At 35.4% G+C, this 137022-nt stretch overlaps 8 protein-coding genes across 8 annotated transcripts; 2 read left to right on the top strand and 6 right to left on the bottom strand.

Moving 5' to 3' along the window:
• Positions 1–8149: 8149 nt before the first annotated feature.
• LOC133327990 (longitudinals lacking protein, isoforms H/M/V) lies at positions 8150–9697 on the bottom strand. The gene is made up of 2 exons (XM_061536539.1): positions 9247–9697; positions 8150–9192 (listed from the first exon to the last, which is right to left on the bottom strand). Exons 1-2 carry the CDS (start codon positions 9680–9682, stop codon positions 8150–8152), a joined length of 1479 nt encoding a protein of 492 aa, XP_061392523.1. The 5' UTR covers positions 9683–9697.
• Positions 9698–20602: 10905 nt separating this feature from the next.
• LOC133327982 (beta-1,3-galactosyltransferase 5) lies at positions 20603–24808 on the top strand. Its single transcript, XM_061536531.1, has 2 exons — positions 20603–20916; positions 23898–24808. The coding sequence occupies exons 1-2, from the start codon at positions 20607–20609 to the stop codon at positions 24806–24808; spliced, it is 1221 nt and encodes a 406-aa protein (XP_061392515.1). The 5' UTR covers positions 20603–20606.
• A 4091-nt stretch (positions 24809–28899) lies between these two features.
• On the bottom strand, positions 28900–58219 carry LOC133327991 (glucose-6-phosphate 1-dehydrogenase). Its single transcript, XM_061536540.1, has 4 exons — positions 58174–58219; positions 44250–44527; positions 40428–40645; positions 28900–29998 (listed from the first exon to the last, which is right to left on the bottom strand). Exons 1-4 carry the CDS (start codon positions 58205–58207, stop codon positions 28900–28902), a joined length of 1629 nt encoding a protein of 542 aa, XP_061392524.1. The 5' UTR covers positions 58208–58219.
• A 6780-nt stretch (positions 58220–64999) lies between these two features.
• Positions 65000–70691, bottom strand: LOC133327979 (RNA polymerase II subunit A C-terminal domain phosphatase SSU72). Its single transcript, XM_061536526.1, has 3 exons — positions 70460–70691; positions 70123–70381; positions 65000–65143 (listed from the first exon to the last, which is right to left on the bottom strand). The coding sequence occupies exons 1-3, from the start codon at positions 70684–70686 to the stop codon at positions 65042–65044; spliced, it is 588 nt and encodes a 195-aa protein (XP_061392510.1). The 5' UTR covers positions 70687–70691; the 3' UTR covers positions 65000–65041.
• Positions 70692–73979: 3288 nt separating this feature from the next.
• Positions 73980–81457, top strand: LOC133327992 (zinc finger matrin-type protein CG9776). Its single transcript, XM_061536541.1, has 11 exons — positions 73980–74085; positions 74232–74882; positions 75477–75773; positions 76203–76390; positions 77186–77634; positions 78226–78400; positions 78462–78629; positions 78689–78870; positions 79068–80692; positions 80774–81013; positions 81128–81457. The coding sequence occupies exons 1-11, from the start codon at positions 73980–73982 to the stop codon at positions 81451–81453; spliced, it is 4407 nt and encodes a 1468-aa protein (XP_061392525.1). The 3' UTR covers positions 81454–81457.
• A 7012-nt stretch (positions 81458–88469) lies between these two features.
• Positions 88470–94505, bottom strand: LOC133327993 (protein suppressor of sable). The gene is made up of 5 exons (XM_061536542.1): positions 94005–94505; positions 92679–93928; positions 92306–92535; positions 90447–90550; positions 88470–90341 (listed from the first exon to the last, which is right to left on the bottom strand). The coding sequence occupies exons 1-5, from the start codon at positions 94503–94505 to the stop codon at positions 88470–88472; spliced, it is 3957 nt and encodes a 1318-aa protein (XP_061392526.1).
• Positions 94506–108392: 13887 nt separating this feature from the next.
• Positions 108393–112500, bottom strand: LOC133327977 (putative ATP-dependent RNA helicase DHX57). Its single transcript, XM_061536523.1, has 5 exons — positions 112430–112500; positions 110093–112366; positions 109279–110035; positions 109022–109220; positions 108393–108960 (listed from the first exon to the last, which is right to left on the bottom strand). The coding sequence occupies exons 1-5, from the start codon at positions 112498–112500 to the stop codon at positions 108395–108397; spliced, it is 3867 nt and encodes a 1288-aa protein (XP_061392507.1). The 3' UTR covers positions 108393–108394.
• Positions 112501–119017: 6517 nt separating this feature from the next.
• LOC133327994 (open rectifier potassium channel protein 1) lies at positions 119018–126248 on the bottom strand (the record flags this gene model as incomplete). Its single annotated transcript, XM_061536543.1, has 5 exons — positions 119018–121186; positions 122732–122879; positions 125458–125561; positions 125631–125882; positions 125947–126248. Coding segments are annotated over 5 exons (2975 nt in total), but the record flags the coding sequence as incomplete, so codon positions are not given.
• Between the last annotated feature and the right edge of the window lie 10774 nt (positions 126249–137022).

The following is a 137022-nucleotide window of genomic DNA, read 5'->3' on the forward strand; positions in this document are numbered from 1 at the left end:
TATTTGAAAATAAAAATTATTTAGAAAACCTACATTTCTGACAAAAAAATATTAAGGCATTTATTTGAGGAAAAATTTATTTAAAAAATCTACGCCCAATGGCATTTGAAGAAAAATATTTAACAAATGGTATTTAAAAAAATTAACACCTAGATTCTTTTAGGTTCTGGAACGAACTTATTTTGTTTAAAAATGTTTTTTTTAACACCGGGTTATGGCATTGATGTCCTCCTGCGAAAATCCATGAATATGCCTTCGAGCCCTCCAAATGTTCCTTTAAAAATTCATAATTATGTATTTGTTCGATTTTTAAAATATGTTGTTTAAAAATGTGTTTTTTAAGACCGGGTTATGGCTTTGATGTCCTTCTGTGAAAATCCATGAATATGCCTTCGAGACACCCCTCGAAGTGTTCCTTTAAAAATTCATAATTATGTATTCGATTGTTTTTTTTTTTTTGGAAATTTAGGTTAATTAGTCCTTGATTTATTATTCCTTGAAACTTAATGTCTCAAAAAATGTACACTTTTGGCCCTGACAGCAGACTTCCAACATAAATGATCCTTTAAATATATTGTTTTGTTAATTACATCCTTTTTTTCAAAACACAAGTTCCAAGTAAAAAGACAACATTTGCATTTTATTTTTACTTCCACATTTTTATTCTTTTTAATTTATTTACATAGATTTTTTTTTAAAGAATTATTATTTTTTATATAGAATTTTGGAGTATGTTTTTTGTTGTTGTTGCTTTTTTGTATAATTATGTATATATATAATTTTTTTTTAATTTTTTCCTTTAGGGCTATTTTCTTTTTATCATGTTTCTGTTGCGACGAGGTATGTGAATTTTTAATGCTTTATATATTGTTGTTGTTCTTTATGTAACATTGAAGGTTTGTTGTTTGTTTCTAGAGATACTGTAAGGCTGTGGATTTGTTGTTGATATATATATATTTTTTAAATTAAATATTAAAAAAAAACTAAAAGCTAAATAACATTTAAAAAGTAAACTTAAATAATAAATGGCAATATAAAGTCTTTTCGTTGGAGGAAGAAAAAAAGAGGAAGTGGTTATAAAATAATAAAAACTAAAAGCTACTCAAGTATTTTGTTTTTTTCTGAAATACAATTGTTTTTTTAGATTTGTGTTGCACAAATTGTACCGTGGTAAACAAATAATTATAATTTTAAAACATATAAATGCATCATTAAAAAATAAATATGTTTTTAATAATATCATTGAATTGTATTTTTTTTTTTTTCAAATCAGTCCATTTTATTTTTTGTTTTCTGTTATAAACTAAAATATTAATAATAGTAATAAAATCCTTGTATATCAAACAAAATTTGTTTAATCTGTCTGTCTTAACAATAGAATTATTTGCTTGGTTGTTTTTTTTAATAATATATGTAGAATTTGTTATTTTTTATACACATTGTTATGTTTATAAAGTTGTTTTTAACGATTTATTTGCAAAATATATGTTTTTTTGTTAATGGCTGTATATATATATGTATATGATTTTTTTCAATGACTGTTGTTTTATCTGAGACTTAATACTTTTATTCACTTTTACTTTACACGCTAAAATATAAAAACTTAGATATTTTGTTTTTTATGAACATAATTTATGAAGCTGTTTTTTAATATGTGTATATATAACTTATTATGCACTTTACATACCATTATGTATATACATATAATATAAGTTTAGTTTATTTATTTTTTTTTTGCAGAGGAAACCTATTAAAACTGAAGCTATAGAGAAATGAAATATATTAATGCAATGAAATAGTGTCGTCACAACCGAGAGACTAGTTGGCAGAGAACAGAAAACCTCAGAAATGGGAAGCATGTACAAGAGCTGGGAAGAAAGTTTCTGGCAAAATGAGAAAAGCGTAATATGGGTGCTTCACTATTCAGACAGCTTAAATAGTGAATTCGTAAGATCTAATACAAGAATCATGGCTGTAGATGGTCTGAGAAACCTCAAAAACTCATCTGTCCTGAGATTTCACCACTATCTCACTCCTTCCACTAAGGAAAAAATATCATACTCACTGTAGAGATGATAACAGAGTGACTACAGGATTAGATCCCTCACATCCAATTGGGACATCAATTGCCGTGTGGATAATTGCAGTTTACGTGAGAATGAGGGGGAAGAGTGATACGCAGCAAAAGGCATCGACTGTTTTGTAAATATTATTGATATATTCTTTTTTTCAAACGTTCCAATGCCTCACTTTTCCACCCCTGCCGACCGAGGGACGGCCTTCCCTTTCGTAGGGATCGCGTACACACCATAATCCGCTATATGATGGAATATGGGAAGGGATAGAAAACCAGCTACAGAAATATACTTCAACAGCCAATTTGTAAGATGTAAAAAGTTGTTTTGTAATGTAGGGATCAGAGAATTCTTTAGCCCATCGTTTTATAAATCCTATGACACCGTGGACTTTGTTTACCATAGAATTTACATGATTATTAAAATTTAATTTTGGATCGATTAAAATACCAAGATCATCAAGTGAATCTACAGTGGATAAAACAGTGCTATAAATATTGTATTGCCTTATTAAGTAGAAGATCTGGAAAAACACTTATGCTTACATTTGTTTAGGTTTAAATCCATCCAGATTAATTTGCACCATTGAAAAAGGTTATTTAAATCATTATGAAGAAAATCAGCTTGTTTCATAGAGTTATGGGTGATAAACAACTTGACATCGTCTGCATACATTAGCAACTTGGAATGGATTATTGCATTTGGCAAATCATTTATAAATAGAAGAAAGAGGAGTGGGCCTAAATGACTTCCACGGGGAACACCGGAAGGAACATCAATGGATTCGGAGAGACAATCATCGAACAAAACTACCTGTGATCTATTTCGCAAATAAGATGATATCCATTTAACTAAATTTATACTGAACCCATGTTGATTTAATTTATATATTAAAAGTTCATGGTTAACTCTGTCAAAAGCTTTACTGAAGTGAGTATAAATTGTATCGGTTTGATTACGCTGAATAAAACCGTTGAGTAAAATTGTATAAGATTTGGTAATGGTTGAGAGGTCACTACGAAAACCATGTTGATATGGACTTAAGATTGGCTGAACTTTATGAGAAATTACATCAGTAATCAAATTTTCGAATAAATTTGGAAATGGAATTCCTCTATAATTCGAGACACTAGTTAAGCTACCAGATTTGTGTAAAGGAACTATATAGGATTTCTTCCAGAAGGTAGAAAAATGACTATATTTCAGGGAATAATTAAACAACAGCGTTAAAGGGATAGCCAATGTATCTGAACAGAGCTTTAGAATTATGCTAGGAATGCCATCCGGATCTGGACTTTTAATTGATCTAAAATTACGTAGAGTTTTAGAAACATATTGAATTTGTAAAAAATTCATAGATATTTGATCTATCGTCGATAATTTATAACATATAGTTGTGTCTTTATTTGGACAGGGTGAATATGAATATGTTGTTTTCCTCAAATGTCTGATTATTGAATTTCAAAATGGTGGACGTCGACATAGCTTTTCTTTTTATATTAACAAAGTCATAAAAATATTTAGGATTGGATTTGAAATTATGTTAAATCTTTTGTTTAAATAAAGATTGTAAAGTTTTCGGGACTCTGTCGTATATTTAGACCTTGCAACAGCATATTTAGCATAATACATAGAGGTGCCTGATTTTTTAAGTTTTTTTTATAATTTATAATACTTGAAAGCCCAGATGTGACCCATGGATATCTTTCCGAGTTTCTAACTCTAACAGTGGGAACACATACTAGAATAAATTTTTTTAGGATATCATAAAATTAATATACTGATAATTCTAGATCACTGTGACTCTCACTAATAAATAATGAGTTCCAATTTACGGTGGAGATAAGTGCGTTTAGCTTTCGGAAGTCCATTTTATTATAATTAGGAATAGATTTAAATGACATTGAAGAATTTTTGGTAGCTAAATTATTATGCATCATGGATATGCACAGTGTATGATGGTAGTTATCTTCGGGAGTACATATTTTTATAATTATTTCCAAATATTGTGTATAATTCACAAATGCTAGATCTAGAATTCGATCATAACAATTTGATATGCTATTTATTTGATAAAGATTTATGTCGCTAAATCGATTTACAATTTCAAAAGTATATAGGTTTACATTTGCATCAGATGTCAAGGGTGTTAGAGCATCAGAATCTGGCAATGAAAGCCATTTTATGGACGGCAGATTAAAATCGCCGAGAACTACAACTCTGCCAGAGTCATTCATTTGTTAGTGATTGAATTTATTGCTAATACATGCTGATTATATATATCAAGTTGCGATGAGGGAGGAATGTATGAGCAAGTCACAAATAATTTAATATTTTCTATTTCTCCGCAAAAAATGCCATAATAATCTCTTTTCCAGTTACTTATTTTTGGTGCATAGGGCTACCACAAAGCACCGCCATAATACTCGGTTAGCTGCCGTTGTTTTTGCTTCTTTTAAGGTTATTTTCACTTAGTTCATGAGTTATTGTCAGGTGCCAGGTGTTTCTTGGACGACTTCGATTTCTTGATTCTGGGGATTGCATTTAAGCGCTATTCTGGTTATGCTATGGGCGTTTTTTTTATAAGGTGTGGCCAAATCTGTCATGGTTAAGCTATATTATCTAATCCCTTCCTTTATTGCATTGTGATATCTTCTTTAAGGAACATCCTCCCCATTCTCGATATGAAAGTTAGGCAATTTTCAAACGGTGTTAGCAAATGAACGTACATTATATTGAAGGCGTGTAACTTTGTATTTGAAGATTTAAAGAAGAAGGAAATAAATAAAAAAAATGTTGAAAAAATGAAAAAAAGTGTGGCAATCAATTAATTGAAAAAATGAAAAAAGTCCTTGTTTCCGATGGCGGGCAATATTGCCAATCACGGGTATTATATTCGAATCTCAAAATTCCAACACAATTAGAATTAATACATATCTAGCTCTGGTTTGAACTAGAATTATTGACTTCACTCGAGAAATAGCAAAATGACGGACTTAGGAAAATTATTTCATTTTTTATTTCCGATCAAAAAACCAAGACGATTCAATTTATCCCAGTTCAAACGATAGCTATGTAGGACCCGAATAACGTGTTAAAATTTCTAACCCATTGAATTAATAGTTTTTGAGTTATCGTGCCAACCCATCGTAAACACTTTGGTTCGAGAAACACACGTTGAATGTTTGAGTAGCCATCTTCTACCATCTACCAATAAATCAGCCATATCTTCAAGAGTTGTTGAGATTTTCACTAGAAATTTGAAAGAGATATTCTTGAGACGTTATAGGTTCAAAGAAAATAAAAATAAAGAAACTCCTAAATGGACTATACCGATGTATAATCTGATACAATATAGAATAGATCTGACCGATGTATGGGGTTTAGGTTTTTTTTTCTTTTTTTAATAGAAGAAAATTTTAATTGCGTTGAATGTTTATAAAATTTTAAATATCACGCTGTGTGTTTCGAATTTTGACGATATTGATTTTTTTTAAAAATATATAACATTTGCATAAATTCTAAATGATGGTTGGTTAAAATTTTTTTATGCAGACTGACATTGGAAATCCTTTAAGCCGTATTATAAAAAAATCTTTGAACACAAAAACACTAAACAAAATTATGAACTGGAACCCGAGAGAGATCAAAATTTAAAAAAAGTATTAAAAAGAATTGTTAAAATTTTTAAATTTTAAAAATAGAATTTTTCTTATTGTTAAAAATAATAATAATAACATACATTTACATAATTTCTTTTCTCTTATAATAAAATAAAAAAAATACCAAATGCGATTACAAAAATCACATGCAAAATTAAATATAAAATGTCTACGATTCCAAGAAATCAATATTTATATTGATTATGCATGAGATTTTTTATAGTTGCCGGTTTTTTTGTTAATACTAATCATAGTTTGCTGACTTCTTTGACTAAATACATACTTTTACAAAATGTTTATGTTAAGCTGCACAATTTTTGTGTTTTCGTTTTTTTTTCTTCTTATAAAGAATGATAAATTAAAAACTTACAAAAACTAAGAGCTTGTATACATACTAATCTTAAGAATAACAAATATATATATAAAATAGTAATAATAGAGTTTTTTAAAGCAGCATAGCTTAAAAAAGGATTTTACTTTTAAAATAAAAAATATACAAAATGTAGCCAATTTATTATTGTAGATAAATTATTATATTTTTTATATTTGTTTTTGAGGGACTTATGTTTAAATAATATATAAAAATTAAGTATGTGTTTTATATGGCAATTAGGTTTGTTGTTGTTGTACAACATGAACATGATTATAATGAACATTTTTTATAAATGGCCTCGGCAATTAAAAGTTCCATTATATTTGGAAAGTGACGAATTGTATTTGTAGAACGAATGGATATTCAATAAATATTCCAAAAACTTAATTTCCAGACAAAATAGATCTTTGAATACTGAATGAATTGAATTTCTCATCATTTAACTTTCTGAGAGAGATGAGAAATAAGGTCTACCGGTATTGAAGAATTAATAATAATTTTTAATTGTAATCGAACGAATAAATAAATATTTTTATTGGAATCAAAATATTTTAAGTTTGTATCCCGATTTGGTTGGTATTTCGTGATTAAAAAGTTGACAGTAAGAGAAGACTGAGGCATGAATTCGCCTGCCGGTTAACCTTATGAATAAACCTTGGTTCAGAGTATTTTATTATTAAAATCAATACAAATTTGATCTTTATATTTGATTTCAAATTGTCATAGATTTACAAATGATAAACTTCAATTATTATCAAAAAATTTTAAATACATTTTATATTATTGAGTATTAGAATTTCCAAAGGAATTTATTAGAATTTCTTTTTAACAACAGACATTGTTTATTTTACAACAATTTCATTTGTTTCTTTTGTTGTTTTTACAATAACAAAGGAAAATTTAACAATATCGAATGTTGTTAAAAGTTACAGAATAGACCTACAGTAATTAAATACATTTTTAAATCCTGTTCACCATAACCATGTTCAATTTTTTTTTTTTTTTTTGTGATCTCCATCATATTTGTTTTTGAAAACAAAAGAAAAAATATTTGAATACACATAGACATTTGTAAATATTTAGTCATATATATTTCTACACTCGTCTACTATATGAGGAAGATGATCACTATCTATTATTTATAATTCTATAATACTTTTGCTTTCTTACAAACTTATTTTGTATTGAAAAAATAAATGTTTAGCCTTGAAAGAAGTTTTGTTTTTGTTTTGCTTCAAACTCTCCAACCCAATTTGATGCTGGCTCAAAAAAGGAGAGAGCTGAAAAGCATATGTGCTGCCTCATAATAGGTTCAGAATGATTACAGGAAGAAATATATTTGATATAGAAACGGCCATAGAAACAGAAAGAAGATTTGAATCGGGATTTTTAATGGACAGTTTAGAGATCGAAAGTCTACACGTACCTATTTGTAGTAAAAATAATGTATTTTAAATTTCAACAAGTACTCGAGAGAAAGCAATAAAAATCAGGAAAAAATGAAATAACAATAATTTGTATTTAGGGGACCACATGCATCCTCGGTTTCAAATTTCAACGATTTTCAAACTGCTGGCAAAATAAGCATACATAGAAAAAAATGGTCCGTTAGGCCATCAATTTTTATAGGATTTTTTTAGATATTTTTTTCTATAGAAAAAATGGTGCTGAAATCATGTCTCTATTTTGAACACCATTTTTTCATATTCTTTTGTTTTCTATATAACCGTTCTATAATTTCTTCTTAAAGAAAAATTATTTCAAAACTGTAGTGATTGCTTTCAGATGTTTTGCCTATAATTTATAAGATGATGTATATATGTATGTATGCATTATTGTTGTTATTTTTGCTTTTGTTATTTTTTAGAGTATTGTTTTTTGTTTTAGTTTTAGAAACTCACAACTTTTTTTCTCGGTTTTCTTTCGGAATTTATAATTGTAAACGAACGAACAACTGTTACAGCTGTTTGCTTGGCTTTACATGAGTTTTTGTTTTGTTTTGTTTTTTTTTTTTTTCTTCTTTATCTCCATTATTCCTTTCAAACCAAACGTGGTGCCTCGCTTTTCATTTTATAGCCCATCAAATGGTAGGCGGCTTCTTCGGAAAATTGTGCTGAATTTGGACTTTCACTTGCTCGTTGTTGTTTCATTTGGGCCGCCAGCGCCTGTGACATTTGTGCTGCCGACATTGCCAGGGCAGCCGGATTATTGGCTATGACACCACCAATGCCACTGCCCAATAGATTACCACCAGCTGCCGCAGCAGCAGCTAAACTCATCATATTTGCAGCAGCAGCACCAGCTCCAGTACCGGTACTACCACTTCCAGCACTTGATGCACCGCGACCACGTTTACGCTTTGGCAGTATACCCTTACGTGCCATATAGAAACGTATTGTCGATACGGGTATATTAAACATATTGCTAACCGTTTGAAATGTCTGGCCTTTCGAAACACATTTGGCTGCCTGTTCCAGGGATTCTTCGGATCTGCGTATGCGTCGCAATGAACTATTCTGATCCATTGAATTGTGCATCATGGAATTGTTCGCCGTGGAATCGTGTTCGCTATCAGCAACGGCGCCACCACCAAAACTATCATCTTCATCGTGTGCCACATAGTTGTGGTCCTCCTCAATGGTTGAGTCCATGTGATGTGATGTTGACATATTTTGTGACATTGCCTCGGATGGTGTTGACGAGGTGGTGGTTGTTTGCTGTTGTTGTTGTTGCATTATATTTTGTTGTAGTACATTACTGGCGGCTATATTATTGGCATTTTGACTGTTCTCGTATTGTTCATAGGCATTCGAGGTGGATTCATCACCTGAATCCTGTTGCTGCTGCTGATGTTGTGCTGTGAAATTTGAAACAGCTGCGGGATTAGCCATTAACGAATTTAGTGAGACTGGTGTTAGAACAGGTCGTGTTGTGTTGGTTGGTGGCCCTGACATAGGCTCCTTCTTAATAACTACATTTTGCGGGTGCGATTGTATTGTACTGGTAGCTGTGGCCGTGGTGGTTGTTGTTGAATTTGTTGCCGTATCCTCATCATTGCTATCGGCCCCTTGTAGGCTTCCACCTCCACCCAATGCCGTCAATTGTTGTGACGACACATTCGTGTTGTGATTATTACTTGTAGCCTGCTGTTGTTGTTGCTGTGATTTACCCGTTAAAGCTTTTAATTGATTTAAATTTAATGCCGCATCGGAACCATACAGACCACGTATGCGCAACTGTTCGGCACAACGTAACAATTGTGGTAGGCCGGCCTGTGTCACATTCACCTCACCTTTATACATAAAGTCGACCAAAGCTTGTATCTCCCATAGCTTTATTTCTGATGGTAAAATAATGACGGGATGTTTACAGGGATTTTCGGCCAATATACTTTCGAAATATGACGAACATGCCGCCAAGACCAAACGATGACAGTGTACCTGATGTCCCTCGCAGGCCAGTGTAACATCGACAAAACGCTGACCAGCTAATAGCTGGGGAAATGCAGCTCCTATACTACCCAAATGACTGTTCCAGCGTACACAAAATTCTTGTCGATGCGATGGTGACATTTTGTCGCTTTTTGTCATATAGCAATAGCAGCAATTGTGATAAATTTATTGAGAGATATATGTTTTTAATGTGGCGAGTGTGGCAAGATGATGATAATAGTTGGTGAATATTTGCACAACTTTGATGTGTAGTTGTTGTTGTTTTTTTTTTCTTTAATTAGATACTATCCAGACTAGATAAGGAAGATTTTCTTCGCCATAGACGACTGTTTTGTATTTGCTGGCTGCTCTGTAATGCGGGAAGATTTCGTGATTTTCAAATCGTTGTTAAATATTTTACAGAGTTATAGTTTTTTCTGAAAAGAGAAGAAAAAAAATAAGTGAAAAATTTTATAAATAAGTTTGATTAATAAAAAAGGCAATGATACGATCTAGCCAGCATGTTTCCTTCGTTCAACGGATTTTCTAAAGTTCTTGAAAGGAATCCCAAACTTGTTCCCAACATAAGACACCTAATGGCTCCTACGGCTTGTCTGCCGGTGAAGAATTAAGAATTCCTCACATTGTATTTTCCCGATTCCAAATTCTCTCTTTTCAGTATAGGCAGTAAAGCTGTATGATACCCTACTTTCAGTTGCCTGTATTTCAGACTCAAAAAGTAACTTGCATATTTTGTGGTTATTTTGAATTTTCTTCTCAATTCTTCCAAAAACTTGCTTGCTTCAATCCATATAGACTCTTTTAAAGCTTACAAACAACTCTTCCTGTGGCGTCATCAAAGCCATCTGGTTGGTTCATAAAAATAATTTCTTCCAGACAGTGGATAACTAATATTGCTTTGAATTTGTCTGTACTTCCATCAGGGTTAGTTTTTATCTTATAAACACACTTTAATGGGAGTACCTCATTTCCCCTGGGAAGTTATTTTAAATCCATGTTGTTTTCTCTGAAGGAATTCATTTCTGAGTTGATTGCCTTTATTTAAAGATATTTTTCCGTAATTTCGATAGCATCAATACAACTTGTAGGCGTTTGAACTTGACACATAAAATCTTGAGCAGCCATAACAGTCATCATACTTTGAGTTATGTTGCGCTGATCGATCTCTTAAAAGGTTTCTAATTGTAATTTCAGTTGTATTTTCTATCGAATCAAATCCACAAAAATCGCTCTCATTGCATACATTTCCTTCCGAACATTCTTTAAATATGTCATCATACCAATTTGATTCACAACGAATATCTTGAACATTTCTTCGTGTACTTGGCTGAATATATTTTTGTAACACTTCTTCTTTAGATCTTTTGATATCTTTTAAATGGCAATTTTATTTCTTCAACTCTAAATAAGGTATGCATGAAGTCTTCAAATGACTCTTTATTCATATCTTGATTTTGATCATCACAACTTGTAAGTTCTTCACTAAATATCACATCTCTTGAAAAAAATTACACTGTGATTTTCTTGGATATAAATTCTATAACGCACTTCAGTATAATATCCAATTAAATATCCCTCGATTAACTTTAAATCGATTTTTTTCCTTTTTTGACTTGGAACGTGGACATAGCCACTTACTTTCAATTATTCTCAAATAAGTAATTCTTGGTTTTCTTCCAAACAAATGTTCATGGGGACTTTTTGCCATCAACTGGTGTCCTGCGAACTTTGTCCAAATAGCTTCAGGAAATCGAACATTCTTATCTGATTACCTAAAAGTATCTTGATTTTGATCATCACATCTTGTAAGTTCTTCACTAAATATCACATCTCTTGACAAAATTACACTGTGATTTCCGTTGATATAAATTCTATAACGCTCTTCGGTATCATATCCAATTAAATATCCCTTGATTACCTTTAAATTCTAACTTGGAACATGGACATAACCACTCACTTCCAATTATTCTCAAATGAGTAATTCTTGAGTTTCTTCCAAATCAATTTTCATGTGGACTTTTGCCTTCAACTAGTGTCTTGCGAATATGATTCAGAACTCTGACCAAATAGCTTCAGGAAATCGATTATTCTTAATTGATGACTTAAAAGTACGGGTCACATCAATGACAGTTCTATTTTCCCTCTCACTTGCATCATTCTGTTGCGGAGTGTAGGGAGCAGTTAGACTCTGTGTAAGTCCAAATTAGAATTTGCCCTACTTCATAATAATCGAATTCGGCACCATTATCGCTAAAAAAAAAAATATTGAATTTCCTATCAAAATTTTTGTCAGTTACTTTTTAGGCCAATAATAAGCACTTGTACAAAGTTTCGTTCAACTACATCCAACCCCAGTTCGATTTTTGACCGCTGTTAATATGCATTCGCGACATAGTGCGCATGGATTTAATGTCCTTTTAATATAGAATAATATGTCCATTCTTGGATAATATAATTTTTTCAATCAACACTTCCCCACTTAAAATAGATATCAATATTTCATAGATGCATTTTCAAAAGTAAGGGGGTATCCATCGGAACTTCGATGGAATATATTGTCAGAAAATATGGATTTCCGCAAGAAAAAAATATATAGTTGTAGAAAAAAATACTTATGGTAAACATTAAAAAAAAAACAAAATCTTCAATTCAGCTGACCTGAATAAGTATTCTTAAGGGAAATCTTTAATTTAGAGCAGCTAAATTAATTTTTCAATCGAAAAGCCAGGCTGAATTGAAGATTTTCTATAGAAAACCTAATTCAGCCAGGCTGAATTGAAGATTTTCAATAAAGAAACCTAATTCAGCCAGACTGAATTGAAGATTTTCAATAGAAAACCTAATTCAGCCAGGCTGAATTGAAGATTGAGTCATAGTAATTACAATTAAAAATTATTCAAATCTGAAGTGTAAATCAATTCCCAATTTTACATATGATTCCTTCAATCTTCCAAATTTCTCAAAACAACAAAGCCTGAGCTTTTGAATTAAATTCAATACACATGCGAATAAATTCCATTCTGAAAAAATTAATAAAAAAAAACAACAAAAAGAAAGGATATACACAATTATTTCATACCGGTTTTGGTTTTTTGTTCAAGAAGACGTTTCCTTTCAATGGTACTATTTGTCAGAAACTTCTTTTAGCCAAGCCAAGAAGTTTCAGTGACCTTGCAGCAGTATAATCGGTGCAATTAACGCAAAACTGATTTTCCTTCTTCTCCTGCTGCTGCTAAACTTCACCAAAAATCTATAAATAATATTTGGTACTACTCCTCTTTCTCTCTTTTCAAACTCCTTGTTCTTCTTCTTCGACGGGAGATAAATAAAATGTTGTTACTCCGCGTCCGTCTTATATTTTAAACAAATGACGCCAGGAAGACACAAAGACAACTACTAAAAGATAATTTTAAAAAATTTACAGATGTACCACAATACACCACAGAGGCCAACAATAACAACAACAACATCAGCAGCAGCAACAAACAAAACAAAAAAACATAACAAAAAGACAAGAACAACAACAACAAAATACACACAACTCACGGACGGAGGAACAGGCAAGCAGCAGGCCAATAACATTGCACTGCAAAAATAGCTTAAAGAACAACATTTTGAACACTGTACTTAATATAAATTTATAATAAAAAACAATAGCAGCAACAACAACAACAGCAGCATTGAACAGCACAAGGAGGAGAAGCGCAGGAATATACAAAACAAAAAAACAACACAACTCACACTCTCACATTTAATCCACACAAAAACCCTCACGCACACATACTCACAGCGTTAAATAAACTAAAAACATTATAACAAAATCACGAAAAAAAATACAAGAATCCTCCTCAGGAAAACAACAAAAATACATTAAGAATAATAGTAGCGCTCAATAAACATTGCAGGAAACAACGACGGCGGCAGCAGCAGCAGCCCTCGTTGTCGTCGCTGTTGCAGAGCCGAGCAATAATAAAGCACATTGGCACAAAAAGAGAGCAAATGCCGCATAATGCCATTGTGCCAGGAAATGAGAATATGGGGAGTGAGAGAATACAGAAATAAACAGCATGAGATACAACACAGTGATGCCAATGTTCCGTAAGCAAAAAAAAAACGCGCATTTTATTATCAAAGAAATGACCACAAACAAATTTGATCAGTTAAGTTCGATTTTTTTCGGATTTAATATTATATATTGTGTGTTAAGAGTATATTAATATAAGAGAATATATCTTGCTTTTGAAAAGGAAATGAAAGATTTGTTATCGGTCTTAGGTCAGGTCACTTGTTTACATTTATATACCTCTTAACAAGTACGCGGATGCAAAAAATTCAGGGATCTATAAAAAATGACAGACAATTTATTTATTTTTACATTAGCTGTACCAAATATTTTATGTCCAAAATTTCATCCCATGGAGTTATCGTGGGCCACTGTTAATATGAACACGCGATAGCAACGTAGCCGCTGAACGGTAAAGAATACCTCACAACTCCATTTTTGTTTTTCCAAATTCCAATTGGAAATAAGTAATTAGGAAATAAGTAATGAATTAGACCAAGGAATTTTGCAAAAACCTTTTTAAGAGGCTGTAAAAATCTAATTTAAACAATAATATGAATATGAACTTTTTACGAACTTCTTCGGAGAGAACTACCAAAAAACACAAATTTTAAGAGACTGTAGAAGTCTAAGTTAAAAATAAATTGTAACATATGTCGGTTTTATTAAATATATGATTACCGTAGCGACTACTCAATAGAGTTTTAATTAAAATCGGGCTGTCGCTAAACATTAGACTACCGAAATGTAGAAAGCAGCTTAAAAATTTAGTGTATTGAATAAAAGAGAAACTCGGACAAGGAATGACTTGTTCATGTGAAGATCTAAACGGAATATAATTAAAAAAAGCGGTAGCTCTGAATATTCTACGTTCTAAAAAAGCGGTCAAAAGTAGAGGACATAGTGATTTATATACTTTATAAAAGAATAATAGACATAATAGACATCGACAAATCTCTTAAAGGGACAGGCAATAAAACGTTCTACAAAGGGAGAAATATGGGAAAAGATCCCGGACAATGCAATACATTCCCTACTAATAAATAGTTGTTTTTTTTATAAAAAAAAAATACAGACTGGAATTCAGCCTGACTATATTGCAAAAACAAAATACAAATGGTATCTCAAATTACCCGCCAACACTACTCAGAATATACATATCTATCTTCACTATTGATTGCTCTTTGCACCTTCCTCATAGTATGCAAGTTAGCTGCGGAGTAAACTTACAAACAATACAGAATGTTTAGTAGTGCCAGCGCTTGAACCATTTTTTCTTTATATGCTGAGGAAGTACTAGGTCGCAGCTATAAAGCCTTCGCAATGCAATGCTAGTGCGAGAAACCACTCTATTGATATGAGATGTAAATGACAGCTTATCATCAATAAGTGCACCAAGAATTTCTAAGACGCCAACATTTTGTATTTCGACCCCATCGTATTTAACATTCAGGTCATTAACATGAGAAGAAAATAATAGAGACTTAGTTTTCGACGTATTTATGTCCAATTTATTTTGAGTCATCCAACTACTCACTAAGGAATGTGTAAAATCAATTTTAGATTGCAAAACATCCATGTTAGACACTTGACATCATCATCATGGACAGATACGTTGAACAAAAGTCATCTAAACTTGAAGTCAAATCGTTAATAAACATCGTAAAAAGTAGCGGCCCAAGTACAGAACCTTGGCGTATTCCTCTCTTAACATTCAATATATCAGAAGTTGATTCACCAACACTAACACATTGCTATTTGAAGTCCGGAAATTTTACCAACTAGTAAAACACTAGTAAAGAGATTACGGTACAGCCGGATGAAGAATAATAAAGCAGCAGGTGCCGATGGATTACCAGTTAAAGTCGGAATGCATCTCTCGAAGTCCTTTAATACCGAATGAGGATTAAGACAAGGTGTCGTGAGATATCATGCTACAAAAGGTCATACGAGATGCAAATGTGAACAGAGATGGCACTCGCCTACGCCTACGCCGACGACATCGACATAATGGGTCGAAAATTGCGAGCGGTAACAGCCACCTTTAAATACGCGCGATACTGCTATAAACAAAACTAATGACATCAGTTTTTAAATTCGGAAAAGGATAGTGTTTTTCAACAGATTAAGTAATTTAGAAAAAAATGCCCGTAGTTCATGGTTAAGATAATAGACGTACTTTTTAACCAACATATGACACTTCGGATTTTGGATAGATTGAAAATTTACTGAAAATTTTTTGAGAACCTTTAATATAATCATGGCATACAATGCTACAATTTGAGTTATTAATAGTAAAGTTAAAAAAAAAAAAAAAAACAGTCCAGGAAAACTTTACACCTGTTGTTCTTTTTCTTTAATATTCATTAAATTCCATACTCAGTGATAAAAAAGACTTATGTTTTTTTTGCTCAAAGAACATATATTTTTCCACCAGCTAACGGATTTTTAAATTAAAATTCTATATTTTTATTACTTTATAATATATAATATTACATTCTATCGAAATAATCATTTTGTGATAGAATATGAGACAAATTTATCAAATTCATTAATTACACGCCAAACAATTACAAAAATCGCATTGAAAGCATCACTGATACATTGCCCACCAATGTGAGACAGAGTGGGAGAGAGAGTGAACGACTGCGGAACAATATGAAAAATGAAACACAACAAACATAGCAAAAAAAATTCAAACAAAAACAAAAGGAGCACAAACACAACTACACATGTTTTGTGCAAAAAGAAAAAAACAACACACATATACAAACACACACACACTCAAATAAGTTTATTGTATTTCTGTGCGGCGACTGACTGTAGCCCTCCCTGAAGAAAATTTATGTATTAAAGAAGGAGCAGGAGAAAAAATATGCAAATAAAGAAAAAAAGAAGAAAAAAACATCATCTAAAAATTAATGTAAGAAACTTAAAGCCATTATTCAGGAAAGAAGAAAAAAAATAGGAATATGAACAAAATTCAAAGACAAAGGCAAGGAAGTAAACCAGATTGATTCTCAATAGTAATTATGGAATTTTGTGAATAAAACTTGCACTTTAAGGAATATGCTGAGTCGTATTAAATATTTTTAAATTAATTGGCACCAACTTACCATACAAATTAATCGATTTTCTTTTAAATTTAAACTCCTTTGCATTTCAAATCTTTTTTTTCTACAACAAATTTGTTATTACTTTGTATTGATTTGTTTCACTTTCATTGCAAAAAATATTCACAATTTCATTTAACTTTCCATAGAAAACTTTTCTCTTGGCTTAATGATTTCATTTGCCATTATGAATTTCGTTTGTGTATGTGCTGTGCCGCCCGCTGCTGTTCACAAGATTTAAATTTTTATTTTATTATTTTGTGGCCGTGTCGACGATTCGTCCAATTCGTTCGAGCGTTAGTTGAATAAAGCCTCTTTCCACTGCCTCCTTTTGCGGAATAAACCAACCCAACTTAAAAACGTTCCACTTGCACGAATAGAGGAGCAAGGATCAAATGGGTGATAAATAACGAACATGAAAGAAAAACGTGGAACACGAGAGAGAGAAATGGTGCGCTATTTTTAATTTTGTAACAAGCGTACTTTTTGTTAACAAAAGGTACGAATTGACATAAACGTACCAAAACAAAAATTAGGTGAATACATTTACGCTTAAATTATAACATATGGTATTTATGCAAATAACTGGTATAAATATTGGCCAATATTTCTCGATAATTATAATTTATTATCATTTGAAGTAGAATTTAAGGTACATTTTCGTACTTTTTTGTTTCTACCTGTGGTAATGTTTTCCAACACAATTCACAATTTACCACTGAGAGAGAGAGAAACTCTCAACACCGATCCCGATCCCGGCAAATATAAAACCACGCTTAACAGCTTTGTTTACGAACGAAGGTGGATGCATAACGCCGATATCCTTGTTTGTTTAGAAATAGACATGGAGGGATGGGAATTGTTCAAAAAGGGATGTGAGTGAACTAGTATACAAAATTGACATTGTTTCCAGATTAGGGATACACAGGTCGACTTTGACCCATTGTAAATTATTACATGTTAGGGCATAGCTATAATATGATTACATTTTTTCAAAAGGTGGCTTGTTCTATCAAATACGTATTTCCTCTAGGTGTTTGTATTGGTTTGAGTACCATGTCAAATTAAGTTGAAATATATTAAAAGTTAGACAATTTTTATATATTTCGTCTGGAATTAATTGAATTACGTGATTTTAATTATTTGTTCGAAAAATGCAAATAAACACAACCACTTTTTTATATTTAACAGAAAAAGCCACTACGTACATAGTTGTTTTTTTTTTATTCGCCTCAAGTTGTCCTACATTGTATCATGCCATGATCCATTTTTCATTTCAATTGGATTTGAATTTATTTCGATTAGATTTCATTATTTGAAAATTCCAATGACATTGCATTTTCAGCTGATTTTCTTACTTCGTTACTAGTTGACTTGTGACAGAACGGCTATTCCATAAGCCGAGTTTAAAAAAAAAATCATCCAATTTGAAAGACCATGTTGCCAGATATTGTCTTCTACTTGATTTTTCAATCGAATTCATGCAATTCCCCTTCTGCGTAAACCATCAGTTGGCTCGCTTTTATATGCCTTTTGAGCTGGTCCATCGTCATCCATTCTCACAACATGACCTAGCCAATTTAGTCGCTGCAGCTCGATACGTCTATGTCGATGTCCGAGAATAGATGGTACAGCTCATGATTCATTCGACGGCGATATTCATTTTTTGTCAAACACTCCAAAAACTGCCTCATCTGCTTGCGCAAGTACCCATGCTTCAGATGCATACAATAGCACGGGTAATATCAGCGTCTTGTAGAGTGTGAGTTTGGTCTGGCGAGAGATAGCCTTGCTTTTGAGTTGCTTACTCAGACCATAATAGCCTATGTTGGCCAACACTATTCTTCTCCGGATTTCAAAACTGATGTTATTAGATTTGTTTATGGCGGTACCGAGGTATATAAAATCGTTCACGACCTGGAAGCTTTAGTTTTTTAAGTTCCACAGTTGGTCCGAGTCGACTAGACGTCTTGCGCGTTGATACCATCAGCATGGTCTTCTCGCCATTTACTGCCAGACCCACTTTGGTAGACACCTTCTCAATTTGTTCAAAGGTGGCTGTTACCGCTCGCAATGTTCGACCCATTATATCGATGTCATTGACGTAGGCGAGTAACATGTGTTGTTTGGTGTACAGAGTGCCATTTCTGTTCACCTTTGCCTCTCGTATGACCTTTTCTAGTAGGATGTTAAAAAGATCACATGACAAACTGTCACTTTGTCTGAATCCTCGTTCGGCATTAAAGGTCTCCGATAGGTCCTTTCCTACTTTAATTGCTGATCTTGTGCCACTTAAAGTTATCCTGCATAACCGTATTAATTTTGCAGGAATGGCGAACGTAGACATGGCTTTTAATGTAGACATGTTACCCCCCATTCTCGGGGTCAAAAATTTTGTTGATATAATTCGAATCTACACTAATTAAAGAATGTCCCTACAAAATTTCAAATGAAAATCTCAAGAACTCTTGAAGATATAGCCGATTTATTGTGTCAGCATCAAGTGACGGCTGAAGGGCTTCTCAAACTTTAAACGCGTTTTTCTCTAAACTTTTTTTGCGAATGGCGGGCACGATAACTCAAAAGTAATAACCCAATCGATTTCAAATTTTTACACGTTTCTCTGTGAGTGTATAGCTATCGTATGAACTAGGATAAAGCCAATCGGTGAAGATCTTCCTTATTTTTTGACTTGGGCTTTGGTAAAAAATCGGCGATTTTCCAAAAATATTTTTTCAAAGGTCCACCATTTTGTTAATTTTAGAGCGAAATCAATAATCCTAGTTCATACGAGAGCCAGACATGTACTCTTTCTAACACCGTTGGAATTTTCGGATTCCGATGTTCCAGTGAGGAGTTATCATGCCCGCCATCAAAAATAAGGACTTTTCTTTAATTACAAAAAACAACAACAAAACAATAACAACATTTGTTTGTAAATTATTTTTCTTTTATTTTAAATCTTCAATTATATATGTGTAAAGTTACAAACCTTAACAAGCATTGGTATTGATTTACCAGCCCATTGAAAATCTTGAAAAATGAAAATCGAGAATGGGTGGGGTTCCCTTAAATTTTGAAAGCTAAATGCTGTCAAAGGCAAATTTATGAAAAAAAATGGAAACATATGACTGCATGATATACAAGGTTCCATATATTTTGTCAACAAAGAGTAAATACGACTCTATCTTGTGTCTTCTTACCAATGTTGTAAAATTCAAATTTAAACAAATGGCTTTTAGAATATATTTCTTATATTTTTCAAAACATTTCATACACAGTTACACATTTCTTATACGATTTTGGCATAACAAGCCAAAATATGAAAAACAATTGTAATTTTTTTTTTTCGTTTTAAGTTTTTGGCCCGCCTCCCGATGGTCGAGTATTAACAGCGCCACCACCAAAACAATTGTAATTTAAATGTTGCTATGGCCTAACGTGCCCCTTGGCAATTTTATGTTTACGTTACGTCGTTAATCGGTACATACGTGACCAGAAATTTTGTATATTAGCAAGACACGTTACTGCGCTACTAATGCAAACGCAATTAACCCTCTGGTGGAAAAATATTTTCATGTTATCAAATTGTCAAATTGAAAGCTTCAAATATAAAATAAACAAATCTAGATATGGATTTGTCTGTGAAAATAATTATTAAATCTTTGTTTATATTAATAAAACATATTTAGCATGTCAAAGCAAAGTAAAAACCACAAATATTTGCGGGAAATTTATAGAGCCCTTTTGGAATTATCTGTTGCCCTTTAGAGGGTTAATGTAAATAGTACAACAATAACAAATTCATTGATAAGCAGACGAAGTTCTACAAAAGACCACCACCATCAAAAAAGGGAAAACAACAAAGATGCGCCTGCGCCGTATTATTTGGAAATTATTGTTAATTGTAACGGTCTCGTTGATCCTTTTGTTTATATTTTTAAATACAAACGACAAATCGGAAAACTATTCCGATGATTTTATAACAATACTGCGAAATACAAAGGAAGATGCCACCGCAAATGAAGAGGACCAGCAGCAGCTGCAGCAACAACAGCCACTAACAAGCAGCCAAGTTGGTGTTAAACAAGTGACGTCCAGACCTTTGTTGAACTTAACACAATTCGAGTATTTAATCGACAACGATTTGTGTGAACGTTTTAAAAAGGAGCTAACAGGTATGGACTGATGTGCAATTTGTTGTTGAAAATGTTATAATAAGTTGTATTGAATATATATTTTAATTCAGCAGCATTTGTGGCAACAGCATCTTCGAAATACTCCGGGAGAATGCGGCCAAAGATTTGAAATCACTATTTCTGAGGATTTTTTCTTTGTTAATATTATGGTTTACATATTGATTTTTGTGGGCCCTTACAAATGCATAACAAAAGCTGTGACCATCACACTGTTACCACGTCAGCTGTTCGTTTGTCTGGAACTAAGCCAAATCCATGGCTAAGCCTTACAACAGACAGAAAACTTTTTAAGCAATTCGTAGCTATAGACAAATAGTTTTTCATAATGTCATATTTTAGTGACTGGAATCTACTACTTTTCAACCATGACTTGAGGCATTTATTCGGAACTCAATCCTCATACAGCACATTCTTTAGTAGACGTAGGGCATATAAAATCTTGTTTATAGGCCTTTAAAGAGCTACAATATCTGTTAATTCATCTTTTTCACCTTCGGGGAATACCTCTGAATTCTCTAGGACTCGTTCACAGATTACTGATGGTGGGAATCTCAGTAATTCATTGCTTGTCTGGGAATTTAAAAAAAAAAAAAACAATTGAACAACAAATCCGACCACCAACTACACCAAGGTAGTCTTTTCAATCGTCTGAGCAAGCCACTGCTAGTCACTGACCGGCAGCACTTGGGTCACTGACAAGGAGTTCTTATAGACGTCTTATATAATTCAATAGGCCGATCAATGGTAAGCCCCTTGACACCAGTAGTCCATCTTCATGAAGGACCATAATCAAATGTCGAGGACTTAATCAGAATCGGCCGTGACATAGAACAGTGTTGGCAGCGTTTGACCTGTTAAAAGCCTTTGATACAGACAAAAGCCAAGTTTGAAACGTTGGTGTTCCGGAATTAGAAGTCCAAACCCAGTTTAGTGAAGCTGGAAATTCTTCAAGATGCAGTGATATCTCAGGAAGTGTTTAAGGTCTATCTTTCCGGTATTCCATGCCCTTTAGACGGGTATAGGTGAACTGATATCTCCGGGACGGCTTAACCTTTACCTTTTCGATATTCCACGGCCTTAGAGTGAAACAGGGAGTTCCTCAAGGTGGCGCAATGTCTCAGGATCTCTTTAACCTTTTCGGTATTCCACTCCCTCCAGCCTTAAGATCATTAGGTATGCAGATGAGTTTACAATTATGGCGTAGAGAAGTATAGTTGTAAGGTTGAACACCTATTCCGCTGTTATGACAGCCTTCTTTCACGCGAGGAATATGAGAATATCCGTCACGAAATCTTCGATCACATTGTTCACCACATGGACGGGAGAGATGAGAATGCCATTGAATGTGCAGGTAGAGGGACATACAATTCCGACCCCCAACTACCCTAAAATTCTTAAGGTCACATTCGACAGCAAGTTTAAATTGTCCGCGCAAACCATAGCTATCTGCGATAAGTTGAAAAGTAGTAACAAGGACCTTAAGTCGCTTGCTGGCACTTGGGAAACCGGTTCCAGAAACCAAAATCTCCAGTAGACCTACTACTTGCGACGAAAATTCTTCCCTTACGTCAGCATAGCAATTTGCTTTCTTTCCAGTACCTGCTTAGGTGTTGCAGGGACAATCATTCTAACCATTATATGGTGGATAAGACTCCCCCACCCATGCGTGTCAGGAAGGATTTACATGATCTAGAGAGAGATGCAACGTTATAAAAATGAGCCTCTATAATAGGTCTAAATAGTATTCAAAGGATGCAGTCATCGCAGAGTGAGTGTCGTCCTAGGAGTTCACCCCGCACCAATTGCAGCTAAAGAACGTCAGCTGTCCACACAAAACCCAAGTAGCTTTGACCAATTACGTTTAGGATGGTGCAGTCGTCTCAATTCGTATTGGGCTGGGATTGGTGATGACGTACAGAATGTCTGCCCTCACACCACACTGTACTTATTCAAATTACTCCAGAAGATCTGTGGTTGCAACCTGTGAAAGTAACTGCATTTCTTAATTTGGAGATATGACCAGAACCAGACAAGAAGAATAATATTTATATATAACTGATACAACAACAAACCAAATGTCGATGCAATAACTGCTTTGGTGTTATCTTCGGGAACACCACTATCAAAAGGTCACCCAGACAAATTCGAGAAGTCTTAAATTCCCTGTGGACGCATACCATGAAGGATGCAACCTTTATGAAATGGGTACAGATTAGCGCAAAAAACGAGACGATAAATAACAACTTCATTTCTTATATTTCCGTTGCTCCCTGTTAAAGACGCAAGGCCTTACCAAGGGTTTGCATAGACAGAAGACCTTTCAAAACTATTTTAAGAGCCCGAAGATCTTTCAAAGGACTTTTTAAGAGGTCTTCAAAATATGAAAGACAGGGGACCCAAAAACCAGACGGGTGAATAACAACTTTTCATGTACTTCGGTTGTCTTCTGCCTACAGAAGGCTCTTCCAACCGATTTGAAGAGGCAGAAGATTTTTCAAAGAATCTTCTCTAGATAAAAAAACCTCTAAAGGGCTTTTTAAGAGGTCTTCAAAATATGGAAGATGTTTTCTTTCTTTTCTTTTTTCAGAGAATCTTCTCTATATAAAAAACCTTTAAAGGACTTTTTAAGAGGTCTTCAAAATATGGAAGACATTTTCTTTAAGACACAAAATAATTAAAATATTTTTCCTAAGATCGTTTAACAAATAGAAAACCTTTTAAATTGTGTTCTGCACTTAGGAGACATTTTAGAAGCTCTTCGGGATTTTACTGAACTTAGAGGTTCAGAGATATTAGTTAAGGTTCATAGAATTAGAAGAGCTTCTTTATTCAGCCAATAAAGTCTAAGAATCTTCCCTGCAAAATCTCTTGTTCATTTTAATTTTAATCAAATAAAATCCTGCTTTAACTTCTTTGCAATTCTATCCAGTTCTAACAGATTCCCAATTTTGTTTTTGCAGCAATTTTAATTGTCACCTCGTATATTGGTCACGATGAACTACGTGCAGCACACCGCCAGGCTATATCACAAACGAAACTTGCCGAAATGGGTATGCAACGTGTTTTCCTTTTGGCATCGTTACCGACCAAAGAACACTTCATCACCCAATCACAAATATTCAATGAACAGGAACGTTTTGGCGATCTCCTGCAAGGCAACTTTAACGAAGCCTATCGAAATCTATCCTACAAACATGTTATGGGCCTCGAATGGGCTGCCAAACGTTGTGATCGGGCGAAATTTATTATAAAAATTGATGATGACATCATTTATGATGTATTCCATTTGAAACGTTATTTGGATTCATTGGAATTGGAAAATCTGGAGCTGACCAAATCCAATGAAATGTTGTGTGGTTATGTTCTGGATGAAAAACCGGTTATACGTAATCAAGCGAATAAATGGTATGTTCGACCAGATGAATATAATTTCAATAATTATCCATCGTATTTATCGGGTTGGTTATATATTACCAATCCCAAGACGGCCTTACGTTTGGTCAATCAGGCCTATAGTTCACCAATATTTTGGATTGATGATACCTGGATAACGGGTATATTGCGCGAGCCATTAAACATACCACTGCAACGATTGAATAATTGGTTCTCGGCCAATCCGGATTTCCTAAATTGTTGTGTACGCGATTTGAAAAAACCCAATGCCATGGAATGTGAATTTTTCGTTGGTCCCAATGGTGGTGATTCGAAACTGCTCATTGAATTTCTGCACAATGTGGAGAAATGTTACTACGATGAATGTTTGAAACGTTCCAAAGAGCAGAGTCTAAAAAATACCTGTGTTGGGTCGGTGAAACACATATTACCCGATCATGGTAATGCTGAAGTTAAAATGGTTTCAATGGGTAGATGATAAGAAAATGCGAATGTTTTTACTGCAGCGGTGGAGGGAGTTTGCCAATAAGTGTACTTTTACGTTATTTATACATCACGAAATGTTGAATATATCATATTGAAATATGATTTTTTTTTTACAAAAAGAAACAAGACCCCTTAAGTATTTCCCATATTAACTTTAAGTTAAATGTTTAGTTTGTAGTATTTAAAAGTGACTAACGTAAATATTTTATAATCAATTTTTTACACGTATATCAGATATTTATATATATAGAATGCAATAAGCCTTAAAGACATTATTGAGCAAATCATGTTGTGAAAATAAAAACGAATGCAATTTTTTTATATATATTTTGTATCTTTTTGAGTACACCCTAGACGTGAATTTTTTTAAAATCTTGTTAAGGATGAGGTCACAAGCCACGTGTCGTCGAGACCAATCGATTGTGATCAGGCTGTTCTAGGTGTGGATGCCTTGGCACCTGCAGCTGTATCTGTTACAAGTGTATCAATTCTAAATCTAAACGTTGACGAATCGGCTATTCTTTTGGCAAACGAATAGGTCAAGACTGATGAAAATCAGTCTCTGGTTGACAGGACTGTAGTTCTGGGAGGGGGCGACCTACACGGGACTCTAGACGCTATCCGCGATAGTCTAGATAAGCAAAGTAAGGATTTCTTCGACCAGTTAGACAGACTGATACCGGAAGAGCAATGTAGGGATACGCTTCTAACTGATGATGAGCTGGACACCACGTTGATCCCAGCCAAGTCTACACAGGGGGATTGTTGTAGTATTAACGAAGGAAGCGCAGACCCTGTTGACCGACCGACTTCAAGTCTGACTACAACAGGTCTTGTGTTGGCACTTGCCGACAATAAACTTCAGAGGCAATCTTCGACGGAGGCGATGTCCGTCGATGGGGAATCGCACAGGAAAAGGCAAAATGTCACCCATAAGGGTGATCAACGTGTCTCAAAGCCCGATTCTACGCCTAGCGACAAAGGTGAAGCTAAAGACTCCCTAGCCGAGATCCCAACCAGACGGGTCCTCTCAGCCTGGGTTCGCCCACATCCAGTGGACCAGGAACTCCTGCTGAAAATGTTGGCGCTGCAAAATCCCAGCCTCACTACATCGACTCCCTATCCGAGATCCCAACCAGACGGGTCCTCTCAGCCTGGGTTCGCCCACATCCAGTGGACCAGGAACTCCTGCTGAAAATGTTGGCGCTGCAAAATCCCAGCCTCACTGCATCGAACTGGACTGTTGTAAGTCTAGCTCCTTGTAACGAGGATGGAGGGATGGTCGCAAGAGTAGCAGTTGATCCACCGGGGGAGGCATACCTCAGGGAGCGTGAGGGAAAATTGAACTTCGGTTCAGGATGGGTTCGTTTTCGACTGAACACATCCACCGAAACTCAATAGGAGTAGGAAAGCGACAAAGGCTGCGCATCCTGCAGAATAATCTGTATCATTGCAAGGCCGCAGCCGCCGAAGGGACAGGAGTACCCTCACGAACTCTGAATTATATATAAAAATATGGTTTCTGGATTAAGGAATGTCAATTTCGACATATTCGCCGCGTCCATGGGGGACAAGGTGAGGATCTGTAAAGTAGGTAAGAAGAGTACGAATGATGCTTGACGAAATGACGAGCACCTGCAACGTCATCCTGGGATGCGATGCAAACGCTCACCATTTCCAATGGGGTAGCAAGGACCCTAACAAACGAGGTGAGTCTATTTTCGATTTTATTCTATCCTATAATTTACGTATATGTGCTATCCCTATTACCCGATCTTTAAAATTAGTGATAGAGAGGAGGTCATTGACTTAACTCTCTCAAATCTAGATGACTCCGTCATCAGCAATTGGAGGGTATCTGATGAATGTTCCTTTTCGGATCCCCCTTAGCTGGCTTGTGACAGAACTTTCATTCCATAAGTCGAGCCCAGAAAAGATTTCCAGACGCGTCGGTCTTTTGCGCAGTTTTTCCAATTTGAAAGACCATTTTCGGCGATGTTGTCCTCGACTTGATCTTTTCGGATCATTTGAAGATTTTCTTCGAGGTCTTTTTTGACGGAGGTAAACAACAGCCTTAAAGACAATCTAACGGACGTTCTTCTCAGATGCCATAAGGAATCCTGTCCGATTACATACCCTGGGAAAAAATCTCAGCCAGTGTGGTGGAACAGGAAACTTGGTGAGCTCAGGAAAGCGACAAAACGACTGTACGACAGGGCGCATAAATCAAAACTTGAGTGAGATCAAACGCACAAAGAAAAAGTCTTAGATACATTTCTGTGAGTCGATAGAAGGTGTCAACGACGCTGCTATGTTTCTAAGATTACTACCCAAGGATCCGAAGTCCATCGGAAGTATCAAGAAGCAGGATGGAGCGTGGACTCTGATTCTGAGACTCTTAATCTCATAGCTGAGACTAATTTCCCAGGTTGCAAAGATATGGGTACCATCGACGGTGAACGTGATGACAGTCAGCCTCTTGTGACTCCAGATTTGGATCTCATTGGCAAGATGGTTAACAGAAATAAGATACGATGGGCAGTCAATACATTCAAACCGTATAAATCGCCATGACCAGATGTAATCATACCGGCGATGCCTCAATTTGCCTCGCCAAGCATATATCTGATCCTTGAGAGGATCTATACGACGTGTTTGACTCTCTCGTATGTTCCGGATCTTTAGAACGAGGTAAAGGTTACTTAGATTCTCAAAGCGGGGAAACCAAGCCACTCTGCACCAAAGGACTATAGACCCATTAGCTTATCATCCTTTCTCCTCAAGACTCGAAAAACTGATCGACCTGGAAATTAGGAGTCGTATAGATACCACCTCTCTTAGCAACTCACAGCACGCATACATAAAGGGCAAGTCCGTAGAATCTGCACTGCACGAGGTGGTAATATCAGGGCCTCTACTAGTAAATGGGATCTTGATGCAATTGATTACTGTAGACTCTGCGTTGACGAGGAGGAGACGGAGACAATTGAGCATCTTCTGTGTCACTATTCAGCCCTGGCTTACGTGGTTGGGAAAGTGCAACCTTGACACGTAATATATCTTCTGTCTGATCTCTATAGCCATCGACATTATTCCAAACTTACCTTCTTATATCTTCTTGTAAGCTTCTCATCTCTCTTTATTTCCCCAATCTTCTCTCCCCTATAGATCTCTCCTTATCTCTTTTCTTCTCGTGGATGATCACAACGGACCTGACTATCTCAGAGTGCTGCAGCCACATAAGTGACTGCATATCCCCAAACCTAACCTAAGGATCTACCTTTAGGCGTGGATTTTTAAAAACAATTTTTAAGAGTCTACCTTTAGGCGTGGATTTTTAAATACATTTTTTAAGAGTCTACCTTTAGGCGTGGATTTTTAAATACAATTTTTAAGAGTCTACCTTTAGGCGTGAATTTTTAAATACATTTTTTAAGAGTCTACTTTAGGCGTGAATTTTTAAATACATTTTTTAAGAGTCTAGCTTTAGGCGTGGATTTTTAAATAAAATTTTTAAGGGTCTAGCTTTAGGCCTGGATTTTTAAATACAATTTTAAGGGTGTACCTTTTGGCGTCGATTTTTAAATACAATTTTAAGGGTGTACCTTTTGGCGTCGATTTTTAAATACAATTTTTAGGGGTCTACCTTTAGGCGTGGATTTAAAAAAAATATAAAGTACTGAAATAAAAATAAAAACCACACATAAACAGATTTTAAAATCTTTATTATATTTTTTTCTTGTATAAATATTCGTACAAAAAATGTATGTTTGTATAAAAAAATAACCATAAATCCAATTTATATACAAAAAAGATGTATAATAAGTAAAAAAATAACAATTCATGATTTTAAAAATAAGTGAGGTTAGAGCAGCGAATTGGAATGGATCGAGTGAGAGACATGTGTTCCCAACGGAGAAAGGAAATTTATTTTACAAAACAAATTGGCAATGGAAAAATCTCAATTTAATTATTTTCATGATGGGGTTTCTAATTTAAATTCGATGTGAGTCCTAGTGATCTTTTTTTGAAAATTTGTACAATAATGAAATTTTTTGTCTTAATATCAAACCAGAGATTTGATTACTTATTATTATTGTTGTTATTGTTATTATTATTGTTTAAACCATTATTACCATGCCATTTATATGAACCATAATATAAGAAATTACTTTCATGTAATTTACGATCCGCCTCTTTGGGGCCACGTGATCCATAAACATAGGGTATTGGTTTAATTTTCTCATCCTCGATTTGATGTAGTATCGGTGTGAAAATACGCCAAGCTTCGCGCAACTCATCGGATCGCACAAAGTGCATCTGCGAGCCACAGAACACATCCAAGATCAGACGTTCATAGGCATCGGGTAAGTAGGAATCTCGGTAACGCTGTTCATACGTCAAATCCAGCTCCGTTTCTTCAATATCGAAAGTGATACCCGGCGATTTGGTCATCATTTTAAAGTACAACGCCTCACCGGGTTGGACACGTATAACCAGTTCATTACGTTTGGCACTACCCTCGAATATGTCACCGGGTACATCTTGATATTGTATACGAACCTCAGCCTTACGTTCATTCAATGCTTTGCCGCAACGCAATATGAACGGTACACCCTGCCAACGTTCATTGTTGATGTGCAACACTCCCAAAGCATAGGTGGGTGTGGTAGATTCCGGATTAACTGTTGGATCATCTAAATAACCCAATTTTGCTTCACCCGTTCCCTCGGGATTACCAATATATTGACCCAAAACCATATCATCCAGCGTCAATGCTCGTATACTTTTCAACACTTTAACCTTCTCATCACGTATATCATCCGGATGACAGCTAACCGGTTTCTCCATGGCCACCAGGGATAGAATTTGCAACAAATGATTTTGCATAACATCACGAATAATACCGAATTGATCGAAATAGCCACCACGTCCCTCCGTGCCAAATGGCTCCTTAAATGTTATCAACACGGAGGCAATATTTTCACGATTCCACGTTGAACCCAATATCTTATTACCGAAGCGTATGGTCATTAGATTTTGCACCATTTCTTTGCCCAAATAATGATCGATACGATAAATTTGTTCTTCGTGGAAAAGTGAGGCCAAATGATCACTAAGCTCTTTCGAGGAGATGTCATCACGGCCGAAGGGTTTTTCGATAATTACACGATTCCAGCCTCTGAAAAAAAGGAAGAAAGAATATAAATTAATATTAAATCGATACGATAAGGTTTCCAGTAAACAAATGTATAAAATAAATCCCATAATAAGAAAAACTTGATTACTACTTGGAAAAAAATTAAAAAAATGTACGCCTTGATTAGTCTGGGTTTATACATGCAACTTTTGTAATACGGTCATTTGGGCGCCATTCATTGCAAGTTGAGGATCGGGACATTAAGCAGCCTATCATCACCCTACTATCCTTCCATGGAATGTCCCAATAAAATTTTATCTACATAGGAAAGTTCCAATCACCTTGGCAAAGTTCCAATCACCTTGAAATTATGTTAATACGGCCTTTGTCATTTTGGGCGCCATTCATTGTAATTCGAGGATCGAGCGTGTCTCGGAAGTAGGTGTTACCTATCAAAAATTATGAGACATTAACCAGCCTAACAACATCCTAGTCTCCTTTTAAAGATTACCACAATTTTATCATTTGGGCGCCATGCATTTGGGATTGCTTTATGGCGTTTCAATGAATATTCATTATTCTGAATAACTGAAGGGGTGATGGTGGATGATCACACTATCTTATTACAGTCAGTGAAAACTGAAGATATTGGGATAGTATGCTCACCAACCTTTAGGGCATTGTCCGCGCAGATCAATACTGACTAAAGGGCTGTTCCCCAAAAACAAAACAAATAGTATGGAAAGTAAGAATATAGATAAAGTTACGGTGCAGAGTCTAAATTACCCAGTACCGGCGGGTGCCATTCATCTGCCGACGAATTACGCCCCGTCGTTATCCTGCGATCGTGAACAAACATCTTCTACATCTTCATCTAACCTCCACCCAAACTTCTGAAACAGGAGTGGACTCAAATTCTGAGTCTGAACATGAAGACATGACAAATACAACCGTTCAACCGGAAACCGAAGGAGCGTAGAGGCTGATATGAAAGTTGAGGAAGTGAGCAGGGAGATCGCAAAGCTCATATCAAGAGAGAAGCAGTTATTTGGGGCACAAATACGAAAAATCGCCGCAATAACCGAAGGAACACAATTAGGAACAGGAAGCTAATGCTCAGAAGGATAAACCTGAAGTGTCCTATCCACTAAACCTGAGTGGATAGGACACTTTATTGGAAGTGGTGAAGAGGATTAGGTCTCCGGAAGAGGAGACGAACGTAAAATCCACAGAAAAAGAGCTTCCCATCAACTGATAGCAAGAGAATGCATTGACAATACAAATCAAAGGAGACTGTCAAAAGCCATTAACTGAGGGTAACGATGCCGGTTCTAATATCAATAAGAAGAGCGCAGCATCTGATTTTTTTTTCGTGAAATCCGGCTACTCCAAAATTATTAAACAGAAATCACGAAAGAGGAAAACAGCGGCAAGGAATGGCAAGGAGCCGCCATTTTATGCAAAGGTTAGCAGGAGGCACAACAGAGACGAGTTATGGTATGCAGTGATCGACAAAATCAGTGCGTCTGGAAAACTAAAAAGGAAGACCTTTAAGGAGGTGAAAGATGCGGTCAGCAATGAGAGAAAAATGGGCCTTTCTCAATTAAAAAAGGCAACGGTGTTCGTCAGGGGTTGGGGGAGCGAGTTCATAACAGAACGCATGTTCGAAGTCTTTGCTCTACAAAACAAGACACTGTTGGTGATGAAATCATAAATTTGTCTGTTGGGCGCCATTTTTGTTGGCAATGTGAAGCGAGATTAATAGAATACGCAATATATTTTTTTAAGGCTCCAGCATGTCTTTGTGGCAATCGTAGTCATCGTTTATGGTATTGGATGCTGTCAGTTTTTTAGAAAATTGCTAACGATAATCAGCCGTACTTCGATGGAATGTCGTTTATAAAGTTTTGAGTAAACAAAATGAAGTGACATTCTGGCATTATTGAAGTGTACTCATAAAGATGATCGTACATTTTTTTAAAATTTCAATTGGGCGCCATTTTTGTTGGCTTTGCGAAGCCAAGTTTATAGAATATGCAATTGTTGTCCGACAACATAACGAGCTTGTTTTCAAAGCATTTTAGAATAATGCTGACACATGTCTTTTTTGGAATCGTAGCCGCTTATGGTATTGGTAGTCAGCCTTCAAGGCAATTTCTGACGATAATCGGCTGTCCTCCGTCTAAAATGTTTTCAGGAAATAACATGAATGAACATTCCGGCATTATTGTAGTCTCCTCAATAATATGATCATAAATTAGTCAGTTGGGCGCCATTTTTTTTTTTTTTTTTGCAATGCGGTGTTTGTAGAATACGCAATTATTGTCCCACAGCATAACGAACAAGTCTTCGAAGTATTTCATTATGGTATTGGATGCAGTCACGCCATTATGGTATTGGATGCAGTCAGACTTCAAGCAAATTTCTAACGATATCGATCTTTGAAAATATTTTCATATCTGGGATCATTGCAGTCTCCTCGTTAAGACCATCATAAACATTTAAATTTCAGTTGGGCGCCATTTTTGTTTTCTTCGTGAAGCGAGGTTTGTAGGACACTGTTGGTGATGAAATCATAAATTTATCTGTTGGGCGCCATTTTTGTTGGCAATGCGAAGCGAAATTTATAAAATATGCAATATTTTTGTAATTGTGTCGATGGAATGTCGTTTATAAAGTTTTCAGGAAACAAGATGAAGGAACATTCTCGCATCATTGTGGTGTACTCAATAATGAGTACACCACAATGAGGCTACAATCGTAGCCGATTATAATATTGGATGCAGTCAGATTTCAAGAAAATTTCTACACGGGACTCTAGACGCTATCCGCGATAGTCTAGATAAGCAAAGTAAGGATTTCTTCGACCAGTTAGACAGACTGATACCGGAAGAGCAATGTAGGGATACGCTTCTAACTGATGATGAGCTGGACACCACGTTGATCCCAGCCAAGTCTACACAGGGGGATTGTTGTAGTATTAACGAAGGAAGCGCAGACCCTGTTGACCGACCGACTTCAAGTCTGACTACAACAGGTCTTGTGTTGGCACTTGCCGACAATAAACTTCAGAGGCAATCTTCGACGGAGGCGATGTCCGTCGATGGGGAATCGCACAGGAAAAGGCAAAATGTCACCCATAAGGGTGATCAACGTGTCTCAAAGCCCGATTCTACGCCTAGCGACAAAGGTGAAGCTAAAGACTCCCTAGCCGAGATCCCAACCAGACGGGTCCTCTCAGCCTGGGTTCGCCCACATCCAGTGGACCAGGAACTCCTGCTGAAAATGTTGGCGCTGCAAAATCCCAGCCTCACTACATCGACTCCCTATCCGAGATCCCAACCAGACGGGTCCTCTCAGCCTGGGTTCGCCCACATCCAGTGGACCAGGAACTCCTGCTGAAAATGTTGGCGCTGCAAAATCCCAGCCTCACTGCATCGAACTGGACTGTTGTAAGTCTAGCTCCTTGTAACGAGGATGGAGGGATGGTCGCAAGAGTAGCAGTTGATCCACCGGGGGAGGCATACCTCAGGGAGCGTGAGGGAAAATTGAACTTCGGTTCAGGATGGGTTCGTTTTCGACTGAACACATCCACCGAAACTCAATAGGAGTAGGAAAGCGACAAAGGCTGCGCATCCTGCAGAATAATCTGTATCATTGCAAGGCCGCAGCCGCCGAAGGGACAGGAGTACCCTCACGAACTCTGAATTATATATAAAAATATGGTTTCTGGATTAAGGAATGTCAATTTCGACATATTCGCCCGTCCATGGGGGACAAGGTGAGGATCTGTAAAGTAGGTAAGAAGAGTACGAATGATGCTTGACGAAATGACGAGCACCTGCAACGTCATCCTGGGATGCGATGCAAACGCTCACCATTTCCAATGGGGTAGCAAGGACCCTAACAAACGAGGTGAGTCTATTTTCGATTTTATTCTATCCTATAATTTACGTATATGTGCTATCCCTATTACCCGATCTTTAAAATTAGTGATAGAGAGGAGGTCATTGACTTAACTCTCTCAAATCTAGATGACTCCGTCATCAGCAATTGGAGGGTATCTGATGAATGTTCCTTTTCGGATCCCCCTTAGCTGGCTTGTGACAGAACTTTCATTCCATAAGTCGAGCCCAGAAAAGATTTCCAGACGCGTCGGTCTTTTGCGCAGTTTTTCCAATTTGAAAGACCATTTTCGGCGATGTTGTCCTCGACTTGATCTTTTCGGATCATTTGAAGATTTTCTTCGAGGTCTTTTTTGACGGAGGTAAACAACAGCCTTAAAGACAATCTAACGGACGTTCTTCTCAGATGCCATAAGGAATCCTGTCCGATTACATACCCTGGGAAAAAATCTCAGCCAGTGTGGTGGAACAGGAAACTTGGTGAGCTCAGGAAAGCGACAAAACGACTGTACGACAGGGCGCATAAATCAAAACTTGAGTGAGATCAAACGCACAAAGAAAAAGTCTTAGATACATTTCTGTGAGTCGATAGAAGGTGTCAACGACGCTGCTATGTTTCTAAGATTACTACCCAAGGATCCGAAGTCCATCGGAAGTATCAAGAAGCAGGATGGAGCGTGGACTCTGATTCTGAGACTCTTAATCTCATAGCTGAGACTAATTTCCCAGGTTGCAAAGATATGGGTACCATCGACGGTGAACGTGATGACAGTCAGCCTCTTGTGACTCCAGATTTGGATCTCATTGGCAAGATGGTTAACAGAAATAAGATACGATGGGCAGTCAATACATTCAAACCGTATAAATCGCCATGACCAGATGTAATCATACCGGCGATGCCTCAATTTGCCTCGCCAAGCATATATCTGATCCTTGAGAGGATCTATACGACGTGTTTGACTCTCTCGTATGTTCCGGATCTTTAGAACGAGGTAAAGGTTACTTAGATTCTCAAAGCGGGGAAACCAAGCCACTCTGCACCAAAGGACTATAGACCCATTAGCTTATCATCCTTTCTCCTCAAGACTCGAAAAACTGATCGACCTGGAAATTAGGAGTCGTATAGATACCACCTCTCTTAGCAACTCACAGCACGCATACATAAAGGGCAAGTCCGTAGAATCTGCACTGCACGAGGTGGTAATATCAGGGCCTCTACTAGTAAATGGGATCTTGATGCAATTGATTACTGTAGACTCTGCGTTGACGAGGAGGAGACGGAGACAATTGAGCATCTTCTGTGTCACTATTCAGCCCTGGCTTACGTGGTTGGGAAAGTGCAACCTTGACACGTAATATTCTTCTGTCTGATCTCTATAGCCATCGACATTATTCCAAACTTACCTTCTTATATCTTCTTGTAAGCTTCTCATCTCTCTTTATTTCCCCAATCTTCTCTCCCCTATAGATCTCTCCTTATCTCTTTTCTTCTCGTGGATGATCACAACGGACCTGACTATCTCAGAGTGCTGCAGCCACATAAGTGACTGCATATCCCCAAACCTAACCTAAGGATCTACCTTTAGGCGTGGATTTTTAAAAACAATTTTTAAGAGTCTACCTTTAGGCGTGGATTTTTAAATACATTTTTTAAGAGTCTACCTTTAGGCGTGGATTTTTAAATAAAATTTTTAAGAGTCTACCTTTAGCCGTGAATTTTTAAATACATTTTTTAAGAGTCTACTTTAGGCGTGAATTTTTAAATACATTTTTTAAGAGTCTAGCTTTAGGCGTGGATTTTTAAATAAAATTTTTAAGGGTCTAGCTTTAGGCCTGGATTTTTAAATACAATTTTAAGGGTGTACCTTTTGGCGTCGATTTTTAAATACAATTTTTAGGGGTCTACCTTTAGGCGTGGATTTAAAAAAAATATAAAGTACTGAAATAAAAATAAAAACCACACATAAACAGATTTTAAAATCTTTATTATATTTTTTTCTTGTATAAATATTCGTACAAAAAATGTATGTTTGTATAAAAAAATAACCATAAATCCAATTTATATACAAAAAAGATGTATAATAAGTAAAAAAATAACAATTCATGATTTTAAAAATAAGTGAGGTTAGAGCAGCGAATTGGAATGGATCGAGTGAGAGACATGTGTTCCCAACGGAGAAAGGAAATTTATTTTACAAAACAAATTGGCAATGGAAAAATCTCAATTTAATTATTTTCATGATGGGGTTTCTAATTTAAATTCGATGTGAGTCCTAGTGATCTTTTTTTGAAAATTTGTACAATAATGAAATTTTTTGTCTTAATATCAAACCAGAGATTTGATTACTTATTATTATTGTTGTTATTGTTATTATTATTGTTTAAACCATTATTACCATGCCATTTATATGAACCATAATATAAGAAATTACTTTCATGTAATTTACGATCCGCCTCTTTGGGGCCACGTGATCCATAAACATAGGGTATTGGTTTAATTTTCTCATCCTCGATTTGATGTAGTATCGGTGTGAAAATACGCCAAGCTTCGCGCAACTCATCGGATCGCACAAAGTGCATCTGCGAGCCACAGAACACATCCAAGATCAGACGTTCATAGGCATCGGGTAAGTAGGAATCTCGGTAACGCTGTTCATACGTCAAATCCAGCTCCGTTTCTTCAATATCGAAAGTGATACCCGGCGATTTGGTCATCATTTTAAAGTACAACGCCTCACCGGGTTGGACACGTATAACCAGTTCATTACGTTTGGCACTACCCTCGAATATGTCACCGGGTACATCTTGATATTGTATACGAACCTCAGCCTTACGTTCATTCAATGCTTTGCCGCAACGCAATATGAACGGTACACCCTGCCAACGTTCATTGTTGATGTGCAACACTCCCAAAGCATAGGTGGGTGTGGTAGATTCCGGATTAACTGTTGGATCATCTAAATAACCCAATTTTGCTTCACCCGTTCCCTCGGGATTACCAATATATTGACCCAAAACCATATCATCCAGCGTCAATGCTCGTATACTTTTCAACACTTTAACCTTCTCATCACGTATATCATCCGGATGACAGCTAACCGGTTTCTCCATGGCCACCAGGGATAGAATTTGCAACAAATGATTTTGCATAACATCACGAATAATACCGAATTGATCGAAATAGCCACCACGTCCCTCCGTGCCAAATGGCTCCTTAAATGTTATCAACACGGAGGCAATATTTTCACGATTCCACGTTGAACCCAATATCTTATTACCGAAACGTATGGTCATTAGATTTTGTACCATTTCTTTGCCCAAATAATGATCGATACGATAAATTTGTTCTTCGTGGAAAAGTGACGCCAAATGATCGCTAAGCTCTTTCGAGGAGATGTCATCACGGCCGAAGGGTTTTTCGATAATTACACGATTCCAGCCTCTGAAAAAAAGGAAGAAAGAATATAAATTAATATTAAATCGATACGATAAGGTTTCCAGTAAACAAATGTATAAAATAAATCCCATAATAAGAAAAACTTGATTACTACTTGGAAAAAAATTAAAAAAATGTACGCCTTGATTAGTCTGGGTTTATACATGCAACTTTTGTAATACGGTCATTTGGGCGCCATTCATTGCAAGTTGAGGATCGGGACATTAAGCAGCCTATCATCACCCTACTATCCTTCCATGGAATGTCCCAATAAAATTTTATCTACATAGGAAAGTTCCAATCACCTTGGCAAAGTTCCAATCACCTTGAAATTATTTTAATACGACCTTTGTCATTTTGGGCGCCATTCATTGTAATTCGAGGAACGTGCGTGTCTCGGAAGTAGGTGTTACGTATCCAAAATTATGAGACATTAAGCAGCCTAACAACATCCTAGTCTCCTTTTAAAGATTACCACAATTTTATCATTTGGGCGCCATACATTTGGGATTGCTTTATGGCTTTTCAATGAATATTCATTATTCTGATTAACTGATAGGGTGATGGTGGATGATCACACTAACTTATTACAGTCAGTGAAAACTGAAGATAATGGGATAGTATGCTCACCATCCTTAAGGGCATTGTCCCCGCCGACCAATACTGACTAAATGGCTGTTCCCCAAAAACAAAACAAATAGTATGGAAAGTAAGAATATAGATAAAGTTACGGTGGAGAGTCTAAATTATTCAGTACCGGCGGGTGCCATTCATCTGCCGACGAATTACGCCCCGTCGTTATCCTGCGATCGTGAGCAAACATCTTCTACAGAGGTGGGTCCCTTGGCACCTGTAGGACCAAAGGGGAAGAGCAACTAACCTCCACCCAAACTTCTGAAACAGGAGTGGACTCAAATTCTTAGTCTGAACATGAAGACATGACAAATACAACCGTTCAACCGAAAACCGAAGGAGCGTAGAGGCTGATATGAAAGTTGAGGAAATGAGCAAGAAGATCGCCAAGCTCATCTCAAGCGAGAAGCAGTTATCTGGGGCACAAATACGAAAAATCGCCGCAATAACCGAAGGAACAAAATTAGGAACAGGAAGCTAATGCTCAAAAGGATAAACCTGACTTCATTGGAAGTGGTGAAGAGGATTAGGTCTCCGGAAGAGGAGACGAACGTAAAATCCGTAGAAAAAGAGCTTCCCATCAACTGATAGCAAGAGAATGCATAGACAATACAAATCAAAGGAGACTGTCAAAAGCCATTAACTGAGGGTAACGATTCCGGTTCTAATATCAATAAAAAGAGCGCAGCATCTGATTTTTACTCCAAAATTATTAAACAGAAATCACGAAAGAGGAAAACAGCGGCAAGGAATGGCAAGGAGCCGCCATTTTATGCAAAGGTTAGCAGGAGGCACAACAGAGACGAGTTATGGTATGCAGTGATCGACAAAATCAGTGCGTCTGGAAAACTAAAAAGGAAGACCTTTAAGGAGGTGAAAGATGCGGTCAGCAATGAGAGAAAAATGGGCCTTTCTCAATTAAAAAAGGCAACGGTGTTCGTCAGGGGTTGGGGGAGCGAGTTCATAACAGAACGCATGTTCGAAGTCTTTGCTCTACAAAACAAGACACTGTTGGTGATGAAATCATAAATTTGTCTGTTGGGCGCCATTTTTGTTGGCAATGTGAAGCGAGATTAATAGAATACGCAATATATTTTTTTAAGGCTCCAGCATGTCTTTGTGGCAATCGTAGTCATCGTTTATGGTATTGGATGCTGTCAGTTTTTTAGAAAATTGCTAACGATAATCAGCCGTACTTCGATGGAATGTCGTTTATAAAGTTTTGAGTAAACAAAATGAAGTGACATTCTGGCATTATTGAAGTGTACTCATAAAGATGATCGTACATTTTTTTAAAATTTCAATTGGGCGCCATTTTTGTTGGCTTTGCGAAGCCAAGTTTATAGAATATGCAATTGTTGTCCGACAACATAACGAGCTTGTTTTCAAAGCATTTTAGAATAATGCTGACACATGTCTTTTTTGGAATCGTAGCCGCTTATGGTATTGGTAGTCAGCGTTCAAGGCAAATTCTGACGATAATCGGCAATATTTTTGTCCTCCGTCTAAAATGTTTTCAGGAAATAACATGAATGAACATTCCGGCATTATTGTGGTGTACTCAATAATAATATGATCATAAATTAGTCAGTGGATGGTCAGCGAAAATTTCCGATGATCGGCTATTTTTTTTTTTTTGCAATGCGGTGTTTGTAGAATACGCAATTATTGTCCCACAGCATAACGAACAAGTCTTCGAAGTATTTCATTATGGTATTGGATGCAGTCACGACATTATGGTATTGGATGCAGTCAGATTTCAAGCAAATTTCTTACGATATCGATCTTTGAAAATATTTTCATATCTGGGATCATTGCAGTCTCCTCGTTAAGATCATCATAAACTTTTAAATTTCAGTTGGGCGCCATTTTTGTTTTCTTCGTGAAGCGAGGTTTGTAGGACACTGTTGCTGATTAAATCATAAATTTGTCTGTTGGGCGCCATTTTTTTGGCAATCCGAAGCGAAATTTATAAAATATGCAATATTTTTGTAATTGTGTCGATGGAATGTCGTTTATAAAGTTTTCAGGAAACAAGATGAAGGGCCATTCTCGCATCATTTTGGTGTACTCAATAATGAGCATGTATTGGAAGTATTTTCGTATAATGTTGCAATATGTCATTATTGCAATCGTAGCCGATTATAATATTGGATGCAGTCAGATTTCAAGAAAATTTCTAACGATGATCGGCTATCCGTGGATGGAATGTAGTGTGGAGTATTTTCCGGATGGCAAAAGAAGGAAAATGCCTGAAATCCTTTATTTCTTAATGAATATTATGATAAATTTGTCAGTTGGGCGCCATTTTTGTTTGAAATGCGAAGCGAGGTTAGACGATTTTTGTCTTGAGATATTTTAAACAAATTGGCATGATAAAAATGCCAAAAAAAAAATCACAATTCGCATTTATACACAATCCCATTCGTCATGGTCTACTAGGGCTTGACCACCCACCCCCTTATGCACACCGTGCTATAATTAAACAACTACTTACTTCTTTGATAGACATATCTCTTTCACCTGTACCGTGACGGTGTTGAATACAGACGGCGGTAAGGCCAAATAAAATATACGATTAGCAATGCCCTTATTTTCCATGGCCTCCATTTGTTGCTGCAGCATTTCATAACCCAAACGTCCATCATAATTACCCGAAACGTATTCATTCAAACGCCAAAACTCTTCGTATAGTTTTTGTTCGTGTGGTTGGACCTAAACACAAAAGAAAATAAAGAAACGAAATGAGTAAATAAATACGTTTTTGTTTGTAAATAGAAATAATAACATGGTCATCTAAGTTGGTCTGCAGGTGTGGGGAGGTTATTATTTTAAAGTTTGTCTCAGATCTATGAATGAAATAATTCACGTTCATTTTTTAATTTGAGAGAATGTTAAATAATTAAGACAGACTGTTTCAATTTTACCAACGAGTAAACCCAAAACCGAAGGCTTTGGTGCAGGCACATCCTCCTGTGAAGATGAAGAAAGAAACCTGGTGACAGACACAGACATGGAGTTGAGGATGTGGAAGGAGCATTTGGAAAAGCTTCTGGTATAAAATAGTGGCGGTGAAGAAGATACCCCAGAACAAATGAGAGATGACAGTATAAAGTGTATACCACCTAGACAAGATGTGGTCAGAATAGCAATCAATCGGTTGAAGAATAATAAAGCAGCAGGTGCTGATGGATGTCAGCAGCATACTCCAGCTGATTAATACAATTTGGCTAGAGGACTGCATACCCAATGATTGCATCCTCAGCATCCTGGGATATGTGTGCCAACTATAGATGAATTAGTCTCCTTCCCATCGCATATAAAGTGCTATACAGCATGCTGTGTGAACGAATGAAGACAATCGTTAATGATATATACAAGGTGACAGTTTGTCGTGTGACCTGTTTAACATCCTGTCATACGAGACGCCATACGAGACGCAAAGGTGAACAGAAATGGTTCTCTGTACCAAAAAGTACACATGTAACTCGCCTATAACATCGATATAATGGGTCGAACATTGCGAGCGGTAACAGCCACCTTTGAACATATTGAGAAGGAGCACGCCAAAGTGGGTCTGGCGTAAATGGCGGGAAGACTAGGCTTATGGTATCAACGCGCAAGACGTCCCGTAGACTCGGACCAACTGTGAAACTTGAAAACTACAGCTTTGAGGTAGTCAAAAATTGTACCGCCATAGATAAAACTAATGACATCAGTTTTGAAATTCGTGGAAAGATAGTGTTGGCCAACAAATGCTACTATAGCCTAAGTAAGCATCACCTCCCTCCGCCAGACCAAATTCACACTCTACAAGACGCTGATACTACGCGTGCTGTTATAGGGATCTGAAGCATGGGTACTTGCGCAAACAGATGAGGCAGTACTTAGAGTGTTTGAGAGAACAATTGTCCAAAAGATCTATGGGCCGATCTGCGTTGACGGTGAATATCGCCGTCGAATGAACCATGAGTTATACCATCTATTCTCGGACATCGGCATTGGCAATGAAGACGATGAGTCTATGGTCTGAAGATGATTAGGTCAACAGAGAAACAGCAGCCGACAAAGATTATGCGGACTTTTCAACTTCCGGTCTGAATTGAATTTATCGGTAGAGGACAAAAAGGAAATTGGAGAGGATAATACGATGATGACGAAAATCGGTGGAAGCTTCGATGTTTTGAAGACAACATCGAAGTCAACATCAAATGAACAGAAAAGCACCGGAGACTATTTTCAGCGGCATTTGAGGCACTGTATTCCCCGTCAAGATTTCTACCAAGGATATCCACTATAGAGCAATACTATATATGAGCAGGAAGAGAGCTAGCAGAAGACACAACGACTTTAGTCTGAGGAAAAATCCCAGCTCCCTAGAGAGACCAACATCTCCCTAAAGTCTATGGCAAGCAAGAAGATGAGATCGACAGAAGAACCGCTTCCGACCAAGAAGATGATGCGGACTTTTCAACTTCCTGTCTTGTATGGATCGATAGAGGCCAAGAAGAAAAGTGTGAAAGTTACCAGCGGAATGAAGAAAGTCAGATCAAATGTTAAGTCTTCGCAGGAACCTTTGGATCCAACATCAACATTTGTTGAAGCCACAACTCGTCGGATGGTCCCAAATGAACAAAGAAGTACCATTGACTATATACGGCGGGAGTTAAGGCAATCAGGTCGCGCACGATAATTTCAGAGTCCTTAATCATTTTTTGGTTGGGGGTATATTGAATTAAATGGGAATGAAACAGCTGATGGGGTGGCTCGAGGGGCTTCACAGTCGACCGATCTGCAGATTCGGAGATCTCCTACTGCATTGGCGAAGTGTGTAAAATCCACATCGAGAAAGCCGGCAGCAGATTGGCCTGCTTGCAGAACTTCAAAATCCATCTAGCCTGAGATTTCAAGACTACCTCACAGCTGTCGATAAGGAAAATAATCAAATTTTAATGTTGGGATCATTGAAGATTTCTTCAAGATCGGGACATCATAGAAATAGACTCCAATAAAGAACTTAGCAATGTTCGGATCATTACAGATCTCTTCAGGATCGGGACATCATAGAAATAAACACTATTAAAAAACTTTGCCAAAAATCTGTCATGGTTAAGCTATGATAATATCTTTCTCCATTCCCCTTCTCGCCCGATCTTCAGATTGAGGGATCTGTAAGACCATTATCGAAATCCGTAAAATCTACAGCGAGAAAGCCGGCAACAAATTGTTTAAGGAGCCTCTGCGAAGAACTTAAAATTTGTTGAAGGATGTTATCTTGCTCTGCTTTGTGGATTGAGTGAAACGACACTTGTGCTCGGGTCGGCGGCTTCATTGAGAGTAAACTATGTACAACTTACGCACTGGACAAGAACATTTAAAACTAAAAATATATATAAGTCTGGGTGTGGGTCACACTAATCGCAATTATTCGATGCATGTATGTTGGGTGTTCGAAGTTGGTAACGCAAATATTCAATAATTAAAAATAAAAATCCATCTGATCTGAGATTTCACGACGTAGAACTATGTACCTCAGTGCTGTCTACCTCACTAAGCTAAGCTGTTCCTTTATTCCCCTCCTTCTTCGTTTTTCTCTTTTTCAGGAACACTGGATGAGCTCAATGGAACAGCTGCAAAGTTACTGTTGGTTGGACTTTTAAAACTTCTGCTAAGCGCTTTGACATCGAAGATATCAACATGGAACTTTCTGTCGAAGTTGTTTGGTTCACATCAGGGACTGTCGTGGCGTTCGAAGCTGTTTAGGAACTACATATATGTTATGAGTTGGAAGTCCGTAAAGCGGACATTCAATAATTACAGTAAAAATCCATCTGGCCTGAGATTTCACGACGTAGAACTATTTACCTCACTGCTGTCTACCCCACTAAGCTAATCTGTTCCTTTATTCCCCTCCTTCTTCGTTTTCTCATTTTCAGTAACACAGAATGAGCTCAATGGAGCAACTGCTAAGTAACTGTTGGCTGGATTTTTTAATCTAACCTATCATTGACAACGCTGATCCTGAAGGGAGTGTAAAGGAGAGTCATTGGTAGCTACTCGATCATTATAGGCCATTTTATTTGAGGTCGAGGTTGATCACCAAAGGCTAAAGTTCTCACTTCCGCCTTTTATTCGAACCAAAGCTGCAGTATCTAAGGTTGGTGCAGATAAGTCTGTACCAATGTCAGGTAACCTCTGCAGAGCAATTCCTCATATAAATAATGGAAATTAGGAGAATATCCAATCATCCATGTTTTCCTTCTCTTAAATTCGCACACAATGTTTGCTAATATTTCCGCATAAAATAATCGACACCTACCTTCATAAATTTCTCACAGGCTTTACGAATATCCCCGCATGTTATTTTCGAACGAGCATAGCCACAAAATTTTGTTGGTTTCGGCAGCAAGTTATCACGATATAGCCACCACAGAGTTGGATAGATTTTCTTTTTGGCCAAATCACCCGATGCACCAAATATGACAAAGGTGTGCGGAATTTGCCCATCAAAATGTGTACCCTCACACACCATTGTGGGCGATTTTAAGGCTTTTATAATTCGATCCAGGGTATGTTCGTGATTATCCAGATCGTGACCTATTGACATAGAAACGAAAAGAGAGAAACAAAAACGAAAAGAAAATAAGCGATAAAATATAGGAGAAATTGCAAACATCAAATAATGACAATACTAATGTTAATCCAATTATCTTTAACCTTGAACTTTGTGCAAATTTTGTTGTTGCTGTTTTCGATTCTTCTTTTTTCTCCGTTCCGTTAGCGTTCCTTTTAATGTTGTTAGCGATCTACGTTGCCGTTTTGTTGTTATTTTGATCGTCTTTTTGTCTATATCATACGAGATTGCAGGGCTTACTAAAAACTCGTCTTAGCATGACTTGGAAATATATAAAGGTTTTTTGTTTTGTTATTTTTATTTTTTTTTATTTGTCATTTGTCTCTTTTTGATCGGATACCCCGCGACTGTCTCTGCGTCACTTAAAAAAATGGGAGAAATTGCATTGCATTTTGTTGAGTGCAAACTTAGGTAAAATACATACCCACAAATGGCATGACAATTAATTCAAGTATCTAAACACTTGTTAAAGGTTCCGTGCATCTAAAATGCAACTACATATATATTCAAGCGGCGGCAAATAACGTAAATATGAGTAATAAGCATATAAATTAGTAGTACAGGGTGTCCCGGCATTAAAATGCAATTTAGTTTATTTAATAATTAGCCTCTGTAGTATATTACCCACATAAACTAGATTTGTTTTAGTAAAATACGCAATTTATATTGTCAGTTTCCCTCCAGTATATGTCAAACAGTGACGTATTTTTGTAAGTGAGTATGGCGAATATGAACAATTTCGATTAATAGAAAATCAAGCAAATGTTAACCCTTTGAGCCCCGAATTTTTTTCCGCAATGTTAGGAAAAATTTCTGTTCACAGATTTAATGCAACTATCCTAAATAGGATATGCACAAAATTTGACATCGCTATATCCTTGCTTTCGGGAGATACAGTACATTCTTTCGGAAAAATTAAAGTCCAATATCAAGAAAACTAAATGCAAAATCGACATAAAAATCATTTTAAATTATTCTCTATATTCATTTTTACAAGAATCAAAAATAATTCCGATGGCAGAACTCATACAATTTGAATACGAAGCGATTTAAATAATTTGGACTGTATACACAAATTAGTACTGTACATAAATTTACCCTCTTCTCTATGTTGAAAAGCTCATAACTTTACCAAAATTTTGAATTTTTTGGATTTTTCTTTTGATATATGTCGTCCATAATCACGTCTTGACATATGAAATCCAAATAATATATATCTACTAGCTGCATATTAAATATAAGCTCTAAAACATTTTGTTGCTTGTGGGCAACATTGGGCCACAAAGGGTTAAGTACAATATTTAATTTGTGTTATAAACTTGGCAATCCCCCAAACTGCCAAATTTTTTATTTACGTTTTCACACGATGAAGTCAAAATTGAAAGCAATTTGACAGCTCGGGTGAAATCATCTGGCTTTATTGGACGACTTCATTATTGGGCCACGGAAAACAGTTATTGGTGTACTGTTTCTTGTATAAATGTCATATTGAACTGTCAAATTATAAATAAATGAATACTGTACATATCGTGTTTCGTTCGTTAACCCAGTGGGTTTAAATTTAATTAAATTAAATTCCATTGCATATATGTCAATATAAATCCTCACAATTATAAATTGTGCTTGTGTTTTTTTATTTAAAGGCGAAAAAATTTGTTTTCGCCTCGGCAAAAACATGACTTTAAACTTAAGTTTTCTCGCTTACTGGCCGATCTTATATAGGCCTTGGTCCCGACCATGGTACAATAAATAGGTAGTCCATTTAGCGAAGCTGATGTCTCAATTTACTGTCAAAATGTATAATTTATACTTGAATTCGATCTCCAATGTTGTCAAACATGTAAAATATTATAAGTAAACAATTGACAGATGGTCGAGTCAAAAACAAGAGTATTTGTTTTGATACATCACCTTATTATTGCATCATGGTCCCGACCATGGCACAATAAAATTAACGAAGACACCTAAGAAACGGAATATGAAAAAGGTGATAAGAAAAATATTAGAAAAATACAATTTTGGAAAAAAACAATTGTTTCAGAGGGTCAATTTATGCTTAAGGCAAAGTCGAAGGTTTATTTTAACAATTTAGGTCATGTCGAAGGACCAAATTCATGGAAGAACACGAGAAGTAGTACACCATAGGTCATATGAGTGAATGTAGAAGGATAATTTTGTTGTTAGTAAATTAAGTCAAAGGGCCATAATAGCCGAAAAAAAACTTAATTACCCAAGCCTGAGTCGAAAACTAAACCTCAGCGAAGAAAATTTGCGAGATTAGTGTACTAACAATTTTAGCCATTTATATCAAGTCGAAGGACCAAATCATTTGAAAAATCAATTACAGAGCCTGGCGAAGGCGCTTAAACTCTCATTCAGGGAGATCTATGCTGAGATTGATATGCTAGGCCATATGAACTTATAACGAATCAAAATTTTAAATTCTTCAGGCAGTTTACGATCCAGAATAACTCGAATTACCAAAAATTATTAGAAAACTCAATTATTGAAGTCTGCTCATGGTTCATTCGACGGCGATATTCACTGTCGACGCAGATCAGAGCTGTCTCATCTGCTTGCGCAAATACCCATGTTTCAGATCCACACAACAACACGGGTAGTATCAGCGTCTTGTAGTGTGAGTTTGGTCTGGCGAGAGGTGGCCTTGTTCTTGAATTGCTAACTCAGACCATAGTAGCATCTGTTGGGCAACATTATTCTTCTCCTGATTTCTCGCCATTTACTGCAACTTTGGCAGATTCCTTCTCAATTCGTTTAAAAGTGGATGTTATAGCTGGCAATGTTCGGCCAATTATGTCGATGTCGATATCATACATGTGTTGTTTGGTGTACGATGCCATTTTGTTTGGTGACCTTACAAGATGTTAAAAAGGTCACACAACAAACTGTCACCTTGTCTGAATCCTCGTTCGGTATTTAAGGTCCTTTCCGACTTTAACTGCCGACCTTTTACCAGTTAAAGTTATACTGCATATCCGTATTTATTTTCAAATGCAGCTTTGTAGTCAAATGCATCTTTGTAGTTGTAGGTGGAATGTGTCGATGTATTTTTCGTATGTCTTTTCCAGGATTTGGTGCACTGTGAAAATCTGGTCCATGGTGGATTTTGCCAAATTTGAAGTCGCATTGGTATAATGGATAAACACTTTATATGCGGTGGGAAGGAGACTAATTCCCCTATAGTTGGCACATATCTTCTTCCTTGTTTGTGCACGAGACACAGGATGCTGAGGTTTCAATCATTGAACATGTATTCCTCTAGCCAAATTTTACTAATCACTTGGTGCATGCTCCTGATCAGTGTCTGACAACCGACCTTGAATAGTTCGGCTGGTAATCCATCGGCATCTACTGCTTTATTATTCTTCAGCCGATTAATTTCTATTCTGATCTTAACTTGGCTATGCACTATATACCGTCATCTATAATTGGTTCTGTGGCATCTTCTTCACCGTTACTATATTACTAGCAGAAGCTTTGCAAATTGCAGCTTTTCAACGTCGAGTTTCCGTTTAACAGCCGACTGAATATTGGGACGACGTTATATTTTGTGATTATCAAAAGGTTTCAGACAACGTGTATACTGTCTCCTCTACTTTTCAATATATATTCCGGAAAAAATATTTCAAGAATCGATAGGAGTTCAAAGAGAGAGATATGTGTGAATAGGTCCTTTCTTAATATCATTATATATGCTGAGAGCATGCCAGGACTTCAGCATCTATTCAATAGATTGGCAGTACAAAGCGAACTGTATGGCTTACGAATAAATATTAAAAAGCAAAGTATATAAATATTGGAAAGGAGAACATTCGATACCTATGGTCCTTAAAATCGTTTCATACAAAGAAATTGGAGGCTTTTGATATGTGGACTTACAGGCGTATACTTAAAATATCATGGACATTCTTTATGTCAAAAAGTGAAGTACTATTAAGAATACACCACGATAAAGTACAGACTACTTCAAAACATAATTCGTATAAAAATTGATGGAAGGCCTACCGCAGGAAGAAAAAAAAAAAACGATCTCGATAAATGTCATACAAGAATAAACCGAAATTCGAGATGTTAACAGCCTTCGAAGCGAATGCAGAAACAGAGAAACTTTTGCAGAGATAACAAAACATATTTTTTAAATTAATAATGAAACATTGTATTTATATGTTATTGCATTGTTCGCCAAAATTCGAAAGGCGAGTAGGAAAATAAAGAAGAAGTAAAGAGTACCTATATATAAAAATTGCATCTCCAATATCAGCAATTTTTTAAAAAAATATTCCTTGCAAAACTTCACACGTGTAATTTAATTTTCTTTTGCTGATTTGATATATGGTTTTTTCCATGTAAATTTTTCTTCCTTAAAATATATCGAATGATCTCGGCCAGATGATCTTTAATTCATTTGGCGTCATAAATAGTTTAATTTTTATTTCTCTCCAAGCAACCGCTCATTATATTCATGCAATTTTTTTCCCTCGAACTTCAGGTGTTTCATATTAATTTAGAGTACATTATTTTTTGGTTCACCCTTTATTTTCCTTTGAATAAATGAAAGCGAACAAAATTCAGCAAAATTATTTAATTAAAAAATAATTAGATTTTTTATTAAAACTGATATAATTTTCTAATAGAGAAATGAAATAGATAAAATTAAATTAACACATATCGACGTGTAAGCATCAAAAAAATAAAACAAAAATGTGAAACTATTTTGTTAAAACTTATACTAGTAGTTTCCTGGAGTTACTGGAATATAGATTAAAGCTTGTGCCCTTAGCTAATATTCCTATTTGGCTACTGAGCTACTACTTAAAGATCAATATCATTCAAGTCTTTGTAGCTATGTTCAATATAATTTATGAGTACCAATTGTATTTCAATCTAACACACTAAGTACCATATTTTAACGCTCACTATAGCCTCCTATTCAGTTACTCAATGCCAAACGTGTGGTGAAGATCGCGCGATTCATACACAGTATTAGGTTTGTGCAAAAAAAAGTCATGCTCAAATTTTACGTTTCCACCGGGACAACAAAGAACAAAGCTTATAGATTAATTCATACAGGGCTTTCAAATGAGTGGGGTTTGTCGGTACATAAGCACCTACCATCATTCTTTCGACACGGAATAAGACAACAATTATGCGATTGAAACGCATTAAAGCCCACATTTTAAAATAGGCCAGTCAATAAATATTTGTATAAACAAAGGCAAGTTTTTGTGACGTCGTTACTCACGGCATTTGTTAAGCTAATTAAGTAATATTTGTCAAATAATAATATTTTGCAATGTGTGGAAATAATTGTGTGTGTGTGTGCTTTTAAATTTAGTAATAAAATGCTGGTATATTTTTTGTAATATAAATATGGTTAAACCTGATTTTTTTAAAGGCAGATTTCAAAAAAGAAATAATAATTATAATATATTAATCGAAATAATAATTATAATCGACTTGGTTTCGCTGAGAGCAATTTGCTTTTTCGCGTGCTTAATTCAATATATTTGTGCTTATATCATAAAGAAGAATTTGCATATTTTATCTCTTTTTGAGAGATTAGTGAAAGCATTAGCTGAATGCTACCGGTCGCGTCCACAGTTTGAGGACAGAAGAACGCCCAGTAAATATATTGGATACCTACGAATTAAGCAGTCGCGGATAGTTCAGCGGATCTGGCGGGAACGTATCGAAGTAAATGACCGAGTACCTAGATCTCTGCATCGATGAGGCCCCTAAAAATATCCAAAATCACAAACTATTGCAGTGCCTGTCCTCATTTTGAGCGATTGCAAAACAGCGACTGAAAATTAAATGGAAAACCCTAAACCCTGCAGATGGCAACGGAAAACCACTGAAGTAATATTCCCTTACAATAGGGAAAAAATGAACAATGGCCCTCAGTCTGAGGCAAAAAGAATCCCCGGAGGTAAAACAAAAAGTAATCTGTATATAGCAACATGTGTAAATTGAATATCGATGTGTTCTGGGAGTCTGCGAAACTTGGTGGCCTGATAAGGGTGATTTTGTTTGCCAAAATAGAATAGAAACCACAGAAACGTCGTAGAATTTGTTGTAAAAACCCATATTGCAATATGTGTAATAAATAAATGAACAAAGGACCTCAAATGATTTTTTTCAGTGGATAATAGAATAGAAACCTCAGGAACGTCGTAGAATTTGTTGTGTAATAAATAAATTAACAATGGTCCTCAGTCTGCGCCAAAAGGAGGTTCTAACAATCCTCGGCGGTAAAACAAGAAGTAGTCTGAATACTGGTACTTGATATGTACGAAGTCTCTATGAATATGGAATATTGGCTAATACCATTTTGAAATGAACAAATTGAATGTCGATGTTCTGGGAGTATGCGAAACTTGACGGACTGATAAGGGTGATTTTGTTTCCAAAAATTTGATATTTTTCAGAAAATGAATTTGGAATTATCGTAAAACTCCATATATAAAAGAATGTGTTATTGGCTTCATTCCCAATCCGGACAGAACAATGCATGTACAGTTCTATGTAAGTCCTGATTTATATTAGGCGAGTTTACTTGCGGCAATTTTTATCGTTCTCTTTTGAAATTGCTTCATTCGTCCATACAAGGCAATTCGATTTCAAAAATATTTTTTTTACAATGTTCTGGATTGTTATTTTAAATTACTGACACTACAAACAAAATTCACAAAACGAATTGCCAGAAAATTGTCGGTACGAGCAATTTTTTTCAAGTTCTATTCCCCTTACCCCTCTCTCCATCAAACAAAGACTTGCCGCAATTAAACTCGCCTAATATAAATTGGGACTAAGACCACTACACAAAATATTATACATGTTTATGCACCTACTGCTTACAATGGCAAAGAAGAAATAGAAGAGTTCTACGAAGATATTGAATACTTGATAAACATGACTAAACTCCTCAAACTAATGATAATTGTAAAGTATGGTCTAGGAGAAAGAAATTGTTATGTATTACCTTATTAATATTATATTTATGCATTATCTGGCTACACTACACATTTCTATTTGAATTCATATTATATGGCAATTCTATTTTCATCATTCCTTTAGCCTTAACTTTTACTCTAAGTCTTATTTTAACAATAAGACACATAACCTCTGAATGGACATAAACCCACGTGTTATTATTGGATTTAACAGAAATGAAAGAGGTGACAGAATGTTACAGTTCTATCAGAAAAACGTTTCTTTTTAATTATAACCCAAACCGGCACATTTTTCATTTTAATTATACCCGGTCCAGCCCGTTTTTTATTTTAATTATGCCCGGACCGGCCCACGGATTTTCTTATAGATGTTGCAAAGCAACCACCAAGTCCCAAAAATACTGGAATTGGAAAGATGCTATTGAATGCTTTACCGCCCACGAAAGAATGGAATGTCACATGGGATGATGAGGACTCAGGACTTTATATCGAGCATGAAAGATGCTTCAAAACGTTTAGAATATGTTACGGACAAACAAGATTCAGATATATTGAAAGAAGAAAATTATAAAGTTAAAGTAGCCATTGAGCTAAATTTGTTGTGTGAAAAGGATGACATCGCTTTGAGGGGAAGTAAAGCCTACTGAATACTGTCGTTAGACGTAAACTTAGAAATTGTTTGGAGAGGACACCTAAAAATTCAACATACCTGAGTCCCAGAATACACAAAGAGTTAATAGAACTAATTGAAGAATATATCCAGAAGTCTATTGTTAATGAAGTGAAAATTGCTGTATTCTTATCAGTTTTAGCGGATGAAACTATATATATAGATATATAAGTCAAGGGATGTTTCCTTTGCTACGCGGAATTTGAAGGATAAACGTCTAACATGTCAGGCAATTACAATGGAGTGCAGACCATTATTAAATCAAAATTCATGTCTGAGGTATACATTCATTTTCTTCATTTAAATGCAGCTTCAAAGATTCGAAAAATTCGAAGCATATTTTCTACAATTTTGGACATTTACTCATTCATTGGGAAATCCAAAAGAGTCTGCTACATTTTGTAAAATATTTGGAGAAGAAAGTAATTCATTCAAACGAGTACATTCAAGTTGTGAAACTCGGTGGGAAACATGAAACATGATTGCGTACAAATATTTACCGAATCTATAGTAAAATCGTTGGGAGAAATAGGGGAAAATGGTAAGATTTAATTTGGATTTTTCTAAGAAGCTAAGGCTATTGGTAACCACAGTAGAAAGAAGTTCTTCTACCACACGTCGTGTAAAAAAGTGATCACATAACTAAAAAAATCTAATAAAAGACATGATTTGAACTTAATCACAGAAAATGGTATGGAAGATATACTTCATAACACAATAGCCAGTGTAACTTAGATGCTTAATTTTAATGCCGTGGAAACTTCTCTTAATTTTATGGGGCTAACAAGTATGTACGAAATTATTAACCTTAGCAAAGACATTAATAACAAAAAGTCTTGTGGATTGGACAACATATCACATTTTATAATAAAACAGTTTTCTGCTAAGGTTTGAGTACCTAGCTATAATATTTAATAATTGTCTGAATAACGCATTTTTTCCGGATAAATGGAAAATTTCGAAAATCGTCCCGGGTTTGAAAAAAGCAATTAATTCGACACACATCTCTATGCTTATGCTTATAATACGCAATAAAATGAAATATGGTCTTAATTCTTCATATATTCCAGATCTGCAATTCGAATTTGAAAATAAAGATAATATGTAATCTACGGAAATGTACAGTAGCTATTTCACTTGATGTAGAGAAGGCATTTCACTAGGAATCCCACTTAGGAATTTTGTATAAAATGATATAACTTAATTTTGATCCATTTGTTATAAACTTCTTTAGACTTTTTTATGATAAATCAGTAATTAAATTAAGATAAACCTATTATCTCGATAAAAGTTATTGTCCAAACGGGCCTTTATATCCTTGTAACTTGTACTTAGTTTCTGGTTGGTTTTTTAGCAACCGAATGGCACGAACTTCTATTATTCATCAGATTAATAGGTAATGATATTTTGAAGGACATTTCCGCATCTAAATTATTTCCAAAATTTAGAAAAATTGCAAATAAATCAACCTTTTGTTTCTAAACTAAATTTTAATTCATTTTATTATTTTTTAGAATGTATAAACTTTCATTTATTTTGAATACATGAATGAATGACTGCGTGAGTGAGCGAGCTATAAGGTAAGTGAACGTGTAATTTCAATAACGTACAACGTCGGCTTTTACTATTTGAACTTGATAATGAATGTTATTGCGTATACATTTATAATTTATAAATATATGCGTGAATCGGTGTTGTTGTTTTTTGTGGTTGTTGTATTATACTTTCAGATTTGTTATTGGCTTTGGGTATGACGACGAACCCATTCAACAAATGCGAGTGGGCATGGCAAATTGGAGAGGTATGTATGCATGTTAGTACGAGTAGTATAATTATTATTTTGCAATGATCTTGTTTCGTTGTTTTTTTTTTTTTTTTGCTAGATGTCAGTTCATTGCCATGAATGTCATGATGAAGTGTGTGTGTTAATCTGTAACATAATCCAAAAAAGTAGTAATAATAATCAAAACGATTTTGAATGCAAGCCTGTAAATGATGCCATGCATCACGTGTTATTTTTTACAAACTGAAAATATTATATGCATAGTTTTAGAAAAGTAAATGTAATTGACTCAAAAGATCTGGAATATTTCTATGACAAATCAAGTACCAAGGTACAAAATAATACAAATTGTCAAAACCTTGTTGAGGCGAAGAAATATATTCCGCCTTAAAAAGAAACGTATTTTCAAAAGAAAGCAAATCGTGACGTACAGGAGTCAGAATAAAGTCCGGAAATTTTACCAACGAATAAAACAATAAACCGAAGGCTTTGGTGCAGGTACATCCTCCTGTAGAGATGAAGAAAGAAACCTGGTGACAGATATAAATAGCCTGTTGAGGATTTGAAAGAAGAAAATACTCCAGAACCAAAAAGATATGAAGGTATAGATTGTATAACACATAGCCAAGATCAGGTCAGAATAACAATAAAGCGGCTGAAGAATAATGAAGCCAATGGTCAATGATATTATTGAATCTTACCAATGCGGCTTCAGACCTGACAAATCCACTATAGAACACATTTTCACACGTCGGAAAGGACCTCTCGGAGCCATTCAATACCGAACCAGGATTCAGACAAGATGACAGTTTGTCGTGTGATCTCTTTAACATCCTGAAAAATATCATACGGGATGCAAAGGTGAACATATATGAAACTGTACACCAAACAGCCACCTTTGAACGAATTGAGAAGGAGTCTATCATAGTGGGACTGACCGAAAAATGTCAGGAAGACTCAGCTGATGGTATCAACGCGTAAGATGTCCAGTAGACTCGGATCAATTGTGGAACTTGAAAACTACAGCTTTGATGTAGCCAAAGATTTTATATACCTCGCTGCCGCCATAAATAGAACTAATGAAACTAATTGAAAATTGGTTCCCATGGCATCTGTTGATTGTTGTCCGGCGCCTTAGCGTTCAAAGCAACCTCCTTATCTTCCTAAGGTGACACAATATGCATTGAAGAAAAAAATATTGTAGTCCGTATGGAAAAAAAGTCCGTCACTACAAGAAAAATCTGCTCTGAAAAGGAATGTTCAAGTAACGACATTTGTAAGCCACATTGCTCAATATGCCTGATGAGCCGCTTAACCAACGGCGAAACGCGTCGCATAATGGTAGGAATGTAGTATCTCTCTGGTTTTCCTTTTCTTTGCAACTTCGATCATGTAGCTCATCTCGAAAGAAAAATTAATAAAGAACTAATGACATCAGATTTGAAATTCAGAGGATAGTGTTGGCCAGCTACTATGGTCTGAGTAAGCAATTGAAGAACAAAGCCACCTCTCGCCAGACCAAACACACACTACAAGACGTTGATACTGACTGGTGTATGGAACTGAAGCAAGCAGATTAGGCAGCTCTGCGAGTGTTTGAGAGAAAAATTCGCCGAAATATCTATGGGCCGATCGTCGTCCAATGGACCATGAGCTATACCATCTGTACTCGGACATCGACATGGTCAGACGGATCGAGCTACAGCGATTACGTTGGCTATGTCATGTTGTGAGAATGGATGAGGATTCCCCCACTCAAAAGGCATATAAAAGCGAACCAATTGATGGCTCACACAGAAGGGGAAGGCCACGAATCAGATCAAGTAGAAGACAAAATCTCGGAACATGGTTTTTCAAATTGGATGAGATGAGCACAAAACCAACGCGCTTGGAAATCTTTTTTAAGGCCGGCTTTTGGAGCAAATGTTCTGTCACAAACCAGCTAAGTAAATAAAGCAACATCGCCAATTTTAATGGACTTTTCCCTAAATAAAGAATGATTTGCACTTTTAATAGCCTGATTCTAAAAATGTTGGTACGAGATAAAAATATAACAAAAAATGTACTTAATAGAAACATATGTTTGTACATTTATTAATTTTATTACAGAGAGATAATTTCTTATCTATAAATGTATTGCAGTTTTTTGCTAGTTGTAATTGTAGAGAACAAATGTTAATTATTTGAGTCATTAAATATATAAAAAATACGTAAAATAATATTCGTGCTGATAACGGACAATGATATTTGCAACAGATGATGTAGTAGATAATAAGGTACGTTTTTTAACCCAAACAAAATCAGGCTATCATATTTTTCATAGGTTAGGTTAAAAGTCAATTTTTTTATGGAATAAAATCTCTTCTCTAAAAATGGGGTAGTTAACTTTACAGTATCCGATATATAGATAATATTTAATAATTATTTTATATACAGATGTCATTTTCTTCGGCGAGAGAATTCAGGCCACATAGATTTCGAGATTCTGCAAACAGGTTCTCTTGACCATCTGTTGCCGACTACCTCGCCGTAGATCAAGCGGATTGAAATAGCAAATTGGCGGTTGCAAAGAGCTCTCGACCGTGAACACCCTGAAGCGAGCTCGTCGGCTATCTCATTCCCCTCTATGTCCCGGAACCCAACATAAATTAACTACCCATCGTACATCATGTAGAACAGCCTTGCAAATCAATAAAGATTTAAAGCTTTTAGGCCGCCTGAGCACTATAAGTGTTTTGACTATATCGGCCGCTTTCGTAATTGCAAGGATTTCTGCTTGAAAAAGCAACAATAATTGTTAAGTTTATATGAGTTGTAGATTTCTATTTCCCTACAGGTACCAGTGCCTTCTCTATGAGAGGGAACATATGTTGAGGATACTAGCGTGACCAAAGTTCAGCGACTTCCCGACATGGAATTTAATCAGAGATTCCCGTGGTTTTAGGTTCAAGAACGCATTCAAGGCTGCCTGTGGTGTGCTTCTTAGCACTCCGGTTGTCAGGATTCAAGCCGATCGCTGTACGGGTTCATTTAAGTCAGCAGTTTCTTTCTGCTGGCCCCCTGTCACAATACAAGTCATACATATGTAAGTACGACCGTCACATACAGCAAATGTATGATCTCTGGTCTTAGTCCCCAACTCTTATCTATGGAGTATTTTGCTTCTGCAGAAAGGGATAAGATCACTCCACCCAAAGATGACAAGCGGAAAATTGGAATCTTACGTTTCCTAGTGAAGAGCACCAATTCTGTCTTAGTGGGGTTTACGCCAAGACCATTGGCGTATGCCCAGTTGGACAGAGTTGAATAGGAGCCCTCCGTAATATCTGAAATAGTCGTCAGAAACTTCCCACCGACTAGCAAGACTACATCATCAACATACCATCACCAACTTAAAATAAAGGTTGTATATTTTAAGTTGGTCGAATTTCAGCAGTATCTCATTTATCACCAGAAGTCATAGAAGAGGAGATAATACTCCCCGTTGTGTTGTGCTTCTGTTGACAGATTTCCTCACGGAACTCTTTTCTAAAGACGAGTTGATAATTCTGCTTTCCAGCATTCTATCAATCCAGTCCGTTAGAAGTGAGGGGATATCTGAGCTCACACAGCCAAAGTTTAGCCGGAGGACTCCATATTCTTCTCGATACGTCCAACCACCTCATGTAAGGCTGTATCCACTGATTTGCCTTTGATGTAGGCATTGGCTAATGCAAATTTGGACTTAATTAGAGTAAAAAATTGCAAAACGACTCGCGGCCGATCCTTAATCTAGGCCCATAATAAATTTACATTGTATTGAATTTCGTTATTCCAGCGGGTTAAAATTATCATATAAATCTTCATAAAGTAGGTTAATAGTACGTTTACATTTTACCGGACGTTTATATTTGACCGAATTTCTAATGTAAATACGGTTTAACCCGGAGAAAAGTTGTATGGACATGCCATTTTAAGTCCCGATTTAATAGTTTTGTTCTGAACTATTTTCGTTATGAATATAAATATACCCCAATAGTACCCCCATTATTCTGACCAGTTAACAATTATTATGACATTTATCGAGCTTCGACTGTCTTTCTTTTCTTTACTTCAATACACAAACCGGACCTACTTAACTAAGAAATAAAATAATTATATGTATGTATGTCGATAAAGGTATGTGCCTATGTCAATACTCACCATTATGGTTGATATCCACTCTCAATGTATTCATTGCAATGTCAAATGCTATTCAATTTGCAAATTCACTGCACTTAATTGAAAAATTGTAAATTGTATTTAATTAACAATTATAATTATTGTTGTTCTTGCTGTTCGCCTTTTTCTATCCTCTTCGTGGAAACTTATTACTTTTTTTTTCAATTTTAATGCAATTTTTTTGTTATTGTTGTAAGAAAAAAGTTTAATTTTATTGAACGGAAGGGGGCACAAAAATGATTTGAGTGCAATTGATGATTGTTGTTGTTTTTGTTATTGCTGTTGCACTTGTAAAAAAAAAACAAACACGCGTTCCGGATCGTACGATGATCGCGCCAATCTCTGATTCGTCTTTTTCTTCGACTTCGATTCGACTGTGAATGAGCGTTATGGTAAACAATGTAGTACCGAGCTTCAGCACTTCAATTATGCGACTGAAATGTTTTGGAAATGCATGCAAGTGTGTTTTCTGTGCTGGCTGGCCGGATGGATGGTTGGTTGGTGGCCAACATTACCTTAAAGCCACAAACACAACCAAAAAATATACAATACAAAAAAGTAGGTAGCTTTATTTCAAAATCTGTTTCGAGTGAATCACAGTATTTTTTTCTGTTTTGTTTAATCATCATATTCTCATTTGGGAGACTTTGAATTAAATTCAACTCAATCTCATCTGGTAGGTACAAAAAAGGTTAAAATAGTTAATCTCAATCTCGGTATGTTTGGTTTTGTTTCAAACAAATATGTTTTTTTTTTAATTTTTATTAATGCATGAGTACATTTAAACAAACAGAATTGTTAATAAAAATGGGTTTGGAAAAGAGTATGAGAGCCAGTTAGAATAAAGGGCAGAGAGACAGAGAGAGAGAGAGAAAAGATGCTGATTTTAACAGTGGAAACAGTGGGTCCGATAGAAAATATCCACAAAAATTATATGTGTCTAACTTCATATTTTAATGTCATGGGAAAATACAGGGTGAGATGAAAAAACTGCAACCAACTTCAGACTGCTGTTAAAATTATTCCAGTGACAGCTCAGCATATTGTTTGTAAGCGCACAAAAGCATTTTTGTGAGAATTTTCTAGAAATAAAATTATTTGTGATGGAATTCAGGCGTCGTACTGTGATTTCTTTACATTTGGCTGGAAAACCACAATTGGCTATCGTTAGAGCACTCCAGCATTTAAATGTGAATAAATCGTTTGTGTCTCGTACCATCACTCGTTACCATGATAAATTAGCAATAAATTCAATCACTAACAAAATGAATGACTGACGAATTTTAGTTCCCGGCGATTTTAATCTGCCGTTCGTAAAGTGGCTTTCATTACCAGATTCTGAGGCTCTAACATCCTCCCTAGGGGAGTTGCAACTCCCTAGGGGAGTTGCCAATCTCCTACTAGGCGCGTCTTCCCGGGTGGCGGATGGGAAGGGGGTCTCCATGATGTGCAGAGAGAAACTGACCTAGGTCTCCTAGATCAACTTTTCTCTGTACCTTGTGGAAACCCGGGGGATCTTCGGATCCCCCGTGGACCAAAATGGATCGGGGTAGTGCCCTTAAATAAATTAACTAAGATGGGAAAACGTAGTAAAAAGAATAAAGTTACGGTGCAGGGAGTTAATAACCCAGTACCGGCGGCAATCGTTGGTGAGGTCACAAGCCACGTGTCGTCGAGATCAAGCGATTGTGATCCGGCTGTTCTAGGTGTGGATGCCTTGGCACCTACAGCCGTACCTGCTACAAGTGCATCAACTTCAAAACAAAACGTTGACGAACCGGCAATTCTTTTGGCTAATGATAATGTCAAGGCTGATGAAAATCAGTCCTTGGCTGACAGGACTGCAGTTCTGGGAGGGGACGACCTACACGGGACTCTACGCGCTATCCGCGATAGTCTAGAGGAACAAAGTAAGGAACTCTTCGACCAGTTAGACAAACTGGTACCGGAAGAGCAATGTGGGGACACGCTTCCGGAGGAACTGCTATTAAATCTTACCCTAACTGATGATGAGCTGGACACCACGGTGATCCCAGCCAAGTCTACACAGGGGGATGGCCATAGCAGCAACGAAGGAATTGTGGACCCTATTGTCCAACCGACCTCCAGTCTGTCTTCAACGGGTCCTGTGTCGGCACCTGCCGACAAACTTCGGAGGCAATCCGCAACAGAGGTGATGTCCGACGATGGGGAATCTGTCGATCCCCCGGAAACGGACAGTGGCTCAAAGGTAGGGAAGGCCCGAGAAGTGACCGATGCGAAGCATTACAAACGTGCTGTTTCGTATCTTCGCAAATTCGTGGGGCGAGACGCGAATTTGATCTCGGAGAGGGAGGTTCACCTCATCAAGAGTAAGATGAGATATGTGAGGAAATTCGAGAGAATTTACCCTCACGCTCTCCATCGCGAACTCGAGATGGACAAGATCTCCCTCCCAAATTTCACTGCTCGCACAAAAGTAGTAGAATCGGTAAAGCCCACTGTCTCTGACAAAGGTGCTAAGCCGATCTCTGACCCGAAGCCCAGTTCTGATCCGAGCCCAAGTAAGCGAGCACAGGAAAAGACAGTTGAAGGTACCCCAAAGCAGGATGGCACCCATACGGGTGATCAACATGCGAAGGGCACTGTTTCAAAGTCTGACTCTGCGCCTAGTGACAAAGGTGAGGAAAAAGTTCTGAGTGGACCAAAAAGTGGTCGAAACAGGAAGAAGGGGAAGTCAGTCAAGGAACCATCGTCTCCTGGGGGAGCAGATGTCGCCCCACAGAATAAATCTGTGAAGCGCATCCGCTCTTCAGGAGGTCCGCAACCCTCACCCAAGAAGACGATGACTTCTCGTCTGGTAGACCCTTCTACCTCTTATGCGGCTTGCGTTGGACAAAAAACCGAGGGGAAACGACTAAGTACGGAGAAGGCTTCAACCTCCTCTGGAAAGGCGACCTCCAAGGTTCGTAGTCAACGGCAGCGTAAGCCGTATGATAGACCAACAAAGGTAGCCGTATGATAGACCAACAAAGGTAGCCACTGAAGAAGACCTTCTTGTGGCGATCATTGACAAAGCTGATCCTCTGGGTAGAATCAGTGAAAGTCATTGGTTGCTATTTGAAGGAGCCCTTCGGTCGGCTATCGTCTGCGGGACGGACCAAGGGGACCGACAGTTTGGTAGTGCCTTCATGCAGAAGGGTGCCAAAGTCATTAACTGTCTAAATAAGAAATCCAAGGATTTCCTTGTGGAAACAGTTAGTGGCTTTGGCGCGCTCTGGGAAGGAGCAGACCTTGCGGCGGTCTCCCTAGCGGAAATCCCAACCAGACGGGTCCTTTCAGCCTGGGTTCCCCCACCTTCTGTGGATAAGGAGCTCCTGCTGAAGATGCTGGCGCTGCAAAACCCCAGCCTCATTACATCGAGTTGGACTGTGGTCAGTCTAACTCCCTGTAGTGAGGATGGCGGTATGGTGGCGAGAGTTGTTGGTTGACCCACCGGGAGAGAAATATCTCAGAGATCGTGAGGGGAAACTGAACTTCGGTTCAGGATGGGTTCGGTTTCGACTGAGCACATCCACCGAAACTCAGTAGGAGTGGGGAAGCGGCGTAGGCTGCGCATAATGCAGATCAATCTGCATCATTGCAAGGCCGCAGCCGCCGAACTACTCCTGTCCCTCACGAACTCGGAAGTGGACATTGCCCTAGTCCAGGAGCCATATATTTATAAAAATGTGGTTTCTGGACTAAGGAATGCCAACTTTGATATTTTCGCCGCGTCCATGGGGGACAAGGTGAGAACATGTATAGTAGGTAAGAAGAGTTTAAATCTAATCTTTCTATCTAATTACAGCAATGGTGACATGTGCACCGTAAGGCTTGAGCACGAGACGGGAAGGGCCACCCTGCTCTCCTCAGTCTACATGCCATTTGAGGAGTTGGACCCACCAGCCACCTGTGTACGAGAGATGCTCGAGGAGATGACGAGCACTTGCAACGTTATATTAGGATGCGACGCAAATGCTCACCATTTTCAATGGGGCAGCAAGGACACAAATAAACGAGGTGAGTCCGTTTTCGATTTCATCTTATCCTATAATTTACGTATATGTAATAGGGGTAGTGATCCGACCTTTAAAGTTAGGGATAGAGAGGAGGTCATTGACTTAACCCTACAAGCTGGATAGCAACTGCAGTGTTTTCCAAGCTGAAATCTTCGCGATCTGGAAGGCAGCGGAATTGATAAAAAGTCTGGATGCTGAGGTCGTTGAACCGGTGACTATCTTCGTGGATAGTCAAGCGGCTCTTAAAGCCATCAAATCTTGTCACATCATCCGAAGCCGTCCTCAAGTGTAGAACAGCTCTGGAAGAACTTAACCGTAGCTATCGGTTGTGTTGGGTACCAGGACATTGTGACTTTTTGGGTAATGAAAGAGCGGATGAACTAGCTAGACGAGGATCTCAATCCACTGATCTAGAAACTGATGACTCAATCAAACCACCCATATGTCTTTTCTATAGGAACTTTGAGGCGTTCTTTGACGAAACAGCCTGCGAACTTTGGCACAACGAACCTAGGTGCAACGTGTCAAGATCCATTTGGCCGACTCTGTCTACCAAAAGAACGCGCAAACTATTGAACCTGAGCAAAGCCGAAATTAGAGTGGTGACAGGAATCATCACTGGTCACTGCAATATCAGGGCCTTTACTAGTAAATGGGACCTCGATGCAATTGATTATTGTAGACTCTGTGTTGACGAAGAGGAGACGGAGACAATTGAGCATCTCCTGTGCCAGTGCCCAGCCCTTGCTTACAGGCGGCACAGACTAATGGGGGCTCACTTTCTACCTAGTCTCAGCCTCTTCTCAACAACCGAACCTGCTCTAATCTACAGCATAATTAGAAGCATAAAGTGGTTAGGAGCACACAACCTTGGCACGTAACACTTTTCTGTCAGACTCATAGGACCATCGACCCTCACTCTTCACTCCTTTAATTTCACAAATCTTCTCTCCCCTACAGATCTATCCCTTATCTCTTCACTTCGCTGCTTCTCTTCTTGTGGATGATCACAACGGACCTAACCGGTCTCAGAGTGTTGCAGTCATACACGTGACTGCACATCCCCAAACCTAACCTAACCTAACATCCTTGACATCTGATGCAAATATAAACCCATATACTTTTGAAATTGTAAATCGATTTTTTTTATCAAATAAATAGCATATCAAATTGTTATGATCTAATTCTAGATTATGCATTTGTGAATTCTACACAATATTTTGAAATAATTAGAATACCTCCAGTATGTACACAAATTGCTATATTAAGTGCAATTCCAAAATAGTTCAACAAATTGATTAGTGATGTAATTTCTCATAAAGTTCAGCCAATCTTAAGTCCAAATCCACATGGCTTTCGTAGTAGCCTATCAACCATTACCAATCTTATTCAATTTTCCTCAACCGTCATAAAAGGTTTTATACAGCGTAATCAAACCGATACAATTTACACTGACTTCAGTAAAGCTTTTGACAGGGTTAACCATGAACTTTTAATATATAAATTAAATCAAATTGGTTTCTGTATAAATTTAGTTAAATGGATATCATCTTATTCTAGAGTAAGATGAGTAGATTTGGCTGGGCAATTATTTGGATCTTGTATTTGGATATATATGTTTATAACTGTAGATTCATTTGTTGATCTTGGTATTTCAATGCATCCAAAATTAAATTTTAACAATCATGTAATTTCTTTGGTAAACAAAGCCCACGGTGTCTTAGGATTTATAAAACGATGGGCTAAATAATTCTCTGATCACTACATTACAAAAAAAAAATAAAATAATATGGCTCTGTTGTATGGGATCCCCAATATGCAATATATTCTAATGAAATCGAATCCGTGCAGAATCAATTTCTACTTCTTGAAACTTAATAACAAACTGGCTGTTGAAGTAGATTTCTGTAGCGGGTTTTCTATCCCTTCTCATATGGTGGCAGGGGTGGGAAAGTGAGGCATGGGAACGTTCAATAATAAAGAAACGTTTATTTTGTTGTAACATAAAAATAAGCATTAAAACATCAACTTTTCTTTTATGTTTTATGGTACTTTTTATTACATGTTTTTTTTATTAAGTTATTATTTGGTATAAACAATATACATATAATATATATTTTTTTAGTTTTTCTGTTTATTTTACTTTACTATTATTTTTTAAATTTGCATTTTTCTTGTTTTGTCTTTAAAATAAAGCATTTAATATTATTATAAAACTATGTTTATTATTACAATTAAAAAATATATTTATACCAAGTACAGCACATTAAACTCGGGTTTTGTTATTGTGATTGGTTGTTGAAATGTATCACTAAAAAACTATCTATAAACTGACAATTGTATTGTTTGATTTATTTTAATTAATGTTTAAACTTATGTAATTAATTATGATGTTGTTTGTGTTTTATTTCTTAATCAATATTTATCTAGTGTCGGACACAAAGGCTTAAGAGTTCCATGTGACATTTTGGGGAGCAACAAATCTTTTTGGTCATTTGCGATTGTTTTCATTTTTCGAAATGATGAATTGTGGCACTCTTAAGTCTTGTGTAAAACACGACTTTATTGTGTTTCACTTTCTTCACTTATGGCCATGTTAAATTGTTGTTTTTTTTTTTTCTTCTCAGAGTAATAAACTTTAATGCTATTGTTGTTGTTGTTTTTTTAGTCAAATATTTAGTTGTAACAAATCCTCTTATATGTGGATGTGTTTTTTTAGGTAGTGATGGTATTAGTAGCAGTAGAATTGTCTCAATTTTCGCTTTTTTTAATTTTTATCATAAAGAGATCTGTTGAAACACCATTACCAGTCAGTAGAATAGTACCGAATGTAGTACAGTTTTATTACGTCTCGATTCAAATTCCTGTAATAGCTCATCAATATCATTGTCTAGATCGCTGGACTTGGACATCTGAAAAGAATCATGGAAATGGAACAAATATTTAGTCAGGGTTTCATATAAAAATATTATATTTTAATGGAAAACAAATTTTATTGACACTTTTTAAAGAAAAGTTTGTGAATGATATTTAAATTCGATAGAATGTATTGTGGTTCTTAATTGGTCTGTTCCCGTACTGCAATAATCTGCCAGATTTTTCTATTTTCTTCGATTTCATAAAGGAAAATTCGTTATCGTAGTAAAAAGTAGCAGATTCTTGCAGTACGGGAACATACCATATATTTTCTATAAAAAATTGTGTAGATTATATTATTTTATAACAAAATTGTATTTTGTGGATTACAATATTTTTTATAGGAGAGTGTAGTGGGTCATCTTTTTAGAAAATAAATATTGTGGATCTAAACATTTTTCTTTAGAAAAAATTGTGGACCATAATATTTCCTTTAGATCATGGATCATAATATTTTATTTGCAAAATTTTGTGTACTACAATATTTTCTATAGAATAGTGAAGTGGGTCAATTTTTTTTAGGAAAAAAATTGGAGTTCCTTACAGTTTTTATAGAACTCATTTTAGACATTATATTTCATATAGAAATATCATGGATTATAATATTTTCTTTGCAACATTTTGTGGATTACAATATTTTCTATAGAAAAGTGTAGTGGGCCAACTTTTTTTATAAAAAAATATTGTGGATTTTAACATTTTTCTATAGAATAATTTGTGGACCATAATATTTATTTATTTAATATTTCGTTTAGAAAAATCATGAATCACAATATTTTCTTTGCAACATTTTGTGGATTACAATATTTTCTATAGAAAAGTGCAGTGGGCCAATTTTGGATTAGAAAAAAATTAGGGATCCTTACATTTTTTATAGAACAAATTGTTGAACATAATATTTCCTTTAGAAAATCATTAATCATATTTTTTTTCTTTGCAAAATTTTGGGCCTATTTTTTATGAAAAAAAAATATTCTGGGTCTTAACATTTATCTATAGAACAAATTGTGAAATATAATATTTCCTTTAGAAAAATTACGGATCATAATATTTTCTTTGCAAAAGTTTATGAATTACAATATTTTCTATAGAAAAGTGTAGTGGGTCATTTTTTTTTTTTTTTTTTTTTTTTTTGATTGGAAAAGTTATTTTGTATGGAAAATTTTGTGGAACATAATATTTTATTTATTATTCATTGTAATTCCAAAATTTTCTATAGAGATATAAAATACTTTTATATGGAACATAATTTTTCTATGGTATTGAACATGTTGTGGATCACAATATGTTCAATGGAAAAATATTGTGTATTGTATTTTTTCTGTTGAAATGCTATTTGTCAATATATTCTATATAAAATGATGATAAATATAACACTTGCTATGGCAAATGTTGTGGATCATAATTTTTTCTATGGAAAATTTGGTGGATCATAATATTTTTTATGGGATATATTTTGAAACAAATAATTACCTTTGGAAAATATTGTGGATTTTAATATAATAAAAATAACAAATAAATCTTGTGATCACAATATGTTCAATGGAAAATATTGTGGATTGTATTTTTTCTGTAGAGATCATAATATGTTCTGTGGAAAAATGCTTTTGGACAATATATTCTATATAGAAATGTTGTGGATCATAATATTTTCTATGGCAAATTTCGTGGATCATAATATTTTTTATGGAAAATATTTTGGAATATAAAATTATCTTTGGAAAATATTGTGGATTTTAATAGTTTTCTAAAAAAATCTAGTGAATCGTAATATTTTCTATGGGCAATATTTTAGAAAAAAAATATTTTTTGATAAAAAAATTGCTGTGAATCCTAATATTCTCTAGTGAAAATGTTGGAAAAAAATATTTTCAAATAAAAACACTGTGAATCATATTTTTTATGTAAAAAATGCGTGTTTCGATTGAAAATCTGTCGATAACACTATTTTCAATAGAATATTTTTTGAGGATAAAAGAATATTCTATTGAAATTTTTCCCGATCACAAGATAGTTGTTACGACTTCGACTTGTTCGTAATGTCTGAACATGAGTCGGAGTAACAATTTGTCATAATTCTTACCTCCATGATCTATTAAATAAGGTCTACCGGGTGGCGAATTCATGTCTTAGTCTTCTCTTACTGTCAACATTTTAATCGCTAAATACTAAACAGAACTGGATAAAATCTCAAAATAGTAATGTGCATGTATATTTTGGTTTGAATATCAAAATATTATTTTTATTTATTCTTCAAACAATAAATTTCGACAGTCAATAAAGACTTCGATAATTAAATTTTTTATCCTGTTCTGGTACTATTTTTTTTTCTTTATTTATTCTTCAAGCAATAAATTTCGACAGTCAATAAAGACTTCGATAATTAAATTTATCCTGTTCTGGTACTTCGCGATTTAAAAGTTGACATCAAGAGAAGGCTAAGGCATGAATTCGCCTGTGGATAACCTTATGAATAAACCTTGGTTTAAAGCTACCAAAATAGATTTTTACCCCTGCCATTTTTTCCACTTCAACTCCTCAAAGTCCTGATTTACATTAGGTAATTTTACATGCGGCGAAAATAACAGTTATTTTTTTGTGCGAACGAGAGATGTTAGAGACATGGGACACCAATAGTGTCATATACCAATAGATTCGTACTGAGGACCCACAAACTTAGAATTGAGGTAATTAAAATAAACTAATATAAATGTTAAGGATTATTTTTTAACGGAAAAAATAAACGTTGATTTTTAACTGTTAAAAAATTTTTATTTTTTGTCAAAATGTTTTTTCATTTTTATTTTTTGCGTCAAAAATAAAAGTCTCTTTGGAACTTTTATTTGTCAAAAATAACAATCCACTTTTATTTTTTTGAAAAATAAAAGTTTTTCAATTTTTATTTTTTAAGAAAATAAATTTTGATTTTTATTTTTTGTAGGAAATAAAACTCTTTTTATGTAAAGAAGTTTATACAACTTGTTATCAGTTATAAAATTACAATTTATAAATCTCTGTCCTTATTACAATAAGTGTACACATGTAATCAAGATCAAAGGTAAAAAATATTTGTTATAAATTTTTAAAAAATAGTCTAGTGTACCAAACATGAATATAAATAAACAAAAATTAGGTCAAAGGTTATATTTTCTATATGTTTTTTTAAAAAGACTTTTAACGGAAAAAATAAAAATCACAAAAAGACTTTTAATGAAATTGCAAAAAGACTGTTAACGGAAAAAATAAAAGTGCAAAAAGACTTTTATTTTTCATAAAAATGTACAAAAGTCTTTTATTTTTGACGGAAAAAATAAAAATCCAAAAAGACTTTTATTTTTGACGGAAAAAATAAAAATCATTTTTAACAGTTAAAAATCAACGTTTATTTTTTCCGTTAAAAAATAATTAATAACAGTTATATAATAACAGTTATTTTTTACCTGATTTGATATAAGTTATAACCGTTACGGTCCCTGGTAATTTTACATGCGGCAATTGTCAGTTTGTGGGCGAGAGAGTTGATGATTTGTTAATCCCGCCAACTCTCACCCACAAACTTAGAATTGAGGTAATTAAAATAAACTAATATAAATTAGGACACTCTAGGATACTGTACCTAACTTCCCTTTGTCTAAATGTTCAATCATTAAATTGAATGCGGGAGAATATTAAATCTCAGTTTTATCTGGCATAACCTAATCCATTAATATTTTGAAAAATTAAAATTTTTCAATTTAATTCAATCTTAAAAAAAATTTTGAATGTAGGTTTTAAGATTGATATTTTACTGGCGATAAAAATATTCTGCCATAATGATTTGCTGCAGGGAAATAGGAAAACATTTCAAATGTAAAAAGGAGGAAAAATACAAAAATTGATTTTTAATTTTTAAATAACCCAAATTACCAAGATTAATGATTACTTAATTAAGTGCGCTCCTAAAAATGTACACAAGACATATAGCACTTGAAAATCCCTGTTAATCACATCTATTTCGTCACTTTATTCCATAAAAAATTCTCAATATAAGCCAGGTGGGTGATATGATACAATTATACAAGGTAACGGCAAAATAAAAAAACAAACTAAATAAAAACAAAATTGTAATTTTGGGGTCACTTTCATAACCTTTAATACTGAAAGCCAAACATACGAAATGTTTGAATTTACTATTTTATTGCTTTCACTTCATTCCCCTAATTAAGCTGTTGCTACCTGTAAGTCGCTCCGTTTCAGAACCTATATACATATGTATAAAAAAGTGCTGGGTATCTACAATGGTTTAACGAAGAATCGTTTCTTGCCTCAAACAGCCGGCAGAAGAAAAAAATCCATGGGGACTGTTGCCGTTAATAAGCTCGTTCCCTGCACTCTCTTTGTTTAAGACATTTTATATGGCGGTTTCTCAGTTAGTCTCCGACGTTTGCATTTTTGAGCAACCCTGTTTTATATTTCACTTCATTGCCTAATATAAAGGAAATAAAATACATCGCCATAATACGAAATTAATGAATAAATATATCCATTATCTGTTGATTTCAAAATCTATCAAACAAATCCAAGGTTATTAATGGGTTCTAAATTCGAATTATTACTTAATTTTCCACCTGTATTGTACTGTATTTTAACAGAATTTGCGTTTTGCGCCGTTACCTTGCTCAATTGTTGATACCATGGCTGTCTCGCATTCTACAACAACCAACGAATCCATAGTGTAACCTATATATGAATATAATAGTATATACATAGAAAACAAAATATATTCATTATTTGGTGATTTCTCATACACTATATTTCTCCATAAATTAGTAGGTTGCTTATGACAAATATGCAAATTATCTTTAGCCCATATAATAATATCACCCCCCATCATATGCTGCTGCTGACTTTCTTCATAGCACATCAATGATGATTTTCTTTTGCAACTAGAAGAAGAAGAGCAACAACAACGACAACAAGAATTGTTGATCATTACCATAGTTATCATATCCGTTATTAGAAAAGCACCCATTAGGGCCTCTTCGTGATTATCTTCTATGTCGACATTGAATACATGTACAGGACGATTATCTGTTACTTCTCGTGATTCCATGTGTTCCAGCACCTGATCATAGACACGTTCCTCTACCGTCACTATAATATCAAATTGTTCCTTGGTCTCTTGAAACTTTTCCGGACACTTTTTAATGCGGCGATTACGGTCCAACATGTGCAGTAAACCATTCTGTGTATAGCTGGTGGAATATACAAAGATGAATATATCTGAGTGTTCATTACCTCATATGTAATATTATTTTATTCATCAAACTTACTATTGCTTATCTTTGTTACACAAATCATTGTAGATGTAATCATAGCTGGTTCCAAACTCGTAAACATTTGGCTTGTCAAAAGACATGCCTGGTAATTTGACATTGTTGCCCGTACCAAAGGAACGTACATAGAAACCTTTTTTGGCCAGGAAATTGTGCGCCTCCATAGATCGATTCATGTTCGAGGAACAAACAACAGCAATGGACAAATTGCTATTTATTGACATTGTGTTTTTTTCGCAATTAAATTTCACTATTAAGACAAAAAATTTCTAGAATTAAAAAAATAAATTATAGAGTGGAACGAACTGAACGAACTAGTTCATTGGAACTATTCCGAGAAAGGAACGAACGGAACTAATTCCAGTTCTTTAGTTAATATAATTCCTTTCTCTGATCCAGTTCCTTTTTTGAACTATTTGAAGCAAAGGAACTGTATGGAGCAAAGGAACTATAAAGAGCAAAGGAACTATAAAGAGCAAAGGAACTATATATGGAAAAACGAAAAAAAAATAATAAGAGAGAGAGAGAGATTCAGAAGAACAGTGGGAAGCCTCCAAGACTCCAGCCTTCATAAAATTCGCTTGTTAATCGTCGTTCTGCCAAGACTCAAGCGACATCGTACGCAAACCTTCGCCAACAAATGGTCTGTTCCAGTACTTTTTTTACCCTCCACCATAGTATGGAGGGTATATTAATTTTGTCATTCCGTTTGTAACTCATCGAAATATTCATTTCCGACCCTATAAAGTATATATATATTCTTGATCAGGGTAAAATTCTAAGACGATCTAGCCATGTCCGTCCGTCTGTTGTAATCACGCTATCTTCTGAAGGAATTGAGATAGGGTGCTGAAATTTTGCATAGGGTTGTCTTTTGTCTGCAGGCAGGTCAAGTTCGAAGATGGGATATATCGGTCCACGTTTAGGTATAGCTCCCATATAAGGGTACCCCCCAATTTTCGGTATTTTGGGGTTCTTGAGCGCGTTTTTCAAGCGAATTTGTAGTAAATGTATCCACAACAAATTATAAATATAGGTCCACTTTTTCTTGTAGGCCCCATATAACGGTACCTCCTAATTTTCAGTATTTTTTGGGTTTTTATCGTATTTTTCACCGAATTGGCTGTAATTTAGTATTTTGAGTTCTTAGCAGGTGCCAAATCTCTCCACAAAAAAATTTAAATATAGGTCAATTTTTTCGGATATCCCCCATATAAGGGTACCCCCCAATTTCGGTATTTTGGGGTTCTTGAGCGCGCTTTTCAACCGAATTCGCTGCAATTTTGTACATTGGGTTCATATTGCGTACCAAATATCTCTATTTAAAATTATAAATATCGGTCCACTTTTTCATTTCAAATACCTGTCAGTATACCTGTGGTGGAGGGTATCCAAAGTTCGGCCCGGCCGAACTTAACGCTTTTTCACTTGTTTAATAGTAAAGCTAGTAAAAGGGAAACATTTCAAGTCTCAGAGTACAAAATAATTTGAAAAGTTCGGGAACGCAAATCTAGTAAATATGCCAAAATTAGATGGCAATACTTCAAAATCAACATAACAAAAAGTTTACAAAGAAAAAGCCATTTTGTTTTGTGCTCTCTTAAATTTGATTTAATGCTTTACCAGTTTTATGGGTTCAGGAACGGTTTTCGAGTAAAAAGTTGCAAACTTGTAAAATTAGTAGATTCTTTTAGGTTTTGGAACGGAGCTAAAATAAAAACGACGACTGAAAAAATTGAAAAACGTTCCACCTGCTAACGAATGGGAGGAGAAGACAAAATGGCCGATAAAGATGAACTCAAAATGGTATAACCGAAAGTTTACGAATGAGGTTTAGGCAAATTATGATTAGGGATAAGTAAATCGACTTTCGATTAATCGACTTTTTGTATTGAAAAGTCTAATGCCATGTACAGACGAGCGTTGTTCCCTCTCTCATTCGTGGTTCGACTTATGAAGTATGTAATTATCAAAGGAACTACATTAAGGAACTAGTTCCTTTTTAAAAAAGAAACGAGAATGATCGATCCGCTACGTGAACTAGATTGCCCAACTCTAGAAAATTATATGGCCTGTCGCAGCAGCACAATAAATCGATTATAACACCATTTAGCAAAATCGAACATTCGATTTTTGGTCAGAGCCAAAAATCGATATTTGCCCTCCACAGTGTTACCGTTGTGCCATTAAAGGATTTGTGCGACTTTTCTCCCATGTTTTGCCCTAGTCACATCTACACAAATTGTTAGTTCCAGAACCTGCAAGAATGTACAGTATTTTTTTGTTGCTACGATAGTAATTTTTCATTTATGATATCGAAGAAAATAGTAAAAATTAGTAGATTCTTGATGTATGGGAAAATGTATAGGACGCCGTCGATATGTCAGTTGCGGCGTCTTTGCTATTTTACAACTGTTCACTTTACAGAGTTGTATTGCATGCTACAACTATACCATTGCACATTTAGTGCAGCTGCCAACCGTGTGAAATATTATATATATACCATATTATACCATTATACTATAAACTAATTTAAAGTATTTAAAAAAAAAAAAACAATTCCATACAGGTTTTGGCACGAGAAGTACCATATTTAAAAAATTAGACTACGTTGTATTACTAAGGCGCGTTTAAACTACGGCTTCTAAATCTACTGTAAATCGAGGTAACAAATCCTACCTGTTATACTAGTATTAAAACGATATAAAATTTATTTGTCCGCTGTTATTTATTTACATTTTTACTAGTTTCATAATTTTTTAAGCAATATTTAAAAAAATTGTAGCTTAAAAATGCATGGATACATTTGATTTTTTTTAATTACACCAGTTTTCATATTTTTGGTAAGCAACTATTTTAAATTGTAACGTATTTTGTAGCATACTTAAATGGCTGCAAAAGTGGAGTTGTTTTTTAAATTATCTCGATCTAGGCGCGTTTAGACTATGCCTTGTAAATCGAGGTACGAAATCCAAGCTGTATTAAAATGAAATGAAGTGGATTTGTCAGGTGTTATTTGTTGGTCATGGCACAATCATAAAAACAATAAAATAATTAATTTAACACATCGTGTAAACCATCAATTACAGCAGAAATATGAGTTATGACGCCGTTGCCTTTTTAACGCCGATCTTCCTGCGGCATCCCTAATCGGCAATTCTCCCATACCTCTTTCTCAACAAATACCGCTTCTTGAGCTGTGTCATTGTAAATTTTCGGCTTTTCACTTTCAGTTTCTTCTTTATCGGCCACTTTTTCTTTCTCTCTCATTTGTATGAATTCGAGCGAAGTTGGTAGCAGTTGTTGCTGCTGCAAGCTGTCATTTTAATCTGCATTGCGAAAAAAATGTGTAGTGACGAGTCATAAGTCGTCTAACAATTTGTACATTTTTAAGCAGGAAAAAAAGCAATTAAAACCATATTAGCAGCCAGAACATATGTAAAAAGGAGTTCGCCGTTTATTGTATTTGTACAATACATAAATATTTTCAGTGTAAAAGCTGAAAAAACTTGACAAGATGGAAGATGAAATGTTGTTGAAACAACCTACCGACCGACGTCTGGGCGATAACAATGCCCTACCGCCAGGTCCACCAGGGGCAGAATTTGATACACCGGTATTTGGTAAGTTGGAAATGATGAGGATATACAGAATACATTATTATCCAGGATATTTATAATGGTTTCGATGATATTGGCGAATCCACCTGATTTATATGGAGACGTTTTCGTTTTAATTAATTTCATTTTTTTTTTTGTCTAATTTTCAGAGTCAAAAAATGCTCCTCCCAAGCCGCCTACATTAGAAAAGGAGAACAGTTCGGCCGAGCGTGCGGAACGTTCCGAGCGTTCAAGCCGACGTCGCTCACCTTCGGGCAGTCCACCACCACGTAAACGCCGTTCCACATCACGAGGTCGACGTTCGCCCTCATCACCACCAAGTCGTAGGGGACGTCGCTCACCCTCGCCCAGACGTAATCGTTTTCGTGACTATTCCCCTGACAGGCGTCGTTATGGAAGACGCTCACCCGATCGTCGGTCACGTTACAATCGTGGAGGTAAAGGTCGTGATCGTTATCGCAGTGGTCGAGGCGGACGCAGTTCAAGTCGTTCTATAAGTCGTAGTCCTTCACCACCACCAAGACGTGGCGGCGGCGGTGGTGGCAGTAGCCGCTGGTCTCCAAAAAAGAAACCAAGTTCTCCGGCACATCCTCCACCCATAAATACCGCGGCGGCACCTCCACCACCATATGGTGTAATGCCGCCGCAGATGTATGGTGATGCCTATGGAGCACCTGGTTACCAACAATATGGTGTTCCACCACCACAGGCTGGTTTTCCAGCAGATGCATATACGGGAATGCCGGCTCAAGCTGGGGGATTTAATGCAGCCTATCCACCACCAGGATCATGGGGTGTTGGTAAGTGCTTGAGAAGCTAAAATGCTTGTATATTTTTTAGAAAAGGCTATTTAATTGGATCAAGGGGTATGAACAATCCTTGGCACAATCCTGGACGATCAACTACGATAGAACAGGAATGCTAAGGACAGGGCGATGAGAGGGCAGATAGCACTCTATGCATGTAAGAATTCCATTGGGAAAAGTTGGGGGCTAAAACCATCGACTATATATTGGATGTGTAACAACGTGTTAAGACCCATCATTTCCTATGGATATCTTGTTTGGTGGCTCTAATCCTGCACCAAAAGTTGACATCCAGCAAACTAGACAAGGTACAAAGAGCAGCCTCGATTCTTATAACTAGAGCCGCGAGGAGCACTCCACATGCAGCTCTGAACGCAATGCTGGACTTAAGGCCTCTGGGTCTCAGCATTAAGTGTCAGCCCGCGTGTAGTTTGGAAACACTTAATAACAGCTATCGGCTGTACTGGTTACCAGAAAACTGTGATATCATGGAACTAGCTAGACTACATTTCAGTTTATCAATTTCCATATTTTTAATGCAAATTATGTTCATTATTAAAACATACATATATATTTGTTTGTTTACAGACGCTTACGGCCAACAACAATGGATGGCACCACCACCAACAGCTCAAATACGCCAAATGCCACCGCCACAACAACCGCCTCCCCAGCAACCACCACCATCTGCCGTACAGGCACCACCTCAACAACCACAAGCCCCAGCTACATCACCTGTTGTTGTTGCAGCACAACAAACTGCAGCAGTTAACTCACCGGTTGTTACTAACGCAAATGTCCAACCGCCATCAAATATGACAAATCCTTTACATGTATTATCGGATGCTGCTCCTGGTACTGTGGAACCTAATCCACAACATGATGGTATGTCCAAATGTTAAAATATCTGATAAATTGTCACCTTTCACAAGAAAATTCTAATGCAAAAATATTTATAATTTGATTCAAAAAAAAATTCCAAAATTTATATATCGCGTATGTCTGTGTTACAAAACCCCAATGTAAAACATTTTTAAGCTGTATTCATTGCTTAATTGATTGAAGTATTGCATCCAGAAAATCGATCGATCCCCCTTAAATGTATGAAGAGGATTAAAGATGAGAGAGAAAACAATCCAACGCAAATTTAGTAGTCTGATGTCGTCCTCTTAGCATGTCTACACTTGCTTCGTAAATGAAATGAAATTTGGAATAACTCTTAAAAAGAATACAATCACTTACTTTTCCCTATCTTTCTATTTCTATTTTTTTGGTTTCCCCACATTGGATGCGTGTTAAACGAACAACTAAAAGCTGTGGCCCAAGAAGCCGAAAATCAACGTGATGAATTAAAGAAGCAGCGTACCAGTTATCTCAAGAAGACCGCCGTCCTGAAAAAGGAATTAAAAATGTTGAAAGAACAACGCAAGGAACTACATTCGGGCAAAGCGCCAGCTTCACCAACCACCAAGGGATTCATCGATGAAAACGAAAAGTTACAGGTATGTTTTGTTTGAGAGATAGTCATTTTATTAATTTCCAGTCAATTACCTTTGCGTTAAAAAAAAAGTATTCTTTTTATTATATTTATGTTTGTCTTGAATTGAATTTTGCACTTAATCTTAGTATTATATAGTGTTTAAATAATGAACATTTTTCTTTAGCCCATTGATCCCACACTGTTCTTGTTGTTGTTAAAGAAATGCATTCAGTGTTGAAATTTCAATGTACATCTACGACATATATATGTGTGACGTTTTTAACCAAACCACATATGTATATTCATTAAAAAATGAGACATTGGAATTTCTAAGACAACTGGTTGGTTGGTTAAGCGGAAAAAATCTACCATGAACATGCAAGTTTCTATCTACATGGGGTGTGTGTGTTTGGGAACAAAAAGGATTTCTTGCTGTAGGAGCCACAACAACATGTACTACACGATTATTTTGTTGCTATTATATTAGATTTAAGTCAAAATTGTTTGTAATGTAGGTGTATTTGCATTGAAATATTGTTTGTAAATTAGTTTTAAGTGTTGGCCAAATGAATTTGAAGAGGACAACAATAACAATGGGAATGTCGCTGGAACAGTGGATCATGGATCATATTGCAAAATTGGATAATATGGCTGCTTTATTTTGAACTGGAAAACTGGCTGAACTGGCAGACAACAGACAATTGCAAACTTCACTGCAAACAAAACGCCTAAGAACCTAAATACAATTTGTTATACACATTCTCTTAAACTTGTATTAACCTATTTCCTTTGTCTTACCGTTCTCTTACACTTTTAGAATCAAATACAAAAGAAACTGAGCACCATTGAAAATGTTATTGATATGTTGACGGGTATTATCGGCGATGATAACATCGATAAAGATGATGAAGTTGTCGAAGCAGATGCCGATCAATTACTCAAAGATGCTGCAGCTTCTGCTAAATCATCAGCAATGCTTGCTGGTGGATCATCTGATAGCAAATACGCCAGAGAAAAGGGAACCGGAAGAAGCGTTGGTGGTGGTGGAGATAAACCGAAAAAACAAAGTTCATCATCATCATCAGATGATAGTTCATCGGATTCATCGTCTTCTTCGTCGGATTCTTCCACATCATCGGAAAATGAGGAGCCAAATAAACCCGACAATGATGATGACGACAGTTCACCGGAACGTTTAAAAAAGAAAGTCATTGAATCGATGAAGAATAAAGATAAAGAAATTGTACGCAAAGTTGAAACGAAAGTGTAAGTAATAGATAAATACAATTATTAAAATTTCGAAATACATATCGCTCATTTGCTGCAAGACCGGCAAAAATCAAAAAATAGATTTTGCAGAAAATGCGTTTTAAGTTGTCAATTTACTCACACTTTATATGGGACAGAGGAACTTCTACTGCTTCTCAACTAGAGTGTGTATGATTGTGTAAAAAGTTCCGATGATGTTCTGAATTTTTTACACAATATGAAGTCTGATATAGGGAACAATTCTGCATTATTAACTCCAAGAACACGATTTTTGATCTATGCCTGTCTAGCAGCAAATAAGCGTTCCAGAACCTGCAAAAATGTACAAATTTTTACAACGACAACAATTTTTCCTTTATGATGTGAGAAACAAATTTTTAAAATTAATAGATTCTTGCAGTTCTAGAACAGATCAATATTCAATAATGCAAAAATACAGAAGCAATTTATCAAATTGCAGCAATTTGGAAAGATTAAAAATCTCCAAATTACAAATGTATTATTTCGCAAAGTTTCCCCTCAAAGTCCAGGCGTTTTATTAATATTTATTTTTTCCTTTCCTTTCATTATTTTTTCCTTTCCTTTCAGACCCACTAAAAAAGAACGTTTTAATTATGTATTTTATGATCCGGAAATGCATTGGTGTCAAACCTGTAACATTTTCCCAAAAACCGCCAAAGATTATCTCAATCATTTGCATTCGAAAGAGCATATGGATCGTGAAAGTATTGAGACACCATGGCACACAGATATGGTTACAGATGTAAGTATTTCATCGGGCCAGACAAAAGATCTCTTTTTTAATACCAAATTAATTTTTTTAGCAATTTCCAACCTATGAAAATGTACCAACAAAACGTACACCCATACGAGGTTTAACATTCTTTGTACCGGCCACAGCCTGGTTTTGTAAATTGTGCTCTATTTGGATGGGTGATTTACATTGTGCTTCGACCCATTTAAAATCTCAACTACATGCAAGTAAATATAATGTAAGTTATTGTTTTTTGTATGCAAAGGGATAAGTCTAATAACAATTTCATTTTTGTAGTCATTCTTAGAGGAGAATCCCCATTATGAGGTTAATTGGTTGGCCGATCGTCAAAAAGTTTTAAATGAACAAAAAATCAATCCATTACCTCAGCAAATCACCTCCGTTTCAACTACAGCTGCTGAGCGTAAAAAATCGAAAAAGGACGATGACAAGTCCAGCAAGAAACGTAAAAAGAAGAGGTGAGTTATTATACTTCAAATAACCTTAACGCCATGTGACGATCCTGTGGTTATTTCTACCAAGTATAAAGTTGGCCACAGGGGTATGGCAATACTGAGGTTTATTTGTAGGCCTCATCCTTTTTTTGAAATCATCTAATTAATTTTTATTATAATTTATAAAAATCGAATTCTATACTTTTTTGTAAATCCTTTAGTGACAAAAAACAAAAGAAGAAGAAAAAGAAATCAACAAAGAAACGCAAGAAGTCTGAAACGGATTCTAGTGATTCATCATCCAGCGATTCGTCATCATCATCGGAAAGCGATGAACCGAAAAAGAAAAAACTCCCACCACCAACTGTGGAAATTAAAGATTTAAATAACCCTAATCCAGCTGGCGTTTCAATACGTCTATCTATGCGTAAACAGGAAACCACAAAATCGACTGATGCAGCCGAAGTGTTACAGGCACCACCGCCACCACAATTGAAATCATCAAAAGAATCGGCGGCGGGCGCAGCAACTAATCCTCCCGGTAAATGGACTGTTGTACAGGAAGGTGTTAAAACCAACCAACGAACTGATGATGATCAAGTAGATGATGGTATCATACAAGAATGGAATACCGTACAACCGGTAATAAGTGAAAGTGAAAAGAAACTATTGGAGCAGCTGAAGGGCAAACTGAAGAATAAAACCAGCAGTGAACAACAGCAGCAGCAATCTTCTTCCAAGTCGAATGCTGGAGAAAATACTTCAACCCGCTCGGAAGTAGCGGAGAAAGAAAATCGCCGTGAACGTCGAGGTAGCAAAGATCGGCGCGCCGACAGTCGAGATCGTCGCGACAGTCGCGAACGTTATGATAAACGTGATCGTAATTCTCGCGATAATCGTGACAATCGCGATCGTCGCACTGCCAGACGTTCAACATCGAGAAGTCCCACAAGAAGTCGTAGTCGAGGACGTGATTATCGACGCCACATGCGTCGTTCACGTTCCCCAAGTCGTGGTCGCGGTGGTGGCTGGCGTGGTCGCAGACGTAATGACCGTTCTCGCTCCCGCTCCCTAAGAAGACGTTCTCGTTCCTATGACAGACGTAGACGTGGTACCAGATCTCGTACTCGTTCACCAAGTCGTGGCCGTGTTGAGAAACCCGTTGTGCGACAACCAGAATTTAGACCACGTGTCCCGGAAAAAGACAAGGAAAAGGAGAAGAAGGCTGCCGAAAAGAAGGAAAAGAAAGAGTCCCAGAAGCCCAAGCCCAGCACAACCAGCAACTCGACAAATAGCAAGGCAAAGTTACCATTCATTGGTAAAATGCCTGTATTCAAAAAGCAGGCATCTGGACAACAAGGTGATGGTGAAAAGCGGTCAGATGAGCTACCAGCTGCCGCTACTGCTGGCGGTTATATGTATCCAATGGATGCCAGTACATATAACACCATGACTAGGCCACCAGCACCCACAGCGGCCCAAATTCAAATGGCCATGATGGAAGATGCCTATGGAAATGCACCACCTTTTCATCCTGATGCTGGTATGATGGTGGACTATGATGATTTGATGCCTGATCCAGTGCAGTTTGTGAATATTATGGGGCAGGCTCCTCCGCCACCACCACCACAACAACAGGCCAGTGATGATAAGGATATGTTACCGCCTGGTATCGATGAAGAAGAATCGGATGAATTTATGACGAAACCAATTGTTGATGCACCACCGCCACCACCACCCGGTAAGGGTGATTTGCCACAGGACTTGGAGGATGCCTTAAATATAATATTCCCCGGTGAAAAGAAATCCAAAGATGACGATGATGACAAGGCGGCAGTATCTAAAGGTAGGTGTAGTTAAAAACAACAATTTAAATATGTTTCCCCCCAAACTCCTTGATTATTATGTTCTTATCTCCTTTTTTTAGGTGAAACCCAAATCATTAATGACGAACCAAAATTCCAACCAGAAGAATTGGCCAAGGATGGCATACATTTGGTCACAATTGAAGAGACATCACAATTGGGCTTGGATGAGGCCTCTCAAATGTCCATGAATGAACCGCTAGTCTTTAATAGACCCACAGCAAATAATGCTCCAGCCGCCGCAACATTTGTGGCTGATATGGATATAGAAGATTCAAATTCCCGCAGTACAACAGAACGTCGTGAGACTTCCGCCTCACCAAACCCCAATGCGATGGAGCCTGAAATTCCTGTAAAAACCGAAACAGTTTTTGAAGAAATTTCAATACCGAAAATTGAAAAACAAATTCAAATAGAACTCCAAGAAGAAGTGAATGAACAAAAAGAAAATAATGATGATCACAAGGACAACAACGAGGCAGTAAAAGATGAAATACCTATGCCCGATGAGAGTATAACAAAAAGAAACAATTCAAATGACTCTATTGATGAACAACAATCAACGGTAGTAGTGGAAACAAAACAGGATGGCATCCTTCTTCATCATGAAATAGATCTCGCCGATATTCCCCAACCGCCGCCATCACCAACCGAAAGTGAAAAGAATCGCCGCCAGGAGGAATTGGATGATTTGGCTATGCTTGGCATAGATGCTGACGATATGGCAGCTCAGTGTATGTAAATCACAAAATGACAACACATTTTTCTTTTGGGAAAAGGTAAAGTTAGAATTTAATTCTTTTACAAACATTTTTAAATTATCTCTTTTTAATTGTTAATTTCTTATATCTATACAATGGAGCTATTGTACATCTTGAAAGATGTATGCGAATCCATATATATATTTTTTGAATATACATGCCTGAATAATTTAAAAAATATATTAATTGCTACTACATATTCATATTATAATGTAAAACACACACACAAAATATCGTAATTCCAAGAAAAAAAATAATAAAAACGAAATCTTAACCACAAATATTTTAACCTAACCTTGCAATGTGAAGAGTTTTTTTCTCCAAGGATTTTTACAACATTTTTTTTATGAATTTGAAATTAGAAAATTAATTTATTATTGATGACTGGACTAGTAGACAAAATAAATTACCATCGAATGTTTCTCTATACGAAACAGAACTCGATGACGAATTCGTTGATTTGGCCCTAGAATTTAGGGCCTCTTGGTCTCAGTATTAAGTGTCAGGCAACACGTCGTAGTGCCCAAAGTTTAAGATACTGGGGCTAACGTCTACTGTGTTAAGTCTTGAGTACCTTTATAGTTTAGATAGCGATTGTAGTGTTATCCAGCCTAAAGTCTTGGCGATTTGAAAAGTAGCCGATTAAAGCCATGTAATGCTGTAGCATCAAGTCTGAGGTCATCCTTGAGTGTAGAATAGCTTTAAAAACACAAACACTGCGATTTTATGGAAAATGAATAAGCAGACGAGCATCGTAATCTACAGATCTATCTATCAATCGCTGACTCAATCAAATCATCTATTTGTCTCCTTTTCCGAAATAGCGACACGTTATTCGACGAAAGAGCCAGACACAAGGAACCTAGGTGCAATGGAGATCCTTGTAAACAACCCAAAATAATGCACTCCGAATTGCAACCTGCTGTGTCCAGATGACGAGCGTCGATCACCTCCCTGGAGAGACCAGGATGCGGTCAGTCAATCAACATAATGTGTTGTTGACTAGGCAGTTCCTGCTGGCATGCTATCTGTCATGCCATCCTAACCATCACACAGTGATGGCAGATCCACCTCCGCGACACATCCGCCAAGACTTCAGGCGCTATTGTGATGACATCCAAGACGGCATTCCATCGGACGTCAGCAGATAGTCGATAGCGAACGCGATGAAATCCGTGCATCAACTGGCGGTCTCCGAAGGCATAAATGGCAACAGATGCAACAAAGTCCTATAACAACATCCACCTGCAATTTCGGAGAATGAGAGGCTTCTTCCTAGAAAAAAACCGTTCAATTCTGGCACAACTAAGATCCGGATCCAACAATGCACTCAACTTGTATCGAGAGCGCATTGTCCCGGAACCCTAAACAGGTGCCCCTCCTGCCACCAAATCCCTCACAACACACCCATCTATTCAATTGTCCGTCCGAGCCTACAAGTCTATTGTCTATAGACTTATGGCTAAAGCCAATAGAGGTGGCACAATTTCTCCCCCGATTCTTTTGGTCAGGATCGAACTGTGGTTCTGTTCGAATTGCCACAATATCATTCACCACAGGTCTGTGACGGTGATATGTAATGGGTGCAGGGAGTAGGGGTACTTCAAGACCTCTTCCGATTTCGCCTGGTTGTGAGAATACAGCGAACGGGATTACATTGACTCGTGCTGTTACATCGCAATCCCCAGCGAGTCTTCATCCACAACGTCATCTTCTACGTCGGATTACAGAACTCACCGCAGTCTCCATAACCCTGCTCCTGATAGTGCATCGTTTCTGCAATTTTATTGCAGCGATCTTCGAGAAAAATAGACGAGAATCGGAAGAATATCTTGGTCGCGTCGGTGCAGGTAACCAAGCTCCTTATGCAACACTCTGTTCTATACAGGCCGATCTTGCTTGACTTTAGTGACATATACTTCGAATGTATGGGGGTAGCAGTTAAATTTGGTACTTCCGAGATAGAGGTGCTTGGCGTGTGTATACCGCCGTTTAATAGCTATGAACCGCATTATTTGCCTAACATCAGCTGCCTAATGGAGGGTAATAACTTTGGAAGAACTATTAAAGAAGTTTTGGGAGCAAGATGATGTAGTTGAAGATCAGAAAATACCATAGCAGATAAAAGGTGTGAGAACTACTTCAATCAAAACTCGTACGTGGAGTTCCAAAATAAGCAGCAGTAAAACCCCGTATAGTGATGGGTGTTTCTCAGGGTGGAGTGATATGTCCGTATCCGCCACGAAATCTTCGGCTACATTGTTCACCATATGGACTGCGGAGATGAGAATGCCATTGAATGTGCAGTACGAGGGACATACAATTCCGACCACCAACTAACCTTAAAATTCTCGGGGTCCCATTTTATACAGCACGTTCAAATTGTCCGTGCAAACCACAGCAAAGCTGGGGCCTCCTCATGACACCAGTGAACAATCTTTATGAGGAGACGAAGATCCTTTCCTTACATCAGCTTAGGCATATGCTTTCGTTGCTTCAAGGATAATCATCCTAACCATCATATGGTTAATAAAACTTACCCATCCAGGCGTGTCAGGAAGGATCTGCATGATCTAGAGAGACAGGGGTTCAACGTTATAAATGGGAACCTATCCAACAGGTCTCAAATCATTCATATTGATGCAGTTGTCGCGGCGCTGAATGAATACAGAGTGAAAGCCGTTGTCGGAGCTGTGGAAGGTTGCTGGAAGTATGAGGAGACGAAGATCTTTCCCTTACATCAGCTTTGTAATATGCTTTCGTTGCAGTACCTGCTTGGTTGCTTCAGGGATAATCATCCTAACCATCATATGGTGGATAAATCTCCCCCACCCAGGCGTGTCAGGAAGGATCTGCATGATCTAGAGAGAGAGGTTTAACGTTATAATGGGAAAATAATAGTTGAGGTATCGATTATTAGTTTACCGATGACATTATCGATGGAACCTCAACATTTAGAGGATCAAGTTGTCAGTTTTGGCATGCATGTGGCATAAATTAGTGGGCGTATTTAAATTTTAAATGCGAGTGAGAGGTCCGAAGATGAAATTGAAAATTAATTCGTTTAATCCACAATGGCTTAATCGTTACCTCGCTTTCTTTATGAAACTCGAAATAGGTACCCGTATATTAGAAATGCCTGGTGTTGATATTCTAAATGTATCTTTTTCAACTTTTTGCTTAGCAAAAAAAAAAAAAAAAAAAGACAAACCCATATATTTTTAAAATAATTTATTATTTTTTTTATTTTAATCTAAAATTTTAAACTCTATATGTATATATGACATTATCCAAATATGTTTTCTTTTTGCATAATTTTGCATTTATGATACAAATGATGATGAAAGTGATAAATTAAATTACATTTACATATATATTCTAATTATAAATTAACTGTACATTTTATAGCATTATATATAATTTAACGAGCAAAACTGCTTATACTAGGCGCATAATTAATATATATTTTTTAATAGTTTTCATTCTTTATAAAAGTATGGATATTAAAACTAAATGTAAAAAAAACTTTAGGGAAACCCTTAAGGATTTGTTTTTTTTTTGGGTAGGGAAGGATTGTGATAATTTATTTTTTATTAATTTTCAGTCATGAAATGTGTCTTTTTGTTCAAAATAAAAGTAATAAATAGGAGAGAGATAAAGTAATATTGAAAATAATTCCAATTTTTAAATCACAGATGTGTTATAATAATGTCTTATCTTACCGCCATGAAATTATTTATGGTGTTAAATTCTGAAAACAAAGGTAAAACCCATTGTTGATCGCAAAGGATATGGAAAATATGGATATGATATAGCTCTATTGCAATAATAATATCGATTAAACTCCATAAAAATTTGTACATGAATTAAAAAAAAAATACTTTTCTGATGTGGAACTCTACATGGGAGTTAATCGCCGGAGCTTTGACAATGGTCTTTAAAAACCTTTTATGAACTATAGAAGACTTTAAAGTCTTTTTTTAGACAATAGAAGCCTGTAAAGGACTTTTATCCACGATAGAAGCCTTAAAGCCATTTAAGACGATATCAACCTTTAGGCCTTTATCGACGATGTTTTTATTCAATTGGATTACTAGCACTAGGGTTTCCAATTTCTTTTGTCGTAAAGCCGCAAAATAATTTTTGAATTGGAATGTTTTGGTTCAAAGTGGAAATCAAGGAATATTTCACAAATAAAAAAACATTTTTTTGATTTAAAATCAATGAGAATAACAGTACGAGAAAATTATTTGTCATTCAATCTTGGTATGATGATCCCGACAGAAAAAAAAACTGGTCCTTTCATAACTTTCCTCTTTTATATTTTCACATTTGTGGGGACATTTGGATTTGAAATCGAGGGGGAATAACAGTACGAGAAAAATATTTTTCATTCAATCGCAGTATGGTCCTGGCGGGAAACCCGGATCCCCACAAAACTTTCGTCTTTTATATTTTGTCCTATTTGTGACCATCCCAGATCCCAAACAATTGTGGCTTGCGTTTGAATAGTTCAAAAGTGATCTCAAAAAAAGGTGGGGTTATGGTTTGCGAAAATAACGTCCATCGAACATATTGTCGTCCTCTGAAATCGCTACACCTACAAAACAAAATGTTGACCAATGCAGTAGAAGCCATGGCCGACCTTATGGACAGACCTGTTTGGAGATACATATGTAAATCCCTAAATGGGAGATAAAAATATAAATCTCTGAATGAAATGAATCTCCTTGGAATTGGATGCCTGCATATAAGTCCCAAAATTCATGGCTATAAGCTGCAATAAAATATGTATTTCGAAAAGTGAATTGGATTCAACCCAGCCACAAGTCGATTAAGTATCCGATTGTTTCTAAGAGAAACAAAGTTTTTTGCATAGCCTAGCCATATGGATCGGAATCCTCTGGCATTTAAAGGAGGTTTAGTTTTAGCAGGTCTCTTTGGTTTGGTCTGGTTCTTGATGGACCAGCTACAATACACTGAAAATCGTGGCATTTTCCTTCCAAAATGGCCGCCAAAAAACGGCAAATTAAATAATTCTTCCAATGAGCAGCTTTGGTTCTTTTCAAAAGAATTTGTTTCGAGCTCTTTTAGGAGCTCTACTAAATGTTCAATCCACTGGAAGTCAAAATCCAATACCAAGCAGTGAAAAAAATCGATGTTGCATAGGAGCGTCAGTATTTTTGGTAGATTGTAGATATTTATCGAAAGGAATAACATCTGAAAAATTCTAAAGTCTTTGGTCAACACACAAACGGTCGTTAAATTTACAGGCTGCTAACAGGACGGCAATACAACAAAGTCTAAGCAGAGCCAAATGAGCGGAACTTTTAAAGCTGAAGAATTACCAACAAACAGTTTTTGGCTACCCAAAAAAACCCCTAATTTCAGCAATGGTGATATGACGTCAGGTTGGATAGGAGTAAGTCGATATCCCTGATAGTCTTTGCCGTCTATCCTGACACGCACGGTGTTGATGTACGCCGTCTAATGGAGGAGATGAGTAGCACTGGTGATCTTATGGTTGTGATGCCAACGCACATCACTTCCACTGGGGAAGTAGCACCATCAATACGAAAGGTGAGTCCATTTGTTTGATTTTATACTTAGTTATAATCTTAGAATATGTAATAGGGGCAATACAGCAACGTTCGTTAATAGATTGAGAGGTGACGTCATCGACATAACCCTCACTAATATGGACGATTCTGGGGTTATGAACTGGGAAGTATCTGAGAAATGCTCCTTTTCGGACCATAGACTGATATTTTTCCAGATTCCTACCTCCAGAGGTAAACCCTCACTAATATGGACAACTCTGGCGTTATGAACTTTGAAACGTATCTGAGAAATGCTTCTTTTCGGACCATAGACTGATATTTTTCCAGGGATAATGAACTGGGAAAAGTATCTGAGAAATGTTCCTTTTCGGATCATAGACAGATATTTTTTCCAGATTCCTACCTCCAGAGATAAACATAAGCCTTATAGGAAGCTGATGTGACAATCGTTGATCTATTAAGGCTATCCAATAACATTACTAGAGCGAGAACTTCATTGCAGTGTTTATGTGGTAAAGACGATGAGAGGGCGAACATATTCCACGCATGGAAGAATTGTACTAGGTCAACTATACTGTAGAAACATAAACCTTTCATATTTCAAGACAACCGATGCCTTGATCGTCTGCTGGTGGTTCTATGTGCAGAGTAGAATCCTCTTCTGTATTCCGTGATATTTATTGTCGATAAACCAATAATGAAACAGGGAATGGGTTGGAAGATTAAAAAAAAAGAACGGACAAAAGCAAATATGCTTTAAAAATGAGGTTATGATAAAATAATATTTAATGTAACCACACTTCTTAGGGTTTATAAAAATCGAATTGGAATTAATTTTCTATGTAAAGTAAATCCAATTATTTCCCATAAAGTTTTGCCTATTAAATATAATACCTCTATAATATATATGGGAGACGTTGCCTTTGTTTTGTGTGCTATATACAAGTCTATAATCCTTTTAAAGGATATTAAAAAAGAAAAACATAAAAGAAAATCAAAATAAAAACAAAGATTTGTATCTCTCTATATATGTCTGTATGTAGTATAAATAACTATTATAGTTCTTGTTTTCTTTATAATTTAATAAGTTTTTACTTAGTAAAACTTTTAATTCAAAATTGTTTCTTGTAACGAACAAAATATGTTTCTTTTAAGTAAGACTAAAAATTAGAAAAAATCATCATCATACTCTCTAAAAAAACAAAAGAAATATTTAAAAATTAAAAAGTCTTAAAAATTATCAAAAAATCTTAAAATACAAAAAATGATCTCATTTAGTAACAATTTCATTTATGGGGGGATTCTACACAAGTAGAAGAAGAAGCATTACTACTTGTAGTATTTGTTGTATAACAAGTAGTAGTTGTAGTAGTGGAAGTAGTTGTCATCGAACTACCTGATATCATCACATTATTGGCATCCATTGTTGTTGTATGCTATATTCTTCGTTTATTTTGATTGCGATTATTGTTGCGTTGATTGTTATTGAAATTACGTTGATTTTGTTGTTGCATGCCCATGGGTGGCATGCCACCACCACCGAAATTGGGTCCTGGACCCATGCCACCACCAAATGGTCCCAATAATCCTGGACCACCGCCGCCACCAATGAAATTCGGATTTATATTCATATTCATATTGTTCATGGGATTATTGAAAGGATTCATGGGATTACCCTGACCGGGTGGTAAACCCAAAAGGCTGGGTCGTGCAAATGCCATGGGTGGCCTTTGGAACATGGGACCCAAGGCCATGTTTGGTGGTGTTCCCTGCGGCACCATATTTGGTGGCGGCGCCCTAAGGAAATCCAAACTAGTGTTCATTTGATTGCCAATCGCAGCAGCAGCCGCCGCGTTGGGTGGTGGTTGTGACAGATTTGGCAAGGTTATATTCGATTTAAGATTACCTGGTAAATCTTGTGGTCCACCACTACTGTCGCCGCCACCATTCATCATTTCATCGCCATCACCTTCAATGTGGGCCACCTCACCGTTATCATCGATGTATATGCCTAAATTTGTCAAAATCTGTTGCAATGTCTGATTGTTGACAATGAAGGAAATGTCAAATATTTTATTGGGTGAGGGATCCTGATGGAATTTCTTCAATTCCGTTGATACCAATGCCAGCTGTTGATTGACCATAATCTTAAATTTCGAATTAAGATTTTTATACCATTCGGATTTTTGTAATAGATTGCGAATTTCGATGTTTTGTTTTTGTCCGCCGGCGGGATTAGCTGCGTTTGAGGTTTCTCCAGTCGCCATGGAAGAAGCAGCAGCTGCTGCTGATCGAGGATCTGTACGTGATCTGGGATCTGATGAACGTGGATCTGAGGACCTAGATTGTTCCGCCGCCGTTTGTCTTGGATCCGATGTTCTTGGATCGCCACGTGGATCTGCTGTTCGGGGATCACTTCTCGATGACGTTGTTGAAGATGTTTTGCTGATTTTTTCTTCAGCCGTCGAGGAGGAGGGTGGTGTATAGTAACGCGGTGAGGCATCCTCAGTTTCTGAGGGTGAAGCTATACTGGTATTACTTGCTTTACGCACTTTTCGACTCAAAGCCGTTGATGTCTTGGAGGGTGAAAGTTCGGGTAAACCTAAAATTCTTCTCAGTCTTGGATCTGTTGTTTGATCTGATTTGAAGTGCTGCTTCAAATCATTATAGCTAGGCTGGGGTACATCAACTAGATACACTTTATATGTTATGGGCAGGTGTGAGGTTATGGAACCATCAATTTCAGTGGCCGGCGTATAGTTGGTCATTGGCTGGAATGGTAGCCTTAAATCTGTATCACCCGTGCTGCCGGTATCACCCAACAATGAGCCAGGCAAGAAACGCATATCTTTGTCGCTCTTAAATCGTGTCACCTCTGCATCGGTACTATGATTATTATAATCATAGATTGTTGATCGCTCGTAGACAACTTTTTTTGTTGAGTCCGACGACAGCTCATCGGCGACATCTCCCCTTAAACGATCAAATGATTTTGGTGATTGTGAAGCTTCGGGTGTTGCATTCGAATCTAAACCAGTTGACGCCGGAGGTGTACGTGATCGTGATCTACTATCACGTGAATTTTTTCGTTTCGCATACATTGGTGAATAATATGAATCCTCTTCGTCATCATCTTTATTTGGAGATTTGAAAGAATTTCCATCGGTTAGCCGGTGGTTATCACTACTGTTGTCATAGAAACCACCTCCAGTCCTAAAGGGATTGCGTAAATTTTTTGCTGTATCGCCGCTCATAGAGCTGTGTAATTTGCCGGCAAAACCATTATCATAGGATTGAGAATTTAGGGACTGTAAAAAATGAAAATTAGGAGATGATAATTTTATGTTCGAATGTTGTTGTTGATTAGTGTTTTATCTTGTGAGTAGTATTGTCAGAAATGTTTATAAACTTACATTGTGATTTTGTTCAAGGCTGGACGATTTTTGTGCAGATTCTTCTGCGTCTAAATTATCATCATCATCAATGACCAATTGTTCATCGTCTTTTTCATCATCATCTGAAAAATCAAGATTTTTAATTTAATTACAATTGCAATGAGAAGTTGAAAAAAAAGGGAGAAATACGAAGAAACCGAAGGACTTCGAATAAGAAAAATCAATATGAGGTTTTATTGAGGTCTTCTTATAGTAGACGACCAACAGAGGATTTCTTATAGAAGACCAGTCGATCGTCCTCACGGAAATCTGTCACTAAAGGCACACCACACAGGGAGGAGTACTATCTCCTCTACTATGGCTTCCGGTGATAAACTAGATACTTCTGAAATTCAATCACCTTAGGATAAAGGTAGTAGTAGCCTATGTCGATGATGCTGTAGTCCTGCTAATCGGTGGGAAATTGCTGGCAACTATGGACAAAGACAGAAATGGTACTCTTCACTAGGAAACGTAAGATCCCAAACTTCCGATTGCCATCCTTGGTTGCCAATTCCTTAGAAGCAAAATACCTTGGTTCAGTCCTTGACCACAAACTAGCGTGAAAACGGGATGTTCAGGAACGAAACTAATAAAGATCTTAGTGCCCTCCTCAAAGGTCCTTTAAGAACTCTACAGGTAAGAATTGGGACTAAAACCGGAGATCATACACTGGCTGCATGTAACGGTTTTTTTTAGAAATTTTAAAATAGAAATCATGGCAATTACAAAAGCGTCTGAGATAGACAAAACACTTACTGCCAACACCAAAGATCGGGGTGAATACATATATGTCGATAGTCAAACACTTAAGTCGTGTACTATTAACTCAAAAGCGGTTCGTGAGTGCAAGGATGCTCCTCTTCGTGATATACGACAGATATTTTAAAATTATGTTGGGTTCCAGGACACAGTAAAATAGAAGGTAAGAAGATAGCCGATGAGCTTGCTCGAGGGGCTTCGCAGACGTCCAATCTATCGATTGAGGGCTCTGTACAATCTCCTATTGGCTACTTTATTGGCAAAATCCGTATGAGCTACTGCCAGGTAGTCGACAACATATGGTCACAACAGAACCTGGATGCAGGATTTCAAACCCCCTTTGGTCAGAATTCTCTTGCCGTAGAACTTCTTGGATGCTGTGTCATAGTAAAGAGAGAGAGAGAGAGAGATAAAAATCATTGTGGGCACCATAACAGGTCACTGCAGAACTAGACGCTCACTTCCAAATGGGACATTAACGGAGCGGATTATTGCGTCTTTGTGAGGATGAGAAAGGCTGGAGCCAATTGAATATATACTTTGTAGTTATCCATCGCTAATAAGCAGCAGAAGACACCGACACTTTGGTAAATATGAATATGGAATAGATCGCAAGCAGATCTCTAGCTTTGTTAAAATTTTGGTCGAATCTGTTTCCCTACTCTGTCTCTAGACTATATGTCAGTCGGTTTCTTATCAGTCTTGACTAAATCGTGTTCCATTTAAATTGCCTGGTTATTATCTTTGTCGGGGTTAAACTAGACGCACTTGTAGCAGGTACAGCTGCAGGTGCCAAGGAACACCTAAAGCAGCCAAATCACAATCTCACCATCTCTCTCTCACCAACGATTGCCGTACTGGGTTATTAACTTCCTGCAGCGAAACTTTGTTCCTCATATTTTTTTACCCATCTTAATTAATTATTTAAAGGAACTACCCCGATCCATTTTTGTGCACAAGGGATCCGAAGATCCCCAAGGTTTCCACGATGTACAGAGAAAAGTTTCACCCTTTACGACTAAATGTTTTAACGATATAGAATCAAAAATAGTGTATAAGGCCTAAAAATTACTTACATATATCTCCTCCTTTATCAAAGGATAGATTTGAGTCTTTTAAGTACTGAGAATAGTCAACCACTACCACACCACTGCTGCTATTGGAATTCGAGGAATTTGTAGTATCTTTATCTAGGCCATCGTGTGTTGTTGTCGTCGTCGTTGTGGACAAAGTTGTGGCTGCACTACTAGCTGCTGCTGGCACGTTGGGTAGGAAGCGCATATCAACATCACCATTAGAGGTTTTACTACAAAATATACAAAAGGTTTATTTTTTATTTATTAATGGCTAGATTTCTCAAAAAGACAAAAAAATGAAAACAAATCAATGCAACAAAAATGCCACAATGCATTTGAAGTTTTCTGAAAAGGAATTTTTTAATACACTTACCCAATATCCTGTGATTTATTGTCTGTAGATTTTTGTTTCAAATTTCCAACACCACCACTGCCACTGCCTCCTGTCAATTTGGCCATATTCATGGCATTCAACTGAATCTCAGTTATTTCGGCTATTGTCAAACCAATTTGATTTAATTGACCAAATGTTAGCTGATTAACCTGTTCCAAATTGACAATACCCATTTGCGAGAGTTTGTCAATGTGTTCCTTACTCAAAATACCAGTTAGATTTTTCAAATCCAAATAGCTAGGGGCGCTCTTCGATGGCGGCTGTACAAGCAAAGAATTTTGTTGATTTCCACCACCACTGTTGCTGTTGTGGCTGTTGTTATTACTGCTATTATCAGCCCAACGAGATTTACGTTTATTTTCATTGGATTTACTATTATTGCTATTATTCTGACTATTGTGGGATTGTGGCATATCCATATTGGGTGGTGGTATAACCAAATCCAATAGCGAAGGTATTGCAGACCTTTGATGATTATTATGATCATTATTATTGTTGTTGTTGTGGTTATTGTTGTTTTTATTATTGTTATTCCGGCGATTATTGTTCATGGGCAGGGAGTTGGCATTTATTGGCGCCCATACATTTTGTACATTAAACTTTCGACACAATTCCTCATGCCGTTTCGTTATCATATTTATCGAGTTCTCCCTGGACATTCGCTTGAAATTGCCCAAAATTTCTTTGGGTGCCGTTTCCAAATGTTTCAATAAAATGTTGCGCAACTCCTCCGACAATGGTTCGCCATGGGCAAATTTACAATCTTCTTTGGCCGTACACTCCATACCCAAATAGTAATATTTACAAGGGAAATCGGCATGCATATAGGAGCATTTGTCACGCTTGGCACAGCATTCCATCAAATAGAATTTGCACAACTCCAGTTTGCGTGGTTCATTGCGATGTTTCTCGTCGAGGGACTCACGTCGCGAACGTTTTTCGTGGCGTTCGGTGCGCTTCTCTTTGCGTCGACGTGATTCCTTTTTGCGGCGTCTTCTACTACGTTCACCATTACTACTCTCGCCATTGCTGTCATAACTGTCATAGGAGGAGGCCGAATCATCACGCGAATCATAGTCGTCATATAAATGTATGGTGGGTGGTGGTAGGGCAGCCATGGGTGGTGGACTACCGCCACGTACATTCATCATTTCGAATTCATCCATATCCATTTCATCGCCCAAAGGTGGTGGGCCCATGGGATCATTGGTGGTTTCTTGACGTTTGCGCTATTAAAAAATACAAAACAAATCCTGTTAATTTCAAAATGTCCATATAAACACTTTTGGTTCTTCAAACACCTACCTTTTCCTTCTCCTTTTCTTTTTCTTCACGCTGTCTTTTTCGCTTACGACGACGACTACTTTTGCTCTGGCCCTGGGCACCGGATTCATCACTGTTTTCATTTTGTTGTTTCTTGGCTTCGACAATTTTTGGTAGTGTTGGTTCGACACCCTTCTTTATGAGCACATCTTCCAGAGCCTTTTGAATTTTACTGGCATAATCATCTTCTGGAGGTTGAGGCTTTTTAGATTTAGCTGACGATGGTTGCTGCTGTTGGACGGCACCAGACGCCGCCGTTTGTTCATTCGCATGTGTGTTGGAAGATTTTTGCAATTCCTGTTGTTGTTTTTGTGGTGTTGGTTCTTTAGCTTCAGCTGCAGCTGATGCTCCTGCTGCTGCCGTTGTTGGTTGGGTATCATCTTCATCACTATCATCAATTTCACCATCTTCCATTTCTTCATCATTATTTTCATTGTGATCTTCATCTGTCTTACTTAGATTTTCTTCTTGTTGTTGAGACATTTTTGTTGTTGTGTGGGGTAGATATATGTGTGTGGGTTTGTGTATTATTGGAATGATATTTGAGTTAAGTTTAGTTTTGTTGTAATGAATAAAAATTACAACGACACCGCTTGGAGTTTGGGAATTTTTATATTCACAAATATACAAAACATTAATATATCGTACATTTGTTCAAATATTGTAGTAAATCTGCAAATAAATAAAAAAAAGTGTGGTTATGTTATTAGTTGGGTTATTTGAGGTTATGAGGGGTTCTAGTAAGAATTACGTATTTATGATTCAAATGAATGTAATGTCGATTATAAAAATTGTAAGGATAATGGAATTGGAAAGATTTCAAACCAAGGCCAAATTTTAAATATAGAACAACATGCGTACATTTGCAATTTGAAGAAAGTAATTTTCAAATTTCTCTGGGGATCTTAGTTTGCATAGAAGAATCTAAAATTCGAAAGGACAAATATACCCACAACTTGAACATAACATTTTTTTCTTGAAAATCTTAAATTTAATATAAATTAAATTACTATATTTTTTATAAAAAAATTTTTATATTTATTTTTAAAAAAAAATTAATAGATATTTTTTTAATAGAATATAGTTTTAGCATGGTGCTACGAGAGTACAGAAGAAGATATAGCAATAAAATAAAATATTTTTTTTTTTTATAAATTTACTGAGATAACGATTTTTTCTAGCAGTGGTATTATATTTGTTTTGTAATATGAATACTGTAAAATATTGGTTGGATTTACAGTCAATCAAAACCATGAAGTTAAAATTGGAATTTAAAGGTCTTTGTGATTCTTCTTTTGAACTTAAAACCCTCTTTAATCCAATCTGATAGCTATAGATTTTTTCCTCAACTCTATTTAATAACAAACAAAATAAGAATATAGGTTTGAAAAGGAGCTTTTAAATTATCAAGAATGGAATAAGTCTATTACGCTGGAATTAAAGGACTACGATTTACTCAAAGTATTACGAATGATTCCTGCTGTTTTGGGTTCCAATAGCCAATAAAACAGATTTACTGTCTGTGAATATAAATCAATTGCCTGCGTCACCGTTTTTTATGAATAGCAGGGCCCTCAATAATAGCATACGCTTCAGTGTAAAATATTGAGCAAGATTTATCTAATGATCTGCTGGTTTTGTCACTTGTCTTAGTGCCGTCAGTGAAGACGCAGGTGTAGTTGTCAAATTTGGATTTCATGGTGGTGTTGTATATGTTGAAAAATGTCGTTTCTGCAATGTGAAGGTTCGCCTCAAGAGGGTACTCATACTGAACGGACCTTTCAAATTTCATGATGCTATTTTCTCTTCATATAATTATAAGAAAGTAGGTCGTATAAAATATAACTATAAAAATAACATTACATTTTGTAATAAATCTGTTGACAGGGTTTTCACTATAAGATAAAAGTTATTTATATAACTATGTGCCAGAGTGGGCGTAAAAATCTTGGCGCCAAGTATTGTTCTTAGGTGCCGGAACTGTATACATTGAAGTTTAAACATTTTGCTGGATGGACTAAATTGAATATAGCAACGGATGATCCCCAGGATACACAACATATGACTCGTATTATGTTCCTAAATTGAAATGAGGATTCATGAATATAGTCAATATGAGGTATTATGCTCATTTTCGAATCTAATAAGAAACCCCAGAAATTGAATTTGTTTGTCTGGGTTTATACATGCAAATTTTGTAAGTAACTCTGCAGAGTTCTTAGAAGTGAGAGGTATAAAAAGTGACAAGGGGGAAGAAATTCAAAATAGAATCGTAGAGAGCAGCAGCAGAGTTACTTAAAAAGTTTCACCTTATAAATTCTATTCCTTCTCCTTAAATATATTTCGAAGAACTGAAAATCATTCCTTTAGATTTTTGTGAGGATTGGTCCAATTGAATATCACCAAGTCTGCTAACTAAGAGATTCTGGATTCTATATATATATATATTTTTTTGTTTTGTTCAATTTCTACGCAAAATATTACGAGGTCATCCGCATAGGCTAATGTTTCGACTCCCAGACCATCAAAAATATCTCTTATATACACATTGAAACTTAGAGGGTCCAATATAGAGCCTTGAGAGGTTCCTGTGAATGATTTACGTATAATCGAATTTTCTTCATCTTCTATAAGATCTTTAAATAGGAAAAGGTGGTGCAAAACTGAGCAGGTGTGGTGGTTTACTCCAAGGAGTTTGTATTTATCCAATAAAATATCGACGTTGACGTTTTCGAATGCACTTTTTATGTCTAAATAAAAGATACCTAATAAAGGGCAGAAATTTCGCTGGACTTTTGGACATAATCATTATTACAAATGTATACCGTTGTAATCAGGACCCCAAGAATAAAATGTGGTAAAAATTTCAAAACGTTCCTCGAGTGCGCCCTTAACTAGACTTAAGGATTTTTTAATTAATCACAAACGAAAAACTTATTTTAAAATAAATAATTCATTATTCGTCAAAACTGTATTCAAATAAAAATATTAGATTTTTTGGAATACAGGGGTTTCGAATTTCCTCCGCCGGTTCTTTTCGTTTTGCGAGGTAATACCGTTAATATTTTTTTTTAATTAATCACAAACATTTTTTAATATTCGCCAAGAGTAAAAAACTCTCTACAATACACTATTATAGACTAATATAATTAATATTATTCAATGTTCAAAATCAATAACACAAATTCCCGCTTTTAAATTGCAATGGATTTACAGAAATTATTGTATAAAAAAACGCATTTAACATACGTTATTTACGTCATTATCATATTGGCAACACTGTTTTTGTAAAGACCAGAGTACAAAGTCATTGAGACATGAAGAAGCAAACAGAAACAGACTTTAACGCCGTTAAGGCATAGGGATGTCAATCATTGAAGGGTGAATTATTAAATACATAAACATTGGAACTAGAATTTCAAAAAGAAAAATTAGTTATATGTTAAAATAGTAATGCATATAAAATATCATATAAAAATAGCATAAAACAGGGATAATATGAGATTTTCATACTCATCATAATATTTCATGCACTTGAAAAATAAAGAAGCATGAACATTTGATTGTTTTTGCTTTTCTTTTAGCTAAGACATGAACCGCATATGTGCTCTGCTTTTTGTTTGCTGACAGCTGTAAGAAAAGAAGATATGAAAGTAGAAAAAAAACAAAACAAAAAAATCAATACACACACAAAATAAACAGAAACAAACAAAAACAATAACAAAAAATGGGAGATATATAAAATTATGTATCTAAAAATAAAATTATCGGCACTTTTTGAAATAGAATAACACACTTCCGCGATATAATAAACACACAAATAAATGATTGACTAATTGGTTCGTTTGTTTTTAGACAATTCCTTTTTCGTTTCTTGAAATAACAATGATGATGACGAAGATATTAAACGAAATTCCCCATAAATTCATACAAGTTTCAAGGAAAACTGGTTGGGTTATCTGTCTGTGTGTGGTGGTGTTAATGATATTCGATCATGATGATTAAAACCCCTTTTACAAGCACGTTAATAAGGAAGGCATACATACGTATTTTTGTGGTTTGTGGCAAATCAAACTTTTTTCATAAATATTAATTTTTTTCTTCTTCTTTTTCGATTCATTGAAAAATATACAACAAACGTAGATGATGAATACAATGATGATGATGATAGTAGTAGCGATGATTACGATGTTTTTGCGAAAATAAAATACTATATCAAAACATTGTTACGATACCCGTTGTCTTGAGAGTAAAATATACAAACAGACACACACACGTACATACATACAACAGAGACCAGTCAGAAAAAACAAAAAAAACAATGGATTGTCGTTTTCTCAAATAGCTATATGTGTATGTATGTGTGGGCAGGTATATATGTATGCAAGTATATAAGAGGCCAGAGAATCAGAAAAAAAAACAGCTGCACCAACTGAGAGAGAGCGGGTAATTGACAAAACCTCGTGAGAGATTTCGTTGGGAGAAAGTGAGATGCCACATAATTGCAAATTGCGCAGGTATACATACAAAACAATGACGTACTTGTGAATATATTGACATTTTTGTTTTGTTGTTGTATTGAAAAAATTTTTAATTATATGCATTTTTTACCTGGACATGCACACAGATAATGGACACTATTTCGGTTTCAATTTCTTGAATCAGCAAAAATAAACACTGTTTTGGGGGACATTATTTTCTTTTTCTTTCAACAAATTTCAGCCCATCCCTTGTCTTCTCATTCACCATTGTTAAGCAGCCAGCTTTTGGTTTTCATAAAAAACTTGTTTGTTGATTTCTCCAATTTAAAAGGCCCATAACAAACAGCCAAACATTTGTTAATTTCTTCCAAAAACATCGCGTAATTTAATTATTTTTTCAAACGTTTTCTTTTTTCTGAACTCTTGATATGGTGTGGTTTTGGGGGGTATTCTCATGGCTGGCTTGCTATTTCGTCGTTATGTGGTGTCGTCGTCTTTATGCCATTTATAATTTTGTAGTAATCTCGTCGTTCGTAACAAAACGAGAACGTTTTCTTCATCTATCTCTGTCTCTCTTATGGCACTGGCTATTGTGCCGTCCGTTTTTTCTTCATATCTCTGCACCCTACTACTTGACATACATACATACTGCATACATACATAAAACATTTTTTTCTTCTATGTGAAGGATGAACCAAAAAAAAAGAAAGGGACCAAGTTTTCAACTAATTTTTTCCATTCCAATCTATGGAGGAAAAATATCCATCAACAAAAAGCTTCAACCTGGCTTAAAAATCCCTTTTCTTTTTCAATTTGCAAGGCAATTATGTAATTGACGCTTGCTGCTCCAAATTTCAAACTCTACACATAGGTACATAATCGACACAGGGAGGTTGGTCATCGCAGATCCAAAAATATAATATCAGAAAAAACGACATTCCAATAAAAAATGCGTTCTTTCTTCTTCTGAGGAGGTTGTATGTACGTATGTATAGGTGTGTAACAATATATATAATAAAAAAAACTAAGATAAAAATGATCTTTTTTATATGCAGGTAAGCAGTAATTACTTATTATATTATAGTTATCGATTGCTGTTTTACTTTTGCAATAATACTTCAGAGAGATCCAACTTTTTTGCGTTTAAATTTTTACAATATTGTATAGATTAACATGTGTTAACAATTCAACAATTTCAACTTGAATGAGACATTTATTTGGTTGCGAAGTAAAATAACGCCTTGGCTTTGTTGTGTGTCAATACTCGTTTCTGACACACGCACGCACACACACACATACCGAAACACAAAAATATTTAGGTGAGCGAGAGAGACATCAAATGAGAGAAATTTGATTTATATAGATATGTTTGTATGTATACCTATAGTACATATAGTCCGCATTTACACGTTGGGTTATTGGTGCATGGGTTGCAGAAGATTTGGGGAGGGAGAAATGCATATGGGCATGTAAAACACCCTACACTCTGAACAGGATTTACAAAATCCACTAGAAATCTAACGTAAATTCCATAACGTATACTTCATATTTTCTTTCATTTTCTGTAATTTTTATACAACTTAACTTCAAATTGAACTTTGCAAATTAAAAAAAATATTTTGAATAATTTTTGTGTTTGGCCATAAAACAGCTGATCCGAAATTGGCTGAGTTTGCAAAATCTTACTGAATAAATTTCTTTCAGTAAACTCCAGTAAGTTTGTTGTTGTTCAACTGTCAAACTTGTTCTCTCACTTGACTCTCTTTTACTGGATTTTTGGGTAAACAGACAACATTTAGTAACATTTGGTAACAATTGTTACCAAATATCGAGTAAACAGACAGAGCTATTATTGCATGATTTTTGGTACCTCGATTAACAAATCGAGTCGATTTAGAAAGGACAATTTAGAAGGCATAGTATACACGCTCCAAGCAACACTTTTGTACAACAAAAAATCACTTCCCCAAAAAGTATGCTTCAAAGTACTTATAATTCAAAATAGTTGCCTAACAAAAATATGACAGATGATAACTTTGGAGAGCTATTACTATCAATATAATGAAAATATTGGTAGGAAAATTGCCACAGAAATTGTGAAACCAGTGAAATGTGTTTGTTTGTATACATTAACAGATAATAGCTGACGAATCCACTTCATTTTATTATAATACTGGTCTAAACAGCTAGGATTTCGTATTTCGATTTATAAATCGTGTCAATTTAAAAGGCATGTCAACAATGCAGAAAAAAAATTAAAAAATCTCAATTTTTCATCAAACGTAAACTTTGCTTACGTTTTCATAATGGAAGTCAATTCACAGTAATGCATTTTGACCGCAAACTTGAGTGGCTGTTAATATCCAGCTGGTCTCCCTGGGTGACCTTATCTATAGGCCTTGATCACGGGCGACTCTTTTGATTAGTAACGTATTTTGTAGCATACTTTAAGGTAAGTGTAATCAGTATTGAGTGGATTTAATTTTGTATAATAAATCGAGCTCTGTTGAGCGATTAAATCGAGATAATGCACTTTACCACGATAAAAGCTTAGTCTAAACGCGCCTTTACCAGATTTATGATTACCAATCGATACGTATAGAATATAAAACGGCATATACATTAGAACTTTTTACCGGGTTTACCTACTGTATGAGTTAAACCCGCTTAAATGTAAACGTACTATTACTTTTAAATATTGAGTTTAAATCGTCTCGATTAACGAAATCCAGAAATATACTCTAACTGTTTACACATACCCATGATAAATATATAAGGTGATGTATCATTCTTGGTCTGTTCCCGTACTGCAAGAATCTACTACTTTTTACTACAATAACGAATTTTCCTTTATGATATCGAAGAAAATATTAAAATCTAGTAGATTCTTGCAGTACGGGAACAGACCATCTGCTTTCCCCTTAAATGTAAATGTATCAAGTTTACCCGTGTTTACAGCGTTGTTATTGTAAGGGCGCATTTACACCAAAAGGGGTTTATAATAAATTTTCGTTTAATTTGTAATATCCTTTGTATACATGTACCATCATTTAGTGTAAATATAACTCAAAATAATTATGTTTCCAAATTTTCTCAAAATATGCGGATTAGTTAACGACAGGATTATCGCTTAAATACTATTCCAGATAAACAAAAATATGTGTATGTCGTAAATACCATTTTAGTAGCATCACACACACACAATCATACTTATTTATCAAGGGGATGACACTCCCTTAAACTGACACTTATTTGTTTGCATGTACAACCATGATAACAGGTGCAAATATATTTTTGCTGTTATATATATATACGGAAAAAGGTAAACCAATTAATGTAGAGATGTAGTACCCATCTCCATGCACAAGCGTATGTATGCATACGCTGACTATTCAGGTAAATATGATGAGCTAATTGATGATTATTTGTATTCTATTTATATCATTCGCACAGTGAATCAAAACGTTAAAAAAGTACTGATGTTTTGTATTATCTAATTCATGGTATATACAAGGTCATTGTGTCTGACATTATGTAATTTGGTTAAAAACTTGCTAAAATACAGAATAGTGTTATACATTGTATAATTATAACAAGGTAGGGTATATCTATCTATGACTGGCTTTAATATACCAAGCCCAGGCTTATCTTGGTCCCTTTATCATCTCAGTTGTGGGCACTGACCTCCCCGCGGTATCACCTGAGTTAGCTATTTTCATCACCAGTTGAAATAGTGAACTGATATGTGCCGCGGTATCAACCATAAGAAATCAAATTGACCATGTTGTGATAGACGGAATGCATTCGTCCAGTGTATTAGACGTTCGATCGAAACGAGCCAAGGTGCCCACCCGTCTTAATATAGCAGAAAAGGTGCGATCTAATGTAACACGGAAACTTGACGTCGAGAAGCTGCAAACACAACATGTAGCAGAGGCCTACTCCGCTCAACTTACCCACCAGCTTGACGAAAGCACTTCTTGTCCCGATAATAGTATAGAAACACAATGGCAAAGAATTACCCACTCCCTACGAACTGCAGCAAAAGCAACACTTGGGTACCATAAACCACCATTGATGTGAAAACCTGCAGACAGTAGCAACACGTAATGCAATGGAGAATTATCGGAAGAAAAGGAGAGAGGAGAAACGTATTTTCAGAAAAAAAGAAGAAAAACGTGAGCGTTCGGAAATCCTGCAAAATTAATACGACTATGCAAGATAACTTTAAGTGGCGCAAGGTCAGCAGTTAAAGTCTGATAGGACCTATCGGAGCCCTTCAATACCGAACGAGGATTCAGACAAGGTGACAGTTTGTCGTGTGAACTTTTTAAAATCCTGCAGGAAAAGGTCATACGAGAGGCAAAAGTGAACAGAAAACGACACATGTTACTCGCCTATGCCGATGACATCGACATAATAGGTCGAACATTGTGTACAATAATGGCGAGAAGACTAAGCTGATGGTATCGCGCCAGACGGAACTTGAGAGCTGCAGCTTCGAGGTACTTAAAGATTTTATATGCATACCTTGGTACAGCCAGAAATAAAACTAATGGCATCAGTTTTGAAATTCGGAGAAGTATAGTGTTGGCCAACAGATGCTACTATGGTCTAAGTAAGCAGTTTTGAAACAAGGCCACCTCTCGTTAGACCAAACTCACACATTACTTGACGTTGATACTACCCGTGCTGTTATATGGACTTGAAGCATGGATACTTGCGCAAGCAGATGAGGCCGCTTTTGGGGTGTTTGAGAGAAAAATTCTCAAAAAGATCTACGGGCTGATCTGCGTCGACGGTGAATATCGCCGTCGAATGAACCACGAACTTTACAATCTACACGTGGCTAGCTGATGGTTCACGCAGAAGGGGAAGGCCACGAATTAGATGGAAAGGCCAAGACAATATCTCGGAGCATGGTCTTTCAAATTGGAGGAGATGCGACAAGACCGACGCGCTTGGAAATCTTTTTTAAGCTCGGCTCATGGAACAACAGTTCTGTAATGAGCCAGCGAGGTAAGTAAGTGGTACCGTTATATGGGGAAGTAGGCAAAAATAATTAATTTTTGTGTCACCCAGTGAAAACTCAACTTACAAAATTATAAGCAATTCGGATTAAAAACATTCCCAAACAACCCAAAATACCGAATAATGGGGAGTATCTTTATATGGCGGCTTTTTTGAAAAGTGGAAACGTAACGGTTATTTTTGGTAGGTAAAGTTGCTACCCAATGTGAAGTTAAAGTACTAGGGACGTAGGCAGAGGGTTGGTCAAAATTAAATTTCTTCAGCGTAAATTTATGTTTGCAACAGCGATTTTTTCATTTTGTTCTAGCGTGCTCAATTTATAATACAAAATTAAAGCGGCGTGTATATGCGGAGCTAACCTCCTCTATGAGGATTTATATGACATATAAGCAATATACAATTGACAATTTAAACCCACTGGATTGTATTAAATCCAGTTTACTGTAAATTGTACTATAAATTCACTCAAAATCTTGATATGCTCGAAAACCTTCGCTAAATTGAGATAATTTAAATACAACCCCGTTTTTCCACCGAATAAAATAATGACTTCTCCCTAAAGTATGCTACAAATTACGTTACAATTCAAATTAGTTGCCTATGCTATAATTTAACACAACGAATGTTTTTATGTATTTTTTACCTAATTGGGAGCTATTTCTATGGAAATATTGATTAAAAATTGTGAAACCAGTGAAATGTTTATGTATACGTATACAAATAGCCTTTAAGATCTTTTAATTTTTCATTATACACTTTCCGAATGAAACTTTTAGAATATTTTGTATCAAATTCTACTTAATGTTTCCTATAAATATACAAACATGCCACCCTATTATCAATTTATGATCAATATTTTTAATTTTTTTGAGTAGTTCCGAATCCTAAATTGTTAATATTTCCAATTAATTTAATTTTTATTCAACAATAACATGTATACAAACTAAATAAAATAAATAAATTGCAGCTGACAAATAATTTTAACTCTAGTCTGAACAGCTAGCATTTGGTTCCTCGATTAAAAAGTTGTGTCGATTTAGAGTCACAGTCTAAACGCGGCTTTAAATCATTTAATTGCCTCGATTTCCTTAAAATCCGATATAAAATCGATATAATTTTAAATACAACCCTGTGTTAATGTAGCTAAAGTGTCAAATTTCTTGTATGTATTAGAACGATATCTATATTTCAATGTGTATTTTGATATCAAATTTTCGTCAATTGTTATGGTTGGTGTCTGTGATAAACATTTAAGAACAAAATTTTAGATTTTTAAATTTGTAACGACATACTTGCAAAGACATAAAACAAAGACATAAAAGTATAAAGATAGGACATTTCATAGTCACGAATAAAATATAGATGTCGGTGGGGTATAACATTATGTTATGTCACGATATGGTGACATAACATAATGTTAATTTTTGAGTGAAATAATTTTTAAATTCTCTGAAATGCACTGGAAATTTGACAAACAGGAACTTTTGAGAAGACAAATATGACAAATATTCTCACTCAGTTGAGCATTTTTTTCCAAAAAAAAAATATATTTATGAAGCAAATTTTCTAAATATTTACAATTTTAAAAAAGTACAATCGGAAAAAAGGGTGAATAAAAATGAGAACTGAATGAGCTGCAGTAATGATAAGACTAAACCGCTGTTTGATATTCCTTTGGGCATTTCTAGGTGCATATCGTCCAATGAATAATCTCTCATCAAATATATACATGCTGCTACCATTGCTGATAAAATGAAAAAATATACCTTTGGAGTGGTTATTATAATGCTGGATAATGACAATGACCAATATGCTAGATTAAAAGTGATGTCTAAAATCAAATTTAGTTGTGTTTATTTTCTTATCCAGACGGATGTTAGGTACTAATATTAAGATATGAAATATATATTACCCATTTCTTTATAAAAATATTGACCGATATATACTCCACTCTCCATGTTCGTTGTTTGGAACAAATCGAATATTTCCTTCGAGAGTAGATATTGGGTCTGTTTCAGTTTTTCGACTTTTATACCCTCCAATGTATATTAACATTGTCATTTCGTTTGCAATTCCTCGAAATAACCTGGCTATAATTTGGCGTTTTGGGTTCCTAATGTATAGCGAACTTCCATAAAAACGATTAATATAGATCCAAGTTCAGGGTATTTTTGACATGTTTTTAATCGGAATTTGCTGTAATTTCATTTTCTCCTGAAAGATAATGGTGGAGGATATATAAAGTTCGCCCCGGTCGAACTTAACCACTTTTTAAAACTTTTTATACCCTCCATCATAGTATGGAGGGTATATTAATTGAGATAGATCGCCAAAATTTTGCATACCTGCAGGCAGGTCAATTTCGAAGATGGGCTATATCGGTCCAGATATAGGCATTGCTCCCATATAATTTTAGGTTCTTGAGTGTGTTTTTCAACTGAATTCGCTGTAATTTGGTTCACTGGGTTCTTATTAGATACCAAATTTCCCCAATTATAAATATAGGTGCACTTTTTTGGTAGCTCTTATAAAACGGTACCCCCAATTTTCAGTACTTTGGGGTTTTGAGCGTATTTTTCGACTGAGTTGGCTGTAATTTAGTGCTTTGAGTTCTTATTGGGTAGCAAATCTCTCAAAAAAAAAATGTTATGAATATAGGTAATTTTTTTTGGGTAGCCCCCATATAAGCGTACCCTCCAATTTTCGGTATTTTAATTCTTGAACGCGTTTTTTAACCGAATTCGCTGTAATTTGGTATTTTGTTGTCGTATATGGTAACAAATCTCCCTACCATTATTAATATTGGCCCCCTTTTAGGGGTAGTCCCCACGTAACCCCCTTTTTATATTAAAATAGTTATCCGGTGGGGACATTCGTTACTCGAAATTATCTGTTTTTACCCTAAAAAATATGAACTTCTAAGACTATTTTGTAATCAATCCGTCTTCTAAGGACATCGTGATAAAAAAAACTCCAACCTGACGATGATGAAATACAACGGCCAGCATTTAGGCATCTCCCCCATATAATGATACCTCCTGAAGGAAAGTATTGAGATAATTAGGCATATCCCCTCATATAATCATAACTCCCAATATTCGCTAATTCCTAGCTTTGTAATCAATATTGGTCTCCCTTTAGACAAAGCCTCATATAAGTTTGCACTCTAAATTGCAGTTTTTTGAGGATTTTATTCACATGTTCCACTCGCTTTTTTCACTTGCTTCTTTATTATATTGAAAAGTTTTACAAGTATATACCTACGGGACGGGCGGATTTTTACCATTGCGCGCGATTTGGAGGTATCGCCGTTTCTAGGATCTAATCGTCCGTTTGAGCAGTATTTGATAAACCATTTTTGAAAAAACGCCGTTAAAGTAAAAATAATTGCGCAACTCAATTTTAAATGCTGATTTACTTAAATGTTTGAACCTTTTAATTTGAAATGCCACTAAATATGTTAGTTTTAATCAAAAACTAATTAAAAACAAATTTCCCCAAAAAAGCTTTTCATTTTTGAAAAAATGGCAAGCATGTTGCATATGAGAGAGCTTTAAAAATCTGGGGGGTTACTCTGTATTGCGTTGCGAAAGCAAGTGCGATGCGAAAGCTAAATGCGTTAAGAGTACAATTTGGTACGTAACATCACGCAAACGCATTCGCAAACTAAATCAAAAATAGGGCAACACTGTCGCCACAAAGTAAACAGTAACGAAGAATGACAAAAGGAAACGTCAAAAAATTTTAAATGAAAACATTTTTTTGTGTGGTACGAGTGTTTTTTTAAACAAAAATGATGAACGAATTAAAAACAAAAACAGAAATTTATGAGATCGATCAAATATACTCTCCCTAAGTGACCACGGGTATTAAAATAGAAGTACGAATTATGTGACAAACATTTTCAAATATTTAATTTTTATAGATTTATACAAAATGTTCGTCTCAATAAAGATTCGTTTATGTATTTATTAAACGCTCGTCTTTCCAAATAGATCCACAACAATTCCAATCCCAATAAAAGAGGCCGCTGCTTTGAAATTGCTTGGACAAGGTGGTTATCAACACCAACCTGTAAATATGCACACATAGTTTCACATTTATATATATAAAAAATATAATACATTACTTTTTCCAACCACCGACATCTTTTACAGGAGGTCAATTTGAATTGAGGTCATCAGACAGTTTTGTCCACAAATTGTTGGCGCGTTGTTTCGCATTTGAACTCTGCAACTGTCCCTTTGCCAAATCACTGTGTTGCCCCATCAAATCTACTTAAGTTAGGAACTGACGTTGCTGAGTCTGCAACTGTGACTTTTTTGCCTTTTACTTAAAATAATTTACAATTTATATAAAAATAAAAAAATTAATTGAGCTTACTTATATGTTTCGCTTCCTTTGCGTTTGCTATTTTGTTAACGCAAGATATTTGCGCTTAACGAACGAGTTTGACATGCGTTTTCGTATTATAGAGTGCGGTGATGCCACATTTGCGTAAACTAGATGCGAAACATTTTATTGGAAAATGCATTTTGCGGCATAGTCTTTACTATTTCAGGTCTTTGTCAAATATTTATTAAAAATTAAAAAGGCCTATATTTTTCTTGTCATAAAAAATGTTGTTTATATATTTCGGTCAGAAAAAATAACATTTAACAATTATCAAAATGTTATATTATTGTGTCATATATGTATGTATTTACACGAGCAATTTCACTAAGAAAACGACAAACAAAAATCAAACAAACAAAAAAAGAAAACTAATAATCTCTTGCAATTCAATTCAAAATCCTTCCTGTTTTTGGTTTGACCAATTTTGGCTTTTGTAATAACCAAATTACAATTGTTGTTGTTTTTTTAATTGTTATGTCCAATTAAATAAATAATACTTTGTATAATTTTACGACCATTTTCATGATGCAATAAATTCAAACATGGATCACGAATTTTCTCTTCCAACAATTTCAGTAGTTCCAAACGTAAACATTGTATCATTTCGGCAGTCTCATGATTGTGAGCTTTGATTATTATCCAACCATCTTCGAGTAGGAAGAGGAAATCACCGTCATGAAGTTCAACTTTTAAATCAGAACCGGCAAAGAGAACCAGAGGCACCAACGGCAACATACTACATTCTCGAATGAAAATTCTTGAGGTTTTGACTTTTTCCTGATACACCAAGAAGGGAGATTGAAATGTGCCCGTGTCTGAATTTACCGATGATGGATGTATGGCCACATAACCATCTTCACGTGTTTTAAAGCGTAAATCTTTGGCTGTGGCCAATTTTGGCATTGCTCCACCGGCTGTTTGTATGTAGCTACGTTCGGGTGTGAGGATTTTTACAATGTTTGGATAGAGGGAGGCACACAACAAAGAGATAAGTAGACGATTATTGTCACCATTTATGTTTAGTTCATTGCCTGTAGAGAAAAGCAGAATTTAATGTCTCTTCGAAAGATAATTTAAAATTTGTTTTTTTACCCGTTAATTCCAAAATTGTGTCCTGAGCATTTTTACGTTTCCTGGGTACATTAATGGGTACAAAACCTATCGATACAAGTAATTCCAAAAATTGATATTTGACTTCGGAAATTGTTTGCAAAGTTTTCAGAGATAGAAAATGTTCCTCGGCATAGTTGCGGCTGGCGAAAAAGTTGCGCTTGGATACCTCTAACCATTTCTAAAAAGAGAAATACAAATTAAAGGAGTTGTTTTTTTAATTATCAAACAGATTTTACCTTGTAGGCCAGCAAACATGTCAAATGATCACTATTGCATAAAGCAAATTCACGTTTGCGTCGCTCCGCTTCAGCCCGTTTATTGAAGGGACTAACAAATGGTGATTTGTGTGACAAGCAGGCAGCAATGGTCAGCACACTATCCAAACACTGGAAGATGGTACCGAACAACATTAGTTTACCTATCCGTACATCGACCGGCAATGCTGAAAGATGATGACCCAATGGTGTTAATTGTTGTTCCTCATCCAGGGCACCAACATCCTGCAGACGTGTCACAGCCCCAATAATATTCTCTTCGGTGGGTGGTTCTAAGGTTTCACCTAAAACTTCCACAACATTTAGACCCTGGAAATTGGGTAGGGTTTTTATACGCAACACCAATTGCTCCAGCGGAACACGATGTATTTCGGGTATGGGTTGAGCCAAGAAATTATATTTGAAACGATGTTGGGTGTACAAGTGTATACAAACACCAGGCATGACACGACCAGCACGACCCTTACGTTGATTGGCATTCGCCCGAGAAACATATACCAATTCCAATGATTCCATGTTACGATTCGAATCGAAACGTTTCTCCTTCATGAGACCATAGTCGATGACGAAAACACAATCATCTATGGTGACAGAGGTTTCAGCAATATTTGTACTCAACACAATTTTTCGTTTTCCCTTGGGTGCGGGTCGGAAGACAGCAGCTTGTTCTTCACTCGATAGGGTTGAGTGTAAAGGCACTAAAATGTATTTGCCCGATCTGCAAAAATTTAAATGTTTAAATTTTTATTTTGAATGTGTTAAAACTGCCTCCTACCTTGGTCCAAACATATTACTATCACAGAGGGCATCATGCACAGCCTGAATTTCTTGTAGACCCGGCAAAAATATCAATATTGTACCCTCCCGGGGCCATTCATGTTCACCCTCCACAATATACTTTAGCACAGACTCAATTAATTCCGGATTGACTTTCATTGGCTCCATAAGATAAATCGATTTACATGTCTTCTTGGAATAATCCGCATAACGTGAATACATTGCCGACAAATTCAATTTCTCATCCTTGAGCTTGGTTGGTGGTGCCACATTTTCCGCCTTAATATCGGCATATTCCAATTCTCGCATCAACTCCTCCTCTTCCTTTTTGCTAACCTTACGACTATACTGAGAATCACATTCCATTACATAATCACAACGTTCCAGTATATCTTCAAGGAACAATTGTTCCACGGGGAAAGTTCTACCAGGGATATCTAGAATGGGTACACCATTGAAATAGTCCGAAAATAGTTTAGCATTCAGGGTGGCTGACATCAGGATGACCTTTAGATCGGGTCGTAGAGGTAATATACGTTTAACAATCATCAGCAAAAAGTCAGACTCTTCACTACGTTCATGGACTTCATCGACAATAATGTGAGTAACTGACTCCAGCAAAGGTTCAGATGCCAAACGCCTCAACAAAATACCGGTGGTGCAAAATGTCAAACGTGTAGCTGAGGATATTTTATTTTCCAAACGAATTTGATAACCCACAGTTTGTCCTATTCTTTCGGCTCGTTCGTCGGCCACACGTTCCGCCACACCAATCGCCGAAAGCCTTCTCGGCTGGGTACACACCACTTCAACATGAGGCATTTTTTGTGAATTATCCAACTGGGAAGCCTTAAAAAACCAATTGTCCAATATGAATTGTGGAACCTGTGTCGATTTACCACATCCCGTTTCTCCGGAAATAACCAAAATCTGTGAAGTCTCCAGTAAATTTAAAATATCCATCATTTTACTAAAGGCTGGCAGATTTTGTCGTGTTTTCATCATTTTTTGATACTTCTCATCGCGTCGCCGCTCCATAAAACGTTTCAACAAAAGCCGATCTTCTTTTTCCATTGCCTCAGGATCTTTACGAAAACCATCACCGTGTGAGGTTAAGCCTTTCTCATAGTGAGTGGGCAGATTTTCAAATTTCTTTACGATATTTTCTTTTTCCAATGGATCTTCCACATAGAACAGTGATTTATCAGCCCTCGGGAAGGCCTCTTGATCCAGATCAATATTTTCCGAAAAACTTTCCATTTGCAGTAGCTCCGAAATACTGTAGACACATGGTATGCCATCACGACATGACTCTTGAGCTTCGCGATAAAGTTTTCTCGCCAATTTCAGCCTTATTTCGTTGGGTATGTCATGACAGGTGGTCTTCACGTATATGTAAGGAGCCTCGTAGGGATATTTGGTGTGTGGAGGAAAACGTATTTCCAAATAGAACCATTTTTCATCTGACTCATCGGTTTTCTCTTTGCTCGCACTTTTTTCGGGTATCACCGGTTCGGGGCGGATATGGGCAAAACGACATTTCGGACCAAATCTACAGGTGCCCTTTTCATCAAAGTTGCGACACCTCTGGGGTTCTCTCGGTTTCTTTACATGTTTTTGATTTGTGTTCTGTTTGGCAGCAGCTGCATCTCGTGCCTTGCGCACCTCAGAGGGACTGTGCTGCAGCAGATGTTCAATTTTGAATTTTAAATTCCACACTGCATTCTTTTCCTTCTCTTCGAATATTTTATCATAAATTGATTCTAAAGCCTCTTTTTCATCAAATCGCATATCAAGTAATTCCTTTTCGGTAAATTCCACCGTTAACTCCTCTTGATCATCGGGAATTCTCATATATTTACGGAACAATAGATTCAAGGTTTCGTCGATGTTTCCATTACAGTGGTCATATGCCTCAAGGCAATGGCTGGAGGCAAAACCGTAATTCTCCAATTTTAATAAAGCGTAGCGGCGTAACCTCTGCTCTGGACTTTCGGGATTTTTTTCGCCATCTTTACCACCCAGTGTGCCGTTGTTTGAGGAGAAATTTGTAACTGACTGGACGACAAGGGTGCCACGATCTTCCCAATATGATTTTTTCATTCTACCACCACGATCTTTGTACTTTGAGGGATCATCTAAACGGAAATCGTCGCCATGTATCGATCTCAATGTTTCCATGCACATTTTTTGCGATTCATCGCTCAGGCGTAGGACTTGCATTTCCGTTTTAAGTGTTACCTTAGAGGCAGGCACTTCGGCAGGTCGGTTCCTACACGAAAAAGATAAAATATTAGAAAGTGTTTTTTTTTTGTAATTATTGTAATTTCCTTACGTTGAACGAACATCCTGTTGAATTGGACGCAAAAAGCAGTCGTCTATTAAACGCTGAGAACCCTCATCCATGGTGTTTCAACAAAGGTTAATCGGAACTTATTTTAAAATAATTTTAATTGGATGGCTTTAGGAACAGTTCTCTTTCTACCAAATGAACGTACAATAGAAGCATTCGTTGACTCTGCAAAAAAAAAAATTATAGTTTTACTAAATCTTATGAAATTGCAAAAAAGCTCTTTGTTATAGCAGCAGCTGCATGTATGGCCACATCACCATACATTTCACTTACCCTCCTTGTCTTTGTATCGATTTGATTTGGCTTCCTCTTCTGGTAATGGTGTGAAATTAATAAAAAAATTCACAGATTTTTAGATTTTTCTAAATTATTTAATCCAAATCAATACGATTCATCACCATCTCAGCTTGCGACATCCACATGCTACGAATGAAGGGAGCTACGAAAGAATGGTTGATAAAGAGCGACCTCAAAACAAAATCACCAACAGACTACTGTGTTTACGAATGAATGGGAGGCATAACGGCCGCTTTTGTTGTTTAGAAAGAGACATGAAAGATGTTAAAAATCAGCAGATTCATTCACCAGAGGATGTTAACATAGTGTATGTAAAAAGCCATCTGTTGAATATAAACAGCTGATTTTATTATTCACAGCCCATCTGTGCTTAGCATTTGTCACAATAGCATGTAAAACGAGTAATAACGGTTTTCAATTTTAAATTTAAGGTTAAACATAGATATTTTTTGCGCACTTTTAAACCAAGGTCTATTAATAAGTTCATCCAGGGAGACTAGCTGGATATCAGCTGCCTCTCAAGATTGCTGTTAAAAACCATTATTGTGAATTGACTTTCATTATGAAAACGTAAACAAAGTATACATTTTTGACGTTAGACAGCTGAATTTTTCATGACAATTAACGGGATTTTAACCGGTTCAGAAGAAATATAAACGTGTATATTTCAGAATATAGCAAAGATATATATTAGGAATTGTAGAATATGCAGGGAAAGTCATTTTCACAAATCCCTATGCATATTTTTCCCTACATCAAATAAAAACAAGTGTTCAGCGTAAAAAATCTAAATTTGTTTAATATTGTTTAATATTCTGAAGCATGAAATAATTACAGAAGGTAGTCTCATTTGAGAAATTAATAATGGCAACCCTTTTTAAATTGGAACTCAGGGTCGTACCTAAATTTAAAAGTTAAATACACCTAAGTCTGTTTTTACATGGTCTTTTTGTACACGGTTTTGATATAACACCGTTTGAAAATTGAATATTTTTAATTTTTTTAGGCGATTTTATTCCATTTAGCACGATTTAAAATTTTATGTACTTAAATTTTTTTGTCAAATTTAATTTTTGCGAAGTATGTTCATATCACAAAAAAAGTATTTATGAAAGAAGAAAGTCTAGCTAGAAAGAAGAAAGTCTAGAAACACTAGCTTAAAGATTTAAGTGAATTCCCCTTTAGCGCGTACAAACAATTTTTTCTGGTCAAAGCAAAAGTGAATAGCACTAATTTAGGGGAATTCCCTTTATGTATAAGATCAATGTCTTTTTTTACACGGCTTCTTCTCGAACCAATCTACCGTGTAAAAACAGATTTAGGTGTACATGTGTTTCAATGAATGTTACACAAATACAAATTGCGTATCAAAATAAAAAGATGAAAATTTTCAACATTGACTATGCGTATGTTGGATTTTTTGTTTTTTGAAAATAGAATTTCAGTCATTGAAAAAATTGTGTTTCTATGAAAGTAAACATTTTTTGATCAATTAAAAAAACCTTTTCATCTATTTTCGCCGTTTTCAATTGGCACAGATGCAAATAAAGTCTTTGCGTATTTGGGTAATACGGACGTCTATAAAATCCTATAAGGGCGTGAAGGTGAGTATTTTTGTACGGAGCGCAATAAATTAGGTACGACCTTTACATACAACCATGGTATAATAAAAGAAGGTAACAGCAAATGTTGTTGTACAAAAAACGATACAACAACCACATGGAAATTTGTTGTTGTAAGTTCTACTAGTGTCAACACATTTGACAGAAAAATGTAAACAAACAAATTATTTTTATTTTGAAAATGAAATATTTTCGAATCCTTAAAATAAAAATTGAAAAACATGAATGAAAATCTATCAAATTTATATTTCTATCGCTTCCACATCTTTCCTATAATTGAGCCATTGCCACTTATATGTGCAACACATATAAAAATGCAGGGAATTGCGAGTTATTCCATGAAGAAAGATTTGCTCCCCCAAACTTTCCCAGCAGGCAGATTGAGTAAATTGAATACGGGACCACATTTAATTCCTGTTTTGTGATTTTTCCTGTTGGGTGATTTTTAAAAGCATAATTTGTCAAATTCATATTGACACTAGTATTACATTGGAATCAAATCAGCTGGGATTTGCTGTTACCTTTTATAATTGTACCATGACATACAACAAAAAATTCATTTATTTATTGCGTCATTTATTTCCTAAAATAAGTCTGCTTTTCCACAGGCAAATTTTTATTTGGCAAATACTGAGTTTGTAGGCGAGAGGGGTGCGAGGAAGAAAAACAAAAATTTGCCTGTTCAGAATTTGCCGTATACGCAAATTCTGCTTTGCTCTGTTCGTTGAAAACAATTTTGTTGACATTTCCTTTTGAACCTATTCGCTTTACTGACACACAGCCGGCTTTTTTTTACAAACCCGTTGCTTTAATTTGTGCAAGTGAAATTTAATTTTTAATTTTTGCAATTTATATAATAATATATATAAAAAATAAATAAAATATTAAAAAAAAATTTTTAAAATGCAAACACTTTTGACTTTTATTTTCTTTCTTTTGTATTTTGATTCGCAAATTTGGCAAAGAAAAATTTGCTAATGGAAAAGCAAGCGAAAATTTCAAAAGAGAAAACAAAAAATTTGCCAAATAAAAATCTGCCTGTGGAAAAGCAGACTAATTATTAATGCCATGTTCTGACGGGCATTCGAACAACGTAGTTCGCTCTCAGAGTTACGTACATGAATTATCCCGTTCATACAACACTATTCTTAATTCATGTCATTAGAGTTTTTTTTATTTCAAACCTTTTGTTTCTGGTTTTACACCAAAATGTTAACATATTTGCGTGAATCACATATGGATCTAAATAGAAAAAATAATTCTCTTTCTCCTGACTATGGTATGAACCTATATCTATTTACTTTTAATTCATGTTTTCAATTTTTTCTGAAAATATTGTTGCTATAAATAAATTTTTATATTTTCTCAATTCAAATGTCACATAAAAAAATTGGAGAAATTTTGTTTGGGTTTCCCCACATTTGTTTCTCGTTTTGTACGCTAATTAGAACAAAAGGGAAAGAAATGCATATTGCATTATGTAGATTACAAAATTTTCATCCTACTGCATATATAAAAACTACACAATTTGTTACTTTTCATTCATCATTTTCAATTTTACTGAAAAAGTTTGTAAATTTCATAAAAAATTTCAAACTGTCAAAATTAAATTATTTTCGATAAATACTCTCAATTGTTAGGGATGGGACAAAATTCTTGGTTATTCAGAAAGTGATTCGAATTGAACAATGTACAAAAGTCGGTGTTCGCTCAGAAAATTTTATATGGGGAACTAAGTAATTACTTCATAATTAGTTGTCGAACAACGAATGAGAGAGCGAACAACGTTCGTCTGTACATGGCATAATAATATATTATGAATATTCCAAAAAAAAAAAAACGAAATCTTATAAAAGTTTTTTTTTTCCAATTTTCCAACAATATAGTTTGCCAATAAAGGTAGATACATGGCACAATTATAAAAGGTAATAGTAAATCTCAGCTGATTTGATTCCAACGTAATACTAGTGTCAACATGCATTAAAAAATTATGTTTTTAAAAATCACCCAACAGGAAAATTGGGAACGCATACAATTTTAAATTGTTCCTTATTAAATGTGCTCCCGTATTCAATTTTCTCAATCTGCCTACTGGAAAAGTTTGAGGAAGCAAATCTTTCTTCTTGGAATAACTTGCAATTCCCTGCATTTTCATATGTGTTACACATATAAGTGGCAATGGCTCAATTTTAGGAAAGATGTGGAAGCGATAGAAATATAAATTTGATAGATTTACATTCATGTTTTTCAAATTTAATTTTGAGGATTAGAAAATATTTTATATTCAAAATAAATATAATTTATTGGTTTACATTTTTCTGTCAAATGACGTTGACACTAGTATAACTTACAAGAACAAATTGATTGTTGTAACGTCAATTAAATTGTCAATTAAATTCTCATGAAGTAGGTCAAATAAATCCTCATAAAGTAGGTTAACCCAGTAAAAAGTGCGAATGTAAATGCCGTTTAACACGATTTTAAGATGATTTGTTTACGCATACATACACATTTTACTGGTTTCATAATTTTTGTGACGATTTTTCAATCAATATTTTACAATTTCGATAGGAATTGCTTCCCTTTGGGTAAAAAAGGCATAAACATTTTTCTTGTTTAATATATAGTAAAATTCGCTATAAATTCAAAAAATATCAATCTTTCATTAGCTGTCAAATTTTTGTTAGGCAACTATTTTGAAAAAAAAAAACAATTTTTTGTACCATACATTAAGGATAAGTTAATTTTTGGACAAAAGTAGGGTTGTATTTGAAATTATCTCGATCTTGCATAAAATTTTTAACAGTTCTAGTATTCGGTGGATTTAATTTGCATGGCATATCGAGTTAAATTGAGCTCGATTTAGCGATTAAATCGAGATAATGCCTTTACCTGATTTATGATTACCTATTGACACCTTTAGAATATAACCTTTAAAGTATGTTTAGACTACTAAATCCACTCGATTTCAAATGTCAATTCCATTGTGTATACGTCACCTTAATCATGTTCACAAATCCAGTGGATTCTATTCGACGCATACGCTATGGAATTGTTTGAGATCGAGTGGATTTCGTAAATATAAACGCGCTTTTAGAACTCATTTATTACTACTAAATCCACCAGATACCTATTCACAAATACAGTGGATTACATTTGACGTATACGCTATGGAATCGAGTGAATTTCGTAAATCTAAACGTATATTAAACGGCATTTACATTAGAATTGTTCACCGGTTTACCCTACTTTATGAGGATTTATTTGACATAAACCCACTGGGCCAACGAAATCCTGTACAATGTAAACGTGCTATAAGATTTTAAATCGACACGATCATGGCACAATGAATAGGTAGTCCATTTAGCGCAGCTGATGTCTCGATTAACTGTCAAAGTGGGTAATTTCTACTTAAATTCGTCGTGCAGTGTTGCCAACCATTTGAAATATTATATGGAAAAATTTTACAGATAATCGAGACAAAAACAAAGGTTGTTGTTGTGATACATCACCTTATTATTGCATCATGGACACGATTAACGAAATTTTTCTTTTCATTTTCAAATTGCAAACAAATATTTTTGGCGCAAATTAATAATTTTGTATGTATACTAACAAATACACCGTTATTGTTTAATAACGATCTAAATGCCAATCATCTGATATTTGTTAGTATACATACAAAATTATTAATTTGCGCCAAAAATATATTGTTTGCAATTTGAAAATTAAAAGAAAAATTACAACAATGGAAATGTTGTTGCAATGCTGTGATGGTTTGAAAAGTAAAAAAAAATCACATAAAAACAAAAGAATTCTATAAATAAGAGTTGTATTTTTTCGTAGAAAAACGGCGTTGCATTTCAATAGTATCATCATTTAGTTCACGATTAAAAAAAAACCCTGTTGCACGATGATTTAAAATTGTTTGTTAAGAGCGATTTAAAACGTCAATTTCATAGTGTATATGTCAAGTTAATCTTGTTCATGGAAATCGAGCGAATTTCGTAACTCTAAATCATCGTACATTTAGCCTGATTAAGAAAATAAACCCTGATTCAGTCTTAAATCAAGATAAAATGTTATATGTAAACCCACTTTTACCAAATTTTTGTAAAAAACGCAAATTAATTTTTTTTTAATTTCTTTAAATAATTTTATTTAGCTTTATTAAAAATTTGTTCATGTCTGCTCGTTTTTTTTGTTTGATTTCATTACAATAAATACTAAAAAGCTTCTACTTACAATAATTTATATAGTTTTTGTGCATACTATTTCTTAAATAACTAATGACTTAAATAACTACTACAAAGAACAAAAATTGTCTTTTTTCTAAACAAATATTTGGCAATATTTTGGAAATATTAAATATTAAAAATACAACAATGGTATAATGGTATATTTAGTGACTTTTGTGTAGTCTAGATATTGAATACGTTTACAATTGCAACTCTGCGTGATTTACTGCAAGCTTTAAATTCAAAATATAAACGATGCTGTAAATAATGTAAACTTTAAGGGAGAAGGAATGTTGTTGAAACACATAGCTTATTGATTTCGAATCGAATAACTACATAATTTCTAAATTTTCGAAGTAAAATGAAATAAAAAGAAAAAATAGACATATTTTATATAATATGAACATTTCGACTTATTTATCGGTTTTCTGAGAGCTAAAACCATCTGGCATACTAGATTTACGTTGAGCTTGTGATATTTGCACAATACGTGACAATGGGGAATGTGTACTGGTATTGGATGGACGAGCTGGCAGCAATCGAGCTGTGCTACTGGCCGCTGATGACAATGGATTTGTTGTAGTTGTGCCATCGGGAGAAGTTGTGGTTATTGTTGGCTGGGCTAATGGCGATGGCCTTAGTGATAAGCGTCTTTGGAGAACTGTTTGTGAGCCAGGACCCAAGGGATTTAGACTGCCACTTGATGTTGATGGACCCGATGGTATTTGCGATACCACCGTGTTGATATTAACACCGGGTGGAGGCGCCATACCCGGTGGTATTTGCAATGCTGTTGGTCTGACACTAAAACGACGTTTGAATTTCGTTTGTGTCGCGGGAGTGCTCGTCACCGACGATTGGTTATCGCGTTCGCTGTAACTTGGTGGTGGGTCTTTTATCTGAACAGTCGATAACTTTCGCCTGGTTAATATGTTACTGGAATTACTTGGCGTAATAGATGTTTGATTGAGCTGATGTGATGTCTGCGGTAGGGTACCAACAATTGTTGATCTACGAGCATACAGACGATTAGCAGCTGCTGCATTCATAGCCTTGGAATCGGTGCCAAACAATGACAATATCGGTGGTAATGGTGAGTCATCCAGACCGCCAGAACCACCCTTGCGTTTCTTATCCGAACGGAACAAATTGGAGCTGCCCGATTTATTGGCAAGAGCGGATGCTTCAACTTGCTCGTCCAAAACGGCCTGGGTGTGAACAACTTCTAGTGCCCGAATCAAATCAGCCAATGTAGTATTTTCCAAAATGTCCACATCTTCTTGGGAGGCCGTGGAAAATAGACTTGATCGTCGATTGGCGTTGGGCGCCATAGGGAATAGACTGCCACGCCTGGCTGGCGGATTAATGCCAGCGGTGGAGAGAACACTTCCCCTTCTTTCGGGATTGAAGACACTGGCTCGCCTTTGTGAAATTGCCGCTGCTGCACTGGTCGGTGGAAACATGCTTGCTCGGCGATTGGATAATGCAGCGTTTTGGGCAAAGGCCGATACCTTACGTTTGCGATCTCCCAGAGGATTTCTTTGGTATGATGTATTAGTGGTTACGGTGTTGCTGTTATTCATTTCAGTAAGTTGGCTCAATTCTGGTCTTGGATTTTCCCTAATATTATTCAAACCCAAAACTGAGAGACGTGTGTTAAGACTGCCATTTGATGTTTGCAAGGGTTTTCCATTATGGAAATAGGTAGGACTGGCATTGGCGGTTACTGTACTATAATAATCCAGAGGTGGAACATCGTGGGGAATGCCCTCCGGAACACTTGCAACAGAGAATTTACGTTTGTCACCCTTCTCACCATCCACGTTCCAATCAGCTTGTGATGGCCGTTTCTTAAATGGAAATAGCCTGCGAAAACCATCAGGAATGGAGAATTTCTTAGTTCTTCCGCCGGCCGTCTGAGGTTTCTTATTCAATTCTTCTTCATCTACATTAACCACATGATCGAGTGTGGGTAGACCCAAACTGCTGCGATAAATATTCTCACGATCGCGATCCATTTGGCGACAACGACTGTTAATAGCCTCTTGAATTTGATCGTTATCACCACTCCACGTCCATTCCTGGTGAGCAGGCATTGTGGAACGTCTGCCACCCTTCCATTTGGGATCCAAATTGAAATCGGAACAGGCTCTACCTCTGGGCTTGGGTATTTCATTGGTGCCGGGGAATGACCATTCACTGGCCAATATTTGTGAATCGGAGAAACCATGATAACCACCATACATACTGGCCGCTCCCACAGTGGTATCTTCATCTTGTGGTGGTGCCTGCACAGTAGCCAAGGCCGTAACCACTTTCGCCAACAGACCGGTAGTTTGACGGAAAGCTTCAGCCGTTTCGAATGATTTCTGGCGATCGATTCTATTCAATTCCGTATCCGAGGAAGCATGTACTGTAAATGGAGTGCCTTCCACACGAGCCTCCACAGCATCATAACATTCAGAGAAGGCACGTTTACGACTGGGTATTGGAATGGGATCAACTCTGTACATTGTTAGTTCAGGGCAAGATAAGGAACGATGTAGAGAGTAATCATACTCAGCAGGTTCTGTATAGACGGGCTGAGGAATAAAAAAAAGAGAGAAGAGATTATTTTGAGATTGCTAGTTTAGGACGGGGGAAAGATTGTGAGTTAAGATTGCATATTCTTCGATAGTCTGTGGAGAACCTACTTAAAACGTCATTTACATTAGACCTTTTTTTAGGGTTAACCTCCTCTATGAGAATTTATTTGATATATATGTAATAGAATTGACAATTTAGGTCTACTGGATTTAATAAATCCGCTAAAATGTAAACGTCTTCTAACCTGTGCTATTAAAACACTTGTGATGTAGATATAGCTGCATTAAATCATATGTACTTCAGAACTTTATAGCATATTTACATTGTATTGGATTTCGTTAATCCAGTGGGTTTAAATTGTCATTGTTTAAATGTCAAATAAATCCTCATATAGTACGTTAACCCAGTAAAAATGTCTAAAGTACTTGATAATATTTGACAATTTAAATCCACTAGGTTCTTAAAACCAATGCAATGTAAATGTGCTTTAATTCACTCTAAATCATTTTATTTTCAAATTCCTAAAACTAACCCCTAAGTTTATACCGTTTTTATAATCCGTTTACATTTATACATTTATATATTGGAATCTATGTTGAGTTTTTTTGACATATACATTGTGACATATATCTGGTCAAACGTGTAACTTTTCAGTCAGCTGGTCCTTAAATTAAAACTTTATTTCTGGACGTATTTATATCAAATAAATATTTATTACAATAGTTTACCAGCTGATTCGAAAAGTAAAGCTCTATCAAGGCCTATTAATAAGGTCATCCAGGGAGATCAGCTGGATATCAGCTGCCTCTCAAGTTTGCTGTCAAAATTCATTATTGTGAATTGACTTCCACTTTAAAAATGTAAAGAAAGACAATTTTTTGATACTAGACTTGGGAAACAGCTGACAAAATTTTTTCAAGGACTAAAACGTCATTTACATTAGAAATTTTTGCATGGTTAATCTCCTCTATGAGGATTTATTTGACATATATGTAATGAAATTGACAGTTTAGATCTACTGGAGTAAATAAATCCAGTTTAGATCTACTGGAGTAAATAAATCCACTGTAAATCTAATATAATATTTAGTCAGCTGATCTTTGAATTTAAACTGTGTTGCTCTTCAGAATCTGATACTTTTTTAAAACATGTTTAGACCTAATGTGTTAAAGAGCGTGTTTTTCAGCTTTAATAACATACTTACTTCACAGAATGCTCCTTCAATGAGATTGCTATTAATAAAACTAAGAGCAATTGAAGAAAACATGTTAATCATTTACGATATTATTACTTTTCGCCCGAAATAAAGAGAAATAATACTCAAAATCATAAATACATGATCCCAAAAAAAGAATAAAAACAGAATTAACCAAAACGTGTCCCAAAATATAAAACCAAGTGCATTTATAATTAACAAGTGCAACAAAATAAGTTAAACCCACGAGTGCAATCATTCAAATTACAAAAATTATAATACGAATATTCAAATTGAAATACAGTATAGATATTATTAATAACCCAATACGTGGTTTAATAATTACCTTAAATTTCAATATATACAATTCATTGAGTATCCTTCTCAAATAGCCCACATCTTTGGTAACACCACTCCAAATACGATGTTGAGTGGCTTTAATATTCGATGATAGTTGTTGTTCCAAACGTGCTAGTTTCTTACTTTGTAAGCCTCTGAAAAGAAAATTAAGAAAAAATTGTATATGTATTTTTTTTTGGAAATTGCCATAAGAAATTTGTTGTCGTTGTTGCAATAAAATACAATTTTGTAGGCCAAAAATATTGAGATTTTAATTAATATTATTGTTATTAGATTAGTTCCAATGTGCATTCATATTAGGTGTTCTTTGGTAAGGTATAGATTAATAATATTTAGCCCCAAAACATTTATTTTGCTTTAAATGTGACGTATAATTGTGCTTTGTTTAAACTAGGTTTAATACAAATCTCCAATGACAACACTGTGATTTTTTATTAATATTTGTCAAGATCTATTAAAAAGGTCACCCAACCAGCGAAAGTCAGCTGTTTTTTTCATGTCAAATGTCAAAAATTTGAACTTTGTTTACGTTTTCATATGGGAGGCCAATTCACACAAATGAATTTTGACAGCAAACTTGAGAAGCAGCTGATATAAATACAAATACATAGAAAAATATCTTGTTATAAATCAGGGTAACAAATACTAGTTGTTTAAGAGCACATTTAGACTACTGAATCCACTCGACCTCAAATGTCAATTTCATACCGTATACGTCGCCTTGGATGGAGTGGATTTCGTAATTCTAAAGGCGCCTTAAATTAGTAATAAAATGATATACATTTGACAGTCAGCTATTATTTGTTAACGTATACATTCTTATTTCACTAGTTTCATAATTTTTGAGGCAAAATTTCAATCAATATTTTTTATAATTCTAAAAGGAATTATTCCTAACTACATAGAAATTTATCTTTTTATAAATCAGGGTAACAAATCCTAGCTATTTAGACCAGTATTAAAATGATATACAATTGACAGTCAGCTGTTATTTAAAAATTATAAATTTTTAGCTGCTGTCATATTTTTGTTAGGCATTTATTTTCTATATTTAACGTATTTTAAGCGTAAAGCGTTGTAATTTTAGTGCTTTTAGGAGAAGTGATGTATTTTATGGGCAAAAGCAGGGTTGTATTTGAAATTATCTCGATTTAGGATATCAAATAAAGATATTGAGTGAATTTGATGTTGTATTATAAATCGTGATAAATCCAGTTCGATTTAGCAATTAAATCGACTAAACAAGCCTTTATTAATTTTAGATGCTAAATAGTAACAGATATGAGGATACATAATATGACATTTAAATATAATAAACATATGATTGATATTAGACCATTTAGAGTGTTTACACATAGTTACATTTAAAATATACAATTAAGATGTCGATTTAAGACCAGAACAGAAGGAAAGCTATTGCACTTAAATTTAAAGTGCGTTTAGATTTATTTAGAAATCCACTCGATCTCAAATGTCAATTCCATTTCGCATACGTCAAATATAATCTGCGAGAGAGATGTATATTTTCGTACCAAAACCGAGTTACATCTCAATAGTATCATATTTTAAAATATATTCTGCCACAAAATGATTTAAAATTGTATGGTAAATCATGGTAAATTTAGTCAGATAAAAAAATAAACCCTGATTCGCATTTTAATCATGATCAAATTTTATATGTAAACCCGGTTTAAAGTGATGTATACGCTATGTAAAAGCGGATTTATATATAACATTTGATCATGATTAAAGGACGAATCACCGTTTGTTTTCTTAATCAAACTACATTTATCATGGTTTAACATACAATTTTAAATCATTTTGTGGCAGAGTTTACTTAAAATCATAATCGAAATCATGATACTAATGAGATGCAAAACAGTTTTTATACGAAAAAATACAACCCTCTCACAATGTACCAAAATTTGCAACTGTTTACATGTTATTTGTTTTTATATTTCTAATTATTTATAGAATTTTTGTTTTTAGGTGATTTTTTACTTTTCAAACGATCACAGCATTGCAAAAACATTTCTATTGTTGTAACTTTTTTCATTTTTAAATTGCAACTAATATTTTTTACACAAATAAGTTATTTTCTATGTATACTAAAAAACATCAGCTGATCAACATTTAGATCATGATTAATGATATGTGTAAACAATTAGGTGGTATTTCTGGATTTCGTTAATCGAGTCGATCTAAAATCGTATATGTAAATTTACTTTAATTGACGTTTGAGATCGAGTGGATGTAGTAGTATAAAGGCGCTTTAAATATTCGAAACATGCTTATAGTGCATAGCCCCCATTTACATCGAACGTGTTTTATGATAAATCATAATTTAATTGTCATTTATGTTGTCATTTCCTTTGCATATATGCCAAATAAATGAAAATTTTTGTAAAACATGTTGCGTGTAAATGCATCTTTAAATAAAGGTTTCTATTTTATTTGTTTTAGTGACAAAGCATAATTCTGTAATATTTTGATTTTTATTGGTAGTATTTTCATAATAATAATTTAAATGTTAGAATGTTTTCTTTAAAGCATACATTGTCGAAAAAAAATTTGTCTTTGATGTCAAATTTCATTTAATTACTACATTCGTGTAATAATAATCTCAAATTTTATTAACAAACAATCCCAAATTATGCTTTCAAAACATCCCACATATAATGTAATAACAATAATTTCTTCTTAACAACTCACCTTGTTATAAAAGTCATAATCATTAATAAATAGCCCAATGAAAATATGAACCAGACAATAACGAATATTTCATAAACCACAAACCAACCGCCAAATTCTCGAGGCTAAAATAAAGAAATCACTCTCGTAATTAAAACTGTAGCTGAAATATAAATAAAAACATCTCATCTTACCTGTTGTGGCTGGAATGTTGGTACATAATCACCAAAACCAATTGTTGTGGTCGTGACATAGGAATAATAAAAGGCCAACGAAAATGGCCAATCTTCAAAATAGGAAAATACCCAAGACGGTATTAAGAGGAATAATGTTATACCCGGCACTAATGCTATTAACACGGTGGTAATCAAACCCAATTGCGGTGGTACATAGTGTACATCACGGGACATTTTGTATTTTTTATAACGTCGATATATTGCTTGGAACTGCAAGAGAAAACATAAATTTAGTTTCATTTTATTATCGTTTTTAATTTTAACAAATCATTACCGTCTTTCCAAAATATTCGCCCAATCCAGCAAATAATATACCATTGATTGGTATACCAATCACCGAATACACAATCATTATCATTCGGCCCAATGTTGTGGTCGGTGATATATTACCATAACCGACCGTTGAGCACACAGTAAACGCGAAAAAGAACGAGTGATAAAATGTCCAGGTATAGGGTACTTCATACTCATCATTTCGATAATCTGTTACGGGCTTACCGCAATAATCGCTAATACGTTCCAATACTTCATTTTGGGTGGTGACATTTTTATCGTCCAGGTTTTCTAGGATATATTCTGAAAAAAATGTAACATAATAAGGTGATTAGTGGTGTTAAATTTAGATGTTTATAGCACATTTATTTTAGTTAAATAAGTAAGTAATAAATAAGGTAAATCGACATTTACATTAGAACTTTTTGTCGTGTTAACCTGCTTTATGAGGATATATTTGGTATATATGTAATGAAATTGACAATTTACATATATACCAGTACAAGGTAAATCCAGTACAATGTAAATGTACTATAACAAACCGTACCCATATACCCATGATGCAATAATAAGGTGATGTATCAAAACAAAAACATTTGTTTTTGTCTGGATCATCTGTCAAAATTTTCCATATAATATTTCACATAGTTGGAAACTTTGCACATCGAATTCAAGTAGACATCACGCACTTTGACAGTTAATCGAGACATCAGCTGCGCTTAATGGACTACCTATTTATTTTGCCATGCATATACCTTTGAAGGATATAAATTCAATTGGTAGTTACTTTAATAGATTTTGTTTAGTATGCCAGTCAGCTGATGTTTGTTTGCATGTACACACAAATGATTGTTTTCTATACTATTTTAATAGTAAGAGCCCGTTTAGACTATTAAAATTGAATTTAATCAGGATTAAAAGCTGAATCAGGGTTTATTTTCTTAATGAGGCTGAATTTACCACGATTTATCATACAAATTTTAAATCATGATACTAATGAGATGCAACGCGGTTTTTGTAGGAAAAAATACTGCTCTCTCTTTGTGCCAACATTTGCAACTGTTTATGGTTAATAGGAGAATAAAAGAACTCGTTTCAGGATTCACTCCTGTAGATGAGCGAATTGCTATAATCCATATAAAAGCCAAGTTCTTCAACATCAGTCTTATTTGCGCCCATGCTCTGACCGAAGGCAAAGATGAGCAGACCAAAGACATATTTTACGAGCGCCTAGAAACTGCATATGACTGCTTCCCTGACAATGACATTAAAATTCTGCTAGGAGATTTTAATGCAAAAATGTCACACCATTGGAAAATTCAGCCTCCATGAAAAAACATCCGACAACAGCATGAGGTTGATTGACTTCGCGGCAGCAAAAACATGGTAGTTTGCAGCACCAGATTCAAGCATCTCAATATACACAAGGCCACCTGGATTTCTCTCGATTGAACAAGGAAAAATCAAATTGATCATGTTGTGATAGGCGGAAGGCATTCATCCGTTATTTTAGATGTCGACCCGAAGAGCGATTTTCTATTGGGACCACTAGCTTGTAGCAGCTAATGTTCGCACTTGTCTTAATGTTGCAGCAAAGGTGCGATCTAACACAACACGGAAACTCGACGTCGAAAAGCTGCAAACACAACATATAGCCTAGGCCTACTCCACTCAACTTACCCACCTGCTTGACGAAAGCACTTTTTGTCCCGATAATAGTATAGTAATAGAAGCACAATGGCAAACAATTGCCCACTCCCTACAAACTGCCGCAAAGGCAACACTTGGGTATCAAAAACCACCACCAAGAAACCCATGGTACGATCCGGAGTGTTGTAATGCTACTGAGGTGAAAAACGCTGTATATATAGGGCAACTCTGCAAAGAGTAGCAAATCGAGATGTACATGTGTCAGAATAAAGTCTGAAAATGTTACCAACGAGTAAAACACCAAACCGAAGGCTTTGGTGCACCTAGCCAAGATGAGGTCGAAATAGCAATCAATCGTCTGAAGAATAATAAAGTAGAAGGTACCGATGTATTAGCAGCCAAACTATTCAAGACCGGTGGTCAGATGATGGTCAGGAGCATGCACCAGCTGATTAGTACAATTTTGCAATAAAGCATCATGTGCCGATGGGCTACCAGCCGAACTATAGGAGCATGTACCAGCTGTTTAGTTTACAGGAATGCATGCCCAATAATTGGAACCTCAGCATTCTGTGTCCCGTGCACAAAAAAAGGATACAAGAGGACTTCAGGATTGTCATGTTAAATTGGCTTCTTTTATTGTAAAAGAATAAAGGTGAACGACGTTCAAATTAATGTTTGACTCTGATATTCCTTTATAAATAGACATTTCATACAAAGCTAACTTAACATACCAGGCCATTTAGTCTCCTTCCCATCGTATTTAAAGTGCTATCCAGCGCGCTGTGTGAACGAATGAAGGCAATGGTCAATGATATTATTATGGATAATACCTGCAAATCCACGATAGATCAGATTTTCACTCTGCGCCGTATTCTGAATAATAACCACAAAAACACATCGACACATTCCATCTATTTGACGACTATAAAAACGCATTCGACAGCTCTATTCGCTCAAAAGTGTTTAAAGCCACATCTACGTTCGGCATTCCTGCAGTATAACTTTAACGGGCACAAGGTCAGCAGTTAAAGTCGGAAAGGACCTCTCGTAGCCCTTTAATACCGAACGAGGACCAACTGTTGAACTTGAAAACTACAGCTTCGAGATATTCAAAGATTTTATATACCTCTGTTCCGCCATAAAAAATACTAATGACTCTTAAATTTGGTTCAATGTTTTACCAGTTTTGTGGGTTCAGGCACAGTTTTCGAGTAAACAGTTGCAAAACTAGTAAAATTAGTAGAATATTTTAGGTTCTGGAACGGAACTATTTTTTACATATGCAACTCGAACTCGTCGTGTGAAACATACAGAAATTTCAATGTGCCAAAACGATATGTAATTGCATATGTACTTTTTCCGAATAGGACGCGCTCTATTTTCGTATGTGAAACATAAAGAAATCAGCTGTTTGTTTTGTATATATGTTTATGTCATATGAAAACCACCATTAGTCCGCCAAATTGAGTAATTTGAGTAAAAGGATCACAAAGAGGACGCCATTTTGTTTTGTGTTCTCTTACAATTGCGCTTAGATTTACGAAATCCACTCGATCTCAAATGTCAATTCCATTGCGTATATGTCAAATATTATCCACTGGATTTGTAAAGAGGTAGTATAAATGCGTTCTAAATTCAGTTGCAAATTTTAGTAGTTTTGTGACTTCAGGAACGTGTAAAAATTTGCAAAGTTAGTAGATTCTAGCAGGTTCTGGAACGAAACCATTGTCTTCTGAAAAAATATCATGTGTAAACTCCAGATTATAACATGGTGCAATTATAAAAGCTAACAGCAAATCCCAGCTGATTTGATTCCAACGTAATACTAGTGTCAATATGAATTTGACAAATTATGTTTTTAAAAATCACCCAAAAGGAAAATTGGGAACGCATACAATTTGAAATTGATCTTTATTAAATGTGCTCTTGTATTCAATTTACTCAATCTGCCTGCTGGGAAAGTTTGAGGAAGCAAATCTTTCTTGAAGGAATAACTCGCTATTCCCAGCATTTTCATATGTGTTACACATATATATGGCAATGGCTTAATTATAGGAAAGATGTGGAAGCGATAGAAATATAAATTTGATACATTTTCATTCATGTTTTTCAATTTCTATTTTGAGGAATCGAAAATATTTCATTTTCAAAATAAAAATAATTTGATGATAATTTGTTTGTTTGTTTACATTTTTCTGTCAAATGAGTTGACACTAGTAGAACTTACAACAACAAATTTCCATGTGGTTGTTGTATCGTTTTTTGTACAACAACACTTGTGATTATAATTATTTTTCTCAACTCATATTAATACAATTCCGTAACCGTTACAATTTCCAATGTATTTTTTTAGTCGTAATAATTAATTAATAAAGCGTTTGCCGCCACGCCACTAATTAACGCTAGTTAATGAATTAAAAACTCACACATAATTTTAAACACATTCCACATTTTCAAAACTAAATTTAAACTCAAAAAATCATGACTAAAACATCTATTTTTTCTGCTTCTTTGAATAGCGATTCTAAATCTCTAGAACATATTTCTTGTTTGTCACTTTGATGTGAACGGCAATTTCATAGACAATGAATGCCATAACGTATATTTTATCCAACTGCTCAAACAATTTTTCATAATTTAAAATAAATTTAATAAAAACCATTACCAACGTCAACGTCATTTATAGGTATGCTCCGCATTTCATTCATGCATTTTTATCTGTACGTGTACGACGTATTCTATTTATACGTTATGGTTGGGGTATGTATGAGTATCAACATGCTGTAAGCGTGTTTCACACTTCTTGATGTGCAAACCTCAGTCGGTGAGCAGCTATCTCAAGCATGAAAATGTTGTAAACATTTAAATTAATTTGATAAAGTAGTGAACGATGACTGATGAATGAGACGACACTACTATCACACAACGATAATAGGTTTGACAATATTGCTGTTTAAGCTAATGGTAGACGACGTGACGTATGATGATAGATAAAATACCCAGCTAACTTTTAAGTAATCCGGAAATCAAATAAATGAGAACACCTAGTATGTGGCTTGTAGGGCACAAACAATTGTTTATTGTTGTGGAGAGAAATAAAAATAAACAAACACATGACCTAGGCTTTCTTGAGTTTGACATTTGTATTAAATGAACTAAATGAATTACATATGTCAAATTTTCCTATAAATTATTTCCAGTACTATGTAAACGTACTATTAGTTATTTAATTATAAGACCCATAATGCAATAATAAGGTGATGTATCAAAACAAAAACCATTGTTTTTGTCTCGACCATCTGTCAAAATTTTCCTTATAATATTTCATGTGGTTGGCAACACTATACATCGAATTCAAGAAGAAATTGCGCACATTGACAGTTAATCGAGTCATCAGCTGCGCTAAATGGACTACCTATTTATTGTGCCACAATCAGACCTTTCCCAAACAAGTTACACATTGTTACCTAAAATCTAACCCCTTTAATTGACCTCTGTAAATTGTTAAGCTCATCTAAACTCTGTGTGATTAATTGATTGATTCATTCAATTACATGGAAATGATTTTTGTTTAATCATTTCGCGCTTTGCCTGTCTGTTCGATAAAAAATGCGGCTGATAAGAATCCATTGTGTTTTTTTGGTTAATTGTTTGTTTGATCGCAAAATTTAGGTGTGTTTTGACTATAAATGATTTGGTTTTGTTTTCGGTGCACATAAATACAACGAAAAACTGTGATTTACAACGATTTAAATTGATTTCCGTTCAATAAAAATTAAAGGGGAAATGTTTGCCGACAATGTGCCATTGTGTGTGTACATTTAATTTATCAGATTTGTTGTTGTTTTTTAAATAGAATGTTATATTTATTTTGGTTGACATTGATATTGAACTTTTTTTGGTTGATGAATTGACATTGAAAAATATAACGGCCGAAAAACGCAATACAATGAAAACTATAGACCAGAAAACTAAATAAAAAGAACAGAATGAAAAATCTAGACCGGAGAACTCGGCATTTACATTGGAACTTTTTACCGGGTTAAACTACTTTATCAGGATTTATTTGACATATATACAATGGAATTGGCAATTCAAACCATACTGGGTTAACGAAATCCGGTATAATATAAACGTACTATAAAAGCAAAGCCCTGCTAACGAGTGATCATCCAGGAAGATCAGCTGTTTCCCCAAAATGCTGACAAAGTGTAATTAAATTCTTAAAGAATTTTGCGGTCTAAATTTCGAGCTAAAGTTACCTCGGTTGATCGAACAAAATTAAATCCCCTCATTATCACGATTTAAACCCACTTGATTGAAAATCAGGATTTAGGACTGTTGCATCATTTATTTCCTAAAACGGTAGGATTTTTCTTCATTTACCACCGCGCGGAAAATCCATGGCAAAAACCAATGCAATGTTCCGCTCATGGCATATTTATACAATGTAGTCCCATGCAGTCATATGTTGCCAATTTTTTCATAAATTTGCCTTTGACAGCATTCAACTTTCAAAATTTAAATGACAATTTCTTCCGTCGAAATTTAGGCATATCACGTGTTTAGTGGCAAAAATTGCTGACGAATTTATATTTATAAATATATTGAAGCTCCCTGCCTCTAAAACTTTTAAATATAAGTTGTAACAACAGCAATGTTCATCATTAGAAAATATATTTTGTTTAATTTATTGAACATATGCCAATCGACATACATACAATTTTATGTAATTTATTTTTCATATTATTAAAAATGGATAGATGAGTTCCAAATTAAAAAGGGTTTCCATTATAAATTTCTCAAATGAGACTACCATCCATAATTATGCCATGGGAAACCCAATACTATGCTATGTAATCCTGTTTTTGTTCCCCAAAAAAATACTAATAATTGCAACTATTCTCATAAATAGTTCCTTTTTGTAAACAATTGTGCGTTAGTGTATGAAAACAAGAATCAGCTGATTGCCATTTAAAATTGTCTCAAATCCAGTGTAAATAACCTTCATCTATTTTCACGATTTTGCAAATCCGAATCTTATAAAGCGTTAATGTAAATGCGTTATTACACAGAAAATCTCGGACGAAAGCAAAAGGATTGTTAATAACATCGGCCAGGAAGATCAGCTGCTTCTCAAGTTTAGATATCATGGATATTTATTCAAGGTATTCTCATTTGAGAAATCGATAATGGCAAGCCTTTTTAATATTTAACTCCATGTCATAATTATACAAGGTAGTCTCATGCAGTCATATGTTTCCAATTGTTTCATAAATTTGCCTTTGACAGTAATCAGCTTTAAAAATTTTAATGAAAATAACTTCCTTCAAATGTACGCACATCATTTATTCAGTGGCAAAAATAGGAAAATTTTATATATATACAGTGGTGGTCACAGAATTAAAACATTTACTGTGGTAAACATTTTTTGATCAGCCCTCGATTCGTTTGAAGTATTTTTGAAAATTTTTTAATTCAGAACACTTCGATATACTGCACTTAAAAGATTTAGTGCGAAAATAGAAAATTTGCATGCAATTTTCCATAAATAACGGTTTTTATGAAAATACATCGATTTTGAAGTGGCCATTTAATTAAAACATTGTGTGATTTTTTACTTTACTGTATTTTTTTAAATATTTTTAAAAAAGCTCATTAATTTAGTTCAATTATGTAAACTAAGCACTGATAGAATCATTTACAGATAAAAATATCTGAAAAACTCTATCAAAATTGCCAAAAAATTTGTACAGTACACCTAACATTCAGAAAACACCCTTATTATAGAAAATAAAGGTCCGAATGCACTAGAAATTGCTAGAATTAGTAAAAAACAATTAATAATTTAAAAATGAATAAATATTTGAAATAAAAACTCAAAAAAATGGAATTAACCTAAAGGAACGATTCAATTTCAATAGCCTGTACTAAAGAAAGCCGGAATATTTTTACAGTATGTGAGAGAAAATATCGATTGATATTGGTATTTATTATATCAAATCGATTGTTCGAGTAGTACAGAATATATTTTATCAAAAAATATATCAGTCACAACAGAACGAACAGAGATCAAGGCCTATGTTGACGAGTAAAGGTTTCTGGCACACAGCAGTATTTTTGATGTTCAACACAAGCCTTCAAATATTTTTCAAAGTGTAAAATTTTCCCTAATTTTTTACTAAAATAGATTAAGTGGAAGTTATTCTCTTCATAAAAAATTATTTTGGAAAAATATTGTCATGTTCAATAGATATTAAGGGTTAAGAGTTGACCATCAATCATGCTGCTGTGTGCCAGAAACCTTTACTCGTCAACATAGGCCTTGATCTCTGTTCGTTCTGTTGTGATTGATATATTTTTTGATAAAATATATTTTGTACTACTCGAACAATCGATTTGATGTAATAAATACCAATATCAATCTATATTTTCTCACATACAGCAAAAATATTCCGGCCTTCTTTAGTAAAGGCTATTGAAATTGAATCGTTCCTTTAGGTTAATTCTATTTTTTTGAGTTTTTATTTCAAATATTTATTCTTTTTGAGAATTATTAATTGTTTTTTACTAATTCTAGCAATTTCTAGTGCATTCTGACCTTTATTTTCTATAATAAGGATGTTTTCTGAATGTTAGGTGTACTGTACAAATTTTTGGCAATTTTGATAGATTTTACAGATTTTTTCAGATATTTTTATCTGTAAATGATTCTATCAGTGCTTAGTTTACATAATTGAACTAAATTAATGAGCTTTTTTAAAAATATTTAAAAAAATACAGTAAAGTAAAAAATCACACAATGTTTTAATTAAATGGCCACTTCAAAATCGATGTATTTTCATAAAAACCGTTATTTATGGAAAATTGCATGCAATAATTTTCTATTTTCGCACTAGATCTCTTAAGTGCAGTATATCGAAGTGTTCTGAGTTAAAAAAATTTCAAAAATACTTCAAACGAATCGAGGGCTGATCAAAAAATGTTTACAACAGTAAATGTTTTAATTCTGTGACCACCACTGTATATATATATATATATTAATAAATTGAAGTTCCATGTCTCTCACGTCTATAATTATAAGTTGTAGCACAACATATACATATCGGATTTTAAATGGACTCGATTAACGAAATCCAGAAATATACCCTTATTGTTCACACATACCTTTTAATCATGATCTAAATGTCGATCAGGTGATGGTTGTTAGTATACATACATAATTATTAATGTTGCAAATTTTGGTAAATTGTAAGAGGGATGTATTTTTGGGATGTATGCTTCAAAATGCGTTAAAATTCAAAATAATTGCCTAACAAAAATATGACAGCTGTTTGACAATAAATGTTTTTATGCATTTCTGACCTAAAGAGAACAATTCCTATCAATGATTTGAAAATTATTGATTGATTTAAAAATTGCCACATACATTATGCAACCAGTAGAATGTGTATGTATACGTAAAAAATAACAGTTACCTTTTTGGTACCTCAAATTACAAATGGAATCGATTTAGAATCTTTTCCAGTACTTTTTAATAGTAAAGCTAGTAAAAGGGAAACATTTCAAAATCGCGCTGGTAAATAAGGCAAATTTTGGGTATATAATTTGTTTTGGGTATATAATTTGTTGACAATTAATTATCTTCAATTGTCCCATCGCCTGTAAACACAGTGTTTAAGCGAGAATGCTATTTAAAATGGTTAAATAGTTAGCCTTTAATTTGAAAGGCCGTAGCCGTTGAAATCTGTCTACTCCTTTTTATTACACCCTTGTAATAGTATGAGGCTGACAGATTTCAACGGCCTTTGTTTACATTTTTGAGTTTGCGCCACCTTAAGGCATCTATATGTCAACAAACATTGTTATTATTAACTTGAGTACTTTCGTTGTTACCGATCGACTGGCTGCACAAATATTGTTGGAAACACTTAGGCTTTATAGTAAGCCACCGTACATATTGTTGTACCATTCAGGTAATATTGTTTACCAATAAATACTCGGCATTGGTCGAAACCTCTTACTAAAACATATTGTGTTTTATTTCTATTTATTTTTGTTCACGAGTACGCATTGGGCGTACTGACTCTATTGGGAGAATCTATTGCACTGTACCTGCCAACCACCCAAGTCCCTATAGTGCGGGCTTAACATTTGGTCACTTCGAGCCGCGATACGGATTGGCTTCTTTTGGATAAGACCATTGGCTTGCTGCAATTACAGTCCACAGCATAAATATTATATTATTTATTGGTACGTATAGTGCAGTGAGCAAAAATAATAACAACAAAGTGTTTCGTTTGTTTGTGTGGCCGTCATTACAACGCGTCGCGTATTCCCTCCTTTTGTTGACGATCGGTCAAAGTCCATTTGAGGACAGTCATAAGGGAACATTGTAAACAAAACAAAATAAGAAATTTCTATTCTATTTTTTCTCTAAATTCGTAGAGTAATTTGTTCTTGTAAACTTCGTTGAAGAACATCGCTTTTATTCTATCTCCTTTCGTATCGATCATATTGTTTTGCATATTTTCGGTTACAAAAATATACAATAATATATTCATATATACGCGTGTGACATACGTAGGCTTACAGCCTATTCGTGGCTGCCTAATTGTTGATTTACACACGTACGTATTGTTACATATTCCAGCATCGTCGCTTTGTTGTTCTGGCTAGTTGGTCAGCCAGTCACTTGCATGCGAATAGATATACACACGCATGTAAGCATACATATTACATTTTCGTATATTCCCTTTTCTATTTTGTCCGTTTTATTGCACGGTCTCCGGCCAGTGTATTATTACACAGTCCCCGGCTGGTATATTAGTACAGTGACACATATTATTATATTTTATGGTAAATATAATATTTGTGTCAGGGAATTTTATTTACATAATTTTGGACATTTTAAAATCCAGTGCACCCTACAATCGGTCAATTGGACTTTTGTGTAGTGTAGGGTGCATATTAAGCATATCGTTGCATATAAATAATTTATTGGATTTAAAATATTTATTTGCGTTTTACTGTGATTATTGTTGCAAATTAAAATTTAGTGGATTTGACTTACAATCGGTCAATTGGGCTTTCGTATTGTTCGTGGTGTATATACAGCATATCGTTGGCTATTTTTAGTCGATTTTATATACTTGTTTAAATTGTATTTTGCATATAGTTGCAAATTAAAACATTTATTGATTTTTTAATATCTACTAATATTTGTTGAACATTTTAACAATAGTTCGCTACAATCGGTAGCTGGTTTGTTCGATTTAACCCTTTCTACGTTACAATCGGTAACTCTTTATTGGATTTTCTGTCGCAATTGGTACTTGCCTTTTTATTTTAATCTTTTTTATTGTCGAATTTTCTGATTTTATTGAAATCAATATCTAATAGTAGATTTTTATTGATTTTTTGA

The sequence above is a fragment of the Musca vetustissima genome, unplaced genomic scaffold (genome assembly GCF_032173495.1).
Source record: "Musca vetustissima isolate MV318-11 ecotype Yass unplaced genomic scaffold, APGP_CSIRO_Mvet_v1 utg20399, whole genome shotgun sequence".
NCBI classification, from domain to species: Eukaryota; Metazoa; Arthropoda; class Insecta; order Diptera; family Muscidae; genus Musca; species Musca vetustissima.

What these genes read in the sequence shown, in the direction of transcription:
- LOC133327990 (XM_061536539.1), bottom strand. Translation starts at nt 9,682, where the DNA reads ATGTCACCATCGCATCGACAAGAATTTTGTGTACGCTGGAACAGTCAT. An exon ending in ACAACAACAGCAGGCTACAA is followed by an intron (nt 9,193 to 9,246) that starts GTAATAATCACA and finishes CATTGGGTGGAG; the next exon opens with GTGGAAGCCTACAAGGGGCC.
- LOC133327982 (XM_061536531.1), top strand. Translation starts at nt 20,607, where the DNA reads ATGCGCCTGCGCCGTATTATTTGGAAATTATTGTTAATTGTAACGGTC. An exon ending in TTTTAAAAAGGAGCTAACAG is followed by an intron (nt 20,917 to 23,897) that starts GTATGGACTGAT and finishes TTGTTTTTGCAG; the next exon opens with CAATTTTAATTGTCACCTCG.
- LOC133327991 (XM_061536540.1), bottom strand. Translation starts at nt 58,207, where the DNA reads ATGAATACATTGAGAGTGGATATCAACCATAATG. An exon ending in AGTGGATATCAACCATAATG is followed by an intron (nt 44,528 to 58,173) that starts GTGAGTATTGAC and finishes CTATGTCAATAG; the next exon opens with GTCACGATCTGGATAATCAC. An exon ending in CCTGTGAGAAATTTATGAAG is followed by an intron (nt 40,646 to 44,249) that starts GTAGGTGTCGAT and finishes TTTTGTGTTTAG; the next exon opens with GTCCAACCACACGAACAAAA.
- LOC133327979 (XM_061536526.1), bottom strand. Translation starts at nt 70,686, where the DNA reads ATGTCAATAAATAGCAATTTGTCCATTGCTGTTGTTTGTTCCTCGAAC. An exon ending in TGTAACAAAGATAAGCAATA is followed by an intron (nt 70,382 to 70,459) that starts GTAAGTTTGATG and finishes ATATTCCACCAG; the next exon opens with CTATACACAGAATGGTTTAC. An exon ending in TAACGGATATGATAACTATG is followed by an intron (nt 65,144 to 70,122) that starts GTAATGATCAAC and finishes GATTCTTTTCAG; the next exon opens with ATGTCCAAGTCCAGCGATCT.
- LOC133327992 (XM_061536541.1), top strand. Translation starts at nt 73,980, where the DNA reads ATGGAAGATGAAATGTTGTTGAAACAACCTACCGACCGACGTCTGGGC. An exon ending in TACATGCAAGTAAATATAAT is followed by an intron (nt 78,630 to 78,688) that starts GTAAGTTATTGT and finishes TCATTTTTGTAG; the next exon opens with TCATTCTTAGAGGAGAATCC. An exon ending in CCGCAGTACAACAGAACGTC is followed by an intron (nt 81,014 to 81,127) that starts GTGAGACTTCCG and finishes AAATTCAAATAG; the next exon opens with AACTCCAAGAAGAAGTGAAT.
- LOC133327993 (XM_061536542.1), bottom strand. Translation starts at nt 94,505, where the DNA reads ATGTCTCAACAACAAGAAGAAAATCTAAGTAAGACAGATGAAGATCAC. An exon ending in AATAAATCACAGGATATTGG is followed by an intron (nt 92,536 to 92,678) that starts GTAAGTGTATTA and finishes TATATTTTGTAG; the next exon opens with TAAAACCTCTAATGGTGATG. An exon ending in GCCTTGAACAAAATCACAAT is followed by an intron (nt 90,342 to 90,446) that starts GTAAGTTTATAA and finishes CATTTTTTACAG; the next exon opens with TCCCTAAATTCTCAATCCTA.
- LOC133327977 (XM_061536523.1), bottom strand. Translation starts at nt 112,500, where the DNA reads ATGGATGAGGGTTCTCAGCGTTTAATAGACGACTGCTTTTTGCGTCCA. An exon ending in CAACAGGATGTTCGTTCAAC is followed by an intron (nt 112,367 to 112,429) that starts GTAAGGAAATTA and finishes TTTTTCGTGTAG; the next exon opens with GAACCGACCTGCCGAAGTGC. An exon ending in AGTAATATGTTTGGACCAAG is followed by an intron (nt 110,036 to 110,092) that starts GTAGGAGGCAGT and finishes AAATTTTTGCAG; the next exon opens with ATCGGGCAAATACATTTTAG.